The sequence below is a fragment of the Lissotriton vulgaris genome, unplaced genomic scaffold, assembly GCF_964263255.1.
Source record: "Lissotriton vulgaris unplaced genomic scaffold, aLisVul1.2 SCAFFOLD_2365, whole genome shotgun sequence".
Classification (NCBI taxonomy): Eukaryota; Metazoa; Chordata; class Amphibia; order Caudata; family Salamandridae; genus Lissotriton; species Lissotriton vulgaris.
Window position 1 is genome coordinate 4,609 of NW_028251044.1, and position 144,179 is coordinate 148,787.

The window sequence follows — 144,179 nt, forward strand, 5'->3', positions numbered from 1 at the left end:
GGTGTCTGGCAAACACACACGACATTCAAGCTTCCCATAAAGTGGTCTGTCAGACTGGGATTACGTGCAGTTAAATTGAGTTCTCAAGATCTGACATTTCACTTCACATTATAAGGCCACAGACAGGCTCCGACCTGGAACAAAGGGTCCGGTGATATATCCTAGTCCAAACAAAACGACTTTAGACTATGGCATTGCTTTCCACATGGGACAACTAGCTGGTCACTGCGATCAGTTTTGCAAACAAAAGTTGGCATGCACAATTCTTTCAGTTTCGCAAAGCGTTCTACATTGGTTTTCTGCTGTGACATAAAACTATTGCAGCACTCTGTGTGAAAGTGAAAGAATTATGCATATTGACTTCTGTTTGCCGTGTTCACAAAAGTGGTAAGCTATTTGAGTGAATTTCTACTTCTTTGAACCGCCATCTAACTGGGTGTTATCAAAAGTGGGTTCATCTGAATAAAAAAAAATCGCATTTTATTTTCCAGAGTAATCTGCTATTAATAACACCCACTTATCCGACATTTGGAAGATTATCGCACAGCAATATAATAGCAAGAAAGAGCACTTCTGCTCTTCCGGAATCCATCTGAGGATTTGGGATTGGATAAACTGTAAGGGAGAAATTAAAGCTGGGTGGACTGATCGACAGTTCAGATGGACATACAACCTGCATCCACCCTAACATCACACGGCCCTGACACCAGCCACTACCAGACAAATAACATTACATGTCAGAACAAACTCCCTCTTGGACCCCATCAATTGGTAATTCTGATGGGAAATAAATGCTGCTGCTTACTGCGAAGACTGGACCCCCCTCAGTAGTAGACATGGAAGTGCCTCTGATGGAGCGAGCTTCAGAAATTATTTTATTCTGACTCGTGAAATTTATTCCCTGTAACATGAATTAATCTATTAATGAAATGTTGCATGGTTTGTTCAACTAATTCAACTTAGTATAAGATTGCACACACTTGAACACGCGGGATTAATGACGTGTGCTCTTGTTGCATTTGCGAGTTTGTCATGTAACACATGATAAATATTGTTTTGTATGTCATGTTCGTCCTATTGTCCTTGTCACTATTAATATGCGGCTGATCATTTTATGGCATGTGCTTTCATTATATGTGCTTTTATGTTTGTCCTATATCGTGATTGTCTGTCTGTGTATTATTTTATCATCTTTTTACTCTTTCAGAAACATAAAGACTTCAGCTGGACTATATGAAGAATGGTAGATATTTAATGTGCTGCTTTATTTGTTTGCTTCTGCTAAGATGTCATTTATTAATGGGTTAATTATTAGCAATGGTCGGTGGGTAACAGAAGGGTTTATTTTACTTGAATTAATCATTCTTTTGTGTTTGTTTAAATACTAGCCCGAGAGAAAGGCCTGAGGCCTAGTACTTGAGAATATTGGTTAGCCTGTACGTGAGCAGAGCCAAGCACAGTCGTTTTGGAACTCTTCCATGAAAGCCAATCTTTTTGAATGAACTGTGGCTTAAACAAAAAGAGACTTGTGCGCTGTGTGCTCTGGATGTTATTTCTACAAGGTCAAGGAAGTGGCAGAGATGATTTTGCAGAGCTCTGGAGGAAATCAGTGAAACAACTTTTAAATTTGTAACGAATCCTCGGAAGCCGGTGTCGCCTCATGTCAATGAACAATGATATAATGACGTTGTCTCTCTGGAAAGAGGTGGTTTTGGTGGTCTGACAGTCAGCAACCAATCAGGGTGCTGCAATTTATTAAAACATATCATTTAGTTAGATTAGCGAGTAAGAAAGGTATAAAAATTAGGCCTTTTGAGGGGAGCGGGCTGACTGTTTCCTGAGGGCGAAGTGCTGTCCGTTTTCCTATGGACACGTAAGGCATGCTTGTTTGATATAATATTGTTTTCCTTTTCTGGTCAGAAAGCTAACTTAGGGAATAAGGTTGATGTTTCTTTAATTCATTATTTTATGCAATGTTGAAGTGTCGGACCTTTTGAGCCAATGATTAAATGAATAAAACCAATTAATAAATAAATGCTTGATATTAATGAAGGAGCTAATAAAGTTTATGAAATTTAAGAATTTAAAATAAAAGACTTAAAACGTCAAGCTGGTCTTGATTTTTGAGTTGTTACCATTAGTTTAAATCTATTGGCCTCAGTGGTCTAATTAAATGTTTCTTTGATAATTCATGAATAAAAATGTTAAACTGCAGTTGTAAATATGTACAAATGAGTTTAATAGTGTAGTGAATTAGGCCACATGATTCAGCTTCATGATTTTCTGTCTTTGTGCATGGGCCTGGTTATTGATTAGTTTGGTGAGTATTAGGTAGTGAATGGTGACGCATGTGAGACAGAATTTCTATGGTGACGCTGGATCAATTCTTTTGGTAGCAGATTCCGGTTACTATGGTAACATACATGTTACATGCGAATTACATAGGATACATGTTTAAAACATTTTGTTAGGTTTGTTTATTTGTTGAATGTAGTCGAAAGGATTTTTCCAGCAGTGTGAAAAATTCCTGGTTATTTGCCGGCAAAGGGTAGTGTGACTAGAAGAGTTACACAGTGCATTTGTTCTGTTTCTAAATTGTATTATAGAATATATCACGTGTTGTGGACGTACAACACAAGTTTAGGGACATTAGATTGACTGGTTAAATGTATAGCGAGGATTGCCTATGAAATTGTAGCATTAAGCATAGGGACCTGGTGAGCCTGTTTTAAAACTTTTTGTGAAAAGAGTAATAGGATTTATCCAAGCTTGAGAGAAGGGTGAGATAGCGTCGTCTATTCTTATTAACGTTTGACGTTTTCTGTGGTTGGTTCAAGTCCTGCCAAGATCTTGTGTGTGAATGATTAGGGTTTTCGTATGTATGCGCGAATAAATGATCGTATAGAAATAGCGTCGTCTATTTTATGCGAAGAGTGAATTCTGAATGTTTGTAAAACTATCACTTTGTTAGTGAAACAGACAAGTGGTTTGTTTATTTGTAGTTACTAATTAAAAATTCATTGGAAAATTTTGCTTAAAATGGCGCCGTGAAAAAAGTTTTGTGAAGGAGGGGTGAGTTTACGGAGTAACAAGCAGAGAAGCTGCAGCGGCAGCATACGTCCTTTCAGTTCGCGCTGTGATTGGCTAGCATACGTCACAGAAAGCGCACTGATTGGCTCACGTGACAGTGACGAGCTGGTACCAGATTGGTCAGTTCCGAACACTGTATTTCTCTTGGTGGAGCAAGGTGGTGACGCGGCATAACCTGATTGGCTTGTTGGTGTCTTTCGCGCACGGATTGGCTTGAATAGCGGAACACCAGGAAAACATTACGAAGCTTACGGAACAAACGATTTTGACTTAAAACATAGTGAGATAAAGAAGCCTTCATGGTTTCAGAAAGTGAAAAATTATTTTAAACCTGACAAGAAAATTGAAACGCGTGGTGGTAAATTACTTCATAAGTACAAAACACCCGCAGCCTATATGGAAGGCGAATATGGCTATCATACTGCAATTTGGTTTGATAATTGGATGCACTACACTAGAAACGATGGTGTATTAGCCTGGCCGGAAGATGGGTCATTTAATATGAAAGTTTTACGAAATTTGAGAGGAAAAATGATGGATCTTGTGCCGAAGCCTAGACCTACACAATTTGAGGCATTGGTTGAATGGGAGGTTGAGATGATGGAACTTGAGCGTGAAAGCAAATGCCTGGCACCTAGAAATTCAAAATATATTTTAAATAGAGAAACACATGAAGACAAAGTGAGACGCTGGAGAAAGGCAGACATGTATGATGGTCTGTATCCAGTGAGAATAATGATTACTGAAGATCTAGAACAAAAGAAAGCTGGAAGGAGAATTGATGAGGAATTAGATGAGGCAGTTTTAGAAGACATTTGTGCTACTAAACGCAAACCGCCACCTTATCAAGCAGGTTCCCAATCTACCCCGAGAGTTTCTACAGGAACTTCTCCAAGTGCACCTCCTAGGGAAGCTGAGGAAGGCTCTCCTAGATTTTTAAAATTACCTGAAAGAGTAGGGTCAGTAAATAATTGTAGTACACCTAGAGAAAATAGATTTCCCCAACAGGAAAATAATTTTGTGAGAAATCAAGAAAGAATATCTGCTGACATGCAAGAAATTTCCAGTTATAATAAAGCGAAGGAAGATTTAATTCAACAATTGACAAAAAGCATGGAAGCAGTGACAGTACCATTAACTATTGGTCCTGTTGTACCGGTTTTCGATCATGGAGACAATAGACATTCAGCTTAGACAGTTCCATTAAACGCAGAAATTCAAAAAGTGGCTGAGAGATTTTATTCAGAACTTTCAGAGATTCATAGAGAAAAATCTATGATGCCAAATTTAACATTAAATGGAAATCTGTCGGGTTCGCAAACACCATCAGTGGCAGAATCAGATTCAGGTCTGTCAGAGAAAAGTTTAAATAGAATAGATTTATCTCAAATTGGACTGTCCCCTGAAGCTCCTGATCATAAAAAGCTTGATGTTGCAAAATTAAAGGCTGATTTAGAAGAATTGATCATTGGCACAATTGGTACTGACAATTTGAATTTTTATCAGGATGATGAATTGCTTTTTATCTGTAAAAGTATTCAGTGGAAAACGAAAAACAGGTATGAACAACTGGAAGAAATGGCTGCTGAATTAGAAATTGATTTGAGTAAACAAAAACATTTGCAGAAACATTACAGAGTGGATTTTTCTGAAAGAGATATTGACAATCTAAATGCTGCTGGAAGAATGGCCCATATAAAAGAATTAATAAGCTTTCTCAGAAAATTAGGCGAATTAGGTAAATGGAGAATAAAATGGTCAAAGAATAAAGAACAGGATAAAGATTTGGAAATGATGTGGTTTCTGAATTTCCAATGAGGGAAATAGTAGGAGGGGGATATGTGCATGTTCCTTGGTCCAGACAGGATATTCTTCTGTTTACCAATGATTTCCCACGTTTGAGAGAAAAGCCAGTTGAGTGGTATTGACAGGTAGATAGATTTATAAAAATGTCAAAATTTCTGTGGATTGATCTGGATGGATTTTTTGACATTGTTGTCCCATCAGATCTTTGGACAGAATGCAAAATGTCTGTGGATTGGCCAAAGGAAGAACCTCCCCGAGACCCGGTTACAGGTGCCCCAGCAAAAGATGTTATGGACATTTATAATAAAGTAATTTATTGGCTGAAAGGAAAAATTCCCCCGAAGGAAGTAGATTGGGTTAAAATTGACAGAAGAAACCAGGAACCAAAGGAATCAGCTCATTCATTTTATGAAAGGTTACTGTTAGTTTTCAAACAGTACAGTAGCTATGAAAAATTAAGTGAAAAGGACATGAGCCACTTCATATACAGATTTGTATATGGCTTGAGACCTGAAATTGGCGATATGATTGGAAATGGAATTGTGTGCTGGCAATCACTTTCAGTTGATGACATCCTGAGAAAGGCAAAATATTGCAGTGACGAGCTAGATGCAAAACAGAAAAATCTCAAAGAAAAGGCGATGTGGGCACAGGTGAAGGTAGCAGAGCAGCAACAACAGCAGTTAGCTTCTATGCAGCAGCAAAATCAAGGGAAATTCAAGAACAGTTTTAATAATAATAATAATAAGCCAAAATTTAATATGAATGTTGAAGAGCTGAAACAAAAGCTCCCATGTTTTAATTGCGGCAAAATTGGACACTGGAAGTGCAAGTGTAAAAACCCGCCCACAAATTTTTAAAATAATTCATTGAATCCACAGGTGCAGTGTGAGTTAAATCCGCAGCAACAGCTACAGCAACAGTTAAACGAGTTAAGTCAGCAGCGACAGCTACAGCGAGAGGTAGTGAATCAGCAGAGCCAGATACAGCAAAGCCAGTTTCAGCAGAACCAGATACAGCAAAGTCAAATTCAGCAGAGTCAGGTACCACAAGCACCATTCCCTAATAGTGCTAACACACAGAGATTTTCTCCTGAAACAGGTTTCTGTGGAGGTAATTTGGTTAATAATGTGTCAAAAGTTAACATGTCAAATGCTTCTCAATTTTGGCTAAAAGATAAAGAAGAGAGTGATTCATCAGAAGATTACTCATGACGGTGCCTGAGAGAGGAAGAAGAGTGTGTGCTTGGACCCACTCTTGAGGTAGATCAGTCTGGTCCATTTGTAAATGGTAAAGTAAACGATGTTGATGTTACTTTCCTTGTGGACACAGGTGCTACCCGTTCTACTGTTAGATCAGCAGAAATAGAAAACCTTCCTCTCTCTGGTGAGTCCATTCCAAGTTGTAGGTGTAGCTAATCAGCAAATTAAAACAAGTTTAACAGAACCAGTAAAGGTGGAAATAGGGAACTACAAAGATAAACACAGATTTCTAGTTTGTGATAGCAGTCCTGTGAATCTGTTGGGTCGTGATATATTGTGCAAAATGAATTGCAGAATATATTGCTCACCAGATGGCATTGAAATGCAAACAGCAGAAGAAGATGGTCTTTATAAATTGACTATGTTAATGGTTGACGAAGAGAAAACATCACTGTTTCCTGTGTTTGATAAAAATGATTTGCCAAAGGAGCTCAAAAAGCCAGTTAATCCAGCAATTTGGGACCTAACAGGAAATGATATGGGTCTTATGAAAAATATAGATCCAGTGAAAATTACAGTAAAGCAGGGAATAGATTTTCCAAATGTTGCTCAATACAAAATGAAAGCTGAAACAATCGAGGGTGTCATTCCAGTAATTGAAAAATTCATAAGTCAAGGTGTGCTAAAAGAAATTGAGAGCAGCCCATGTAATTCACCAGTTATGGGTATTAAAAAGCCAAACGGAACATATAGAATTGTTCAGGACCTGAGAAAAATTAACCAGATTGTTGTTCCATGTTGTCCAATTGTTCCTAACCCTGCGGTAATTCTTTATCAGATTCCGCATGATGCAGAATGGTACACGGTCATTGACCTGTGCAATGCCTTCTTTACAGTTCCATTACATCCAGAAAGCCAGCAAATTTTCGCTTTTAGGTTCCAGAATAGGATACTAGCATGGTGTTGTATCCAACAAGGGTATACTGAGAGTCCATCTATCTTTAATCAGTTGTTAAAGAAATCTCTGGAAGATCTGATATTGCCTGGTAATTCTACACAGGTACAGTACATTGACGATTTGCTTGTGGCAGCAAAAACACGAGAAAATTGTGTTACTGATACTATTACCCTGTTAAATCGTTTAGCAGATGAGGGACATAAAGTGTCACCTGCAAAATTGCAGTTTTGTAAACAAGAAGTAAAATATCTTGGTCACAGAATTGCAAAGGGAACAAGAAAAGTGACAGTTGAAAGAATTAAAATGATTCGAGCAATTCAACCACCGACAACACAAAGACAGGTAAGAATGTTTCTGGGAATGGTTGGTTGCTGTCGACAATGGATTAGTGGATTTTCAGTAATTGCAAAACCACTTCAGAGACTAGCAAAAGCAGACATAAAAGATCCAATCAGTTTGTCAAAAATTGAACTGGAAGCTTTTGAACAATTAAAAAAGAGCTTATGTGAAGCTCCAGCCCTGGGTATGCCAGATTATGAAAAGGAATTTGAACTGTACTGCAGCGAAAGGGGGGTTGTGCATTGTCTGTGTTAATTCAGAGACATGGAAAGTTGAGAAAACCAATTGCATATTTCTCAGCTGCTTTGGATCCTGTTGCAAAAGCTTTGCCAGGTTGCTTAAAAGCAGTGGCTGCAACAAGTGTAAGTCTTGAACAAAGTGAGGGTATAATTATGGGATTTCCTGTAAAGGTATATGTACCTCATTCAGTTGAAATTCTACTTACTAGAAGTAAGACTCAACATTTAACAAGTAGCAGATTGACAAAATATGAGAAAACAATTCTGGGATCAGATAATGTTTCTATTGCAAGGTGTGTTAATTTGAATCCTTCCACATTGTTACCAGATGGAGTCGTTACTGAGGTAAATAATGAAAATGACATTGATCATGAATGCCTGGATGTTGTAGATTACTACACAAAACCACGACAGGACATAAAAGATGTTCCTTTGCCTGAATCAGACATAGTCTACTTTGTGGATGGGTCTTGTTTGAGAAATGATGAAGGGATTCTAAGAGCAGCATATTCTGTATGCACAGTTTCAGATGTTGTTGAAGGTTCACCTCTTGATGGAATTCTTTCTGCTCAAATTGCAGAGTTAATTGGTCTAATTCGAGCTTGTGAAAAAGCAGATGGTAAAAGGGTAACCATAGTGACTGATAGTCAGTATGGATATGGCGTAGTTCATGACTATGGACAGCTGTGGTCTCAAAGAGGTTATTTAGCCTCTGCTGGTATGCCAATCAGAAATGCAAAATTGATCAAGAGATTGATTGATGGCATTCAGTTACCAGAGCAAATTGCTGTGGTCAAATGTGCAGCTCACAAGAAAGGTGATGATTACATCACTAAAGGAAATGCGTATGCAGACAAAATTGTAAAGTACAATCGTTCAATCAATCGGGAAAAAGACAAAAGTCACACGATGAATTCTCTCATGCTAAATTCTGTAGTTGAAACATGGCAGGAGGTGAAAGATTTACAAGATGAGGCAGATGAAGAAGAGAAAAACACATGGTTAAAAAATGAATGCAGACAAAGAGAGGAAGATGGAATTTGGGTTTACAAAGATGGAAGACCTGTAATGCCAAACTGCATTATTGCTGACATGGCATGGATGTACCATGGTCCAGAACATTTAGGGAGAGATTCTATGATCAGATTATTCAGAGAAACATGGTTCAATACAAAATTCAGAATCATTGCAGAGTCACTTTGCCAAAGATGTTTGACCTGCCAACAGATGAATCCAAGCAGGAAAACTGTTGTAAGTTTGGGAACCATAGGACGGGAGGGTGGTCCTTTTACCAGATTACAAATGGATTTCATTGAGATGCCGATGCATAACAGACTAAAATATGTACTAGTATTTGTTTGTCTGTTTTCAAGATGGGTAGAAGCTTTCCCAACCCGTCACAATGACTCAGTCACTGTGGCAAAATTGCTTCTGAGAGTGATCATACCTAGGTACGGATTTCCAGTGACCATTGAAAGTGATTGCGGAACTCATTTTGAAAACCGATTTGAGGTTCCGTGGCAATTGTAAGTGGTGTTTTCGACTCGCACGAATATGGTCGAGTCTGGTATCTACGAACCGCAAATGACGAGTTTAGTAAGTGTGCGCAGTTTCGCTGTGCTAACTTAAACCGTTCGTTTGTTACGTGGGTTTTTCATCTGTACCCACGGGTTCCATCTTAGATACGGCATCCATTTTGTTTCTTGCCCTCAAGTAGCCAGCGAACGGACGTTGTCCGCTTCGCGACCCTGGGATTCCCAAGATATCTGCGGAAGACACATGTCCTTTGAAAGTGTCTTTATGACGAGGGGGATGATACTGTAAGGTAGATGGCCCCGCTCGAGGCTCATCTTGCCGTGTCGGTTTATTGTCTCAGCCGTGCATCTCATTAGGCACGTCCCTTTGATGCCTGTGGCTCGTGTTTCCCGATACCTCCCCTTTTACACCCTTTCCAATCTCCCTACTGTTTCCATCTTCCTCCACACCTGTTCTTGTTCCTTCTTCGATCTGTTTTACTGCTGATTGGAATGTACTAATGGTGGGAAGATGGGTTTGTACAGTTGGGAATCGCCAAATGTTTCCGCACTTATGTTCCGGACCTTGAATGTATCAAAGTGACCAAAGCGACCCCTCTCAGGGATAATTGTGGGAACCAAGTCGTAAACTTTTGTGTACCATGTTAACCCATGGGAGAATCATGTATAAAAGGAGCGATCCATAGAACCAATTTGAAGCAGTCTCCCCGAACTACACTCGTTGTACTTCCTGTGACTTCTGTGTTTCCCTGCAGTAAATAAACCTTGAATCTTTGACGCCGAAGGAAGTGTCCCGTGTCTCTGTCATTCGTACGCCGGAGCAGGTTACCCACGAAGGTTTCAGGTGTTGTCCCCTGGCACCGCTGGGTCTTAAATAACCCAGTCCTTCAGTTGGCGCCCACGGTGGGGCTGCATCAGTGGTACCGGTCCAAGCCCGACGATCGTGAGGAACTTCGTGTGAAATCTCCGAGGGAAGGTGCACTCTGCTTCATCGATCCTGTTGTCGAAACAAGTGGCCCGAAGACTTTTCCCGCGAAGATTCCCGCCTCCTGACGGCTGCGACGGACTGCTGCCCTGACTGTAGACCTGTTTTGGCGCCTGGCGTAGACCTTGGTATAGCGAGACGATTGACGGGCCTTCCTGGTGACGCCATCGATCTTTGAGTTAAGTATTTGCGGGTCGCTCCCAGAGTTCTTGGTTGTGGTTGCTTAGTTGTTGCATGATTCCATTGCATTTGTAGTTCTTGGTACTTTGTTGTGATATTTGACGTCTGCAGTCGCCAAAAACCGAGGGTTTTTGCTCTTTGCAGGGACTTGGTAAATCCCGTAACCCTTGACGTTTGTGAAACTCGGCTAGTGTGCAAGATGCCTGGTCGCAGTACTTTGTTTAGTTGTTTCAGACGTTGTGGTACGGATTCCCGACTGGAGGACTCGTGTCCGATACCTCCGGTTGGAACTCCAACTTATGAGCTGTACAGCAAACACGGGCTAGGCCCGATTACTTTTAATGATTACTGGATCTGTTACACTAAGAAAGATGGTGCCCTTAGTTGGCCACCTCATGGTAGTTTTGAGACAACAATCTTAGATAATCTTGAGACTAAATAGTTTGAGAGAAAGTCAAGGCCGGCCATGTTTGATGCCTTTCGGTTGTGGCGTAAAGAAGCCCGACAGAAAGAGATCAGACAGACTAAACGTAATCAAAGAGATGGTGTTGCTACCATTGTAAAGAAAGCAGAGCAGTTTCAGCGTGATAAGGAGGTTAAGGAAAAGGAAGTGTTTGATAGGCTACAGCGTATGTCCATAGATAAGTGCTATCCTGCTTTGCCAACGGAGTCGGATAAGAAGGACGAATCAGTTGAGGATCCTCTAATGTCTTATCTTATGAAGTCACCACCTCCGTACGTACAGGGTACCGCAGCTCCTGTGGTCCCCCCTGTACCTGTTCCTCAGCCTGTTCCTCAACCTGCACCCGTTCTTCCGACTGTTCCTGCTCCTTTGCCTATTGCTATTCCTACTGCTCCTCCGCTTCCACATACTCCTGCTCCCGCTACTGCTCCTGCTTTACTTACTCCTGCTGCTTCTTCTGTTTCTACCTCTTCTCTTGTTAGTCCCTTGTGCTATACTTCTCCGTCTACTCGTAGTCGTACTTCTCCTGTTGCGGCTAGTTTTTTCCATTCTCTCGGACCCGTTTTTGGGTCCGCTGGTTCAGATGGTCCTCAGAGACGTAGTCAGCTTCCCGGTAACAGGGAACGTGCTTCGCTATACAATATGGCGATGGGTTGGATGACGCACCCTCTTAGAAATCCTCCACGTGTTGTACTTGATACGTTTTGCCAATTCAATGTACCGACACAAAGATACGTGTTCGAAGAAATGTGCAAAGTTCTGCGTGATCAGATATCGGCCGATGCACCTGACGAGGTGTTGACCGCTTTGTCTGACCTACAGCTTCAGTTCTCGAATGGACTGATAGTGGATACTAATGTTCGACGTGCTGTTGAACGGTTGTTATCTTTCCGTCCCGCTCCTATACCTCAAGCTTTGTTTGTTGAGGACGTTGAGAGGCAGTTAGATGCGTCCGGTCAGTTTCCAAAGCGGGAAGTTCCACCAGTGTGGATGCCAGGTAATCCTGCAGCTCAACCTCCGATCTTGCCGTTCTTTCAGAGAGTATGGATACATCTCCCATGGAAACGATCAGAAGTTTTACAGGTGAAGCAATCTTTGCCTGACCCTCGCAAAAATCCTGCAGGGTATTATAAAGAATTGTCGCAGCTTGTAGACGCTACGATAATGAATCTTGCCGATATCGACATGCTGTTCGGCAATATCGTACCGCAACCGGTATGGGCTAAGATTCGGCATGAAGATCACGCAAACGAATTAGGTGGCGATTGGGCTACTCTTACTGCGGCCAATACGCGACAAGTTGGTGGGGCTAAGCCTGAACAGCTCATTACTGCTCTCCCTCAAAGAATAATTACCTTAATGAAAACTCTTATGCCAGCTATGAGGGTGAACTGGGACAAATTGTCAGCTTGTAAACAGAAAAAGGACGAGAGTGTCTCTGATTTCTTCACGAGATTTGACGAGGCATTCATCGATCACAGTGGTCAGGATATGAGCACTGAGGGTGGTCAACGGTTGTTCGTGGACAAATTTGTCTCTAACTTATTGCCAGATTTGAGCAATAAATTGAAGAATTCTGAGAGTGCGTGGGCCGTTTCTACCTCGGCTCAAATATTGGCTACGGCTCAGTATTATGAGAACAGAGAGAAAGAGGAGAACGACCGCGCTGATAAAAAGACGAAAGAACTAAAAACTAAAGTGTAGTTACAGCAGGCGTATCCTCCGCGCTCAAATCTGAATGCTTCGCAGCAGAATAGACCGCAGTCGCAATCAAATAGGTCACAACCTCGAAATGACTCCTCTTCCCAAAGATCTTCGTTAGGGTACAATCAGTGTGCCTATTGTAGACAGGAGGGTCATTTAAAATTCAGCTGTCCCGTTTTAAACGATCGTGACAGTGGTAACTCATCTCGAGGAGGTCGTGGTGGTTCTCAGCAGGCACCACGTGGTAGAGGTCGCGGTGTTCAAAATGACCGTTCAGATAACTCATCAAATTCCAATAATTGTTTCGATCAACGTGGATCGTCGCAAGGACGATCTGCGCAGTACAATGTAGACGATTATTACGTCGATCAGGAAAATGACGACAGTAATTACTAGGACAGCCATGGACAAGGAGAGGGAGTGGTATCAGTTCCGGTTGATCAGAGAGGGCCTTACGTCGCAGTTGCTACATCGGGCGTCGTTGAGCCTTTTCTGTTGGACACTGGTGCAGCGAAAAGTTCCATAATGCATTCGAAACTCCCTGGCGCACCTTTGTCTGGCTTAACAAATGTTTCCGTTGGATTCTCTGGCGCCCCTGTTAGTAATCCAGTCTCGCGCCCTTTGCCCCTTACAATTGGGCCTCGTGAGCTAGAAGCTCCGTTGATTTTGACTACGGGTTGTGGTGAAAATCTTTTGGGCCTGGATTTGCTAAAACGTTTGTATGCAACTCTGTATTGTTCTCCTGCGGGTGCAAAGCTTACTTTAGGAGAGAGGGTTGTCTTTCCTATGTACTTGTCTCTCGATAAGCTTCCACCGGAATTGAGTTCTCTTCCTGCATCTTTGTGGGCAACAGGTCCCAATGATGTGGGCCTGCTCGACATCTCCCCTTATGTTGTTCAGCTGAAATCTAATGTACGGTTGCCACGTATTCCCCAGTATCGAATCTCTCTTGATGGTGAGCGAGCATTGTTAGCGATCATTTATGATTTGATCGAGAAAGACGTTATTGAAGAAACACGGGGAAACGTGTGCAACAGCCCTGTACTGCCCATTCTCAAACGTACTGATCCCTCAAAACCACCTGTTTATCGTTTTGTTATCGATTTACGGGAGGTAAATAAAATTGTGATTCCTCAGTTTCCTGTTGTGCCTGACATCACGGCGCTACTGACTCTGATTCCAGCTTCTGCATCTTGGCTTTCGGTGATCGATTTGAAGAATGCGTTTTTCAGCATTCCAATTGCAGAAGAGAGCAGAGACCTTTTCGGTTTCTCTCTTGGTGGACGCAGCTTCCGGTTTAAATGCGCTCCTCAGGGCTACTGTGAGAGTCCATCGATTTACAGTCAAGCCTTGAAGGGTCAACTGGATGCGTTTACGTTGCCGGCTGGTGCGGCCTTAATCCAATATGTCGATGACTTGTTGGTGGCTGCAGATACTCAGGACATTTGCAAAATTGCTACGGTGTTGTTGTTACAACATCTCTGTGACTTACATCACAAGGTGTCACCTTCTAAACTACAATATTGTTGTCAAGAAGTAACCTATCTAGGTCACTTATTGTCAAAGGAGGGAAGACGGTTGACCCCAGAGAGAATTGCAGCAATTGCGCGAATGACTGTGCCAACAACCCAACGAGATGTGCGTGCCTTTCTAGGTATTACGTCGTATTGCAGGCAATGGATTCCAAATTTTTCATTGCTAGCAAAACCATTGGTGGCTCTTACGTGCAAGGATGTTTCAACTCCTTTACCATGGACGGAAGAATGTCAGAAAAGTTTTTCTGAATTACGTGACTCATTGTGTTCGGCTCCTGTGTTAGGTACCCCTGACTACAGCAAGCCGTTTACACTATATGTTCACGAGAGGGAAGGTTGTGCTTTGAGTGTCTTAACGCAACCTTTTGGTGGTAAGCAACGTCCATGTGCATATTTTTCCTCGACCTTGGACCCGGTAGCTAGAGCATTGCCGAGTTGTTTGAGAGCAACAGCGGCAGCTGCGGTGTCCATCCGACAATCAGCAGGATTGGTCATGGATAATATGCTTACGGTGATGGTTCCGCATGCAGTCGATACTCTTTTGAATCGTACGAAAACTCAGCACTTGACGAGTGCGAGGTTGTCTGGGTACGAGTTGACGCTGTTGGCAAGCCACATTCAGATAAAACGTTGTAATGTCCTGAACCCGGCAACTTTGTTACCCATTAGCACAGAGTCAGATGAAATAGCAGCCCATGACTGCTATCTGAGAACTGAAGAGGAAACAAAAGGTCGAGTGGACCTTAAAAACACTCCTTTGGAAGATCCAGACGGAACGTTGCATGTGGATGGTTCATGTTTTAAATTGCCGAATGGTGATGTGACTACTGCATATGCTGTTGTAACATTGAATTACTGTTGTTGAAACTGCGAGATTGAATCAGAACTCTGCTCAGGCTGCAGAGCTGATCGCTCTAACTAGAGCGTGTGTGTTAGCGAAAGGGAAGCGTGTGAATGTGTTTACCGACAGCCAATACGCTTTTGGCGCCGCCCATAGCTTTGGACGGTTGTGGAGAGAGAGAGGTTTTATGACATCGCATGGTACGAAGATTCAGCATGGACAGCTCGTGAATGATCTTTTGGATGCACTTACGTTGCCTAAGCAGGTAGCGATTGTTAAATGTAGTGCGCATCGCAAGGTGACGGATGATGTTGGTCGTGGTAATGCCTTTGCGGATGAGATTGCTAAGGAGACCGCACGGAATCTTAGCACTAGAATGTATGTGATGAGTTAGGTTAGGTGGCCTACAGAATCGAGTATGTGTGAGGACACTATCGAGAGTGTGAAAGCAATTCAGAATGAGGCCACCGAGACTGAAAAGACGAAGTGGAAAGAAAGTACGGGAAAGTTGGATGCGAATGGTTGTTGGGTTGATTTGTCGGAACATAAGAGATGGATGTTACCAGATGCGTATGTGCTGGCTGTTGTGACAATGGCGCATGGGTTAGCACATATTAGCGTGAAAGGTATTTGTAAGTTGCTGTCCCATGTGTGGAAGAATGATGGTATCACGAAATGTGCTGAACGATTGGTTAAGAATTGTATGGTATGTATGTTGTACAATCCTGGTAAGGGAACCCCAACTCCTCCTGGTAGTTTTGCTCCCCCTTCATGTCCCTTTGAGGTGATCCAATTAGACTTCATCCATATGGAGCGATGCAATAACCTGAAATACGTTTTAGTTGTGGTTTGCGCGTTCTCCCGATGGATTGAAGCCTATCCCCTCAAAGACAATACTGCTTTGTCTACTGCGAAAATCCTACTGAAGGAATACTTTCCTCGGTATGGAATGCCTCGGATTGTATGGTCGGATAACGGAAGTGAGTTTGTGGGGAGTGTGATGAAGAGTGTGTGTGAGGGCCTTGGAATTAATCAAAAATTCCATAGCGCCAATCACCCCCAGTCAGCTGGTTTGGTTGAAGGGTATAATGGCACCCTTAAACTGAAGCTAGCGAAGATTCAGGCTACGACTGGTCTTTCGTGGCCTGATGCTTTACCCTTAGCTTTGTTATCAACTAGGGCAACCGTACACTCCCGAGTAGGGCTTAGCCCCTATGAAATAGTGTTCGGTCGTCCTGCGAATGTGTGGGGGGTCCCTAGACCGGGTGTGTTCTCCAGTCTTGAATACCCAATGTTGATTGACTATCTTCATGATCTGACTGCTAAACTGAGGTTAATTCACCAACAGGTTTACGAAGCATTGCCGACGCAGACGGAGGGTCCAGGCCACCAGCTCCAGCCCGAAGACTGGGTGGTCACCAGAAATTTTGCCCGCAAGAAGAACTTGGAACCCCGGTTTACTGGACCCTACCAGGTCCTCCTTTCCACGAGAACTGCCGTTCGTTTAGAAGGCCGGAAAAATTGGGTGCATGCCACCCATACGAAGAAAGTTCCTATTCCTTTGCCGGCAGACTCGTGGGTGAGGAGGGGCATTGCTTCATCTGAATCTGAAGGATTGCCGGCGTTTGTACCTTTCAGCGACGCACAACCTGTCGGAGAATCCTCAGTGCAGCAGAAAGACATTGTTGAACATTTGTCATCAAAAGACTTGAGACCAGAACATTCGGCTGATCAACAGGACTCTGTTCCCTCATCGGATCCTTTGTTTGATGAACATACACGTCCTGGGAAAACTCGATACTTTTTGCGTTCCAGCACTAAGGACAAATAAAAAAATCCCGTTCTGCCCCTTGATAATTGCATTATCCCGTTTTCCATGATCAGTCCGAACACCCGTATCATTGTAATTATTTTGTATATATATTGAGTTTCGTTCCATATGTGTTTTTGCTTCCACAGCTGAGAGACATTTTTTTGCATATACATTGTGAATAAAGGCCGTAGGGCCGCGCGTGTACTTCCTTCTGGTTAGCAGGTCTTGACGCTAGGTTAAAGACCGTCGGTTCCTGGGAACTCCTAGGGATTGACTACTGCTACACGGAACGAAGTGCGTCAAGAGACGTTGCGGACGGTCATAGGGGATGGCGTTTTCAAAGCTGATGGACTTGGAAGAAGCTCAGGCGCAAAGGTTCAAGTTACAACAACTTACTCGTACCAAATGTTTTATGTTTCAAATGTTCGTACTGCTTCTGATTGTTTCTGCACTATTGGCGGGTGGGGTGTATTACACGATGTCTTACTTCTTACCTTCTGCCCTACCTACTCCTACTTCTGACCCTAAACTTACCTCCACTGCATCCCCTCATTCCTTTCATATCTTACCTGAACACGAGCAGGCTAGACGTGCAGAATTCCGCAATAATTCCTTTATTCAGCTCCTTCATCAGCACAGGTTAGTGGTTAATACTACTAATTGTTGGGTGTGTGGATTAATGCCACATACCACGGATAAGGGAATTCCATATTTGGTCTTACCGTATAGTTCCCAGGGTTCAGCTCGAGCATTCCAAACAATGTTTCGAAGCGCACTAGATTCTCACCCCAGTCCAGAGCCACGTTCTCCCTACCTTGGCCTTGGCTCGTATTATAAGCCTTTGTCCATAGCGATAGAAGATTTAGATAGAGATATCTATGAGCCGTCGCTCATCCCAGAGGAAGAGGTACAAGCCTATAGGGTCCTGAGTAAGGTTGAGTACAGTGCGCTCACGAGTGATAAACAGCTTAAAAGCTCACCTCCGATATGGGTCGTACCCCACATTGGTAATTTTTGTCTAATGGGTCGTGGCCGAAGATCGAAAGCCCGACTTGGAGAGAGTGCTTGCACCGAGAATTACATTCTGCCGATGGTCTCGTCCCCTGTGTTTCTGGCTGCCAAGGGTACGTACTTTGTCTGCCATGATCGTGCGTATGCATGGTTGCCCTCCGACTTTGTGGGCTCATGTTTTATCGCAAATCTGTTGCCTCCGACGTTCACTGTAGACGCAGACTATCACAAGACAAGAGTTGTGAGAGGCGTAATTAGCGAAGAGGATACTGCCGGTCAAGAGGCAGGAGACTTTTTCAAGGGTTTCCTCCCGTTTTGGGGGCCTATGGTTAATAGTAGGAACCTGAGACAGTTGACTCGAGTGGTAGAATCGACAGCTAATATTACTGCCAGTGCCCTTGGTAACATCACCACAGAACTTCAGGCGGATAGACTTATGACGTTACAAAACCGTATGGTTTTAGACGTGATCTTAGCAGATCGAGGTGGGGTATGTAAGGTGATCCATTCGAGCTGCTGTATTTTCATTCTGGATAACGCTCCGACTGTCTATCAAGCCATCTCAAAGTTGCATAAAATCTCTGAATCCATACACGTGGATGTAGGGGATTGGACGCTACTTGGGTGGTTTTTGGGCCTGATGTCGACTTGGGGTGGGAAGATTCTGATGATCATCGGAGTTGTTGTGGCGTTTCTGTTCACGTGTTGCCTTTGTGTGCAGTGTGGTCCTGCCTTATGTGGCCTCTGTGCTACAACGTGTATAAGACAGCCACCTGTTCCCAAGGGGACTCGGTTGGACAGAGCTATGTTGCAGCAACATCTAGATGGTCTGATGAATATCGAGTATGATTCCGACTGGTGCTTGCCTACATGAGGGCAAAAGGAGCGTCTGAGGTTCCGTGGCAATTGTAAGTGGTGTTTTCGACTCGCACGAATATGGTCGAGTCTGGTATCTACGAACCGCAAATGACGAGTTTAGTAAGTGTGCGCAGTTTCGCTGTGCTAACTTAAACCGTTCGTTTGTTACGTGGGTTTTTCATCTGTACCCACGGGTTCCATCTTAGATACGGCATCCATTTTGTTTCTTGCCCTCAAGTAGCCAGCGAACGGACGTTGTCCGCTTCGCGACCCTGGGATTCCCAAGACATCTGCGGAAGACACATGTCCTTTGAAAGTGTCTTTATGACGAGGGGGATGATACTGTAAGGTAGATGGCCCCGCTCGAGGCTCATCTTGCCGTGTCGGTTTATTGTCTCAGCCGTGCATCTCATTAGGCACGTCCCTTTGATGCCTGTGGCTCGTGTTTCCCGATACCTCCCCTTTTACACCCTTTCCAATCTCCCTACTGTTTCCATCTTCCTCCACACCTGTTCTTGTTCCTTCTTCGATCTGTTTTACTGCTGATTGGAATGTACTAATGGTGGGAAGATGGGTTTGTACAGTTGGGAATCGCCAAATGTTTCCGCACTTATGTTCCGGACCTTGAATGTATCAAAGTGACCAAAGCGACCCCTCTCAGGGATAATTGTGGGAACCAAGTCGTAAACTTTTGTGTACCATGTTAACCTATAGGAGAATCGTGTATAAAAGGAGCGATCCATAGAACCAATTTGAAGCAGTCTCCCCGAACTACACTCGTTGTACTTCCTGTGACTTCTGTGTTTCCCTGCAGTAAATAAACCTTGAATCTTTGACGCCGAAGGAAGTGTCCCGTGTCTCTGTCATTCGTACGCCAGAGCAGGTTACCCACAAAGGTTTCAGGTGTTGTCCCCTGGCACCGCTGGGTCTTAAATAACCCAGTCCTTCAGATTGATGAAACTGATTTGTGAGGCTTTAAATATTCAACAAAAGCTGCATTGTGCTTACAGACCAGAAGCATCAGGTGTTGTTGAACAAATAAATGGAACTATCAAGAATAGAATTTCAAAAATGTGTCTAGCTACAGGAGTGAAGTGGACGGATGCTCTTCCACTTGTTTTGATGTCATTAAGAAGCACTCCAGAGAAAAAGACAGGCCTTAGCCCTCATGACATTGTAATGGCTAGAGTAATGACGCAAGCATTTGTTCCAGTTGGAAAATTAATGAGTATTAATGCTAGTGCAATCATTGAATATTGCCAAAATCTTTCTGATATAGTAAATTCTGTATTTCATCAGGTGGGAACAGATGCAATCTCAAAGGAGAAAGTGCAAGCCCATGATTTGTTACCCGGAGACTGGGTAAGGACTAAAGTTCATCGGAGAAGAAACTGTTTAGTACCAAGGTGGCAGAAGGCAAGACAAGTGATTTTGGTCACAACAAATGCTGTTAAATGCAAAGGGTTGAAAAGGTGGGTGCACGCGAGCCATACAATTCGTGTACCACCTCCTGAAAATCCTGATGAAGATAGTGAAATGACAACTGATTCAGATTCATAGGGAGACCCAGAAGATCCCGAGTCTGATGATCAACAAGAAAATCAACATCAAGAAAATCTAGATGAGAATTAGAACTTGAATGAAGAAGATCTGAATATCGAAACTGGAGATCGAGGTGTTGATGAAGATCTGCTAGAAAAAGAATCTCAGAAAGAAAAGGGAGATTCAGAAGCAGAAGATTCAGAGCAAGACGAAAATCTAATTCAAGGAAGTATTGAAAAGCAAAGGAGTAACTCTGTGTTCAGGAGCAAGAAGCCTGAAACTGAGAAGCTGAAGGTGATTCCTGAAGAAGAAGAAGAATTACCAAGTACCAGTAAAGATTTTGTTCCAAATGGAGTGAAGCTGCCGAGTAAAGAAATTCCTAAGTACAGATTTGAAGTCTCAGATACAGACACTGATGAAAGTGATGAAGAATCTGAAATAAGAAAATTCAGAAAAAGAGCTTGGAAAGCTGAATGTAACGAAAGTGTGCCAAAGAAAAAAATCTTGAGGAAAGGAGATATTTGGCCTGAAGATAATTTGAAATTCAAACTGGTGAAGAAATTAAAAGATCAAATCAACGAAGTATCTAGTCAGGGAGGTGACTCTGAAAAGAAAAACGAAAACAAGAAAATAGAAGTAATCACTCGAAAGACAAAAAGAGTAGTAAAGCCAAATCAGAAGTATAAGTCTCCAGAGTGGACTTACATTATCATCCCACCAATTGTAGAGGTGGAGAGCAGTAGTCAGGAAGATTTGGAAGAACTCAGTGACAAAGATTGAAGTTGTTTATTATTTTGATAAGGGTTTTGTTTCCTGGCATAAGGCTGAAGAAAATTTGTTAGGTGACTTTAGGTCGAAGAAATTGTGTTTAGTTGGAAAGCACATATTTATGTGACACAAGGTCGAAGAAAAGCTGTTTAGGGATATATAGTTCATAGTTTATAGTTCACTCACTCACATTTTTAGTTAGTTGGTTGAATTCACATTATTTAAAATTTTTGTTTTTCGAATTGTTTTTCAGAATGCCTAGATCAGATACTTCTAGGTGTTCAATTCTAAGAAGATGTTGCAAAATGACTTCAATTTGTGTGATTTTATTAATTCTAGTTTGATTAATATTAGCTATAGTTTATCCTTTTGATGTTAATAAGCAAAAACTTAAGACTAACATGACAAGTAAGGTAGAGCCTAAACATGAGAAACATGCTGGCAAGTCTAGCAGAGTTATTGAGCATGATCCAGAGATTCATCAAGATAGATCTGTTGGAGATTTCTCAAGCAATTCATTTTCAAGGCTTCTGTCCGAATATGTTAAAGTGATGAATGTTAAAGATTGTTATGTCTGTGTAAAGCTGCCTGCTTCTGTTTCAGAGGGGGTTACCTACAATATGTTACCTCTCACTTATGGCATTACTTGCAGTGTAATTGCTAGCTTGTTTTATCAAACTGGTCATCTGGTGTATTATTATTCAGACTTTGATGAGGTTTTTGCAAATCTCAAAGTTGTAAATAGCTTGAATAAAGTAAAACCTGCGAAACAGATGAGGGAATTCTTTTTAGTTACTAATGAACTCAACTATGAGTACGCATATAGAAATAATTTAACATGCAAAATGAGAGCAGAAGAAAAGACTTTCCTGAACATGGTTGAGGAGAGAAGGGCTGTTTACAAGAGAAATGAAATGCTTAAACATGCCAAGTCCAAGTACTGGCAAATGGAGGATGCTAAATTAAATGGTGTTAACACAAATGCAGCTATTCATATAGATGAACCAGTTAGTGGTAAATTTTGCATTAGAAGAGATAACACTCTTTATGATAACTTTTTTGTGGGTGCTAGTCAATGTGAGGATACCTATCGTATCATAGGGGGATGGGGATTTAAAGGTGGTAAGGATCCAATTTTTCCTGGAATTTATTTTATCTGTGGCAATAAAGCATATTTTAGCCTCCCAGACCATTGGGATGGGACATGCTATCTTGGCTTAGTTTTTCCCAAAATTTTCCATGTTGACAGAAATGAAAAGGGTACCTTTGAATTCGGTGAACACCTGAACCTGAATAGGTACAAAAGAGAAAGTTTTACAGAAGTCCTGGGAGACATCTTTGGTGCTGTTATTCCTATGGTAGCAATTACCATGAATTCAATCAAAATCAGAAAGGTTTCTACAATCGTAGATAGGTTGTCAACAGATACTGCAAGTGGTTTTCAATTAGTCAATACAGAACTTGTTGCTACCAGAAGCATGGTTATGCAGAATCGTCTTGCCTTAGACATTCTGCTTGCAAAAGAGGGAGGAGTCTGTGGGGTCTTACATGTCCAGCATTGCTGTACTTATATACCTGACAAAAGTCGGGATATAGAGTTGCTTGTTAAAAACATTTCACAGTTTCATGAAGAGATAGAACCCATGGAAGAAGAAAGTTTTACAGAACGAATTGGGAAAAGAATGGAGGCTATAAAAGATTGGTTTTCTGAAGTTGGACGCTCCATCATTGGCAAATTGCTCTATCCAGTAATTGTCATCATTATAGTGATAATGCTGCAAAAAATTAGCTGTATGATTCATAAAAGGAAGAAGCATCAGAGAGAAAAGAGAAGGATTTTTAAACTCAGAAAGGAACAAGAGAAGGAATATGAGTTAGAGGAAATGCGAAGGGCTCAGTTTGAAAGAGATGACCAGACAGCAGAAACAGGAGTTTAGGGAAACTAATACCGAGAGAATTCATAATGTGATGTCTCTGAATTGGGTTTAAAATTTCCTGAAATTTTTGGGTGTTGTTTGGTGATTTTTAAATCACCAGATGAGGGAGTTGATGGAGTGAGCTTCAGAAATTATTTTATTCTAACTCGTGAAATGTATTCCCTGTAACATGAATTAATCTATTAATGAAATGTTGCATGGTTTGTTCAACTAATTCAACTTAGTATAAGATTGCACCCACTTGAACACGCAGGATTTATGACATGTGCTCTTGTTGCATTTGCGAGTTTGTCATGTAACACATGATTAATATTGTTTTGTTTGTCATGTTCGTCCTATTGTCCTTGTCACTATTAATATGCGGCTGATCATTTTATGGCATGTGCTTTCATTATATGTGCTTATATGTTTGTCCTATGTCGTGATTGTCTGTCTGTGTATTATTTTATCATCTTTTTACTCTTTCAGAAACATAAAGACTTCAGCTGGACTATATGAAGAATGGTAGATATTTAATGTGCTGCTTTATTTGTTTGCTTCTGCTAAGATGTCATTTATTAAAGGGTTAATTATTAGCAATGGTCGGGTGGGTAATTTACTTGAATTAATCATTCTTTTGTGTTTGTTTAAATACTAGCCTGAGAGAAAGGCCTGAGGCCTAGTACTGGAGAATATTGGTTAGCCTGTACGTGAGCAGAGCCAAGCACAGTCGTTTTGGAACTCTTCCATGAAAGCTATTCTTTTTGAATGAACTGTGGCTTAAACAAAAAGAGACTTGTGCGCTGTGTGCTCTGGATGGTATTTCTACAAGGCCAAGGGAGTGACAGAGATGATTTTGCCGAGCTCTGGAGGAAATCAGTGAAACAACTTTTAAATTTGTAACGAATCCTCGGAAGCCGGTGTCGCCTCATGTCAATGAACAATGATATAATGACGTTGTCTCTCTGGAAAGAGGTGGTTTTGGTGGTCTGACAGTCAGCAACCAATCAGGGTGCTGCAATTTATTAAAACATATCATTTAGTTAGATTAGCGAGTAAGAAAGGTATAAAAATTAGGCCTTTTGAGGGGAGCGGGGCTGACTGTTTCCTGAGGGCGAAGTGCTGTCCGTTTTCCTATGGACACGTAAGGCATGCTTGTTTGATATAATATTGTTTTCCTTTTCAGGTCAGAAAGCTAACCTACGGAATAGGGTTGATGTTTCTTTAATTCAATATTTTATGCAATGTTGAAGTGTCGGACCTTTTGAGCCAATGATTAAATGCATAAAACCAATTAATAAATAAATGCTTGATATTAATGAATGAGCTAATAAAGTTTATGAAATTTAAGAATTTAAAATAAAAGACTTAAAACGTCAAGCTGGTCTTGATTTTTGAGTTGTTACCATTAGTTTAAATCTATTGGCCTCAGTGGTCTAATTAAATGTTTCTTTGATAATTCATGAATAAAAATGTTATACTGCAGTTGTAAATATGTACAAATGAGTTTAATAGTGTAGTGAATTAGGCCACATGATTCAGCTTCATGATTTTCTGTCTTTGTGCATGGGCCTGGTTATTGATTAGTTTGGTGAGTATTAGGTAGTGAATGGTGACGCATGTGAGACAGAATTTCTATGGTGACGCTGGATCACCTCTCTTCCTGTTTTTGGGGACATTGAACAATTGTGCGCATTGAGTTCCGCTTGTATGTTCGTGGCCTAGCTAGAGGGCTCTCAGTGGCCTAACGGGAAGGTCTTCAGAGGTCACCCTCTAATGCCTCCCATGCTGCGCCCAGTGCCAAATGCAGTAAGTTCTATTGCAACTCGGCAAGACCAGTACTATATTTTAGTGTAAATGTGTAAACAAACCATCTCAATTTTATTTTTTAAGTTGTTCGTAGTTTGAGTAACATGAGATATGGCATATTCCGTGGGCAATGACCGGAAAGTAAAAGAAAAACAATTGATGGACGGAATGCAGAACAAATCAAAACATTCACCCCCAGTCAAGAGATCTGGGTTAAATCCATCATTCTTTTGCTCACCATGCCACCCCAGTTTAGACCTGGCCATATGAAATGAAATTAAATGAAATTTGATTTGTAAAGCGCATGGCTGCCCTAGAGCGTCCCAGCGCTACCTGACTGATAACAGAAAAAAACTCTGAGGATCTGGGAATTTAAAAGGTTTTGGGGAAAAGAAAAGTATTAAGTGATTTTCTGAATTTAAGATAAGAAGATTCATTCCGGATATTCCTAGGGAGAGCGTTCCAGTTTTTTGCCGCATTTATAGAAAAGAGGCGGCCTCCTGTGCGGGCTTTCCTCACTCTCGAGACTATGGCAAGATTGTCCCCATCCGATCGGAGCGCCCGAGCCGGTCTATAGGGACGAATCAGGTTTCTCATGGCCCGAGGGCCTTTGCCTTGCAGTGTCTTATGAGTGATACAAGCTGATTTAAAAGCGATTCGTTCATGGACTGGAAGCCAGTGGAGGGCTCTCAGCAATGGTTTAGCCGATGATCTTCTTGGAGCCCCCATGAGCAACCTGGCTGCTGCGTTCTGTACCCGCTGCAGGATATTAATCGTGGCTTTTGGTGCTGCCAGGAAACAAGCATTGCTATAATCCAGTCTGGATAAAATTAGACCCTGGATTAATAGCTTCCTGGACTGAAAAGGCAGGAGGGGGAGAACTTTCCGTACTGCCCGAAGCAGGCCAAAGCATCCCCCTGCGACTTTCTGGGCATGTGTCCTAAAGGTTAGTTGGGGTTCGAACCAAACCCCCAGGCTTTTAATTTTCTCTTTGGGCTGGGGCAGCTCACCCATGCAGGGCGGCCAATACTCTGTGGGCAAGGATGTAAATTGATGGCCCAAGACCATGATCTCGGTTTTAGCTCCGTTCAATTTGAGCTTTGATCCCGTCATCCAGGAGAAGATTGCGGTTAGGCAACCCGAGAGACTGTCTGAACATCCTACTTGCTGTGTCAGCGAGACGACTAGTTGTGTGTCATCTGCGTAGGTGATGGATTTAATCCCAAAAGGGGCTACTACCTCCTCCAGCGGGGCCATGTAAACATTAAACAGAGTGGGGCTCAGGGACGAATTCTGGGGGACCCTACACTGGAGGGGAGTAGACTTAGACATGACACCATTTTCCCAAATCAAAAAGGATCGATTATTCAAAAAGGATTCCAACCATCTAAGGGCTGGCCCTGCAATGCCCAGTCTGGCAAGACGGTGGACCAATATTTCATGGTCCACCGTATCAAATGCAGCGCTTAGATCCAGGAGGATCTGTGCCGCTGATCCCCCTGAATCTAAGATGCACCTTGCCTCCTCAGCCACCACTATAAGGGCTGTGTCAGTGCCCTGTCCCTGGCGAAAACCCGTTTGGGAGTCGCTCAGCAGGCCATTGCTCTCCAAGAATCCTGAGAGCTGTTGATTCACTAGCTTTTCTGCGATTTTGCCCAGACCAGGTAATAAAGAGATCGGGCGAAAGTTGGCTAGATCGGTGGTGTCTAGCCCCGGTTTCTTTAGAAGAGTTTTAATTCTGGCCTGCTTCCAGCTAGGGGGCACTACCCCGTTGGTGAATGAGGAGTTTAACAACTCTGTAGCAAGGGGAGCAATAGTGCTTGCGATTTGTTTAAGGATGTGCATAGGCGCTGGGTCAGAAGGAGAACCACTATTCACGATAGATAGTGTCTTACAAAAGTCATCCCTAGTAATGCATCTAAACACCTCTAACCGGGGACCAGTTGTCAGGGGCGGGGGAGTATCAGCGCCTAAGGTTGTGACAGTTTGTGGTAGACTATCAAGAATTCTTTGTATTTTATCATCAAAGAACTCCGCTAGCTGGTCGCACCTTGCTTCGGTATCCTCTTGTTCAATTGCCGGGGCCGGGACTTTAAGAAGCTTCTTGACAATCTTAAACGTTTCCTTAGAGGAGTTAGCCGAAAGTTTAATTCTTTCCTCAAAGAAGGATGCCTTAGTTTTCTGCCGTGCAGTTTTATAGAGTCTCAAGGCAGACTGGTAGGAGGCTTTGCTGTTAGCTGCCCAGTCTCTCCTCCAGATGCGTTCAGACTTTTTGCAGGCTTTTCTGAGGTCTCTAAGTTCTGTGGTATACCATGGAGATTTAAAAGTACTTCTTTTTTTTGTTACCATTTTGAGAGGTCGGACTGTATCCAGGGCGCCATTGAGCCAGTTCTGAAAGTTTGAGTCTGCTAGGAGGGCATCTGATTCTGCTACAGGGGTCGTTTGTTCTAAAGTACAAATCAGATCTTCCACCGATAACTTTGGCCAGTCTCTCTGTAGTGTACGAGGGCAAGGGGCACTTCTCTCTTCTGAGCGGATTTCCCAGGATGGAATCAGTCTTGACCCTGTGCGTCATGGGAACAGTCCAGCCTGAACTGCCAAGCCAGGTCCTTCCTCGGCAGTTTGGGCTAGACATTTCTCTGCTCTTAAATCTCTGTGTGCCTGCTGACTATCTCTAATACATGCCTGGGGTGGGTGACAGCTTGACTTTGTGCAGTCCCTCTAGATAGCCACACACAAAGGGAAGTTAAGTGTGTCTGAGTGCCCATCAGCATCCTGATGGCTCATTCTGAGAAGGATGGAAGGGAGGAGCTGAAACTAGAATAGGGAGTGCCCTGTCCCCACACAAAAGGTTTATTACACCCCTGGGGCGAGAGTGAAGCCAGAAATGGAAAGAAAGAATATCTGTACACTTCAAAGACCCTTCTTTGAAGCACCTCCACTTTCAAAGGCACAACTGGGGACCATCAATTCAGACAGTTATGGATCTGTAAAGAACCTATTTCAGAAAAACTCATAATAATTTGAAGGTGGTTGGTAAATTGTAAATGAATGTTATAACTATAACTTTAGAATGTTATAAGACAAAGAAAGTGCATTAGGGCAGTGACAAAAAGTAGATTTCGCTGCGGTGACTTGTACACATAGGCCAGTTGGAGCTCGGAGGGGCACTGAACCCCCTCTGTTGGAATGAAACTAAGCATGTAAGCTCGTATACGTCAAAAGGGTTTTTGTCGCGCTAATGAGTACAGAACCTGTTCCAACTACAGTGAATGTTATGTCATTTTAATTGGATATCATGCACAAATCATCCCAACTGGAAATCGTGGCACTACAGGAGTACACAGCAGGGCCAAAATGGTAGAGTTAAAATATGAAACTTTTTAATAATTTCTTAAATTTGGTCTATTCAGAGCATGTGCAAATATAAAAAGGTACATGATTTAAATAGGTAGGGGCCAAGTAAGAGAAAGATCTGCCTCCACACCTTAAACGTTGAATGCTGGAAATAGTGTGTAGCTCTTTATTTCTAGATCTCAGATCCCTGACAGGGAGATAACGTTTTAGCTTTTGGTGTAGGGTTCTTGGTCCTTGCCCCACTAGAGCTCTATGGGTAAGGCAGCCAATCTTAAATGTATTTCTCTTTCTGATTTGTAGCCAGTGTAATGCTCCTAAGAGTGGAGTTGATGCTGATCTGGAAGGAAGATTACAAATAAGCCTTGCAGCAGTGTTCTGCACAACCTTTAGCTTAGAGAGTAGATCTGATTGGCAAAAGCCAAAAGAGGATTACCATAATCAAGCCTGCTGACAACAAGAATCTGCACCAAGGTTTTCCTAGCTGCAAGCAGAAGAAAAGAAGGGCTTTCCTTAGAAGTCGCAAAATATGAAAGCAGGTGCCTGTTATTGACAGGACCAACTCTTTCATTGTTAGAGCTTGATCCAATGTAATGCCAAGGTTTTTTACGATCTGACAGGGAGTAGGAGCACTACCTAATTCAGGTGGCCACCAATTGGGATTCTATATTTGTTGTGCTTTTCCAAAGAGCATAATCTCTGTCTTTTCAGCATTAAGCTGAAGGTAGTTCTTGGACATCCACTGTGCCACTGATTTCATCCTATTTGAGGAAAGTTTCTTCACTTTATTCATACTGTTATCAAAAGAGTTAACCAGCTGAGTGTCGTCAACATAGGGCAGGATTTCAATGTCAAAAGATCTAATAAATTTGGCTAGAGGGCCACGTATATATTGAACAAGGTGGGTCTCAGGCAAGATCACTGGAGTATACCTTTTTCAAACATCATAGTGATAACTTACAGTCACCCAAAGAGATGACTTGAGATCTATTCACCAAAATGTCCTGGAACCATTTTAGAGCAGTCCCATATATCCCTATATCATTTAGCCTAAGCAACTGCTTATAGTGTAACACAGTGTCAAAGGCTGCATACAGGTCTAAGAGCACAGGTATTGCAGGGAATGAGATTTTAATATCTTTTTATGATCAATTTAATAACTTATCTCATTCGTCAATTTTGGATAGCTTGTTTTCTGTCATTGAGTAAAAGACAAACCCCGCATAGGTTAGATAAACCCCATGAACTGACGCAACTCTGAAGAACCACTTACAACTGATAAAGTTTAAAAGATTTAATATAAAATTAAGAAAAGTTGCATATACAATCCTCTCAGGATAAGGTTCATCAAATATACAGGAACTAAAAGGAACAAATATTCCCTAAAGAACCTCAGTCTACAAACGAATACAATTAAAGTCAGCTCGAGAATCAACAAATTAAAAAGCATAGATATGATGTGGTTCCGTTGCGTCATCTAAAGAAAGAGAAAAAAATAATCAAGTTAATCTGTCCCTACTCTATACTAAGTGACATCCCTACTTCGCAAGTTCCTAACCTAAAAAGGTGTCAGCAGTTTGACTTCCAAAGAAGTACAAACTCTCTTAGCCTGTAAAGGTAACTTCGATCGAGAAGCAGTACCCTCTCTGCCTACCCATCCGCTCTCTAAGGGTCCTCGGCCTACTGCTCTCTTGCGCTCTGATCTCTCTCAGCGCATCTGCTCAAGTCATCTACTCTGAGCTCTTCGCCTTCGCCTTCGCTCTCGCCTTTTCGCTATCTTCTCCCCGGGGTGCTGTCTCTAAAATACACAATCACAGTGTGGGTGGAACGCCCCTTCGACGCCCACCACGGACTTTCCCCATGATCTCATTCTTTGCTCTTTTCCATGGCTTCATCTCTTTCCGTCGTCCGTTAAGTTGACCCTTCTCCTTAGGCGCCATCTTCGTCTTCTTGCTGGTGACTTCATTGACATATCAGTTGTCCTTTCGGAGCAAAAGTCTATCACCTCAGCGGAACTTTACTCTTTACAACTATATGCATAACCTTTCGTGGTCCTGTGAATGGTCATTTCAAAACAAGACTCAAATTCCAAGCGCTTCTTATCACGTTTAGGCCATAAACTTCGTCCGGCATTGTCACCTTAAATCTAGCAAGAACTAGACTCCTTGGCTTGCACGTTCACATCAAGGCTATTCACGACTCCTGTGAGCCCACTAAATTACAAACAGCGGACTACACTCCTGCGAACCCTTGGTCAGCTAGGTTAAAATCACAAATGACCTAAACCCTTCTAACATTCTTACAAGAAGCTTTCTACACAGTATAACCTTTAACACACATTTATATATAATCGCATTTAGTACATCGTTTGCTTAAGTGAATACATTCTACATAGAATATGAATTACCTAGAATATAAAGTTATATCCTCGTTCGTTACATCGTTATGTATGCTCTCTGCACATTTCTCCATGTTACATTTCTCGCCGTTTCTCCATTTAAAGTTACACATGTACATGAATTCTACTTTGCACGTTCTTCAATTCGTAAGCATTTCTACACATTTCTACATTAGCCCACTACGTACACGGGCCTTCTAAATCTAACGCATGTTCAAGAGTAAATACAGTTACATTTCCTATATTACTGGTTATATCGGATAACTTTATGCTACAAGTGTCAACTTCATGTTACGATATACATTTCATTCCTACGTTTATACGATATGCTTGTAAATATGGCTCGGATATACGTTTTATTCAAATTGCGCTCTCTCAGTTCCCCCCTTTGATGACTTCTGGGAGTCATCACTAAAAGCAATTTGAATAGCACCCTTACATAGAACTAGTGGCAATATTCCCTCTTTTTATCGTTTCGAGAGCTCTTAAGCTTTTGTACTGTTGATCTTGTAAAGCAGCTAATCTCCTTTCTTGCTCTCTCATGGATCTTTGTAACCGGTTCGACCTATACCATTTATACAATTTTACAAACCCTAATATTGTGATTATGCAAATTAATACTATTAATACAAGTTTTAATATATACCACACAATGCTTTTACCAAGGTTGGCAAACCAACTTCCAACCTTTCCTACTCCATGACCTACTTTTTCCCAAACATTTGTTTTTGATAAATCTTCGATTTCTTTATGTATCTGTGTAATGTTCTGTATGACTTTCTCAAGTGGTTTTGAATTGTCAGGAATGTAAGTACAACATTCTTGGACCTTCAAAGCCTTGCAAACTCCGCCTTCTTTTGCTAGCAGTACATCTAAAGCAAGTCGGTTCTGAAGAACCATTGCTCTAATAGACTGCATCTCTCCTTTTACTAACATTAATGACCTTGCAGTACTTGCAGATAATCTATCTACAACTGTAGCTAGTCTCCTGATCTTAACATCGTTAAGTATCAAACCTAACATAGGAAACATCGCTCCAAATATGTCTCCAACTACTTCTGCATCACCTACTTCCCTTTTCGTTCTTGTCGAAGCCTTTCCTTCTATGATCGCTAAATCCTTTGCATGATATATTTTGGGGAAGACAATTGCCAAGTAACACGAACCATACCAATTGTCAGGTAGTTTTACATAGGCATTTCTTCCACATACAAAATATACATTTGGAATCGCTTGCATCCCTTTCATAAAATCTTTCGTGTAGTACTCTAACCTAAAAGCATGTTCGCAATTCACTTCACCTACAAATACACTTTCATAATACGTCTTGCTTCGAGTTAAACATAACTTCCCTTTCTGCGTTCTATCCAAAGCTATTGGACCATTGCTACCTTTCTTCTTGTGTGCTTTTTCTTCTTCAGTCCAATCTGTTTTCCACTGTCCTGACATTTTCAGAATCTTCTGCCTTCTGTATCTGTCGTCTACTTGTCCTATGAACTTTTTCTCTACTTCTGACACTTTGCAAGTCAGATTATTTCTGCGTGCGTATGATGTATCTAATGTATCCCAAGGAAGAAAGAATTTAGCTAGTCTATCCTCCTTTTTATAATAGTCCCACTTATTCATTTGTTTATAATTCGGAACTTCAGGCAGTACCGAATCATAATTTGAAAAGTAGTACTCAAACCCTTCTCTACCATAAAATATACTAAGCAGTAAACTACATGTTATCCCATAAGTCAGTGGGAGATGATGATATCGGATGCCTTCGTCTACGGAAGCCGGCAATTGCATACAAACGTAACATTCTTTGGCCTCCATGGCATCGATATACTCGTACAACAATTTGGCATATGCGTTTGACCTAAAGTTTCCCTGTGACTCGTCTACGTGTAACCTACGAGCTTCATTCGCCAGTAACGCCTTTTCACGGATGACATTGCTCTCCTCCTTCTTCCCAACAAGAGCAGGTTTCAAAGTCGTTACACGCTTTACATCTTCTGTTTCTTTATCACTTTCATGTCCTACCATGTATGATATGGTCACTACAGTAATTATGAGAAAAATTACTACTGCTATTAGTGTACCTACTATGCATTTTGCCTTTCGGTTTGGGTTGCCGTTCTCCATGTTATCAAACAGCGTAACTCCTTTCTTTGCGAGGAAAGTTTTTCTTTTCAGTCTTTGAAAGTGCTATTTACCAACAAAAGTCTCTTTTCGCAACAATGTCTTTTTCTCTTTAGCAACAGACAACCCTAACCCTTCTCCGTCCTCTAAATGTAATCCCTAAATTTATTCTTCTTTCCACTCGGCTCTAGGTTATCTTCTTCTTTATAGTTTATATACAAAAGTCTTTATGCATCTACAATTATTCTCGTATCTGCAGCTTTAACAACAAGTTCCAATAGTTCAAAACGAACAACTTTTTCTTCTTCTTCTGGAATTTGATGACCAAAAGTCGGAAACTGTAATCGATTTAGCACTAGATCTTTGATCCGACTTAGGTATGGGGGTATGGGAAGTGTGAAGGTCCCGCATCTCGGAAACAGGAGCTGCATTCGGCTCAACCCACGGGCTAAACAGCTCGAATAGCACCGACGCTGTGTTAACTGGTACACACGATCCTTACTGTTTGACGAAACGGCAACCGAGTACCCTCAATTCCGTTCTCCCACTATACGTAAACATCCCGATTAGGACCGGGACGGAATTATCACTGGTCTCCCGATAACGCGCCTTGATCATTCAGATCAGCCCTGAAGATTCACAGCCACATGCTGTGATGAAACACGTGTAGGCTAAAGTGATACACACAGTGATTCTGAAGAAAGAACACTGTTGAACAATAAAATTCGTTTTTTGAAATATTTATGCGTGTATGATCTATCCCATCGCTTTAACCATTTGACCGTTTGAAGTTTGAAATTCAATTTGATACACAAAGTGTGCTCTGGATTCTTGTCCAGTGTGAAAGTCAGTAACCCCTCAGTCTCGAGTCCAGGCGTCAACATCCATATCTCCACTGCCACAAATGGATCGAGATCGATTACCTTCACCTCTTTCACTCTCCCAGATTTCTGTCCCCAAGACATCTGCTAGATAAGTCCACTCTGGGGTGGCGTACCTTCTGCAGGGCACACGTACCCTTCTCGATCTCCTTGGACTCTCAGTGCCTGAGTCTGTAGTTTCTTCTTCCTGGTCCGACTCTTCAGCGATCGGGACAAGGGTTCTTTCTTGATCTGCTTTTAAGCTTGGCCTTCTCCTTCTCTCCGGCCAACTAGCTTCGTCACTCCTTGTCCTCCTACTCCTTGTTCTTGGACTTATCTCTTGGTCACTCTCAGCTTGTTCGGTATCTGATTCGGACTCCCAATTACTTTCTTCTCCTGAGGCGACTTCGGTCCCACTGGTGTCCTGACCGTCGTCGACCTGTTCCGACACAGGCTCAGCCTCTTCGATCACCTCAACAGCTTGGCTTTCCCCCTCTGTGGCTTCTCCGCTTTCCGCTGGATTCTCATTCGAGAGAGGAGCTGTTTCTTCCAGAGGTGTTGGCACTCTTCGGGTGTGTGAGGCATGTATCCAGTTTGGCAGGCCTCCACACTTTACTGCAGTGTTCGTAACAAGTATGACTTGAAACGGTCCTCGCCAACGCACGTCTAGACAGTTCTTTCTAACGTGCTTCTTCACCAGGACCCAGTCCCCCGGACACAGGTCATGGCACAAGTCTTGTGCTGATGGAACCTCTGCAGCCTGGACCTGGAGGGACACAGAATTAATGGCATCAGATAGTCCCTTGCAGTAGTCCAAGATTAAATCGTCTGTGATGTTCACTAGCGCTGCAGTCGGAACCGATGGCAGTCTCATAGCTCTCCCCATTAGCACTTCATGTGGAGAGAGACCTGTTTTTCTATCTGGTGTGCTACGTATGCTCATAAGAACCAATGGAAGTGCGTCTTGCCAACTCAGGGATGTTGATGAACAGACTTTGGCGAGTCTGGACTTTATCGTGCTGTTGATTTGCTCTACAATCCCTGAAGCTTCCGGTCGATAACTGCAATGGAGTTTCTGATCGATACCCAAAGCTGAGCACAACATCTTCACTATTTCGCTGTTAAAATGAGTTCCTCTGTCCGATTCCAAAGAGGATGGCACCCCAAACCTCGGTATTAACTCTCTAAGTAACAATTTCGCTACTGTGAGTGTATCGCACCTACGTGTCGGGTAAGCTTCAACCCATCTAGAAAATATACAGACAATCACTAGAACGTATCTGAGTCGATTGCACTTGGGCATTTCAATAAAGTCCAGCTGCATTCTATTGAAAGGCCCCCCAGACCTCCCAATGTGACTCAATGTGACTGGTGTTCTCTTTCCTACGTTTAGCTGCTGACAGATCGCACATCGCTGACATACTGCTTCTGCCGCTACTCTAAACTTCGGGTTAAACCACGTTTGTCTGAATACTCTCACCATAGCATCTCTACCTATGTGTGCTGATCCATGCAATTTCCTTGCCATTGGATTAACAAGCTCGTTTGGTAAAACTGCTCTCCCATCTGCAGAGATCCAAAAATTCATCTCACTTCTAGTACATCCAGCTGTCTCCCAGCCCTTTTTCTCATCCTCTGGTGCATTTTCCTGAACACTCTTTAGCTCATCCCACGTGTCTACAGTGTCTAACAACATTGTCAATTCAGTTCTTTCCTGTATTCCCCCCACTTCTACATTGGTGTGAGAATAACCTTGTTCTGGGCAATAACGCGCTACCTCGTCAGCATAACGGTTGCCTTGCGACACAAAATCTACATTCTTCGTGTGCGCGGCACATTTGACAACGGCTATGGCTGGCGGACCTTGCAATGCCTCTAACAATAATCTCACGAATTCTCCATTCCTAATGGGAGAACCCGAGGAGGTCATGGAACCTCTTTGAGACCATAACTGCCCGTAATCGTGAACTACCCCGAAACCATACTGGCTATCGGTGTATATGGTGACTCGAATTTTGTTACCTGCTAAACAGGCACGGGTCAAAGCAATAATTTCAGCTACCTGAGCGGAATGTACTCCTTCCAGGCAGGCGGCTTCCACAACTCTGGTAATAGTACAAACTGCATAGGCTGCTCTCAGCTGACCAATATCGTCTCTTACGCATGAACCATCAACGAAGAATATTTCATCGGGGTCAGTCAATGGCTCATCCACAATATCTGGTCTCGGTTTGGTGCATAGTTCAGTCACATCTAGGCAGTCATGATCTGTACAAATTTCATCATCAATCTCATTTGGAAGTGGCATCAAAGTTGCAGGATTCAAGACGGAGCATCTCATTAGGGTCACATTCTCAGCAGCCAGTATGACTTGCTCGTAGCGTGTGAGCCTGCTATTCGTCAGATGCTGAGTCTTAGTCCTGGTCATTAACAATTCTACAGAGTGCGGTACGTACACCACTAACTGATGTCCCATTACCACACTTTCACAACGTTCAATGCTGACACCCGTTGCAGCAACGGATTTGAGACATCCGGGCAATGCTGCGGCTACTGGATCTAATGTAGCCGAAAAATACGCCACTGGCCTACGCGCATCTCCGTGTATCTGGGCCAAAACTGCTAAAGCGCAACCCTCTCTTTCGCAGCAGTAAAGCAAAAATGGTTTTGTGTAATCAGGCATTCCTAAAGCCGGGGCACGACATAAGTCCTCCCTCAGCTGCAAAAATGCCATCAAACAATCTTTGTCCCATGGTACCGGATCACTTACTCCTTTGTGCGTCAGTTGTAATAACGGCTTTGCCTTCAGTGAGAAGTTGGCTATCCACTGCCGACAATAACCGACCATGCCTAGAAACATCCGGACTTCTCTTTGTGTTGTAGGCGCGTTCATTTTCATGATCGCCTCTATTCTGTCTGGAGACACCTTCCGCTTTCCCTTTTCAATCCTGTGGCCCAAGTATTGCACTTCAGTCTTACAATACTGCAATTTACTTGGAGACACCTTGTGTCCGTTCTCGGCCAAGTGATTTAGTAAGGTAATGGTGTCTACTCTGCAAGCTTCCTCAGTTTCTGACGCAACTAGGAGGTCGTCTATGTACTGGACTAGAACCGAGTTCTTGGGCAGAACTAGACTTTCAAGATTCTTCTTCAGTAGCTGGTTAAAAATCGATGGGCTTTCTGTATACCCCTGAGGGATACAACACCATGTTAAAACGCGATCTTCCAGCTTAAAAGCGAAAAGATACTGGCTCTCTTCATCTAAAGGAATCGAAAAGAAAGCCTGGCACAAATCTATCACGGTGAACCATTCAGCTTGGAACGGTATCTGAAATAATATCACTGATGGATTCGGTACCACTGGACAACATGAGACAACAATATTATTAATCTTTCGAAGATCCTGCACTATTCTGTATTTTCCACTAGGCTTCTGTAAACCCATAATCGGGGAGTTACATGGACTTCCCACGATCTCCTTCAGTATTCTCTGCTTAATCATGGACTCGATCCCAGGCTTTATTCCTGCAATCGTCTCCGGTGTCAACTTATACTGTGGTATTCTCGGATACTCGGCATTGGGTCTTACCATGATCTTTACTGGTTCTACCCCTTTGATCAATCCTATTTCTTCTCCAGTAAAATCCCACACTTCAGCTGACACTTCCTCCCTCAAGTCCTGTGGAAGCTCCTCCACTGTCAAGGTAGGATATAGTTCCACGCATTCCTGTGAGTTTACAACCTTAAAATCGGCATCCTCATCGTTGGTCTGCACTTCTACTCCTTCAGGTGTGCAATGTATTGTGCAATTCAATTTACACAACAGATCTCTTCCTAACAGACACACAGGGCTAGAATCACAGATTACAAACTGATGTTCGTCACTGTAATTCCCTATCTTCACTGATACTGGTTCTGTCAGAGGATTCGTCATCCTCCTGTTTGCGACTCCTACCACCTGAATCGTTTCTCCCGACATTGGCAAACCTGGGACTACCGCTGATCTCAACGTGGATCGAGTGGCCCCCGTGTCCACCAAAAAGGTCGTAGGACATCCAGCTACTTCAGCCTCTACGTAGGGTCCTCTCTGATCTACTTCCAGGGCTGCACCTAGAGTACAGTCTTCTTCCCTATTCACTTGTTGCCCTGTAAGAGGATCAACGTAGTAGCATTCTTCTCCTCCTACGAACAATGGCATTTGTCTATAGGTTTTTCCTCCATTTGTAATGCGAGGCGGTTGAGGAAACGGGGCTCGAGGAGTCTGATTCCCCCCTTTGATAAACTTTCCCTTCTGGACTGTTGTTCCCTTTACCATGCTAGGTTGAACCTCATCCTCCTCCTGTTCTAATTCCCCCGTCTCGACATTATATGGACACTCGCGTCTCCAATGTCCCACCTCATTACACTGATGACACCTCGTTGTCTTTTTCAGTGTCGCGATATCCATTCTCGGTCTCGGTCTTTCTTCCTCATCTCTGCTCTGATTATTCTGTTTCTTTACTGGTGCTCCTGTTCCCTGTTGCCGCTGTCCACCCTTTCCAGCCGATTGCATCTGCACCAACATCAGCTTTTCTTTAAGTTTCTTTGCTTTTGAGTCTATTTCGTCGCTACAGTACCTTGCATATCTCAGAATCTCATCTAACGGTTTGTTCTGCCAACAAATCAAATGCTGTTGTATCATTAGGCTTATGTCTGGTCTCAATCCCAGAACAAACTTCGACACAAACTGTCCTATGTCTTTAGGATCCATGACATCCAACCCGCTATACTGTTTGAATGCTTTCAGCAATCTCTCGTAGAATTCGTGAACTGTCTCTTTAGGTTCCTGAGTTGTTCGATCTATCTTAACCCAGTCTATGTCTTGCACTGGCACTTTCTCTTTTAACCATGCGATTACCCTTTCGTACTTTTCCATGACTCTATCGGATGGGCCATTTGTCTGGGCATCTCTCGGAGGTTCACAAGTGGGCCATTCAATACTAAGTTTGCATGCCGTCCACAAATCTCCGGGTACTACAATATCAAACAGAGTGTTCAAATCGATCCACAGCACCTTAGAGATCTTCACGAACCTCTCTACCTGCTTGTACCACTCTACGGGGTTTTCTCTTAACTTGGGGAAAGAATTAGTGAATGCCGCTAAATCCCCCCTACTCCAAGGTACATGAACGTAGTTTCCGTTCGCGATTTCTCGCAAAGGGAAAGCTTCCATTCGCATTAGGTCTCCATCCTGGGACTTCACAAGTGCACTCCTTCTAACAGATCCCCTCTTGGACCATTTTTCCTCCCATCTATCCAGATCTTTCCATATCCTGATACACATGATCAGTTCCCTTATGTGTACTCTTAGCCCAATCGTCCTCCGCTCATCTAGATCTCGATCTGTGCAATTCAGCCTATGGTTGGCCTGTAAGGCTTTAGTCCGTGACATGTCTATCATATACTTATCTGCCAATTCAGATAATTTTTCATGAGCTGCCCTTGCTTTCCGAGTCACATCCTTAGATAAAAACAGTATTTCATCTGGTTCGTACAGCTCTAATCTTTCTATTGCCACCGTGCCGTCAATTATCTCATCCAAGTCTGATTTTAAACTCATTACGTCAATCCGTCTTGCTTTGATTTCAGCTCTTAGTACGTCAGTCCTAGGTTGTTCTCTTACATTCCTCTCACCTCCACTATGCGCCCTACGCCTAAGCACAGGTGAGTTATGAGGAGTTTTTCTTCCATCTCTTTGTTCCCACCTCTCTAGATCCCAAGCCTTTCCATCTTCCCTTGGGGTGTGGTGGAACATTGCTCCATTCCCCATCACTACATTCCGTCTTTTCTGCTCGGTGTCTCCAGATACGATATAGGATCCACCGTGCTGTTCTAAACCATTGTAACTCGCTTGCTGTCTGGTGTCGCTCAACAACCGATAAGATCCTTCATGGCCCTCCATGCTCCCGCGATCTCGTTCGTGATCACCGGATGCATGCCGAGACGTTTCGCGACTCCCTATATTCTCGTGACTTCGTTCTTGATCACCGGACACATGTCGAGACGTTTCACGACTCTCCATGTTCCTGTGATTCCAATGTTGCGCATTTGAGTCCGGGGTATGGTGAGTGCATCTGAAAGTATTTCGATACTCCTGCGTCCTTCGTTCTCCCTCACTAAAGGTGACGCGAGGCACTTCCCCACACCCTGCACTTCTGTCGTCGCACCTTTGCCTATTGCCACTGGTAGTAGGGCAAGTATCTCCTCTGCTTCCTTGACTCCCTCTCTACCACTCGGGGCTGCTTTCGCCAGCTCCACAATGAGAGAGGATCCTGTTATCCTGATCACTCCATTCTGCTCCTGTTTCTAATTTCTTATTCTCAGTTTCTTCGGCAGTATCCCATTCTCTCAAATATTCCCTTAGTTCCTTATAGGATTTCGGTTTCGGTCCCCTTAAATCCATCTGTCCTCTTTGACCCCCCTGTTCTACCCATGGACCCGTTGCAGAATCTAATGGGCTACTCCGACTCATTGGTCCTAGCAACTGCCTTTGGGAAATGGTCGTGTTATTCCTTCCCCCTGTCTCTGCCCTTTCTCTGTCCCATCGTGCCTGTTCCTCCTGCTGGACCCCCTCTGGGTTGTAGATTGACACTATAGGCCCTATGGTAACAGGTACTTGTAGAGCATCTGGCATTTGATACGACCTTGCATACTGCGTTTCTGGCATCTTCTGGACCACAAATCTTCCTACTACCCTCTGTTCGGAACTAGATTGAGGTACTTCCTCACCCTTCTTGGCATCCCACTCTGTTACTGTAAGCGATTTATATTCCCCCCATCTAGCTCCGTCCTCTTGTTGTAATATAGGACTTTCGGCTTCTCCGCTGTACGGAGGTGGTCTATCTGTTAATAGTCTCTCTATTAGATCCTCTTCTGTCTCGCTATCCTCATCTTCTTCTAGAGGTTTCTTTTCCCCTGTAACTTCTAGCATCGGGTACAGCTTGTCTGCTTCTATCTTTTGCACCCTCCACTTTTTGGCTTCATCGTCCCATTTAGCATCCTGCACTGCTTTTACCGATCGCCTTACTCTTTCCTGGCGTCTCTTTACGCTCTTTTCGTGTGCTGCTCTAAACCATGCACTAAGGGCTTCGAACTGTGTTGGCCTCGGTAGAGGTCTTGTTGCAAGCATTACTGCTTTCAGTTGGTTCAATACTTCTAGCTTAAACGTTCCGTATCTCGGAAACGTCAGTTCCTTATTCCCTTCTGTTAGCTTATTCCACTCGGAGATCCATAATATCAAGTGTAAGCCTACATTCACTGCCATATGATAAGCTGGTGTGCCTTCTGGTGGAGCTTCTTCTCCGGCATACAAGTTTCCTCTATCTCTCTTAAAGATCGCCCTTAAAGGTTTAAAACACCTCATTTTTGATAATCTACAAATTTCCTCTATTCTCTTCCTTATTTACGTCCCGATGACAAACCAACCAATCCCTACGTGGCTCTTGCTAATCGGCCTATCCCAGCGCGGTTCTACGCTAACCGACCAATCTCAGCGCGGCTCTACGCTGACGTCACTCGTTCCCTCTGCAGCAGTTCCCCTCCGTTCTCAACTCGTCTCACGATCTTGCATGCGTTTCATTCATGCACCGAAAAATGACTACTTCCGTCCAACCGATCACTTTTCTCTGACTGTACGGCCACAGTCTAACTGTAATTGTCACCTCAACTGGCGAAACGTCTTCCCTCTTACGGTCAGACGCTTGCCTCAACTGATAGGTTACTTACACACAGTAAACGTACGACCAGCGTCCGTTACTCATACACTCACTCTTACGCTCCCCCTATCATCGGTCTGTCGGGCGATCAATGGTACCTCATGACCCCCTTTCAATGGTAGACAAATTACTCTGGGTGTTCGATACACCCGAACCACTTAAGCTCTCCTTGAACTTAAGATTTTATCCGGTTGCGCGCGCTCACAACCTTCCCTCAATCACACTACAGGCATTCAACTCCGCTTGACATTACAACACAGGTACAACATAAAATACCGCAATCTTACAACGCATGACCCTTATACTCACTCTCGACCGATTCTGCTGCTTTTCTCTCGACGCACCGTCAGCACCTTCTTCAGCAGGGATTCTTCTTCTGGTCGTCGATGACTAGGGACCTTGGGGTAATCTAGACCTGACCTAGGTTGTCTTCCTCAAGAAGAAAACCATCTTTCTCTGCTACCAACTGCGGGGAATGAGATTTTAATATCTTTTTATGATCAATTTAATAACTTATCTCATTCGTCAATTTTGGATCGCTTGTTTTCTGTCATTGAGTAAAAGACAAACCCCGCATAGGTTAGATAAACCCCATGAACTGACGCAACTCTGAAGAACCACTTACAACTGATAAAGTTTAAAAGATTTAATATAAAATTAAGAAAAGTTGCATATACAATCCTCTCAGGATAAGGTTCATCAAATATACAGGAACTAAAAGGAACAAATATTCCCTAAAGAACCTCAGTCTACAAACGAATACAATTAAAGTCAGCTCGAGAATCAACAAATTAAAAAGCATAGATATGATGTGGTTCCGTTGCGTCATCTAAAGAAAGAGAAAAAAATAATCAAGTTAATCTGTCCCTACTCTATACTAAGTGACATCCCTACTTCGCAAGTTCCTAACCTAAAAAGGTGTCAGCAGTTTGACTTCCAAAGAAGTACAAACTCTCTTAGCCTCTAAAGGTAACTTCGATCGAGAAGCAGTACCCTCTCTGCCTACCCATCCGCTCTCTAAGGGTCCTCGGCCTACTGCTCTCTTGCGCTCTGATCTCTCTCAGCGCATCTGCTCAAGTCATCTACTCTGAGCTCTTCGCCTTCGCCTTCGCTCTCGCCTTTTCGCTATCTTCTCCCCGGGGTGCTGTCCCTAAAATACACAATCACAGTGTGGGTGGAACGCCCCTTCGACGCCCACCACGGACTTTCCCCATGATCTCATTCTTTGCTCTTTTCCATGGCTTCATCTCTTTCCGTCGTCCGTTAAGTTGACCCTTCTCCTTAGGCGCCATCTTCGTCTTCTTGCTGGTGACTTCATTGACATATCAGTTGTCCTTTCGGAGCAAAAGTCTATCACCTCAGCGGAACTTTACTCTTTACAACTATATGCATAACCTTTCGTGGTCCTGTGAATGGTCATTTCAAAACAAGACTCAAATTCCAAGCGCTTCTTATCACGTTTAGGCCATAAACTTCGTCCGGCATTGTCACCTTAAATCTAGCAAGAACTAGACTCCTTGGCTCGCACGTTCACATCAAGGCTATTCACGACTCCTGTGAGCCCACTAAATTACAAACAGCGGACTACACTCCTGCGAACCCTTGGTCAGCTAGGTTAAAATCACAAATGACCTAAACCCTTCTAACATTCTTACAAGAAGCTTTCTACACAGTATAACCTTTAACACACATTTATATATAATCGCATTTAGTAAATCGTTTGCTTAAGTGAATACATTCTACATAGAATATGAATTACCTAGAATATAAAGTTATATCCTCGTTCGTTACATCGTTATGTATGCTCTCTGCACATTTCTCCATGTTACATTTCTCGCCGTTTCTCCATTTAAAGTTACACATGTACATGAATTCTACTTTGCACGTTCTTCAATTCGTAAGCATTTCTACACATTTCTACATTAGCCCACTACGTACACGGGCCTTCTAAATCTAACGCATGTTCAAGAGTAAATACAGTTACATTTCCTATATTACTGGTTATATCGGATAACTTTATGCTACAAGTGTCAACTTCATGTTACGATATACATTTCATTCCTACGTTTATACGATATGCTTGTAAATATGGCTCGGATATACGTTTTATTCAAATTGCGCTCTCTCAGTATAGAGGGAATGTTCGCAATAATAGGACATTTTATTGAATTTGTCACAACAACCAAGGCTGTCTCCGTGCTGTGCTCAGTCCTGAAACCAGATTGAGAAGAGCCAAAGATATTATTTTACTACAAATAGCCTGTCAGCTGTTTGTTGATGAAGCATTCGAAAATATTACCAAGAAATGAAAGTAAGGAAATTAGCCAGTAATTGATTAGGATTGAGGGATCTAAATTGGCATTTATTTGAAAAGGCATGATCTGTGCAGATTTCCAGGCCAAAGGCAATTTCCCTCTCTCTATTGATGCATTAAACAAGGATCTAATAGCCTGCAAGATCTACATGGCAAGACGCACCCAAATCAGAAGGTGATCCAGGCTTAGCCATACATTGTATTTGTTCGAGGGCGAGAATATTCAACTTTCCCAAACTGTGTCCCTCTTTCGCAGGAGGAGATTTAATATTCAGCTTAGTTATAGGCTGATTAGATGGCGAGGCAAAGTTTTGATGAATTGTCATGATTTTAGCCTCAAAGTAATCAGCCAAAAAATTACACATTTACTCTGAAGGTGAATCGACTGCAAACAAGCATGGGTAGTGATAAAATCATTTAGGACTTTGAAAAGCTTTTTGGAAGAGTTTCCTGGGTGGCTAATTTGATTAGTAATATAGATTTTGCGAGCAGTTTTTATGTTCCGATGGTATTTACTAAGCTCTTTTTTATATTCCTCTCTATCGCAGGGATTGTTAGTCAACTGCCAACGTCTCTCATGCTTTTAACATAATGACTCTTCATGTCTCAGCTCTGGGGTGTACCAAAATGCACAACTCCTATGTTTACTGTTAGAATGCATTTTAAGAGGAGCAATCATATCAAAGACATAGTTTAAAGCCTTATGATAGTCTGCTAAGGTGTGATTTCAATCTTTGTCCTTTGTGGTTGCAGGAAGTAAAATCTTTCAGCAAAAATACCAGGAGTTATGGCTGCCATTGATGTGAAACTCTCTTTTCCTCAGATCTTGGGTGGGGCCCATGGGTCGATGCCATCATCATCAATAACTCTTTATTCCGGCCATTGCAACCATAAAAGTGCTATATGCATGCAGTACATGAAAAACAGTATTAAACATGCAAAGTTAAATAACAGCAATTTATAGAGACCAAATAGCTAATGTTTATAAACAGCAGTGCAGCAGCTCCAAAGGGGCCGATATATTTATATGTATATATAAAATGGTCAGTAGCTGCATGATGTGAAAGACTGAAGATCATAAATGACAAAGGCCTGGAATAAAAACAAAAAAGTGCTAATGTCTAAAAAATACTAAGGTCCATCTTGAGTGATAGTCCTATGCATATAAATTATCGTAGGGCCAAGGGCTCCCGTGCTCACTTTATATCTCTGACGTCACACGCTTGGAGAAAAATGACAAGGCATCTTATACCATGGATGGTGCGCACACAATCGTTCAAGCTAGCTGGGCCTGCGGCCTCTTTACGCGTACAAAATCAGTGGTCAGGAGTAAACTCGTACCTTTGACTTCTCCGACGTTTCCTGCTCGGAGTACACTGAAACCGTAGACATAAAGTGAGCACATGTGCCTTTGCCCTACGATAATTTAGCGTATTAGTAGAACGAAAAGGATTGCAAGCCTTGTTAATTGATTCTTGTGTTTGTAACAGTTTTTGAAGGGTGAAGACCACTCCTTATTTTATGAAGTATTTTCTGCCTCTGTGGGCTTCAGATTATGATCGAAACAAGGTGGTTCTGGATACCGGGTAAACCGGGATTTACAAAAACAAGGAGGCGTGTCCTAAGTTGCACGCAACGTAACGTAAGGTCACCAAAACTTCCTTTCATTTCACTTGAGCACCCCCTTTTTTCCTCCTTCTGTCCACTGCATCTTGCAGTTTTTCCTTTGATCAATTATTTTAGGATTATGTAAATAAACTTGTTATATAAAAGTGAGATCAGGAACGTCTGGCCTTTGATCTGTTTGTGTTGGGTTTGTTGCAATTAATACTGCTGTTTGCAAATTACACATCTCCTCAGGTACAGATTTCATCTGTTTAGTTGAATCTGCTTATTCTAATAATAAGATTTACATTAATTGCGTTTTGAGTTGTATCAAGGACCACCTTGTTTCTATATATAAATTGTTACCCAGGTCCTGTGATTCATTGGGTCAACCCCATTGTTTTAATGGTCGGATTATGATCGGCGTGAATGCACAGGTTGATGAACATTGACAACAAGGCTAGCTGCTTTTTCTTAGAAGGCAATACACAAGTGTTCTATTGTCCTGATGAATACCCCACGGTGATGTTTTGCATATACATACATTTATAGGGGTTGAAACGTAGACAGTCTAGAAGAAGCGTTGTTGCCCAACTAGACCCTTGTGAAATTGAAAAATAATTATAGGTCTTGATAGTGCTTTTTCATTGTTAAACACAACACATTTTTGGTCTATGTGTTGCATTTGTTATGTATAGTTTGTATTGTTGATACATGTAAATACCACTTCGGTCACTTTCCATTTGTGTCACCATTGTAAAAATTATTTTTGTTGGTTGTGTATATTGGATGTATGTCATGTTCTGTAATATCTATTCTTTGAAAAACAATGATTTTTTCAATATATTAATTAACATTATTCAATTTAGTTGTGTGCTTTGTTTATTTAAAAAGTGTTGTGATTCACTGAATCAGTAATTGCAGTCCTACCTCTGTGAGGACAAATATAGGAAATGTATTGATGTTTTTTGTTGTGCCAAAACCGCTGCTCATATAACATACCTATCCCCAGGTTCTGCACGTAACTGGGTAACCCCATTGTGATTATCAATATAGTGCAAAAAGGCAATGTAAACATGCAAGTGGCAAAAAATCCAATGAATCAATAGCCGACTTGAATAAAAATAGTAAATGATAATAAGACAGTTAAAAGAAAGTTAGGAGGATAGTTAAGAACTATGGGGCTCATAGTCATTAGTCAGTCCACCCGCCATCATATCGGTGATGGGACCGCCCGCCAGATGTGCGGCGGTCCCACCAGCCCAATTGGTGTGCTACCCCCAGAATGGCGGGTGCATCCTGGCCTTTTAACATTGCGGACGGTGCTGCTGGCCGCAGCACCGTTTGCAATGATAAAATGCCACGATGTGCATTTCCATGCACAACATGGCAGGAAATGTAGGGAGGTACCATGGGTACCCCCCAGTGCACCTACACCCTCCCCCCACACAGAGGGGGCCAGCAACGGGCACCCAAACCCAATCCCCGCCAGCCCAATGCCGCCATGGATAGGCCTCTACCAGGGCACATCCTAATATGGCGGACTGTGCCTGCTTGGCACTGCCACAATATTAGTGGCCCATTACCACCTGCCAGGCAATCGATGCGATTGCCACAGGCAGAAAAGCGGTGGATGGACTTTGTGTCTGCTGAGATACCAACTGCCATCCTAATTTGGCGGTGGGTAAATCTCATTGTGATGGCAGGAGGATCGCCACCGCGGGCCCGGCGGTGGCAGTCCTCCCGCCATCATTATGCGCCCCTATGTCAGCATACGTCTATGTAGTAGATGCTAATCAGTATGATCTGCCATGTGGATACAGTTCAAAAATAGGTTCTCTTCTAAACTAAAAATAACTACATATATAAATCCATTTAAAAAAGAATGAGTGAAAAGGAATTACATCAACTGCGTGTTCATTGCATGCCTCCTGCTGATCCACATTTAGCCCAGGAATTAGGCAACTGCACATACAATCAGTATGCTTGAGTCAGATTTTAGGATGGGCATAGTCATTCTGTGGCAGCGGGTTCCAAACCTTCTGCAAACGGGGGCTGTCACCCTAGATCTCAAACAAAAATACTTAGGGCATGCAAAAAAGATATGGCTGATAGACTCTGCTGCAAGGGCACAGCCTGGACAGAGCTGCGATACAGGAGAAGACTGGCACCAGGAGGCAGTAAAAGAATAAACAGGGAGGGAGCCAAATCTAAACTGCACGTAAAGCTCCCTATCCTGTGGATTTGTAATAACCTCCAAATATTACTCAAAAACTCCTTCAACTTTAAACTCAGACGACCCAAGGATGGATGAGAAATGGCAGACTCTGCCACCCAGCCTCAGTAATGTTTCTTGATCAATGCTTTGCTGGGTATGGATCCTGGATTTTTAGTGTCCCAAAGACCTTCCAGCCCTAAAGAGATCATCAAAGACTTCACGTTGGTCAGCCAGGCAATTTTCTCAAGGTGGTCAAATGTATAAACCTAATCCAGAGCAGCAGCATAAGGGAGTAGCTCGGGGGTAGTTTTCAAGCATAGCAAAAAGAGTAAGGGGCATAACTGTGCTTTTTGTACATCCAAGGTTCTGCCCATGTGCAATCTCAATGGGTGCAGGGGGTTACTCTGGGTAAGTGAGCAAAGTGATCTTAAAAATGTATTTTTGGTCGCAAGTAGCTCCTCTAATTTTTCAAATCCCCAAAGTTCTGCCCCATATAGAGCTGCTCCCACTGCTATATGATCGTAAATACGGAGAGGGGCAGCTATTGGCTGGCTTCTTGAGGTCTTGTGCTCTTTAATCAGAGCCGCTGTGATGCACCTATTTTGAAGGTTCCGCCTCTTGACATGGTGTTTCCAAGAAATGTCATCCGAGAGGGTTACACCCAGATAATCAAAGGTGCTTACTCTCTTGTGGGGCCCAGTATCCACCGTTAGTGGATCCCCCTGTCCACTCTATAGGGTCGGTCAGTTTACCCTAACAACCCCAGCGAACCCTAGCATAGTTGTTCTTGCGGAAGCGGACTACCAATGCTAATATCTCACAAGGGAGGCCCATTTACTTCAAGACACACCAGAGTTTGTGTCTGGGAATGAGGTTGAATGCAGATCTTAAGTCAATAAAAGCTACATATAAGCAGCCTTGACAGATTGTCACAGTCTTCCATGCTAGTAATAGGAAGAGAAACACATGATCGACAGTGCTAACTTTCTGTCTAAACCTTGCTTGGAAGGGGGACAGAATATTATTGTCACCTATCCAAGTTTGAATTTTCGTTAGGACAGCACTGGCAAAGACCTTTTGAGCACTGTTGAGCAGGCTAATGGGTCTGTAGTTCGAGGGCAATTAACGGTCGCCCTTCTTGTATAGCGGTATTACCTCAGCTCCTCTCGAGGTAGTTGGAATTGGGGAGCCAGCTGCATTTCCATTGGCAAAGGCTATAAAGTATATTGACCAGTTGTCTACATTACTAACAATTGAATTGATACTAGATCTTATTTCTACTAAGGTAAAAAAAACATCAATCCTGGGACTATTATAATCATCTCCATGGGCTTCATTGGCGTGATTGAGCTCTCCCTTATATAGTGAGAAAAAGTGATGGTGCCAAGCCTCAATGGCAATTTTATTGTTGAGTGGCTGTGGTCTTTCTCCATCCCCCCTTGTTACTAGAAGCCAAAAATGTTGTGTATTGTTTTTGAGGCAAGCATCACTGATCAGCAACCAGCGCTCTATTTCCAATTCCTTTTTGGCTTTGGTTAGCGCTTTCTTGTAGGCTCTCCTAGCTTCCCTCACTACAGCCACTTTATTTGTTCGAATTGCAGTAGCGAGTTTGGATCTAAGGTTTCTGCATTCATGATTGAACCAGGCAAACTGTGGCTTTGGGCTTTTGGTCCCACCCTGTGTACGTCGTGGTATTTTAAAGTAGGAGGCCAACTGGTTAAAAAAAATTGTGTGACAGTCCGCAATCTTAGACAAATACCCCTGTGGTTCTAGGGACTAGGCATCTGACTGGTACTTACCTCCAAATCGGTGTTGATTAGATCTAGCTTTTCAGTGTCCATGGCGACAAGTGCCCCTTTAAGACTCCTGTTGTCGTTGGTGGGGCAAATATCCCTGGTTATGAGAAAGGTGTTTGGAGGATCTGAGCCTGTGGCCCATAGTGAGATCAAAGTGATCTCAAGAGGATTATGGTCATTGTCACGGGTTGTCCCTACAACCATGTCAATTACTTTGGGCCACAATCTCAAGTCTAGCAGGAAATAGTCTATACGACATGTTTGTAGTTTAATTATATTTATTTATTTCTGACTTGTCTGAATTGGTACGACCATTTGAGGCCCTCAATTCAAATTCCAGGGTTAATGCATTGAGTTGTAATGCCGTTTGGGACCACGTTTTAATGGGGGAAAGATCTAAAGGGGGAATGAGCCATAGCTCCTCCTCCTCCCGCTTTCACACAAGTCCTCCTGCCCTAGAGTTTCAAAGGTGACATTGAAGTCACCAGCGACTGTTAGAGACAACAGAGTGTCCCTAGCATCAAGGAGGCTCTCTAGTTCCAGGAGAGTGGATGATATAACTTCTGCTTTGCTCCCTCTGGCATAGATGATAAAAAGGTTCACCCCTAGCCCATCATAACCCCTAATCTGGACCGCTAATATGTCTGGACTGTTGGTCTCAAGCTCTTGAACAGAGAAGTGGAGCTAAATTTTTATTAGAATCAATGAACCCCCAGCAGGGCGGTCAAACTTGCTTTTAATTGCAGATCGGGGAAAAGTAATATACCCAGGAATGAAGGTGGGTTTTGGAGACCACGTTTCTTGGAGGATCTAAATATATCTTTCTACATATTGTATCCAATGTACAAGAGTGACTTTCAACCTCACCCCAGCCACATTCCTGGATAGTAGAGTGAGCTTTTTCAAGTTGGCTTGATCTTCTAAAGGGAAGGGACGTTCTCCTTCTCCTAAGTCACCAGCAAGCTCCCCTATCTCGAGTCCCCCCTTGTGATAACCATTAGTGGTGATCGTAAGTTGCTCAATGGCTATTGGGCAAGGGATCAACACTGATTATAGTGTTACAGCCTAATGATGGTTAGTCTTAAGTAAGGGAGCATTTGTTTAGATGGATACATTGATCGGCCTATAGAGGCAGTTTGGTGTTCGAGTCAATCATTTGTATCAAGATTAGAACCAAGGCCCTGCTGAGATACCGGGTGATGGGTGGCTAACAACAATGGTCTCATAAGTGGGCTGTATTTCAAATGAACCCCAGTGTGGGTTGGTGGATTTGTCCTGGCCTCCAGTGCTATTAAATTATGGGCCAGCTTCACATCAGCTAGATGCGGCTCTATGCAATCCATCTGGGAGTTGGCTCCAGTAATCCTAGTTGCCCCTAGGATATCCTCTCGAATTACTGAGCGGCACCCTCTCACATGACAAATCCAATGTATGCATTTATTAATTAAAGAGTCCTACTTTTCATACCTCATGTGTGATGACACCCTTTGAATGTTGGTCATATAGATGCTCGTGGTGGGCCCTCGAGGTTTAAGTTGCCTACGATTTAGATGTCAATGAAAGCATACGTCAATGGGGGGGAAGGAGAGCTGGGCCACTGGCTGGTACCAGGTCTGGTGGTGGACGACAAACAGTGTTGGCGTAAGATGAGGAATTCCTTGGAATGAGGTCAGAGGGATTTCTACAAGTGGAATACACAGCCAAGGAGGGTGGGGTGTTTGGACTGTTATAGTTGTTGGTTAGGGTCGGGGTTTTGTAAATGGATGTTTGGATAAATGTGCATCAGAGGCACCTTTACTTATTAGGGATTTAATTTGCTCCGCTAGGTCTTGTACAGCTCTTTTTAGAGAATCTACCTCCGACCTCAAGTCTAATATGTACTTCATGGTATCCCGACCTGTCAAGACCTGGTTGATGGAGAGGTGCTCACTTGTATGCTCACTCGTATGTGATGCTATGGGCCCAGGGGGCTCTGTGCCAACTTCCATTTCCTCCCCCCTACCAACAAAGTTGGAAGACTTGCCTGTCCCCTCTGCCACTGATGAGTGGGGCAAATGGTGGAGTGGGAGGACTGTGTTAGAAAAAGTAAGGTCAGTAGTCAGACTTATATTAACTAAGTCATCTGTATCCTTAACGGGGTGGACAGGGAAGCTTGCCTCCTCCGCTTCAGTGTTGGCAGTTGGCATTTGGGACACTTTTGCATGACTAGTTGAGCAATTTTTTGCACTTCGTGTTTTGGGTTTCCTAAACAACGTTGGAATTCATTTCGGCTGGCTGGACTTTAAGCTACTAGAAGAATTTGATGTACTAGAAGAGCAAGAGGTCAAAAGTAGGTCTTCAGGTGGCGCCAAAATTACCTTGCACTCGACGAGGAGCTCACCTATGCAGTCAAGAACACAATTGCCTCCTGCCTACTTACGAACTTGCTTGGTTTTAATAACCCCTCCATCCTCACTTTCAAAATCCCTAGATTTCCCTTTTCCCATGGGGCCTGGGTTGAATAGGGCTAGAGCGATGTTATATTCACACCCCCCACAACCCTTTCCACAACCCTTTCCACCAAACTTGAATAACAGATTTTACACAGTAAAAATAAAAGGTTGGCACCAACAGTACCCAACTACATCAGAGTGAAGTGAATTCTGTTGATTAAGGCATTGACAGCTTAATTAGGAGTCAACCCTGTAGGATCTCAAATACAGGTTGGAAGCATATGTATAATGCTTGGGACGAATGTCAATCAGCTCAAGACAGCCCTTAGTCTGGGACCAGGTACAAAAGGTGCTAGTTGAATTACAACTGGGAAGCCAAAGACAAAGTCAGAGACAATGTAGATGATACATCTCTCAGTGTGTTCCCGTGCCCACAGCCAAAGGGGGTGGTCCTGCCTCTTTCTGACAATAACGGGCCCGCCCTTGGCCAAGGCGCTCCTCGCTGCAAGAGCACTGGTGTGCCTTTAAGCGCCTCCTGGAACGCTCTCAATGTTGTTGGAGGCCCCCAGCTGCAGGGAACATTGGGGGTTTTAGTCCTGCCCCCCCCCCCCCTCCGGTGTCAAAACAAGGCAACAGGTGTCCCGCGGTGCGGGAGCCCTGGCGTGCCTTTAAGTGCCTCTTGGCACACTCTCAACATTGTTGGCGGCCCCCAGCCGCAGGGAACACTGGGGGTTGTATTCGTGCTCCCCCTCCGGTGTCAAAACAAGGTAATGGGCAATGCATTAGAAGTGGTGAAGATTAAGTCCAGAGTGTGACCCGCCAAGTGAGTAGGGCCTTCAGTCTTTTGAGGCATTCATTATGTCTTTAAATCTGATTAAATGTGTGCTACTTCCATATATAAAAGATCTTCACCATTATAATTAAAATCCCCAGGCAGGAGAAATTGTTGTGAGGACAACACATAAGTCGCTAAGTAGTCAGTCAGGATATCTTTTTTTTAGCCATGAGGCCGATCGAGTAGAGCACCTTTCCAGCAGTCTTTAGAATTGAATTTCAGTGTAAAAATACAAAGTTCTATCCAGTCCACACTCAAGGAGTCTATTATTGAGACCTTGATTGTGTCTTGAAAGACAATAGCAATGCCTCCCCTGACTTTTCCTATTCTAATGACCTTCAACAGTCGATAGTTCTTGGGGAGAACCAACGTTATGGCAGGTAATGAGGTAGGGCTTGACAAGGTTTCTATTATAAAGGCTATTTCTAGTAGAAGAGAAGCAAAAAGATCCCAGCAATCCAATCACTCTAATGTTAAAGTAAGGACCTAACGTTACATAAGAAACTCTTAAATGAGCATGTATTTAGAAAGGGCAGAGCAAAAGTATTCACGCTAACGCTGCTTGAGTCCGAAACTATTGTGGGGCAACATGCATTGTTTATGAACTCCTCACTCCCCTTAGAATCTTTATGACTGTCAACAATACAGTTGAATTTGCAGTTTATGCAAGCGCAGATCCCATTAGAGCTTGGGCAAAACTATGCATACAACATTGAAATATGGCACTGCTCATGAATTTTCTAAAGAGCTGTGGGAGAATATGTATTTTGCATGACTTACATCTGATGGAATCTGAGCAGGGGTCCTGGTGTCTGGCAACGGTGGGCCGCAGACTGGCGCAGACAGGCTTGACTTTGGTGCGCCTTTAGGGCGCCAGCGGTGCACCCACTGCACGCATTCGCTGCACGCCCGTACTGGCATCTGTTTACATAGTCAGGCTCCCTTAACAACTAGCCTGCTAATTGGCGCTTACGGCACCAGACCGGACATGAGGGGGAATTGACTTCCTCTGCTCAACTGGGATAGTCCTGTGGCAGACCAGGAAGTCAAGGAAATGCAGCACAGATAAAACAAGTGTAAGTTAAAGGTATTTCAAATGAAAAAATAAAAACAACAGCAAAACTTAAGTCCTTAAAAAATCATTTCTCTCTGTATTCACTTGCCTGCAAGGCCTGCTGCACGTCCATGCAGTTATGATAGTTTCCCGCATTTTTTCCTAACAGAATTACGGAGTCCCAGTACCCGCGATTCAGTGACAGATACGCTCTGATACTGCATTACCGACGGTAAGCCTTTGAGAGCATCTAAGTATGTCAACGCTGCAAAATGTCCTGTGTTTTTTCAATTGCAATAACCCACAGTAATTAGTCCGCCTGTTTATTTTCAGGCGCATTTTCCGACCGGCCCCCGTACATTCGTGTTTACCAAAGTCTTTGAAAATTTACATAGCAGGTAAGCCTGTTTCACCAATTGCCGATGTTATTTTCACATCGTAGACGGCCTACCTAATTCATAATCACGTGTCTCGTCACAGACACGCATTAGAACTCTGTGGGATGACATGGCCTATCCCTAACAACTTACTACTCCATACCCCAACAATTTACTACTTTATGTCTGGATCTTGAAGGTGACTCCCACCTCCCCCCGTACCAGTTCTCTGATCATAACGCTCTGGTCATTAATTCTAGTATCACCTGGATGTATATTGATTTTTCCATTAATTTTTCAATTTTGTAATTGTATTAATGTGCCACACTAATCATGTTCTATTGTGACACCTTATGTCCACGCTTATGGAGTAATTAATTAATTAATTAATTAATTAATATGTTTGGACAACGATTTTTTTCCCACCAACCATTGTGTAACTTTATTGGTCCCACATAGGGAAGGATAATACCCCCTTTAACAATATTTCCATTTACACACCTTAATTAGGTTGCCTTCCCCTTCCTTTCTGGTCCTGAAGAAGACCCCACAGCAAGGGCACGACTAATCCCTGAGTCGGTTAGAGGGTCGAAACGTCGACAACCACCTTCCTCATGTCAACTTCACGCCACCATTATAACATTGACTGTATCTTGTGAAGTATGCTGTTTTGATTTAAACGCCGAATTTATGGTTATTTTGCTTTGTATCAAATTGTCAATATAGTTTCACTAATTGACTGATTTTACTGTCACCAATACCTTTCATCATCACATCCTCACTTTATCACCACCTCCCTCCCCTCGCCTTTCCCGGGGCACTGTACAACCGCCAACAGTGTTTGTTAATTTGTTTTGTATATTCAATATAGCTTATCCCATTGTGAATTAAACAGTGCGGATCAATTCAGTGTTTTGGAGAATAATTTTGTGATTTGTATATATTGTTCCACGTTCACACTGGGACCCCTTCCTCCTAGTACCTTTAGAACCCAGGTCCCAGTGACTATGTTTGGGTAAACCCCCTTATTTATACAGCACGTCCATGCCGGCATCTGTTTAAATAGGCTCCCTAAAAAGCAAGTCTCCTCTTTTCTAAACAAAGTAGAGCTAATTCATTGACAATTAGAAGCAGATGCTCCCATCCCAGCGTGTTTACCAATCATTGCCACCCAAATTCAATTGGAATTACATCCCTTTGACTGTAAGTCCAAAGCTAAGTCAGAAAAACCCCTAGAAGTCAGGGTTTGGTCTCCCTTGAACCTAGCACCATTGCAAACTTTACTGGCTGCCATCAAGTCTGCCTCTCCGCTTGACCCCCTTCACCATCAAAACTTAGACTGATTGATGATGTTGCCTGAGAGTAATTCTTGATCTCCTCAATACTTCCTTGAGCACGGGTGATGTGCCGCTGAACTGGAAACATGCCTTGGTGCTCCCTCTGCTGAATAAGGATGACCTTAACCCTCTCTGCTGCTCTAAACTTTAGGCCAATCTTCCTCCTCTCTGTTTTTTCTAAAATTCTGGAAAAGCATGTCAACACTCAACTCTCTTCTTTCGCTACTACTTGTAATTCGCTTCACCCATCTCAGTCTGGGTTTAGGGTTTAGGGAAGGCCATAGTACCAAATTCGCCCTACTAGGAGTCACAGAACTCCTTAGGCAAGAACTCGACTCTGGTTGGACTGCCGCCCTTATCCTGTTGTATTTAAGTGCGGCTATCGACAAGGTCTCACACTCCATCCTTCTGAACAGGTTGAAGGTGCTAGGCAATGTTGACCTGGCCCTGAAGTGGATGTCTTCTTTTCTGTAAGATCGAATGTTTCAGGTCTCACCAGCGAACAACACATCCAAGACCCTAACACTGACCTCGGGGTTCTGCAAGGATCCATTTTGAGCCCCCTGTTTTTTTAACATTTACCTTCGCCCGCTGATGGATGTGATTGAGAAGTCTGGTCTCATCATTTTCCCTTATGCTGATGAGTCTCAGATTATTTTCTCACTTTCTGATGCTCATAACCAAGATCCCTCCCGTCTCAGGCAAGGTTTGACTAATGTTTCCTTTTGGATGAACAGAAATGTCCTAAAGCTAAACTGTAGTTAAACAGAAATCTTGATTCTGGGAAGTAATCCCGAACAACTCGGAGTTAACCACTGGCCTGTCTCACTGGGACCTTTGTACACACCAGTTGAATAAGATTAAGAATCTCAGCTTCACTATTGATAAGATTTTTTCCCTTAAGCCGCAGGTCTCCAAGCTCACAGCCTCCTGCTTTTCCACTCCTAATTGGCTCAAGAAAATGATGTGGCTGATTCCTTTGAATGCCCAGAGAACAGTGCTGAAGGCCCTGATAACATCCAGATTGGACAATGGGATATACTATATTTGGGCGCCGATAAATCCCTGATTCCCCGCCTGCAGATCATTCAGATCGCAGCCACCCGCCTTCTCTTTCTGCTGCCTAGACACATTTCTGTCTCTCCCCTGCTCCACAAACTTCACTGGTTTAAGGTCAACAAGCGCATTAAATTCAAGGCCTTATGCTACATGTTTCAAGCCAGACACAGACTTGTCACTTTATACATCCAAGGTCAGGTGTCACCTTATGTGCCCACCTGATCACTGAGATCAACCAACCTCTCACTATTTACCCCACCCAGCTTTCGACAGGCCCGCATTAAGGATCGCTCTTCCCGTATTTAGGCCCGAAACTCTGGAACTCTCTTCCTGTAGCTCTCAGGAACTGCCACTTGTTACTTACCTCTGTAAGAACCTGAAGAGTTTGCTCTTCAATTGCCGTGACTGAGCTAACGTTATCTGGCAAGTTGTAGTTTGATCCTCATCGTCTTCTGCATCCCTGCTTTTTGTCTGCTTTAGCACCGGGAGACCCTTCCGGGAATCTGTGCGCTCTACAAATCTCTTAGCTAAAAATAAAACAACAACTAGCCTGCTAATTTACGCTTATGGTGCAAGACCAGAAGTGAGGGCGGATTGGCTTCCTCTGCTCAATCAGGATAATCCCACGCCAGAACAATAAATAAAGGGATTACATCGCAGGTAAAACAATTGTAATAAAAAGGTATTTCAAATGAGAGAATAAAAATAACAGCAAAAACGTAAGTTCTTCAGAAAGTATTACTCTCTGTAGTCACTTGCCTGTAAGGTCCGCTGCATGTCCATGCCATCATCTGTTTTTATAGTCAGGCTCCCTAAACAACTAGCCTGCTAATTAGTGCTTGCAGCACAAAACAGGATTGTCTTCCTCTGCTCCATCGGGATAGTCCCACAGCAGACTGGGAAGTCAAGGGAATGTGGCGCAGTTAAAAAAAGTGTAAGAAAAAGGTATTTCAAGTGAAAGAATACAATCCACAGCCAAAACTTGAGTGCTTTAAAAAGTGCTACTCTCTGTAGTCGCTTGCCTGCAAGGTCCGCTCATACCATACCACAGATCAGATTACACTTTTTTATTTTCATGGATGTTTGATGAATAACACAAATGATAACTGAAGGAAACAAGCACCTCCTCCTCCCTTCTATGGGTGTCCATGAAATCTACGGAATCTGGCTGAACAAAGCACCAACACCCTGTATAACATTTGCTGTGTTCTTCCTTTGTTTAGAAAAAAATAACCTGCATTATCTTGTTGAGGGCCTTCGTTTCACTTGATTAACTACTGATGACCGAAATGGTTTTGTCTTTTGCAGTAAGACTCGCTTTCCTTCCATTCCAACTATAGGATAATAGTGGGCTTTGTAGGCCAGAACGAGCAAACATAATGTGTAAAAGTAAGGGGGTGGTTGCGGAGACTCACTGAGAGACCGGTGATAATTTCAACCCGGTCCACGGGTGTACAGTCAAAATAAATAGAAATGACACAGGTGGGTGTGTCCTTGTGAATGGCAGGGCCTGCATAGAAGCATGAATCAAGGTCAATAATGTGAAATAACGGGGCGAGGTCCAGCTAAGACTGCGTGGGTGGGGTGTAATGACATACCTGAGAATGCAGGGTCCAGCCTGTGCTCGTCTCACCGATGGAGAATGGGTAGCCGAGTGACTACAGGAAGTGCTTTTTTTGCGATTGGTGAAGAAAAGGCTGAAGTGCTAACCTGAGGGTGTAGCGTGGCGTACAGGAAGTGATGTTCTGAAGTGCTAAGGAAGATATAGCTATAGTAATGCAACAACACGGAAGCGCCCTATATTGTACATCAACTTTACAGTCTACTAGTTGATGACAAATGAAGTGCAACTGTGCGTACATAATAATGACTGCAAGGTACAGTACTGAAATGGTCAGTTGTGCGCACTCTATTAAACAAACATGAGTACGTGGTGTGGCATCGTGGGTCCTGATACCGAGTGATACTATAATCAAAGAAATACTAAAATAGAACAGCAACATAACTGGGTGAGTGGAGGAACACATTTAAACAATATTGTGTAAGCGCATGAGTGGTAAGTGGGTAATTACTAGTGCCTAACAAGGGTAGAACTACTCAGCAATGTTATCGGCGTCATACATTACTGACTGTCACGTGGAAGCATACATGTATAACATAACAACAAAGGTACAAAGGCGAAAATGAAATGGGGAGAAAAAGAGAAAATATATACAAGTTTTGCAGAATTACGCAGGATAGGTAATATGGCGAAATTGTACATGCAGCATAACAGATTGAAACGAGGTATACAGGGCAGGTGGCGAATCGGTCCCACTAACTACATTATATCTACATTGATATAAAGTACACAAATGACGTGTATTGGTGGGGAACTAACCCTCCTACAAGGCTTGCTAAAGGGGTATGCCCAGAAAGGCAGGGCTCACGGTACACTAAGAGTGTCATTGAAATGGAGTAACACAGTGACCAAACCAATGGAAGAGTCTTAAGTGCCCAAGAAGTATTGTAGTTCATGGTTGGTTTTTCGGGCCATGTCTCACAGTGTGCAGGCGAATAATCCATGTCGCCACCAGGCGTCTAAGACTGAGTTCGTGATTGCTCCCCTTATGTTTTTTTGGGCACTGTCAATTCCAAAGTAGAACCTCTTATGGATCCCCTGTGAAGGACATGATGCCACATGTAAAGTCATAGGATATCGGGCATCTTGTTGGTGAATGGCTCTGGTGTGTTCACCGATGCATTCTTTTAAAGCCCTGATAGAGCTGACAAACATATTTCCGGCATGTACATTAAAGCACGTACACTGCAAACTTAGTGTTGCATTTGATGTTTACGTTGATCTCATAGTTACGTTTGTGGTAACTTTCAAATTGCTTGATTCCATTCTGTGCCCATTAGCACACTCCACAGCTCTCACATTTATGAAAACCTTTGGTGTCTGGTGTCAACCAGGAGGAAGTATTTGCTGAGTATGGTACAGTAGGACTCAATCTGTTTCTCAAAGCCCTACCCCATCTATTTGTGATGAGAGGTTTGGTGGTGATGTTCTCACTCAGTGTTTTGTCTGCTAGTAAGATGTTCCAATGCTGCGTGAGGCTCTTTCTGATCACTCCGCTGGGGTCATTGTAGTCTATTACCAGCCTCGTTTGTGGTTTTCCCTGTTCTTTGTGGGTCTTAGGTCAGAGTGTGCTGTCTCCATTGTTTCTCTTTATTCTGATTATTGCTTTCTTGATGGTGCTGGGTTTGTAACCCCGTTTGGCGAATCTGTCCTTCATGTCTGATATGCAGTTGAGAAATTCAGTTTCTTCACTGCAGTTTCTGCATGCTCTCACAAGTGCACCATAAGCGATGGAGTCTATCTGATGTGCCGGATGTGAGCTTTCTGCATGAAGAATTGCATTGCAAGCAGTCTCTTTTCGAAACAATCTACTGTGGAGAGTATTGTCTTTGATATAGAGTTCCAAGTCAAGGAAAGTGATAAGGGATGTGCTGTGGCTACATGTGAACCTCATGTCCATGTCATTAGAGTTAAGGTGGTTGCATAAGCCTTCTAGCCCTTCTTGTGTGCCGGACCAGAGGAGAAGACATTCGTCAATATATCAACCCCGGTATACGATAGAATGAGCCCAGTGTGCACCCTTCTCAACCCAGATCCAAATTTCCTCTAATTAGCCCATGTAGAGATTAGCAAACAAAGGTGAGAACCTTGAGCCCATGGCCACACCTTTAGTTTGCTTATACAATTTCTGATCGTACATGAAACAGTTATTCTGGAGAATGATGTCCATCATGGTTATCAACATGCTTGTGTGTTGCCATAGAGAGACGGGTCCCATTTCCAGATATTTAGTAGGGGTGGGCGGAAGTCGCGGAAGGGACTTTCGTGGAGAGGCACGGAAATTGAACCAATTTCTGTTTCTCTCCTTTACGTTACGTGACACCCGCCGCCCGCCTCCCGCCCTCCTCCCACCCGCAATATTAAACAGATTGAAGCCATGCGCAGTTTCAAGAAGAAAGCGCGATAGACCAGGAAGAAATGACCCTGCGATAAGGTAAGTGATTTAAATCTTATTTTAGGCTTTAATCTGTTTAATATTGCGGGCGGGAGGCAGGCGGCGGGCGGGCGGCGGGCGGGCGGCGTGCGGGCGGGCCGCGGGCAGCCAACTTTCGTTCCGCCCCTAAGTGTGCGGAAATTTGCCCCGTTTTTCCTCCTTCTTTGCGGAAGGCGGAAGGGGCAAAATCTCTGCACATTCCGTGGGCGGAACGGAAATGTCCGCCCACCCCTAATATTTATTTTCAAAGAACAAGGGAGACCCAAAGGAATATCACTAGGGACCTTGGGCAGTTACGTATTTCAAAAGACAGTGGTCCCTAGTAGTTCAGGGATTAGGCAGAATTGATGGACATACACTCAATAGTCAGTATGACCTTTGTCCAGCAGGACAGGTTTTTATTTTAAGAGATATGGAAAACATAAAAGGATTTTTTACAAGGTGGGTACAGCCAGTAACCCACAGGGGACAAGACAAAACAGGGGGTAAACTTGACGCAACAAAGGCGGTCTGTGCTAGTATCTCAGTGAACATACAATGGTAAAGTACAAAGCATCATTGTGAACAATTTTCTATTTGTAGGGTACATATGATGCTACTATGTCGACGGCGTTTCGATGCCTACACACAGATACATGGCATCATCTTCAGGACAAATAATTAATTTGTTTGTCTTGAAAGCATAACAGTTTTTTGGGGCCAATATTGTGGTCCACAAAGTAGTCTGTTAAGCAGTACCTATGCTTTTGTAATCAAAGCAAGTAAGGAAAATGAAGGGTTTAGGAGCACAATAGTATCCAAACCAGGGCAAGGGAGCCTCTAAATACGAGACCGGACCAATCGTGTCTCATTCCTGGTTTGGCTGCTCCTTGTCTATGCAGGATACAAAATGGCGGGAATCCCCATTTTGTATCCTGCATAGACAAGGAGCAGCCAAACCAGGAATGAGACACGATTGGTCCGGTCTCGTATTTAGAGGCTCCCTTGCCCTGGTTTGGATACTATTGTGCTCCTAAACCCTTCATTTTCCTTACTTGCTTTGATTCCAAAAGCATGGGTACTGCTTAACAGACTACTTTGTGGACCACAATATTGGCCCCAAAAAACTGTTATGCTTTCAAGACAAACAAATTAATTCTTTGTCCTGAAGATGATGCCATGTATCTGTGTGTAGGCATCGAAACGCCGTCGACATAGTAGCATCATATGTACCCTACAAATAGAAAATTGTTCACAATGATGCTTTGTACTTTACCATTGTCTGTTCACTGAGATACTAGCACAGACCGCCTTTGTTGCGTCAAATTTACCCCCCTGTTTTGTCTTGTCCCCTGTGGGTTACTGGCTGTACCCACCTTGTAAAAAATCCTTTTATGTTTTCCATATCTCTTAAAATAAAAACCTGTCCTGCTGGACAAAGGTCATACTGACTATTGAGTGTATGTCCATCAATTCTGCCTAATCCCTGAACTACTAGGGACCACTGTCTTTTGAAACACCCCTAATATTTAGACACAGCCTGTAAGCCTGTATCAGGTTTGATCGAGGTATAAAGAGACACCACATCAAGGGTCGCCTTGATCATGCCCCGTTGCCAGTGGACGTCTCTGAGGATCTCAAGAATATGCTTTGTGTCCTGGATAAAAGACGGGAGATTTTTTACCAGAGGGTTCAGGAAAAGGTCCACATACTCTGCCAGTCTTTCCGTCTGGCCCCCTATGCCCGAAACTATAGGTCTACCAGGCGAAAAGGTTGATTGCTTGTGTATTTTTGGGAGTGTGTATAGCCATGGTGAAAAAGGTCTATCTACTCTCACATACCTACCTCCTCGTCATCAAGTAGGCCTGAACTGCGCCAGTCCCTGAGGTGTTCGTTGATGAGACTGGTGAGAGTCCCAGTAGGGTTGCTTCCAAGGGGTACATAGCAGGTAGAGTCATTAAGTTGTGAGCCTGTTTTATCCATTATGACAACGTTGCTGCCTTTGCCAGCTTCTTTTATGATTATATCTTGATCAGAGGTCAAGGTTCTGAGGGCCATGCATTCATTTCTTGTGAGATTGTTCCTACCTCTGTGTTTATGTTTGTCAAGTCTCTTTTCATGTCCATCAATGTCCTCTATGACCAAGTTGTGGAAAGTATTCACAGTTTAGCCCTGGCAGTGTGGGAGTCCATTTGGATTTAATTTTTAGACCACTGGAAATGGTTGTGTATGTTTCAATGTCAAGTTCCTGTAGGAGCTGTTCAAGTGTGTAAAGATGGTCGACCATGTCACTAAGTGTCAGAAGAAGGTGGGTGTCTTTAATGTTTTGCATGCTTTGGAGAGTCGAGAGGGTGGTATTATCAGGATGCCTGGTGTTACTGTGATCCCTGGGGATGCCCGCAAAGGGTTTCCTAAGTTTAAGACCCCTGATAAATTTGAAAAGGTCTTGTTTCTGCAAAGGTCACCTATTTCAAGAGGATTGAAATTGAGGCCTTTGCTGCGTAGAGAAACCATGTCCTCAGTCAAAGGTTTAAAAGAGAGATTAACATACTGCACTTCCTTCTGGTTGACCGTTACTTCCTCGTGTCCCCTTGATCTTAGTTTTTTCTTGTACTCATCTTTTTCCTGATCTTTTCCCTCTGCGGGTCTTCTGTCTTGTGTACCCTGTCTCTGCTGTGTTCTGTTCTTGCGTCTTATAGTTTGGACCTCGCGTAAAAAAATAGAGGCCGTGGCTCCTCTCTGTGATTCGGATTCCCTATCACTTGGGAGGGTGTTGAGTAATGAGGAGCTGGAGGAAATAGAACATGTGTCAACTGTCTCTGGTTTATTATTGTTTATTGTGTTTTTAACCAGTTGGTCGTACTTCCTAGCGAATGTAAAGACGCACCCTTCTTTGTAATCAGCCTCATCTCTTTTTAATTGTCTGCTCTTTCTGTCTTTGATTTCATTTTGATTGTATAGTTTTTCTAGGTTGCCTGTTTGAGATCCAAACCCCTTATTTCAAGCTCTAGTTGTGAGATGTCTAATTGAAGTTTGATTTCTTTTCGTTCAGCGTTTTCAATCAAGATATGGATAAGGGTGTTTCAGTTAATTGTAAGTGCCTCTTCCCATTTGCCTAACAAATCATCGTCAAGGTTGTCGAATGTGAAGAAAATTTGTGAGCGCAGTCCCCTTGGTACTCTATTTAACCTGAGGTACTGTTTGAGGGTGGTACTGTCCCACCACCTGCAGTTCTCAGTTTTTCTCAACCTTTCAAGTTTAATGAATTTCTCTTTGAAACCTTCTCTTCTTTGGGGGTTTCCACCTGTAGATGTGCCCAGTGTGGGGGTTCCTTCTTCTAGATTCTCGAATAACTCCAATGCGACTTTGTCCCTATCCATAGCAGGAATGGGACTGAATGTACGGGAGTACTATTCTGCAGCGGCAGCCGGTCCTGCGTGTCACAAGAGAGTAGATGCTGCAGAGGGTTTTGCAGTAGAAGGCGAGTGGCGCTCGGGCAGGTAACGGTACAAGGTAAAGGGGAACGAAGAACAAATGCTTCACGGTGAAGCCAGGTTAGGGGGAAACCCAAAACCCCTGTGTGAGTTATGAGCTAAGAGCCCATAGCATAACAAAACATAAGACAATTCCTGGGCACACGTAAATAGTATACAGTTTGATACAAAAGTAAATTCATTTGGTAGTCGACACCGATGGTTCCATGAAGGTTATTTTATGCAAGAACAGTGTCGTGAAAGAAAATCAGCGCCAGCCGACACTCTTCAGGGCTGGAAATGATACAATATAACAAAATCATAATGTGGAAAAACATATCATAATGTGGAAAAACATATGTAAAACCATGTGCGTGACAATCATCTGTGAAATAGTGGGGTGACTTAGCTCAACTCCCAAACAACAGTGGAAACTCATGGGAACCTAAAAGGACAAAAGGAAAAATGGGAGAAAATAGCAGCAGACAAATCTTCGCAGCACAGACACCATTGACACAAGAGTAGGGAAGAGAAAACGTCCATACAAATGTCTCTTTAATATGGTAAAAGCTAGTGTGTTTAGAATTAGATCTGTCAACATGAAGAGTGGAAGACATGACCATAGAACAGAGTGTGCAGGAGAATCATGACACAATGCATGCTTGGGCATGCGAGTGACATATTGTTATAAACATTGGTCGCTGCAGCATGCCTACAATGAGTACAAAGGAACCGCACAAAAAGGAGGCCAGAACTTGCAAACATAATGTGTAAAAGTAAGGGGGTGGTTGCGGAGACTCACCGAGAGACCGGTGATAATACCGACCTGGTCCACTGGTGCAAGGTCAAAATAAACAGAAATGACATGGGCGGGTGTGTCATTGCGGGCCCCGCTTTTTTGCTTTTTTCCCTTTTCGCTAGACTTCAGAAGTGCCATTTGCGCATTTTCAGGTAATATGCTGTTCCCGTCACACCTCCTCCCGATCTCCACCAGTGCATGCCGTTCACACCAGTGCATGCCGTCTTCACCCCCCTATTTCGGCCACTCTTTTATTCTCTTTTCGCTCCGTGAATATTATCTAGTATCCACACAAAAAAGCTGTCCTAATTCGAATGTCAAGTACAACAGGATCTGTTTTATGCTATGTAGTGGCGCCATCATGTGGGCTTTCTTAAACCCTTTTAGGCTAACAGTCAATAGCAATAATACTGTAGGCTTTCTGCAGCTACCTGCTCACCTAAATACACACATTGTTTTTCTATTCTGCTACTAGTGTTGTTTTCCTGATGTTTATCACTAGATGTAAATTCGAATGTCAAATATAATATGTTCCGTCATAATGTTATGTAGTGGCGTTAGCATGTTAGCTTTCTAAACCCCTTTTTTAGGATAACAGTCAATAACCACAGATATGTGGGCATGCTGCAGCGACCTATGTTTATCACCATATGTCACTCGCATGCCCACACATGCATCATGCTATGTTTCTCTCGCACGCTCTGTTCTACGGTCACGTCTTCCACTGTTTGTGTTGACAGTTCTAGTGCTAAACGCACTAGCTTGTATCCATATCAAAGAGACATTTGTATGGACGTTTTCTCTACCTTACTCTTGTGTCAATGGTGTCTGTGCTGCGAAGATTTGTCTGCTGCTATTTTCTCCCATTTTTCCTTTTGTCCTTTTAGGTTCCCAAGGGTTTCCACTGTTGCTTGGGTGTTGAGCTAAGTTACCCCACTATTTAACAGATGATTGTCACGCACAAGTTTTTCCTTATGTTTTTCCACATTATGATTTTGTTATATTGTATCATTTCCAGCCCTGAAGATTCACAGGTAGTGACCTGTTGACGAAACATGTGTCGGCTGGCGCTGTTTTTTTTCCACGAAACTTTTGTTGCATAAAATAACCTTCATGGAACCATCGGTGTCGACTACCACATACATTTACTTTTGTATCAAACTGTATACTATTTACGTTTGCCCAGGAATTGTCGTATGTTTTGTCATGCTATGGTCTCTTAGCTCATAACTCACACAGGGGTTTTGGGTTTCCCCCTACCCTGGCTGCACCGGGAAACATTTGTTCTTCGTTCCCCTTTACCTTGCACCGCTACCTGCCCGAGCGCCACTCACCTGCTACTGCAAAACCCTCCGCAGTATCTACCTGCTTTTGTAAAGTTGCTCAGGTTCCCTTTGAGTGGGGGATTTCAGGTTCCTTGTGAGTAGCTGTGAGCCCATCCATGTCTGTGGATTGTCTGCTGAGAAATGGCCTAGAACACCCTGCCTGGAAGGAGGTGGGATACAGGTCTCACTTGGAGATTTTGAGAGTGCCTGAGTGGACGTGCCTGACCAAACGGTTTCTGGTGGCCCAGGTTATTCAGAAGCACCTGGAGCCTAAAAGAGCGGCCCAGGTGTCTGCCAAAAAGAGGAAGGGCAGGGGGATAGGAAACCCACTCCTGAAATTCCCACACTCTGGGAGGAGGCTCAAGCTGAGGATGATGCCCCAGAACCTACAGGGAATAATTTGGCTGAAATGAGAGACTGCCTGAGCTAACCCTTGGGCAGCAATAAGGGGGTCCCACCAGAGAAGAGTTCTGCGTGGAGCAGAAGGCATGACCTACTCTCATGGGTCTTAGGCTGCAGGCCGAGGACCAGGCAACTGGCAAAGAGTCAGAATCACATTTAATTTACTGGGAGAATGGTCTCCATTATAGCGAGTCTAAGGTTGCTGAGTCTGGGGCAGCCCGTGTGCGGGTGGTACCCCTGCGCTTCAGAACCTTACTGCTGGGTTTGGCTCATGATGTACCTTTGGCAGAACATTTGGGGCAGGGCAAGACATTTGACATGCTTGTAATCCACTTTCTCTTGCCCCATATGCTAAGGCAATCAGATGCTTTTTGTAGGTCTTGTTAGACTTGCCAGGCAAGTGACAAGAGTGTAAGGGTCGCCTCTAACCATTCCCTGTTGTGAGAGCCCCTTTTCGAGTGGGTGGGCATCAACATTGTGGGGACGCTATCCCTCTCTGGACAGTGTCAGTGCCCGTTGTGGCCCGGGCACTGATGGGCACCTTTACCCATGTGGGTTTCACCAAAGAAGTGGTATCTGACTGTGCTACCAAATTCATGTTGTTGGAGTGTGAGGTGAACTACCACTCCTTAGGAACCACAGAGTAATGGGTTGGTTGAGAGATTAAATTATACCCTAAAAGACATGAATGGGAGTCTGTCACAACCCATGAGGCTTAAGTGGGACATCCTCTTGCCATGCCTTCTCTTTTCTTACAGGAGGTACTGAAGAAAGGGAATGGCTTTAGCCCCTATGAACTGCTGTATGGGCGACCTGTGAAGACCTCTCAGTTAGGTCAAGGAAGGCTGGGAGGTGTTTCCCAGTAAGCCTACCCAGGATGTATTTAGCTATATGCTTGCCTGCCGAACCTAGACAGCCCGCTTCAGGGAACTTGCTCAAGCGAACCTGGACGCAAGCCAGGAGGACATGAAAAACTGATACAACCAGCTTACCACTCTGGTTGAGTTTCAACCTGGTCAGAAGGTGTGGGTGATGGAGCCAGTAGAGTCTGTGCTCCACAAGATTAGTGGTCTAGCCCATATTAGGTGAGGGAGTGCAAGAGTGCTGTCATCTATCTGGTGGACTTGCATACTTTAAGGAACCCCTTTTAGAGTCCTGCATGTGAACTGCCTCAAACCACACTTTGAAGGGTCTGGGTTAGCCATGTTCTTGGCGACTGATGGTGGGGTTGGCAGAAGAGAATGAACATCTCCCTCACCTCCAGTCTGCATGGAGCAGTATGGGTGTGTTCCTCACCCCTACACTGATCCTGGAGCAGGAGAGTTACTGTCTCCCGTTGCTGGGGCAGTTCGCTACTCTGTTCTAACTCACCCCAGGTGTCACCCATTGGTGCACTCATGATATTGATACTGGGGACAGTCCACCTGTGAAGTGCATGATTTACAGTTTTACAAACAGAGTAAAGGCCAGCATCAAGGAGGTGGTGTTCAAGATATTAGCTTTAGGGGTGATTGAGCCCTCCAGCAGTCCTTAGTCCAGCCCAGTGGTCTTAGTTCCCAAAACATTTGCACCCAGTGTCACCCCAAAACTGGTGTTCTGTGTGGACTACCGTGGGCTCAACGCTGTCACTAAGACTGATGCACACCCCATCCCCTGAGCTGATAAACTCATCAATCATCTGGGAGCTGCCAAGTTCCTCAGTACGTTTAATCTAACACATTGGCACTGGCAGATTGCCTTGACTAAGGGTGCACAAGAGAGGCCAGCGTTCTGAACCCCAGAAGGGCATTACCAGTTCTGGGTCATGCCTTTTTGGATTGGAGAACACCTCTGCTACCTTTTAGAGGTCATTTAAGCAGATCCTGGCTGGGCTGGACTATTTTAGTGCCAGCTACCTGGACGACATTTCAGTTTTCAGCTCCAGTTAGGAGGACCATTTTCAACACCTAAGGGAAGTGTTGAAATCCCTGCAAAAGGCAGGCCACACTATCAAGGACTGTAAGTGCCAGATAAGGCAGGGGTCTGTGGTGTTCTTGGGGCAGCAGGTAGGAAGCAACCAAGTGGCACCCCTACAACCCAAGATTGCCACCATTCTGGCTTGGGCACACCCAGACAGAGGTGAGAGCCTTCTTAGGTCTCACTGGGTACTAGCATAGACTTGTCAAGGGGCATGGCACAATTGTTGGCCCCATGACTCAGCTGAATTCAAGGAAGCAGCCACACAAAGTGATCTGGACTGAGGCATACCAGGCCTCTTTTGATACCCTGATGGAGGCCATGTGCACAGCACCCGTGCTCAAGGCTCCTGACTTCTCCAAGGAGTTTGTGGTATAGACTGATACCTCAGAGCATGGTATGGGTGGTGCTCTTTCACAGCTGAAATATATTTCATGGGCCCTGGGGACCCCTCCCGAGGCTGATTTCAATTACCACCAACAACAAGTAGGTGTCCCCAGGAGTGCAAGGACACTCCACCACTCTGCACAGTGCACAACCTACAACTCCCACACGTGCACACAATCACAAGCACAGGGCTGACTAATCAGACTAACAGGCACTCAACTCCTGGGTGACACATGTGTGCAGTTGCCATTGCAGTGGCACACACACTTCAACAGTACTGACAAAGTCACCCCTTTCACACTGCACACTTCTTGACCACCCAAGTGCACACATTGAAATATGCCCATGTGACTAGGATGACTGGCCATCACAAGATATCCATACACCAACACTGCTGTTCACGCATCAAGAAAGATGATGGCCCTACCCAACCTGCCTGCAATCCTGTGGATAGAATCCCACTTTGTGCTGGTAGTGCCTCCAAACATGACATGTGTACACATTAGCTAACCTGACCAAATAATGATTATGACAGCAGTAGTTCACCACAAACCACCATCATTGCACCCCCGAGCCTCAGAGTCAAGAAGACCTGAAGTGCCTGTCACCTCTGCAAAACCCTGAAGAAGTGGAACAAGCCAGTGGCAATTTTGAAGTAGCATGCAGAGCATGTGTCACATTAAACCATACCCACGAGAGACGCGCAAGCACGTCAACCAAGATGGCCGCCGCCACCGGAGCTCCGTGAACACCACAGCCCATAATTTCATTTTAACGACGATTCTGTGTCACAAAGTCGGCGAAAATACCGGCGCTTGCCTCCTTATACTACTCCTTACCTGTGGAGTCTTTTTCTGGCGAATTTCTTCGGCGGAAGTGCTTTTGCTGGCTCCATGGTTCCTGCTCCCAGCTTCACCTCCAGGTATTGCCAGCTTTGAGTGACTGGGGGCGGAGTAATATATATAACAGAGCCTGGCTTGGGCCTAGCCACGCCTACAGCCCAATTTAGCTGCTGCACCTGTTGTTTTGCAGAGTTTTTTGATGTTTTTCTCCATATTTACGACATTTCTATCACATTTTGAGGTTGTTTTTCTTCATTTTATTAGTCCTACGTATTAGTGACTATTTTTTCACCTAAAAATGGATTCCAAACATTCAACTACTAATAAAAGGAAACAGCAGGTTTCTCCTCCAACCAAATCTAAGGTGGTAGAATCCTCAGAACCTTCTCTTGCGCTAATTTTGGAGGAAATTAAAGCATTACGTCTGAATACTGACACTATTGCCTCAGAAGTCAAAAATGTTCGAAAAGATATGGCTTCCATTTCAATGAAGGTTTCTGATAATGTCATTAAAATTCAAGATAACAAAAACAAGCTGGACGCTTTTACACCTTAAAGGCCAAAATTGTTCCAATGCATACTCAACTGCTGGACATGGAAAATCGCAATAGGCAATATAATCTTCGCATTTTTAATTTGCCTGAAGATGTTGAAGGGACAAATTGTCGGCTCTATCTAGAAACTCTTCTACCTGGCCTTTTGAATATTAAATTCTCAGAAAAGTTTGAGATTGACAAAGCCCATAGAGTCCCGTCACACCGGAATCCTCGACATACTAAGCCAGTGGCAAATGATATTTAAGGTGCTGCGTCATCATCATTTGGTTCTCATTCAAAAAGCTGTGAGAGAAATTCCATCGTTGTCTTTATTCACCAAGATTTTGCTAAAGAAACTGTGGCTATTCGTAAAGAGTTTTCTTCCCTTTGTCCACAGCTGAGGAGCCTTGGTTTCAAATATGGACTTTTTGATCCTTCTACAATGCGTGTATGGAAAGACAATGTTTCCAAATCTTTTCAGAGCCCAGAAGATCTTCGACTATTCCTTGAACAACAAGCTCCTCCATCCATGGATACTCAAGATCCTAATTCTTGAATTGGTATCGTCTGACTTCATGTGTCACATCTCTGCATAAATTTATTCATGGGCTCCAACGGTAACTGGCCATGCTTGAGGAACGGGTGTGCGTTTCCTTGTCTTTATTCATGTTTCTTGTTTGTTCCTTCCTCTCTCTTTTTTGTTTCTCCCTTTCCTCTTTTCCGCATAGAGTTACTCTTTTAACCTGTCTCTTTCTTCCTTCGTCTTGTTCTGATTCCTTTCTTTCCTCCCTCTTAAATCTTAATGGCTAATATTCATAATATTAAAGTTGTTTCTCTAAATGTAAAAGGTTTAAGACACCCAATAAAACGTACGAAAATTCTAGATTATTTAGGTAGTTGTAAAGCTGATATTTGTTTTGTTCAAGAAACACATGTTGAAGATAAAGTTTTACAATATATGAACAAAAAAATGGGTAGATTCTATTGTATCCTCAGCTTCTAAAGGTAAAAAGAATGGGGTTGCTATTTTCTTTGCTAAAAGATTGCATTGTCAAATTCTTAATAAGATTTCAGATTCTGACGGCAGATATATTATAGTTAAAATCAAAATTAAGACTCTATTTTCTTTTTGTTTAATGTTTATGGCCCTACAGTAGATGACCCTGTTTTTTGGGCTACTGTTACAACTGAAGTTTTAAAGTTGGCGAAAAGTTCCCCTTCGATTTTTGGGGGAGATCTTAATGTTTTTGCAGACCCCTTGCTAGATAGATTATTTACCTCTTGATTTTGACCATCCAAGATTTTTCATGCCCTTAAGACTTTTCTTCATACCACCAAGTTAGCTGACATTTGGAGATTACACTATCCCGCTGGTAAGGATTTTTCTTTTTTCTCCAATCCTCATAATTCCCATTCCAGAATTGATTACTTTTTACTTTCCCCCTCTCTCATTCAATTTGCAAATAATCCTGCCCTTGGTACTATTGACATATCAGACCATGCCATGATTTCTTTTGTTTTAAATGTTTCGTCTTCTTTTGCTAAGCAATCTAGATGGCGTATGAATACTGACATTGTCCTTAATGATACTCACAAACCCAAATTGTTGCAGGCGATTCAGGATTATTTTACATTCAATCCGGAAGACTCTACCTCTGTTATTAATCAGTGAGATGCATTTAAAACTTATATCAGAGGTTCTACAATTTCTATTATGGCACATGAGAATAAGAAATTTAATTCTAATATCAAATCTTTAGAGAAACAAATAGCTCATTTTGAACGTTTATTTATTACTTCTAGTGATCCTCAATATAAACTTAAACTACAAAAACTTAGCTATGAATTTAATGCTATTCTTAGTACTAGGGCTGAGGTCCAGCTTTCTAAGTCTAATGCTAGATTCCGCTTTAATTCCAATAGGTCTGGTAAGCTCCTTGCTAATTACTTACGTATTAAAAGGGATAAAACGCAGATTACCTCCATTTAAGGTCCTCAAGGTAAAATTGCACTTTCCCACAATGATATTGTTCAAGAATTTTTACATTTTTACTCCACCTTATATAATAAGCCAGATTTTTGTGATGACTCTATAATTGATGTTTTTTTAAATTATTCTGATTTACGTCATATTTCTCCCTCGGATAGACTTGGGTTAGACTCACCTATTACTATTGATGAAATCCTGGCTGCCATTAAATCACTTCCAAAAAATAAATCTCCTGGTCCTGATGGCATCCCTGCTGAATTTTATAAAGAATTTCAACATCATCTATTACCTTATTTGTACCAGATATTTTATCACTTTTCTTCCTCAGGTACCATTTCGGGCTCTTTTTCAGAAGCCTTAATTGTTGTACTTCCCAAACCTGATAAAGACCCTACCCTTGTTGCTAATTATCGTCCCATTTCTTTGATTATTCAGGATTGTAAATTATATGCTAAAATCCTTGCCTCTAGATTAGCTCCTGTCCTTCATTCTGTTATTCACCCTGACCAATCTGGTTTTATGAAAAATAGATACTCTGCTAACAATACTAGAACGTTATTACATGTAATTGAACAAAGCTCCACTCTCCTTGTTCCTGCTGGTGTTATGGCATTAGATGCAGAAAAAGCCTTTGATAAAATCCATTGGCAGTTTTTATTTAAAAGTTTATTATCTTTTAATTTTGGGCCCTCCTTTATTCGTATGATTTCCGCTTTATATTATGCTCCCACTGCTCGATTGTTTATTAATGGTCAGATTTCTAACCAATTTTCCCTTTTTAGAGGTACACGTCAGGGTTGTCCCCTATCCCCTCTTTTATTTTTATTGGGAATTGAGCCATTTCTTAATTTCATTCGTAAATGTGAAGATATTCAAGGTATCACTATTAAAGATGTTACTGTTAAAACTTTGGCATATGCTGATGATGTGTTATTATTTATTAGTAATCCTGCTTCGTCTGTACCATTTTTGCCTGATATTATTTCTAAATATTCAGCTGTATCAGGATATAAATTAAATGTTAGTAAAAGTGATTTTTTTCCTTTAAATATGCTATGTACTTCTGATATGTTACCTTCACCGGATATTGTTTGGCAAAAGAGCAAGTTGAAATATCTTGGTATATTATTTTCATCCTCCCTGCATGCTACCTTGAAATTAAATTGTGATTTCATTCTTGATTATATTAAACAAAAAACTTCCAAATGGCCTTCCCTTCATCTTTCCTGGTGGGGGAGAATGGAAACTATTAAAATGAATATTGCCTGGAAAATATTTTATTCTCTTGCAATGATCCCAACTCAATTCCCACTCAAATTTTATAAAGATATTGATAAACTATTATCTAAATTTCTTTGGAATAATAAACCTCCTCGTATTGCTTATAAAAAACTGAAGATTCCTAAATGCCAAGTTGGTTTTGCCCTGCCTGATTTCTTTTTATATCATAAGGCATTCATCTTAAAACAGAGCTCGTTATGGTTTAATATTTCACCTAATATCAGTCCTCCTATTTGGTTTCATATTGAAACTTCCCTTGCAAAACCTTTTCCTTTGCCCTCCTTGCTAACTATGTCTCCTACCTCTAAGATTATACATTTCTCATCCATAATCAAATCATCTCGATTAATTTTTACTGATTTGGACTCTATGGGGTCGATTAGGATGGCGGACGGACTTGCTTCCGTCCGCCACCCCTGAGTAGGAGGAACCGTCCGCATGGGCAGCGACGGTCCCTCCATGGCAATTAGGATGTGACCGCCACCCTGGCGGTCACATCCTGTATGTTTTACATTGCGGCGGGTGCTGCTTGAAGCAGCACCCGCCGCAATGTAAAAAATGAAAGCAGTGCATTTGCATGCACAAAGCGGCAGGCACCGCGCGGTGCCTGCCGCTTCGTGCACGGAAAGGCAGGGGGGTACCATAGGTACCCCCCATGTGCACCCCCCACGCAACTTTCACCCAGGGGGCCCACAACGGGCCCCCAAAGTGAATGTCTGTATGCTTTTCCACGGCGGAAAAGCCGCCGCGGAAAAGCATTACTTTCCCTACATCCTAATATGGCTGGCGGTGTCTGATAGACACCGCCAGCCATGTTAGTGCTTTTCCGCCGTGGTCGCCTTCCGACCGCGGCGGAAAAGTGGAGGACAAATTGTGAGACCCACCAGCCATTCTAATTTGGCGGTGGGTCTTTCAGGCCTCCTCGGCGGATTCCCCGCATACTCCGGGCCGGCGGTGGCTTCCGCCGGCCCGGAGTATGCGGGGAATCCGCCATTATAATGACCCCCTAATTTTGGATCTCCTTTACTTTCTACGGTGCATTTGTCCTTATGGCATAGCACTTTAATAAAATTAAATAGAAATGTCTCTTTTTGGTCTTCATGGATTGATAAAGGCATTTTCTATCTTAAAGATGTTTTCTTAGATGATGCATTTATTCCATTTTTTCAACTCCAACTAAAATTCAATCCACCAATGTCCGATTTGTTAAAATATCAATTTCTGTGTAATTCCATTTTAGACTCCTTCCCAACTGGTATCCCGTCTATATCCTCAGCTGATTTTTTATTTTATATCAATACTGTTTCAGTATCTTCTAAAGCTGTTTCTGTATTTTATAAGAAACGTACCTTTTCATTCGGCTCCAACGTTGATATTATTTCCACTTTTTGGAATACTGAACTTTCCATTTCCCTGTCAACTGATTCATGGTCATTAATTTGGACTAATAGTATTTCTGGATGGTTGCCAGTTTCACTTTATCAAACCAATGCTTATATTTTGTTTAATTCTTTATGGACTCCAGTACGTTTATTTAAAGCTAAATTATTACCATCAAACCTTTGTTGGCATTGTAATTTACATCCTGGTTCTTTACGTCACATGTTATTTGATTGTCCTAATATTATGACATTTTGGTCTGAAGTATGGAATATGATATTGAAAATTTTGCCTATTTCTGATTTGCTTTCTTATAATTTGTTAATATGTAAATCAGTTGTTTTGAGTAATCCTCTTGAAGATGCTGAAGCAAAATTATTTAATTTTTTGGTTTCGGCTGCGTTAAAATCAATTACTTTTTGTTGGAAGGATGCTACTTCCCTTGCAGTTCATGCTTGGTGGTCTTGGATTATCTTTACAAGAAGAGGTGCTCAATTATCTTTACAAGGTGTTTATCATAATTCTTTGCATTTTCAATCCTTTTGGTCTCCTATAGATTCATATATGCAGTTATGACTCCTGTTACTATTTTATTCGTTGATTATCGTACTGTTTTTAAGTTCTTTATTGGTAACTCTATTTATCTAATTTATTATGCTATGAAATGTATATTTCCCCTTTCCCTTCCTCCCTCCCCTTCCTTCCTTCCCTCCTGTTTTTTAGTTATCCTTTGATTGACGATGATACTATGCAATGTAATTTATTTGTGACTGCTTATTTCTGATTGTTCTTATTCGCTTCCATGTAATTTAATGAATTAACTTATCAGTTTTCTGTATGTACCTCTGTGTTTTTCCTATGCCAAAATTTAATTAAATCATTTTGAACTAAAAAAAAACCATACCCACACAGAAAACCCCTACTTCAGCAAGGACACTGACAAAGCAGACAACAGGAGCAACTGTCTTTATTCACATATTACACAGAGATGGCACCAAAAGTATACAACAGTAAGGTGAGCGGCCAGTCCAAGGTGCAGAGTAGGTACATGAGATCCTACACAGGGAATGGGCAAACAGCAGTGAACAGCAAGGCCAGTGGCCAGTCCAAGGTGCAGAGTAAGTAAAGTACATGAGAAGCTGCACAGGCAATGGGCAAAGAGCAATGCCAGCGGCCAGTCCAAGGTGCAGAGTAGGTACAATGAGAAGCTGCACAGGCAATAGGAAAACAGCAGTGAACAGCAAGGCCAGTGGCCAGTAGAAAGTGAAGAGTAGGTACGTGAGAAGATGCACAGGGAATGGGCAAACAGGAAGGCTAGTGGCCAGTACAAGGTGCAGAGTAGGTACATGAAAAGCTGCACATGCAACGGGAAAACAGCAAGGTCAGTCCATGGTGCAGAGTCGGCAAATATGATCCTGTACAGGGAATGGGCAAACAACAGGGAACAGCAAGGCCAGTGGCCGTACAACGTGCAGAGCAGGTACATGAGAAGCTGCACAGGGAATGGGCAAATAGCAAGGCCAGTGGCCAGTCCAAGGTGCAGAGTAGGTAAATAAGAAACTTCACAGACAGTGGGCAAACAACAAGGCCAGTGGCAAGTCCAAGGTGCAGAGTAGGTACTTGAGATCCTGCACAGGTAATGAGCAAACATCAAGGCCTGTGGCCAGTCCAAGTTGCAGAGTAGGTACATGAGGTCATGCACAGGGAATGGGCAAACAGCAGTGAACATCAATGGTAGTGGCCAGTGGAAAGTGCAGAGTAGGTACTTGAGAGGCCCCACAGGGAATGGGCAAACAGCAGTACATCAATGGTAGTGGCCAGTACAAGGTGTAGAGTAGGTACATGAGAAGCTGCACAGTGAATGGGCAAACAGCACGGAACAGCAAGGCCAGTGGCCAGTACAAAGTGCAGAGTATGTACATGAGAAGCTGCACAGGGAATGGGAAAACAGCAGTGAACATCAATGGTAGTGGCCAGTCCAGGGTGCAGAGTAGATGCACGAGAAGCTGCACAGGCAATTGGAAAACAGAAGGGACTAGCAATTGGAATTGGAATTGGAAACGGTATTTCTAAAGCGCGACTGTCGCTTCGGAAGAAGCATCCTGGCGCTAACTGGAAGGTGTGCGGAAGGGAGAGATTTAGGCAGGATTAGATGGTGTCCCGCACATACTCGTCCGATAGGCTGAAGATCCATGTTTTCAGTTGTTTCCTGAATTGGCATTCCTTTGTCAGGGATCTCAGATGCTGGGGCATGGCGTTCCATGCTTTGGAGGATAGGTGGGTAAGGGTTTTACCCCCTTTGGTTTTTAGGTTGAACTTAACTAGTGTTAGAAGGTTGTTGTTGGAGGATCTCAGGGTCCTGTGTGGGTTGTAGTGGGGATAGCGTTTGACTAGGTACTTGGGACCAATATGGTTGAATGCCCGGAAAGCCACGGTTAGGATCTTGAATAGGATCCTTTTGTGCAAGGGCAACCAGTGGAGGGTTCTCAGGGCGGAGGAGGCTGAAGATCTTCTGGGGAGTTTAAGCACCAGCCTAGCAGCCGAATGCTGGACAATCTGAAGTTTTTTGAGTGTGGTTTTTTTCACACCTGCCAGGAGGCCGTTGCAGTAATCTATGCGCGATAGGATTAGTGCCACGGTAACCGTCTTTCTGGCTTCAATTGGTAGGAAATCAAACATTTTTTGGAGGGATTTAATGATTCCGAAGCAGCTTCTTGCAACTGTCCTGACATGCTGGTCAAAGGACAGGCCAGTGTCGAAGGTGACTCCAAGGTTTCTTGCAGTAGCGACGGTCTGTGGGGTGGCTGTGGAGTCCTCTGGCCACCAGAGATGGGGACAGAAGTTGACGTTTTTCCCTATGGGGAGGATTTCTGTCTTCCCTGTGTTACACTTGAGGTGGTTGGTTTCCATCCACAGGAAGACATCTTTCAGGCAGTTTGTTAAGTTTTGTTCGGCAGTCGTGGAGTTCTCTTCAAGCGGGACTATGAGTTGGGTATCGTCGGCATAGGATGTAACAGTGATACCGTAGGATTCGATCAGAGAGATAAGGGGTATGAGGTAGACGTTAAAGAGCAGAGGGCTTAAAATAGAGCCCTGTGGGACTCCTGATCGAATCTTTTTCTCTGCAGAGCTGAAAGGTCCTAGTTTAACGGATTGTGATCTTTCGGAAAGGAAGGATATTATCCAATCCAATGCCAGGTCAGAGATGCCAATGTCCCTAAGTCTGTCTAGGAGTATTAGGTGGGAGATTGTGTCGAACGCTGCCGTGAGGTCCAACAAAATCAGTACGGCGTTTTTCCTTTGGTCTTGGAGAATTTTTATGGAGTCAGTCAACTCAATCAAGGCTGTTTCTGTTGAGTGCTGAGGACGGAATCCTGATTGTTGGGGGTGGAGGATATTGTTTGTTTCCAGGTGGGTTTTGAGTTCCCTGTAGACTATTTGTTCTGTGATTTTACCCAAGACTGGGAGGAGGGAGATAGGGCGGAGGTTGGTCAGGTCCGAAGGGGGTTTGTTTGGTTTTTTCGTCAGAGGTTTAACAGTGCCATGTTTCCATGCACTAGGGACAATGCCAGTACTGAGGGAAGTGTTTACTATTTCATTGATGATGGGATTGACAGTGTCAATCAGTTGATGTAGGATACTAGGAGGACAGGAATCGGAGGGGGCGCCTGATTTGCATGCTAAGATGACTTCCTTGGATTGGGCTAGGGTGACCTGTGAGAAGGTCTTTAGGTGAGCCGAGATATTGTCTTCAGGTTCCTGTCTGGCGGGGGACTGGGAACGTTGGTATGGAGGGAAGTCCTTCTGAATAAGGTTGATTTTCTCTTCAAAGAAATCTGCTATTTTGTCGCAGAGATCTTGAGAGGGGGGTATTTCAGACTGTAAGGCTGTAGGATGGGTGAAGGATTTCACTATTGCAAACAGAGTTTTTTGCTTTTGTTTGGCGTCATTAATGGTTCTGGTGTAGAAGTCTTTTTTGGCGTTTTTTAGGTCTCGCTAGACCTATTGCTGCCAAGTTCCTTGTCAAGCGACCTAGATCTGGCCACGAGCGCCGATTACACATCGTGACCGCGCATGCCCCGCCCCCCCAGCCGTGCACATCTTTTGCTCCACATTCCACATTCACAGGGCAGCCTCTCACAATCACACGCGCACACACACACACACACACACACTGCATACACACACGCCCACACGCGCCCACACACACATGCAGGCACACGCAGGCACACACACACTCCCCACCACTTACTGGGCTCTTTTGTCGTTGGCTCCTTCATTCCGTCACATCACCGGATTTCTCTCCTCCTGCTGTCTCCCGAGAACGCCAGCACTCCCGGGATCCCTGCTTTCTTCTGGGCTCTCCACTACCCACACCCCTCTGCCTCCAAGGTGCCCGCTCCGGACAAGCTACATCACCGCGAGCCTGGCTCAGAGGCGGGGCATCTCCCGGAACATCGCAGGTTCAAAAGAACTTTCCTGCCTATCAAAGCAGAGCCCGCCTGCGTTCGTAATATACGCGCGCGTGCTTGTTGCTGTGCGTTGAATTGGAAGGAGGCTTCCAGAAGAGTTTTTTCGAGGGGGTGGAGACATTTGGCAGCGGAGCTGTGGCCTTAAACTGGTTTTGCATTGCGCCGTGTTTTGGGCTGTTAAACGTCCGTCTACGACAATTTGTACATGCATGGATTTGAAGATTCGGAGGCAGTAAGCAATTTCTGAGATTAGATTTTCTGTGGATCTTTTGTGCGGGTGTAACGGAGGGGGGGGGGCCTAAAAGAGAGAGAGCATTGTTGAACGTAGCCGTCTGATGAGGAATGCAGTTCAGGAACCAGCGCTAATCAGCCAATAGCATAATATCGTGTCCGGATTAAAATGAAGTGTGGGCCTTTCCATGTAAGACCGTCCGTGCACCCCCTCGTTTACGGTATACATGCTGCACTTCCGTTCTCATGAGGTGCACGCTCAACGTGCAAGTAGTTTATAGCTGATAGCTGACCTGTATTTAATATTCATCAAATCCTCGGTGCCTGTATTCACAATTACATTTTCTTAGCTTACGCAGGATGTGGTACACTAAAAAACCCATGCATGAATAGTGTTGTGTGCACAAATGATGTATAAACCCATGCATGTATAGTGCTGTGTGTTAAAATGATGTGTATCCCATGCATGCATTGAGCGGTGTGCTTAAATGATCTAATGTAAACAATGGTTCTCTGTTGAGTAGATAACTGCAAGTTTGGGGCAGAATCGGGTATTCGCCTTAAGTAGGACACATGTTTTTGAGCATGGTTTTTAAAATACTGCATTCGAGAATGTCGAGTAAACTGCATACAACCGCATGCACCTTAGGGGCAACAATATATGTATTGCAGTGCTTGTGAAATGGTTTAAAAGGAACCTTTCAACCCCCTCAGTAGTGCGATAAGTGCGCTGGGAGCAGGACGCGGAGAGAGCTGGTGCCACCCTGCCCCTTTATTCGGCACTTTACATAACATGGAGGTGATGCCACCTGAACTGCCCAGTGAGGTGTGTTCACTGGGCAGTGAACACACCTCACTGGGCAACGCCGGCTCGTTCCTAATGCCAGGGAGCCCGAGTTAATGCCATCTGTACCGCTCTTAAATTAAAGGCCATTACAGTGCAGCACATCTGCTTATTTGTGTGTCAGTACAGACGTGAAACTAGCGGGGTGGGCACAGGCGCTGTGCCACCTACAACTGGCAGCGTGCACACAACAGGCACCAACTTTGATACTGACATAGGAGCTCGTGTGGTTGGCACTCTATGGCCCCGCTGCATCTTACGTGTGGGGTTATATAAATTGGGTGCACGTGGGAATAGGGGAGCCTGCACCAAGCGGTGGGTGCAGCGTGAGGCGGCCCTGGTGCGGAGCGGGTGGAAGGATGCTGGTGCCTGTGGCGGAATCGGCGCGAGCGCTCACGTGTCGTTTCAAGTGCAGAATTTCAACCAGCCCCCTCGTTTCTTTAGTCAGCGGTAAAGGGAGGGAAGGAGAAGCACTGGGGTGGGAGCGGAGTGGGAGGGGGGTGGGGTGCGAGGCTGACGTTTTGAGATCCCCAGGTTGGGATTCAAGGCCCTGCCAAGGTCCGTTTATTGAAGGCGGGCGCACTCCATGTACATGGGGGGGTCATTCTAAATAAGGGAGGTGGATCGAGTCTCACGAGAACTGTGTAACAACCGCAACCCCAGTACGAACGAGCTTGTTACTTAATAGATAGAGATATGCTAATAATTGCCGCCGATGCCGAGGCTCCAAACATGTTAAGGGCATCCGTTTTAGCACTTCCCTCACCCGTGTTATGTTTAATTTGTGGCTCCGGCACGATTCTCTGCATCATTTGTTTATAATTAATTAGCATTTGGAGAAGGAACTGTGGTCCCTCGTGAAATACCGTGCGCCTAAAGCTTCTTTAATTTAAGCGAGAGAGAGGGCTGCGGCAGAATAATGAGCAGATAGGCATGTTGTGTTATTAAAAATAACAAGGTGTGATAGCTGCAGAGAGTGAGGGCTGAGGACCTGCGGTGTGACAGCAACTACTTCGTACAACGCCGGTGTCTGCTGCTCTTCATGTTTGTGTATTTTATTTAATTGTATTTGAAAAAGATATGGTTGCACTTTGAAGAAACGCAGCATGCACCCTGTGTGATAGTTGTGTAAACGTTGCACCCATCAACCTCACACCGCAATGGAATGCTGCCTACCACCTCAGACATCGCAGTTTATTTATTTATTTTTGCTTAATAGATAGAGATATGCTAATAATTGCCGCCGATGCCGAGGCTCCAAACATGTTAAGGGCATCCGTTTTAGCACTTCCCTCTCCCGTGTTATGTTTAATTTGTGGCTCCGGCACGATTCTCTGCATCATTTGTTTCAGATGCTACACTTACCCATCCCAACCGTGTTTCTTTTTTCTTTCTCTCCCCACCGCCCCTCTGAGATTGCGGTTTAATTATTTATTTTTAATTACTAGATAGGGATTTGCTAATAATTACAGTCGATGCTGAGGCTCAAATTATGTTAAGGGTGTTTGTTTGTCCACTTAACCCAACAGTGTTATGTTTACTTTGTGGATCTCTCAACCTCACCCACCCTCACCCTCACTCACACTCTCACACACCCTCTCACCCTCACACCCCCTCACACACCCTCTCACCCTCTCACACCCCCTCACACTCACACACCCACATACCCTCACCCTCACATACCCTCACACCCCCTCACAGCCTCTCACCCTCACACACCCTCACACACCCTCACCCTCACACCCCCTCACCCTCCCTCACCCTCACCCACCCTCACCCCCCTCACCCTCACACCCCCTCACCCTCACACCCCCTCACCCTCACTCACCCTCACTCACCCTCACCCACCCTCACCCCCCTCACCCTCACCCCCCCTCACCCTCACACCCCCTCACCCTCACTCACCCTCACTCACCCTCACTCACCCTCACTCACCCTCACCCTCACTCACCCTTACACACCCTCACTCACCCCCACTCACCCCCCTCACCCTCACACACTCTCACCCTCACACACCCTTACACACCCTTACACACCCTCACACACCCTCACTCACCCTCACTCACCCTCACTCACCCTCACTCGCCCTCACTCGCCCTCACTCGCCCTCACTCGCCCTCACTCACCCTCACAGGATAGCAAAACATAGCATAGCATAGCATAACATACCAAAGCATAGCAAAACAAAACAGCATAGTATAACAAAACATAGCATAGCATAACAAAACACAACAAAACATAGCAGAACAAAACATAGCATAACATAACAAAGCATAGCATAACATAACAAAGCATAACATAACAAAGCATAGCATAACATAACAAAGCATAACATAACAAAGCATAGCATAACATAACAAAGCATAGCATAACATAACATAACAAAGCATAGCAAAACAAAACAGCATAGTATAACAAAACATAGCATAACAAAACAAAACATAGCATAACAAAACAGCATAGCATAACGAAACAAAGCATAACGTAACGAAACATAGCATGACAAAACATAGCAAAACACAACAAAACATAGCATAACATAACAAAACATAGCACACATAACAAAACATAGCATAGCAAAACACAACACAACATAGCATAACAAAACGAAACAAAGCTTAGCATAGCATAACAAAACATAGCATAACAAAACATAGCATAGCAAAACAAAGCATAATAAAACACACCAAAACATAGCATAGCATAGCTTAACAAAACATAGCATAGCATAACAAAACATAGCATAGCATAACAAAACATAGCATAGCATAACAAAGCATAGCATAGCAAAACACAACAAAACATAGCATAGCATAACAAAACACAACCAAACATAGCATAGCATAAAAAAACAAAGAATAGGATAGCAAACCTAAACCTAGCATAACAAATCAAAGCATAGGATAGCAAAACAAAACACAACAGCACATAGCATAACAAAACATAGCAAAACACAACAAAACATAGCATAGCTCAACAAAATATAGCATAGCTTAACAAAACACAACAAAACATAGCATAGCGAAACAAAACATATAATAGCATAGCATACCAAACACAGCATAGCATAGCATAACAAAACATAGCATAGCATAATAAAACACAACAAAACATAGCATATCATAACAAAACATAACAAAGCATAGCATAGCATAACACAGCATAGCATAGCATAACAAAGCATAGCATAGCAAAACATAGCATAGCATAACAAAACATAGCATAACAAAACACAGCATAGCATAACAAATCAAAACATAGGATAGCAAAACACAACATAGCATAGAGCCTCACTCAGCACCACTCAGGGGCACCACAGCATCACTATGCGCTACCACAGCATCACTGAACGCCACAGCATCACTCGTTCGCCACCACAACACCACTCAGCGCCACCACAGCATTAATCTGTGCAACCATTCAACACCTGGTTCAAATATATTCTCTCAATGTTTCAAGCTTTATTACAAATGTCACAAAAAGATGTTAATATTTCACTTCTGTTCTTGGATTTTCGCCACAATAAAATACAATGAACATAATCTTCACAAAAGTTATTTACAAAAGTTTAATCTATTGCCATTATAAATTACAATAACTTTTATTTAAGTATTAATTATTTAAAAAAATTAAAAGCCATTGTTATTTGTAATATCAATACATCTAAGTCACGTAAATACAACACATATTGCATTACAAATGCTATAGGTGTAACATTTGTGAAAGCTAAAACTATTGGCATTGTAAATGACAAAGTTATTACTTTCACTATTTTCAAAAGCAAAACCTAAATAAAAAATTTGTCATTTACAATACCAATAACTCAAACTTTCCTAATGCGAGACCTATTGCATTGCAAATGCTTGTTATAGTCGAGTGATAGCTTTTCCTTAGTTGGACGTAGGAGTTTCTGTCCATGCTATCATATGTTTTTCGCCATTTGCGTTCTCCTTTTTTGCAAAGCAGGTGAGCCTTGGCTACTTCTGGTGTAAACCAAGGGGCGTTCGTTTTAGTTTTAGTTTTTGTACCATTTCTCCTGGTGCGTTTGGGTGGGGCACGGATTTTAATTTCGTGGGATATCCAGTTGTGGAAGGATTGGGAGTCTTGTTCCACATCTCCCGACATGTTGGGGATTTGGGTCTCAAAGGTGGGATTGAGTTTGAAGGCTTCTTCTACCTTTTTCCAGTTGACCTGGTTCTCTGGAGAAAAGCAAGGTTTAATTGCGTTTATATGCTGGGGGGTTCTGATGAGGAATGGGATCAGATTGTGGTCAGTCCAGATTTGTGAGACTGGGGTGTGGGTTTCTAGAGAGGGGAGATTGGTACGAATTAACCGTGGGCGGCCAGCTACGCTCCGTCTGCGGAGTGTGCGTAGTTCCGCCTACTCCGCATTTTGCGGAGCTGGCGGAGCCAGGCGGCACTACGCACGCTCCGCAGACGGAGCGTAGCTGGCCGCCACCCGCCTCCCTCCCGCCCTCCCTAAATACTTTAAAATAAAAGAACGCAATAATTTTAAAAGCACTTACCTTGCCGCCGCTGGCCGCCGCGTTCCCCGGGGCTCGTTCTCTTCCGCCTTCCGTATTTTGCAGTAATGCGCATGCGCGGACGGCCGCGCATGCGCATTTTCACGAGAAAATGCGCATGCGCGGCCGCCCGCGCATGCGCATTACTGCAAAATACGGAAGACGGAAGAGAACGAGCCCCGGGGAACGCGGCGGCCAGCGGCGGCAAGGTAAGTGCTTTTAAAATTATTGCGTTCTTTTATTTTAAAGTATTTAGGGAGGGCGGGAGGGAGGCGGGTTGCGGGGCTGCCGGCCAGTGGTTTTGCGGAGTGGGGCTACGCGGAGTGCGGAGGTGGGCGTAGTTTCTCGCCCACTTCGCGTAGCTCCGCGAAGCCCCACTCCGCGAACTCCGCCCAGGCCTAGTACGAATCCCATGTAGGGTGTGTCCCGCTCGGTGGGTGGGTTCCTTAACCTTTTGTTGGAGGTTGAAAATCAAAAGAGTTTTCCCACTGGGGAGTATTATAACCTGCTCCTAGATCAGGACTCAAACTCACAAACATTAATCACACCATTCATTTTGTGGAACTGAAAAACACTTACCAAGAAGGAACATATACAAACAAGTTATAAAAAAGGGTACAATTTATTAAAAATATTTTTGGTTACAAAAGATATCAATAAATCATCAATTAAAAACATATATTGCACAAAGATACACGAAAATATAAAAACACAGTTGGGGCCACCTAACGTGGACGTGGAGAAATTAATCTAGGGAGACACTAATATCTGTCTTTGTCATTTCATTTCGGACTTCTAGTTTGTCAACAATGGAAGGAGTATTATTCCTTTGAACCAGGATTGTTGTTGGCAACGCCGAATATGAGTTAAGATTTAGCGTCGACGCGTTTCGGAAGCTTCAACTTGATAAAGGCTTCCTTCCTCAGGACAATTTATATTTCTATTCTCCACAACGTGAAAGAGTTAAACCGGATTGGTTATGTTGCTAGTGGAAAACTACCAAGAGTGTAGCTCCTTGTGGCCTGTGAAGTCATCAAGCTTTTATCCTCCTGTCTTTTATTTATTTTCAGATGCTTGTATTTCACAACTTGTCTGTTCGGAGAATAATCCAAAACAGAATTGGCACAAACCTTTTTATCTGGACCAATCGACGTGCTTGATTTGATGTTTCCCTTCTGTTTTTAGTCCTTTTGTACTAAAAAACGGGCCTCGTCTCCGTGAAGGGGGTTCTGTTTTGCAGCCGGGTAATTTTACACACGTGGCTGTTCTTTGCACACGGCTGGTTTCCCCGGGACTGCTTTCTGTGGCGTCTGAACGATCACCGCTTGTATTGTGAGAGTACTCACAATACAAGCGGTGATCGTTCAGACGCCACAGAAAGCAGTCCCGGGGAAACCAGCCGTGTGCAAAGAACAGCCACGTGTGTAAAATTACCCGGCTGCAAAACAGAACCCCCTTCACGGAGACGAGGCCCGTTTTTTAGTACAAAAGGACTAAAAACAGAAGGGAAACATCAAATCAAGCACGTCGATTGGTCCAGATAAAAAGGTTTGTGCCAATTCTGTTTTGGATTATTCTCCGAACAGACAAGTTGTGAAATACAAGCATCTGAAAATAAATTTAAGACAGGAGGATAAAAGCTTGATGACTTCACAGGCCACAAGGAGCTACACTCTTGGTAGTTTTCCACTAGCAACATAACCAATCCGGTTTAACTCTTTCACGTTGTGGAGAATAGAAATATAAATTGTCCTGAGGAAGGAAGCCTTTATCAAGTTGAAGCTTCCGAAACGCGTCGACGCTAAATCTTAACTCATATTCGGCGTTGCCAACAACAATCCTGGTTCAAAGGAATAATACTCCTTCCATTGTTGACAAACTAGAAGTCCGAAATGAAATGACAAAGACAGATATTAGTGTCTCCCTAGATTAATTTCTCCACGTCCACGTTAAGTGGCCCCAACTGTGTTTTTATATTTTCGTGTATCTTTGTGCAATATATGTTTTTAATTGATGATTTATTGATATCTTTTGTAACCAAAAATATTTTTAATAAATTGTACCCTTTTTTATAACTTGTTTGTATATGTTCCTTCTTGGTAAGTGTTTTTCAGTTCCACAAAATGAATGGTGTGATTAATGTTTGTGAGTTTGAGTCCTGATCTAGGAGCAGGTTATAATACTCCCCAGTGGGAAAACTCTTTTGTTTTACTTTACAGTACATTGGCGCTCCATTTCCCTCTGGGTTATTAAGAGCCCCTCTCTTTTTCTTTACACCGGAGGTTGAAAATCTCCAATGTTTGGTGGAAGTTAAGTGTCTGCGCATCCTCTGTGGAATCGAGGTGCAGGTTGAAATCACCCAGCAGGGTGGCATGCGGGTATCTGATTAGGAGTTGTCCGAGGGTGTCACTGAGGGAATCTAAAAATTTGGTGGCGGTGCCTGGTGGACGATAGATAAGTCCTCCTGAAAATGAGGTGGACTCATTGAGTTTGATGGAGAATCCAAGGGATTCGGCGCCTTTTAGTGAGTCAAAGGTGAAGGTGTGGCATTTGAAGGAGTTTCGTAGTAGAAGGGCTACACCTCCTCCTCGCCCCTTTGGTCTGTCTTGCCTGTATATGGAATATCCTTGTGGGAGAGCGGTGGCTAGATTGGGGTTACTGTTGTTCGTAAGCCAGGTCTCTGTTATAAGAAGACAGTCGATGTTTGATTCCTGAATGAGGTCTGTTATGTCTTGGCTGTGGCAGGTCATGGATCTTGCGTTGATCAGCCCTCCGATAAAGGGTGGGTTTTCTTCCCTGAGGTTAACCTGGGGGGCTGAGGTCTTGACCGGGGAGGAGGTCCATCTGCAGTGCCTGCAGCTAAAAGGCCCCTTGATGGTGTTGATGTCGACTTTACAGGTACAGGGTGCACCGCTGCGTAACTTTTTTAGCGAATTGGCTTGGTAACATATAGTGGGGAGACCGGGGGCAGAGTCTCCTGCGCCTGTCGCGGTCTTGGCGCGGACGGGCGCAGACGGGCTTGCCCTAGGCGCTCCCGCTGCGCTCGTCCGCTGCGCTTGCGCTGGTGGCACATTTGAGGAGAGGGGTTGTGGGCGTGTCCTGCCAGGGGGCGTGGCCTCGTGTCACGAGTGTTTGGCATTCGTGATAAGACTGTAACACCTGACAGCGCTAGATCCGCTGTAGGTGAAGTGCTAGCCTGGCTTCAGAATCAAGTGCAGTTTTAAAAATAGGCAAACAATCAAAGCAATAGTTTTAAAAATACAAGCAGCTATCCTCCGGCTTACGCCTCAGAGGGTGTAAGTTCCAGTAAGACGCGCTATTGGACGGCGCTGTCTTATAGGCGGGGGTTGTGGGCGTGTCCTGCCGGGGGGCGTGGCCTTGTGTCACGAGTGCTTGGCGTTCGTGATGAGACTGTAACACCTGACAGCGCTAGGTCCGCTGTAGGTGAAGTGCTAGCCTGGCTTCAGAATCAAGTGCAGTTTTAAAAATAGGCAAACAATCAAAGCAATAGTTTTAAAAATACGAGCAGCTATCCTCCGGCTTCCGCCTCAGAGGGTGTAAGTTCCAGTAAGACGCGCTATTGGTCGGCGCTGTCTTATAGGCGGGGGTTGTGGGCGTGTCCTGCCAGGGGGCGTGGCCTCGTGTCACGAGTGTTTGGCGTTCGTGATGAGACTGTAACACCTGACAGCGCTAGGTCCGCTGTAGGTGAAGTGCTAGCCTGGCTTCAGAATCAAGTGCAGTTTTAAAAATAGGCAAACAATCAAAGCAATAGTTTTAAAAATACGAGCAGCTATCCTCCGGCTTCCGCCTCAGAGGGTGTAAGTTCCAGTAAGACGCGCTATTGGTCGGCGCTGTCTTATAGGCGGGGGTTGTGGGCGTGTCCTGTCAGGGGGCGTGGCCTCGTGACACGAGTGTTTGGCGTTCGTGATGAGACTGTAACACCTGACAGCGCTAGGTCCGCTGTAGGTGAAGTGCTAGCCTGGCTTCAGAATCAAGTGCAGTTTTAAAAATAGGCAAACAATCAAAGCAATAGTTTTAAAAATACGAGCAGCTATCCTCCGGCTTCCGCCTCAGAGGGTGTAAGTTCCAGACTTGTGGCCAGTACAAAGTGCAGAGTAGGTACATGAGAAGCTGCACAGGGAAAGGGCAAACAGCAGTGAACAGCAAGGCCAGTGGCCAGTACAAAGTGCAGAGTAGGTACATGAGATCCTGGACAGGAATGGGCAAACAGAAAGGCCAGTGGCCAGTCCAAGGTGCAGAGTAGGTACATGAGATCCTGGACAGGAATGGGCAAACAGAAAGGCCAGTGGCCAGTCCAAGGTGCAGAGTAGGTACATGAGATCCTGCACAGGGAATGGGCAAACAGAAAGGCCAGTGGCCAGTCCAAGGTGCAGAGTAGGTACATGAGATCCTGCACAGGGAATGGGTGAGACTGTACCCTGCCATGGTCAGCAACACAGTTAGGGGGATAACAATGGGCAGCCCAGGCACCGCTGTAGGAGAGACAGGTATGTCAGGGGGACTTTCACTCCGACTTGGCTGTCAGTTGGACTGGGAGGTGGCTGAGTGTCGGGCTAGATGGAGGACTGGACCGGGGAGAGAGAGGTCCAGCTGAGGTAGAGGTATCAGTGGCTTTGGAAGCCAGAGGGTTGCTTGGACCAGGTGGTGTGGTTAAACATGGAGGCGGAGTCATGCTGCAGTGATATACAGTGTGGGTGAGAGAATGTGGCTGGGGCATTTCCACTTCCTGGACATTTGAAATGGCTTTCCTGTCTTGGTAGGAGTGGGAGATGGGGCAGATACAACAGGTGCACACTCCACCAAAACTGCAACGGGTGCAGCCGGTGGCCCTCCCTCTGATGACATGCTGGATACAGCGGTACGCTTGGCCTGTCCTTGCCTTTGATCCTCCATACCCTAGTTACCAGGTGTACACCTTACAGTGCCCTTCTTTCCCAGTTTTACACGGGTGTGGATGGGAGTTGAGGTTGTGGGTGAATTTGCCTTGGAGCTCTTTTTATGTGGACTCTTAGCAGGCACCAGCTTCTCAGCAGGCACAGCAACTGTCTGCTTGTCTTTGAAAGACACTTTTGGGACTGGAGAGTCCTTGGCTGGGGATGCAGCTGAGGCATGTGAGCCTGAGGCCTGCTTCTTGCTTTATGTCCCTGAGTGTCGCCTGAAGGGCTTTTTCATTTGCACTCTGGAGTGGCTTTGGTTTTTTGGGGGGGATGGTGTCTGCGATCTGGACCACTTGAGGTGCTGGTGTTGAGTGCTGCGGTGCTGTATCTTGAGCCTGAGGTCTGGGGTCACTACTGTCAGATGTAGCCACTGGCAGGGGGTGGCCAAAGGGACTGGAGCTGGATTCTGAGATTGTGCCAGTTAAATAGCTGCCGTCACTCTGGAGAACAAAGACTGGACAGTCCTGTGTAGCCCACCCACGTCTGAATGAATGCCCTCCATGAAAGCAACGACCTGTGGCAACTTTTTGTTGTGGTCTACGAAGGCATTGATGAGAGTTTTCTGGCCCACACACATCTGGCACAAAAGGTCCACAGACTCAACACTGATGGCATCAGGGAAGACAGGGGCAGGGGCAGCAGTGCCTGGGGTGAAGGATACTTTCTTTCTTACTGGTGCGAGCACGGACAACACTAGTGGAAGAAGGTGGGATGGTAGGCACTGGAGGCTGTTTGGTGAAAGAGGAGGCAGAGTCCCTGCTCTCTGTGCCCGCCAACATAGATGCGTCACCGCTGGCGTCAAATGATGTTGATGTTGGTGTCTTTAGTTATTCCTCAAGCAGACTCCTGTCTCCCTCTGAGGTTCTGGTCATATCAGTGTCACTGTGCTTGTGTGTAGCAGTCGTGCTTGATGCCTTACCACTGGTGTCTATCCCCTGTCCTTCTGTGCCCACGGGAGATGCTGCATGAGACAGAGATATAGGGTTAGTTCAGTGGCATTAACACAAACATCATATGCAAGTAAAACACGAAACAAGATGATGATATCCCAATGCTGCACACCACCCTGTGCAGTAACATTGTGCAACCTCAATTCAAAAGTCGAATAAACATGACATAAATGACCCATGTGATGACCATACAGCCAAATAGCCTGCTGGTTGCTCCGTGTAATCAGACACACAGATCCTTCTGAGCCCACCGAGGGCACCGAGAGGGGAAAGATGTACCTCCCAACATGTTATCACTGTCACATCTGGAGTCCACAGTCCACAATGGCCATGAGCTCATGCCATCCACCATGTTGAACTTTGGGGCACAACTACAGTTGCACATTGGTGCCAGATTTGTAGTCCTCACAATTTTGACGTTAGGCAATGCACACATTGATGAAAACACACTCAGATGATGCACACTGCCATTCCCTTCCATGGGATGTCCCTGACTACCCCAATGCAGATGATGCCAGAAGGCCACAACTCAGAATGCAATGCCAAGGGCCATTACTCCAATGACATAAGAAAGTACAGGTAGGGAAAATGCATGACATCTGCACCAAAAACAGAGGCCACTTGCAAACCATTGGATCACACTAGCAACATCACAGAGCCCAGCGCTGGCCCAGGCTTGGCACACATGCAGCCACTCACAACCAAAGTCACCCTTCCCAGAATACTAACCCCAGCTTGCTGCTGTTGCTTCTTCAAATGTGCATCCAGCTCAAGCTGTGTCAGAGCTAAGATGTGGGCCATTAGTGGTGTCATGCTCCTGCACGTCAACCTGCCAGTCAGAGGGAGCAGCCCCAGCACCATCTCTGCCACATTTTTGTTCAGCCAGCAGATGTCATCCCACCTCTTGTGACAGTGTGTGCACCATCAGTTGGAGACACCCAGAGCCCGTACATTGAGTGCAATGGCCCTCCACACGTCCTGATGCTGGCGGACTTTGAGCTGCAGGCATGAGAGACAAGAGGGGTAAACCTCAGTGACACTGGGTTATGTACCACTATCTCTCAGTATAGGAGCATGATACTAACTCAGCACTACTTCACAGATCTGACTGGCAGATACAATACAGAATCTCACATAGTTTATTAGTATGGGAGAATCGTATGAAAATGCGTGCAGGTATGAGGCTGGAAGCAGTACCTCCCCATCTCACACACATGCAGGATGCCAGCACAGAAAGCAACGTGTAGGCTGCCCACATCTACTATCCAGTTTGTGGGGAGCAAGACATACATTACCTTGGAAATTATGTTTAGGGGCAGACTCACTGTGTCAAACACTGTGCAGCCATCACTGACAGTATTCTTTTCTTTAGTGGGCCTACTGTACTTTCCACATATTTTAAGCCATACAGATTTGATAATATATACTACAAATTGTGTATTGCAAGTTATCTTTTGTTCAGTCAAGAATTATTTACGATTGGGAACCTTGATGTTTCTCATATTTTTTGCCGATTCTAAATGCCTTGCAGCTATTGCATTTAAAGAAGTCTTAGTTTTGTTTTTGTAGCCAATTTTCAGATTGTTGGTTGGGAAAATAGCTATATATATTCACTGAAAAATCCAAAGGTTACTGGCACTTTATAGTTAGGCTCAGATTGTACATACACAAAACCATTGAAATTCAGCAGTTTTAGTTACCTGAGCTAACTATAACGTATGTCCCTGCAATGCACTGCTTATGACTTCACTTATTACATTACTAATGAGTGACACTGTTTGTAAGCTATATTATGTGAGTGCTCTGTGACTGTGTGTATCTGTGTATGAGTAGATGTGTGAGTGTGAGAATAGCTGTATGGGTGAGTGATTGGCTGTATTGGTGATTGAGTGGGTGTATAAATGACTGTATGGGTGAGTAAATGGCTGTATGAGTGCCTATATGGGGGTAAGTGGGTGTATGAGTGACTGTTTGGGTGACCGAGTGACTGTGTGAGTAGCTGTATGAGTGAGTGGCTGGGCATGTAAGTGACTGTATGGGTGAGTGAGTAACTGTTTAAATGGGAGTTTGATTAGGTGAGTTGATGTGTGAGTGGCTGTATTGGAGAGTGAGTGGACATGTAAGTGATTGTATGGTTGTGTGAGTGGTTGTGCTGGCGTGTGAGGGTTTTTTTGGGTGAGTGAGTGGCTTTGTTGAGAGGCTGTATGGGTGAGTGAATGAGTGTGTGAGAGGATGTATGGGCAAATAAGTGGGTGTATGAGAAGTTGTATGGGGGAGTGAGTGGCTGTGTGAGTGACTATGGGTGAGTGAGTGCCTGTGTGAGTAGCTGTATGGGTGAGTGAGTGGCTGTGTGAGTGTAACATTAGTTTTTTCAGTGACATTCAAAGTTTTTTAAATTTTATTTCCTAACCTTTTTTTTGTGAATTTCTGTTTTTTAAAATTCTATTTCCTAACAATACGTCTTTGTAACCTTTGTTTTTTTTGTGAATTTCAATGTTTTTTTTAGATGTATATTTCTAACTGTAACTTTTAACCTTTGAGAGCGGGTATGCGTGGCTGTATAAGTAGGTGAGTGTATGTGAGTTGAAGTATGGGTCTCTGAGTGGGTGTGTGAATGGGTTTGTGGGTATGTGAGTTGGTGTATGGGTCTGTGAGTGGGTATGTGAGTAGCTGTAAGGGTGTGCACATGGCTGTGTAAGTGGGTGTAGGAGTATCTGTGTGGATCAGTGAATGGGTGCATGAGTATCTGAATGGGTCTGTGAGTGGGTGCATGAGTATCTGAGAAGGTCTGTGAGTCAGTGCACTAGTCTCTGACTGGGTCTGTGAGTGGGTGCATGAGTGTCTTTTAAAGTCTGAAAGTAGATGGATGAGTCTCTGAGTGGGTGAGCGAGTGGGTGCCTCAGTGTCTGACTGGGTCTGTCAGAGGGTTCAAGGTAAAAGAAAATAGGGGAGCACACAGGAGCAGAACTTCATACCAGCTCCCCCTGTGACGGAGCTCCTGTTCAGCTTGCCCACAGTCCGCCAACCTCTGCTGTTTCAGTTTTGTGCCTCTTCAGCTCATTTTCCACCTCTTCTCTGCTCACTTCTGCCCTTTACTTTGCCTCGTTGTGCTTATTCTTCCGATTATTTTGCCTCTTTCAGCTCCCTCCTGACCTTTATTCTGCATCTTGCAGCTCGTTTCTGACCTCTATTTTGCCTCTTTCTGCTCTCACCTTAATTTTACTTTTTCTGATCATCTCTCACATTTTTTTTGCTTCTTGCTGCTCGTTTCTCACATTTATTTTGACTCTTACTGCTCGTTTCTCACCTTTATTTTGCCCAATGCTGCTGGTTTAGGACCTCAATATTTCTCTTCATGCTTGTTTCTCACCTTTATTTTGCCTCTTTCTGCTAATTTTGTCACTTTTATTCTGCCTCTTTCTGCTCATTTTTTCCCTCTGTTCTGCCTTTTCCTGCTTTCTGCTCACCTTCATTTTGCCTCTTTCCGTTAGTTTCTGACCTGTGTCTGCTCATTGCTGTCTTTTATTTTGCCTCTATCTGCTCATTTCCCACCTTTATTCTGCCTCTTTCTTCCCACTGCTGACCTTTATTCTGCAGCTTTGTGCTCATTTCTCACATTTATTTTAAACCTTTATGCTCGTTTCTAACCTTTATTCTGCCTATTTCTGCTCTTTTCCGACAAATATTTGCCTCTTTATGCTCAGTTCTAACCTTTATCGTGACTCTTTCTGCTTTTTGCTGACCTTTATTTTGCCTCTTCCACCCTCGCAGCAAACATGCAGCACAGTGTGACCTGATTCCACTCAAACAGAACCACAATCCAACAGGAATAATATTGCATTCAGATTCTTCATTAATCCTCCAAAAAGAAACTGAGGCTCATTGGTCAACGGAGCCACGTCAACATTGGCAGAAAGACAGTGACTAAATGAAAGACAGAAAAAGACTGGATTGGTGTCTTGGAGAGGCAAAGAGGCCTCAACTAATGAATTCAAGTGAGGGAGGGACATATGGGTAATATGCGTTGAACTATGTACAGCACCAAGTCCTCACAGTTTTTGCTCCACTGAATAGGATGATTTTACTAATTCTATTTTGGATAGGTCCTTGGATATATTGCAATAAAATGTTTGAATTGGGAAGCCTGCATATTTTTCAGGGATAGGCTTACAATTTTGTTTGAAGGGAACTTGTTCTACTCCTCTTGTATGACATTTTGTCAGTTTTATAGACACTTTTGCCAGCTTGTTGTTGAACCATATCTTAAAGTTATTGATGCACTGTTTGAATTTCTCCTTTGTGATGATGCCTTATTCAGTGTACTGCCGTTATAATTGTACATTTTTCCTATTAGATGATCTGGAGCGTTTTTGAGCACATGTTTAGTATTGGTTCAACCAGATCTGAGGCTGAGTCTGCACAATAGTCATTTTCAATTTTATGTCTCAGTGTTTGACCCTCTTTGTTCATAGGTAAACTGGAAACTTAGATCAACCCAGTACATTCATGCTTTGAGTCAGCTCTGTTGCAGATCTCTTGTTTGATTTACCTACCTTTTTACGCTAGAAAACAGGACATGAGCTACCTATGGGGGAAGGCCTCTACTCAATTCCTACAACATTCATGGCAAAATGAGGAATGTTTCTCTCATATTAATGCCTTACCTAACTCTATGCGGAGATCCGAGGGTGTAGATTGAGAATTGGCCTATATCCCTGCTACATAAACCCTAGTGCCAAAATGCAATGATAATGGTAAATCAAAATTGCACTTACAGACTAAAAGTAAAGTTTGATTGCTTGTATATTCTTATATTTTTCTTGAGTCAAACGTTGTTTACTATACGAAAAGCAGTTTTAAAGCCAATTTTCTTAAAATATGGCATTAAAGAACGCAGGCAGGCTGCGTAGCATACAACAGATATGATATATTTGGATGTGACGTGCTTTACTAGGATATCTGATTGCCCTAAGAAATTTTGAGCTGGCTTTTAATATGGATTGTTAAGGAATTTTAGGTGGCTACTAATTTATTCATATAGACTGTCTGTAGAGCTTTAATTATATTTCTAAAAAGGTATTTAATATTTATATTGTTTTTATCGTGCCTTAAAGAACGAGGTCTAAATAAACATTTGTTTGACTGACAAAAAAGAGATATATATTTATATTACCCTTTTGCAGTAAATGCAGTTAAAGAATGTACATTGTTAGGGAATGCACGAATTTCCATGCAGGGTCATCACTAGTCTGGCGTTACTGCAGCTGAAATACTGGGTGTGGGAACAATGGACCAGTTTTAGCAGCTGGGAAAAGCAGACGTTAAACCGTTTAACTGCACAGCTGAGAATTTCAATGGGTTAGTGGTGAGTAGATCATGGCACTTGCAACCAAACACTTAAATGAAGAGCAGGTGCAGGTAGATTTTTCCTTACAGGTGCGATCAACAGAGTGAATCTGGTTTACTCCACCCTCTATTCTGATGTTTGTGTTTTTGTGCATCATGTTAAAGACCTGGAGGAAGAGCGTATTTAGTATAAGAGATTCTACCTCATTAAACCATGTTTCAGTTTAGTTCGCAGGAGTGTGGAATTTATTTATGACCAAAAACCATATCCTTTGGGTCAAGGAATAGATGGATGTCTGTTTATCTGATCCACAGCAGAATTTGGCTCAATCCCCTGCAACACCAACCCTTTGGCTGCAAGTTTACAGTGACACAGTGGGGTTGAGGGAAAGAAGATTGTCTTTTGCTGAGGTGAGATATGCATATGTATGCATAACGTGTTCAAATTAATATACGTAGTTTATTAACACAAAGCATTTACTATTATAGTGAGCTGTAAGCTCAGTTTGCATTAAAGATCGTGGTTCGAAAATAATACTATGCGCACACGTTTGCAAAATTTAACAATATGTGACTATTCATAAAGCTCCCAGAATGCTCCTTTATTATATGCAAATACATGCATTCAAAAGTAAGCAAGATTTGTGTTTTTATTTTAAAAGCAAACAAAGTACCTCAAAAACATTTGCAAGGTAAAAAAGCAGATGAAGGTTACCAGCAGTTTTGCTGAACTATGGGGCAATATGTTTGGTTTTAAAATTAAACATTAAAAAAAGAAGAAGGTTGCAGATTATTTTACTAAACGCAACTTTAAATACCATTTCTGTCATCATCATTTAATTAAACATGTTTGATGCATGTCAATATATGGCATCCTATTCCTTTGCTGCTTCTAATGTCATACTGTCATGGTAACTTGGGAACCTACACTGTGTGTTGGTATCCCAGGTGAGAGATGTTTTATTTGAAATCTGCAAGTGAGCTGTTGGCTGTACTGGCTGGGACCTGGATGGGTTTCTTCTTATCAAAAATAAACCTGAAGTCATTCTACAATACCTGCCTTTTGCGTGATCCTTTGAACCTTTTCAAAGATCTTACACAATATTTAAAATAAATATAACATAATGGTGAATCATTGAAAAATTCAATATGGGCAGTGTAATATTCTTCAAGAAAGCAACAAAGGTGCACCCAAAGGTCTATGATGTTGTTTTGTCGCAGATGTACACATTTCAGGAATTCACAAGAATTTACAGTGGTATGTCTGGAATCCTGTCACAGATGCCGTTTTCCCAGCATACTCCTAGCAAATATACATGCATATTCTGCCAAGCAAGTTTAAATTTGCTTGTTAAAACTGTTATTTCTTTTTCTACAGGGGTAAATATTTACCCCCTTAGAAAAACCTGCTGTCCTGCCTCGAAAAAGTATCGTCCCTGCCATTGTCAGGAGTGCTTTCCAACCTTGTCCAGGGTGGGAAAGGTTAGGAGAGGAGTAGGTGAATCCCCATAAACATGTCAGTTTATGGGGTGAACAAACTCACAGGACATTCCATATACACACGAAAACGTTCATGCAAGTAAATCCTTTGGAATGAAAAAACTGCTTTTGTGTGTGTAAGGTAAACTTGCATGTTTAGAAAATGTTAGTTCTGATAAGACTTTGCCATATTTATATAAGTGTAGAATGTAAATTACCTGTTATTGATATATCAATTAGTATATCCTCATGAACATGGCAAGAAAGCAAATTATGGCACAGTGAGAGCTAGTGATCTGCCCAAGAAATATGTACTGTTAAAGTGGAGAATGTCAGTCAGGCAGGGGTCTATTGAAAAATGTGAGTTTAGATATATTCGGGGGCCACTGGAATTATGCAGTAGAGAAAGGACCAAATTATGCAGCAGGGTTGACTAAATTATGCGCCAACAAAAGTCAAATTATGCAGAATATGGTTGCACATTTTGTGATAGTATTACTTCATTATTTTGTCATTTTTACATGTGGTAGCAGTTTCTAAGAAAGTTGTTCATCTTAATACCAATCTAACACCCAAATACCACAATAAGCAACTGAAAGGTGACCAGCCAAACTTTGCGAAAAATCCTTGTGGTGCGCATGAACCCATGTCGCCATATGTTTTGCAAATTTTGCTCTATTTGAGCTAGAAGCAAACTTTTTTTAGAAAATCTGCATACTATTTGACAGATGATGGATTATGTGGTAAATGCAGCAAATCCCCAATTTTGCAAAAATCGCTGCAGAATCACATAATTCCAGTGGCCCTGGATATATTCTGAACTCTGCTATATTTAGTACTCTGGCATAGGGAAAGAGCTGGGATATGTAGAGACCTATTGTGCTCCTAAGCAGAGCCTTGGCATTTACAGAGCCTGTGAACATTCAAAGATTTGAGATGAACAGAGTCTTATTATATTCAGCGTCTGGTATATTCAGAAAAGAGTGCAATCAGAGCTTAGCCAGAATTCAAACCCTGACCTATTATGAACTCTAGCATAATCAAAGAGGCTGTGATATAACGAACAGAGAGGCTAAGATATATGTGGGATAAAGTACCCATTGTTTCACAATAAATGGATATTTTTAAGGTCTTGGAACTCCAAAGTGACTTGTAATATCCTTATAATATATGGAAGAGGGTGCTTTATTCTGTAAAATACATGATCATGCCATTGCCCTTCCCACAAACCACTAAATCCTTAGTGTGGTGCTTTTTCATAGGAAAGAGATAGGATGTTTGTAAACATGAAGAATAATATTAAAATCTCTAGTGCAAAATTACACACACCAAAAAAGCAGTTAGATATTTGTTGCAAAAAAGATATTAGAATCGGGTTAATACAAGTAAGTTTTAAATATACTGCAGATCAGAATGAGTAGAAATATAAAGAGCAATTCTATATTTGTAATAATAACCTAAAGAGTGGAGAAAATAAACCTATTGTCATAAATATCTTCTTTCAGCTGCGTAGCATTGTTCATCAAGAAAAATAGAGCAGTAAAAGGAAAAATATTGTTTCATTTTTGTATTTTAAGGTGCAGGTTCTGGCAGCAGGCATTGTGACACCAGAACTGAACGTAAATCAGGGGTGGCTCCTCCACTAGGGCGGAGGAACGTCATGCCATTGCTTCCTTGCAGTGCAAGAAGCAATCAATCAATCAATCAATGCATTTATATAGCGCACTACTCACCCGGAGGGTCTCAAGGCGCTTGGGGAGGGGGGGTCCGCTACTGCTCGAACAGCCTGGTCTTGAGCTGCTTCCTGAAGGCGAGGTGGTCTTGGGTCAGGCGGAGGTGAGTCGGGAGGGAGTTCCAAGTCTTGGCGGCCAGGTAGGAGAAGGACCTTCCTCCTGTGGTGGCTCTTCGGATGCGGGGGACGGCGGCGAGGGCGTGGCTGGTCGATCGAAGCTGGCATGTGGGAGTGTAGAAGTTGAGGCGGCTGTTGAGGTATCTTGGGCCTTGGTTGTGTAGGGCTTTGTGTGCGTGGGTGAGGAGACGGAAGGTGATTCTCTTGTTGACCGGGAGCCAGTGCAGGTCTCTCAGGTGTCCGGAAATGTGGCTGTGTTGGGGGATGTTGAGGATGAGTCTTGCTGAGGCGTTCTGGATCCGCTGGAGTCTCTTCTGGAGTTTGGCAGTGGTTCCGGCGTAGAGGGAGTTGCCGTAGTCCAGTCGGCTGGTGACGAGGGCCTGAGTGACCGTCTTCCTGGTCTCAGTGGGGATCCACCGGAAGATCTTACGTAGCATGCGCAGGATGTTGAAGCAAGACGAGGAGACGGCGTTGACTTGTCTGGTCATGGAGAGGGAGGAGTCCAGGATGAAGCCCAGGTTACGTGCGTGGTCTGTTGGTTTGGGTGCACTGCCCAGGGCAGGGGGCCACCAGGAGTCATCTCAGGTGGAGGGTGCGGAGCCCATGATGAGGACTTCCGTCTTGTCTGAGTTCAGTTTCAGGCGGCTGTTCATCATCCACTCGGCTACGTTTGACATCCCTTTGTGTAGATTGGCTCTGGCGGTGGCGGGGTCGTTGGTGAGGGATAGGATCAACTGGGTGTCGTCGGCGTAAGAGATGATGTTGAGGTTGTGCTTGCATGCGATGGCTGCGAGGGGGCTCATGTAGACGTTGAATAGGGTGGGGCTGAGTGATGATCTTTGTGGTACGCCGCAGATGACTTTGGTGGCCTCAGATCTGAACGGAGGGAGGCGGACTCTCTGTGTCCTTCCGGCGAGGAAGGAGATGATCCAATCTAGTGGCTTCTCTTGGATTCCGACGTTGCTGAGGCGCTGCACTAGGGTGTGGTGGCAGACAGTGTCTAATGCCGCGGAGAGGTCCAGGAGGATGAGGGCCGCAGTTTCCCCGTTGTCGAGCAGGGCTCTGATGTCATCGGTGGCTGCGATGAGGGCGGTCTCGGTGCTGTGGTTGGCCCGGAAGCCAGACTGCGAGAGGTCGAGGGATCCGTTCGTCTCGAGGAAGGCGGCCAGCTGCTTGTTGACGGTCTTCTCGATGACTTTGGCCGGAAACGGGAGGAGCGAGATGGGGCGGTAGTTTTTGAGTTTGGTGGGGTCCGCTGATGGTTTCTTCAGTAGAGCGCTGAGTTCGGCGTGCTTCCAGCTCTCCGGGAAGGTGTCAAAGGAGGTGTTGATGATGTCCCGCAGGTGGGGTGCGATGACAGCGTCGGCCTTGTTGAAGACGTGGTTAGGGCAGGGGTCGGTTGGAGATCCGGAGTGGATGGAGTTCATCGTGCGTCGGGTTTCTTCGGTGTTGATCGGGGTCCAGGCGCTGAGGGTGGTGGTGGGGGGTGCAGGTGCGGTCGTGGGGTGCGTTGGCTGTGTGATAAAGCTGTTGTGTATGTCTGCGATCTTGTTGTGGAAGTAGGAGGCGAAGGAGTTGCAGAGGTCTTGTGATGGGATCTATGACAGAATTTCGACAGACAGAATTTCGACCTACACAAATATCGGCACAATTATATCGATTGCAAGAATATCGACGCCCTATGTACAACATGGTAAGTACCAAAATATCGAAACATTAATATCGATGTTAAAAATATCGTTGTTAAATATATCGGTTTTTTTTGGGGTTTCAAAAAACATGAAAAATACTGTAAATAATACTTATAAATTACTTAAACATATTTAAATATATTTAATAATGTTAAAAATAATAAACATATTTCATTAAATAAAAAATTCAATTTAACAAATCATATATAATATATACTTACTTAACAATAATTACTATTCCCACTCCTGAGGGTGCAACAGTAGGGAAAGTGTTGGATAGCGTAAGGGTAGAAATTACTATTCCCACTTCAGAGGGTGCCACAGTAGGGAAAGCGTTGGATAGCGGGTGGGTAAAAATTACTATTCCCACTCCAGAGGGTGCAACAGTAGGGAAAGTGTTGGATAGCGTAGGGGTAAAAATTACAATTCCCACTCCAGAGGGTGCAACAGTAGGGAAAGCGTTGGATAGCGGGTGGGTAAAAATTACTATTCTCACTCCAGAGGGTGCAACAGTAGGGAAAGTGTTGGATAGCGTAGGGGTAAAAATTACTATTCCCACTCCAGAGGGTGCAACAGTAGGGAAAGCGTTGGATAGCGGGTGAGTAAAAATACTATTCTCACTCCAAAGGGTGCAACAGTAGGGAAAGTGTTGGATAGCTTAGGGGTAAAAATTACTATTCCCACTCCAGAGGGTGCAACAGTAGGGAAAGTGTTGGATAGCGTAAGGGTAAAAATTACTATTCCCACTCCAGAGGGTGCAACAGTAGGGAAAGCGTTGGATAGCGGGTGGGTAAAAATTACTATTCTCACTCCAAAGGGTGCAACAGTAGGGAAAGTGTTGGATAGGGTAGGGGTAAAAATTACTATTCCCACTCCAGAGGGTGCAACAGTAGGGAAAGAGTTGGATAGCGTAGGGGTAAAAATTACTATTCCCACTCCAGAGGGTGCAACAGTAGGGAAAGTGTTGGATAGCGTAGGGGTAAAAATTACTATTCCCACTCCAGAGGGTGCAACAGTAGGGAAAGTGTTGGATAGCGTAGGGGTAAAAATTACTATTCCCACTCCAGAGGGTGCAACGGTAGGGAAAGCGTTGGATAGCGGGTGGGTAAAAATTACTATTCTCACTCCAAAAGGTGCAACAGTAGGGAAAGTGTTGGATAGCGTAGGGGTAAAAATTACTATTCCCACTCCAGAGGGTGCAACAGTAGGGAAAGCGTTGGATAGCGTAAGGGTAAATATTACTATTCCAACCTCACCCTATTCCCCTATAAACACACAACACGCTCCAGTACTATCACATAACATTTCATTGAAAATTAATTATCAATTAAATAATTACTTAAACAATTGAAATAATTAATTGCAATTAATTTTTTTATTAAAAAATTAAATATACATAAAAATATAATAATTTATTTGTAATTAAATCAGTTCCCACCCTATTCCCCTATAAACCGACAACCCGCTCCAGTAGTAACACATAACATTTAATTTAAAATTACATTATTACAAATTAAATAATTACTTTATCAATTAAAAATATTAATTACCAATTAAAGAATTAATTTATCAATTAAAACAATTAATTACCAATTAAATAATTAATGTATCAATTAATAAAATTAATTACCAATTAATTATTCATTACAAATTAAAATATGCTTATATATTATTTAATTAATTACAACTAAATTACTTCCCACCCTATTCCCCTATAAACCCACAACCCGCTCCAGTAGTAAAACATATAATTTACTTATAAATATACATTAATTATCAATTAATTAATCAATGAATCAATTAAAATAATTCATTGCCAATTAATATTTAATTACAAATTAAATTAATCATTAAAAAATAATTATTTAATTACAAATAAATTACTTCCCACCCTATTCCCCTAAAAACCCACAACCCGCTCTGGTACTAAAACATATAATGTACTTTTATATATATTTTTTATATAAAAAATATTAAACACATATTCTAACAATTAATTTAAATACTTAACTAAAATTTCTAACACATATTAGTAAATGGAAATTACTTACATCGATATATATGCTATCGATATAAGTAATGTCGATATTACTTACATCGATATATATGCTATCGATATGAGTAATTTTGATATTACTTACCTTAGGGTTGATACTCTGTCCATCGATATTCTGGCCATCGATATTCTGTCCCTTCGATATTAGCAACTCGATATAAGTGTAAGTCGAAATTAAAGATTCGATATTTTGACTGAGTACCCTTGTGATGGGGTGATGTCGTTGTTTCCAGCATTTGGGTTGGAGAGCTCTTTGACGATGTTGAAGAGTTCCTTGCTGTTGTGTGCGTTGTTGTCCAGTCGTTCCTTGAATACGGTTTTCTTGGTGGTGTGGTTCAGTTGGTGGATTTTTCTAGTGGCGAGCTAGAGGGTGGTCATGTTGTCTGGTGTTGGGTCTCTGCGCAAGGCTCTCTCGAGGGCTCGGCAGTTCTTGTTGGAGCTCTTGAGTTCGTCGGTGAACCAAGGTGCTTTCTTGCTGCCGGGTCTGCTAGGCGGGGTCCTCAGAGGGGCGAGGTCGTCTGCGCAGTTGCTGATCCACTTCGTGAGGTTGTTGGCGGCCTGGCAAGGGTTCGCTGAGCTGGCGGGGGGGTCTTGGCTCAGGGATGCGGCGAGCTGGTCGGCTGTGATCTTGTTCCAGCTTCTGCGTGCAACCTGTTGCTGGTGGTGGTGGATCGTGTTCTTTCTGAAGCTGAAGTGGACGCAGCTGTGGTCCGTCCAGTGGAGTCCAGTGGCGTGGCTGAAGGCGATGTCCTTGCTGGAGGAGAAGACGGGGTCGAGTGTGTGTCCGGCGTGGTGGGTGGGGGTGGTCACCAGCTGCTTGAGTCCGAGGTTGGCGAGGTTGTCCAGCAGGGTGGTGGTGTTGCGGTCGTTGTTGTTCTCCAGGTGGAAGTTGAGGTCCCCGAGGAGGATGTAGTCAATGGAGGGGAGGGCGTGCGGGCTGATGAAGTCGGCGAAGTCTTCGCTGAATTGTGTGCGTGGTCCCGGGGGTCTGTAGATGAGGGTGCCTCTGAGGGTGGTCTTGGGGTCGGTGTGGATCTGGAAGTGCAGGTGTTCGGCGGTTGTGAGGGTGTCGTCGGTGTTGGTCGTGATGTGGATGGTGTTCCTGTGGATGATGGCGATGCCTCCTCCGGTCTGATTGCCGCGGTCCCTCCGGGTGATCTTGTATCCGTCCGGGATGGCGATGGCGATGTCGGGTGCTGAGGAGGCGTTCATCCAGGTTTCCGTGAGATAGGTGACGTCTGGAGATGTGGTGTCGAGGAGGTTCCAGAGTTCCACGGCGTGTCTGTGAACGGAGCGGGTGTTGAGGAGGATGCACTTCAGGTGGTTGTTGCTGGTGGTCGGCTTGGTGGGTGCTGGTGCAGTGCAGGTCCGGATGCAGGTGAACTTGCAGGAGTGGCAGCTGAAGGGTCCGTGGGTGCGTCTCGGGGTGGCTCAGTAGCATACCGGGATTCGGCCGGCGTTGAGTGCGTTGAGTTCGGTGGCGTTGTAGGTCCGGCGGGTGGGCTGGTGTCTGCGGGGGCCAGGGGTTCGGGCGCTGGGCGCAGTCCAGGCACGGACAGGCGCAGACGGGCTTACCTTTGGCGTGCCTTCGGCACGCTTAGGGCGCGCCCGCTGCACATGCACGCTGCGCATTTGCCACTCTGCCATATGTGGAGAGTGGGGGGGCGGAGCGAGGGAGGAGCAGCTGGGAGGCGGGAGCGGGGTGGCGAATGGGAAGGGCGACCGAGGGAAGGGGGTGGGGCCGCAGGGGGGGGCGGCGGGGAGCGGGGAGGTGGTGGGAAACACGGCAGGGGCAAGGGGCAAACAGCAGAAGCAAGATTAACAGAAAGCAAAGGCCGAAGTTACACGGAGGAAAAATAGCGGCAAAGTTAGCAGAAATTACAATTTACACAGGGGGATGACGCGGCAGGGGCTGGGCACAACAACAAGGGGCAACCAGAGGAGGAGAGAATAACAGAAGCAGGAGCAGAATTTACACGGAGGGAAAAAAGCAGCAAAGTTAGCAGAAATTACAGTTTACACAGGGGGGATGACACGCAGTGCAAACAGGGCAGATGCAGTACTGGCTCGAAGACCGGGAGCACAGCTGCGGGCAGCGGCGGCACTTGGCGGGAACGGGGCAGCCTGGGCTCACTCACGGGGAGTGTGCGCGGTGCGTGGGGTGACCGGCCCAGAGGGTCAGAGGTCACTGCTCACCACCGCGTGCACTCTGCCATATATGGCCCAGTGGGAGGGAGGAGCAGCTGGGAGGCGGGAGCGGGCGGCAAAAGCAGAAAAAGGTTTGGTTGCTGCGGGGCTGCTCTGCGATCAAGGAAGGAGTGGTGCGCCCACTCCTGCCCTGAATCTACAAAGACTACTTGGTCGGCCCTCTGGGGCCGCCCAAACCTGTTAGGCACATTCTGCCCTTCTCCTCCCCATAAGCACCTGGCTGGGCGCTGTCCTGACCAATCACAATGCTGCTTGCAGCATTTTAATTGGCTTAGGGGACGGAGCCTGGCTGCCTGCTTCCTGTTCCTGCCGGAGGCAGGAGAACAGGAGCCAAGAAGACGCAGGACCCGGCTGGCTGAAAGGTAAGTTTAAATTATTAATTTTTTTATTATTGAATTACCCCCCTTCTCCCCCTATGTGACCTCCCCCAAGACACCCTCCCCACGCTACCCCTGCTCCCACCCCCACCCCCACCAGTGAGCCATGCCAGTTATTAAACATCCTGCTCTCCTCCCATAAGGGAGCCTAATATTCAAGAGGAAACGCACATGTGAGGGTGTTTAACAGCCAACAATGAGAAGTCCGATTAAGCACATGAATAGAAAATATTAGACTGTTATTTTAAAGACTTGTTGATTTTGTATATTTAGTAGATAATATTCGGATATTTATCAATCACAGCAATGAAAAATTATTAATTCTATTAATTCAAAAACATAGAAAAAGCTTTCGAAAAAACGAAAGTAAATCGACTAATTAATTGTCAGGATGATTAAGCATCAACATTGTTCACGCCACCCAGATGATAAGCACTTGAGAGCGGTTAAATGCAGGCCCTCCTGACATTTACAGGCACTCCCGTCCTCCCCTACCTTCAAGGAGCACGCTGTGAACGTGCCCTTTGCGTCTCCACGTAACATGGTCCATTTTATGTCCACGATCTTTCAATTTAACTGCACCCTTTTTAACCTTGTATGGATTGCAATTAAAGCACGCGGTGCGCTGAATGAAATATCCATTTTTACAGTACATGGATGGAGACCGTCCTTCGCCCTTATCAGCTGGAATTGGAAGCCCCTGGGCTGTGGGATTTGAAAGATGTAATTAACTGCCGAGGAGAAGGGCATCATTGTGCCTTAGAAAAGAGGTTAATTAGTTGGCTCAGTGGCAATTGAATCTTGATGTACTGCAGGCCTACAGCAGAGGCTGCCGGCTATTAAGAAAGCATAATATGTTTGAATGGCATATTTTACAATCAACATAAACAGTTTGGGACAATTAGACTATTTTCCAATGTAATTGCTCGGCGTAAAAATGATTTCATTTTTCACACTGAATTATTAATGCAAGTGGTATCTGCTTCCTTATTTCAACACACTAGATGGAACACTCAGCGATCTTTTCATTAACTTTGAGCCTCCAGTCTTTTCTGCTCTCCGACTCCTCCCGCTTCTTACACACTACCCCGGATCCTTCAGCACTTCGAACATCACGGAGAATGGTTTTCCAGTTTACGGAAACCCCTGCCTTACATGTATAGGTACTGAGGACTTGCACTTTTTTCATTTGAAAAGGGCTGTACCCGTACTTCTCAGCAGGGGTTCATTGCTCATACTGAAAAAATACCTGCACTTCGGTAATTTGAAAGGGAAAGTGCCAGAGCTTCTCAGCAATTGTGCAGCATTTTCAATTGGAGAACACCGGCTCTTGGAGCACTGGTGAGGGTAGGATGTGGCCTAATGGCTTGAGCGGTCGACCTCCGAGCTGGGGAACCAGGTTGGAGTCTCGGCAGGGTCACTCAACATCCCGTGATTCTGGGCAAATCACTTAATTTCTCCGTGCCTAACAGAAATGAATGTGTCTGTCTGTAACGCAACTGGGGCTCATGTAAAGTGCTCTCTGATACTTTTGTGTCTAGTTCGTGCTACATAAAACTCAGAGGTGAAGCTAGGGGGTGAACAGGTGCTACGATACAGTGGCTGGTTATAAAACTCCCCAGAAGCTCATCTTGTGTATACTTAGTTGTTAAAGTTTAATGTACATGAATTGTATACTAATTTTAGAAAGTTCAACATTATAGTATGTGAACCTGGCAAATCACAATGGGCCAGATGTATCACCGTTTGCCAACGGTAAAAAGCCTTTTGGGATGTATCATCCCAAAAGTCATTTGCAAAATAGGTAATCACAATTTTTGCGATTACCTATTTTGCGAATGCAGTTAGGGAATCACAATTTGTGATTCCCTAAAAGCATGCAAGAAGCATTCTCAGAATGAGAATTTACAATAAGGAATCGCAAATTACCACCAACTTAAAGTTGGTGGTAATTTACAAATCCTTAGAAAAATGTATAAAATTGCATCATTCCAAGTGCCATGTGGCGCATACATATGCCCTTAGGCATGTGTGTGCGCCACATGTGCACACATGACGTTTTTGAGGGTGCATCAGGATGGTCTTTTGGCTACCTATCTCCCTTGAAATTGCATTCGGAATTTGCGATTACCAATTTGGTAATCGCAAATTGCGAATAACTTCCCATTTATTCCTAAGGACCCATAGGAATGAATGGGGAGGCATTCCTTAATAGCGAATTGCTATTTGCGATTCGCTATTAAGGAATATGTAGAAATCACTATTTCTTTTGCTATCTCATTAATGCCCCCTAATATGGTAAGACGGTTCTTCCCATTATCGTCCTTTCAATTCGATGGGTATTGTGTCTGAGTGAACTCCAATATCTCAAAATATTACTTGTCTTCAAAATCTGGATGGCTGCAGTTTCCCTTTAATGCAATCCATGTAAAGTAGAATTTGTACTCTTATATTCGAGTTCCTGTCTCCATCTTATTAAATCGCCCATCCCTTTCTCTATCTCTCTCTCTTTTCCCAGGCTGGAATCCCCTCTCAGCCCTAGACACACACAAGCACACACACAGCCACACACACACACACACACACACCCCCCCACACACACACACACACACACACACGCACACACACACACACACACACAGACACACACACAAACACACACACAACCACACACACCCACACATCCACATACACATCCACAACCACACCCACACCCACAACTGCACCCACACCCACAACCACACACACACACAACCACACACACAACCACACACACACACAACCACACACACACAACCACACACATACACAACCACAAACACACACAAGCACACACAGCCACACACATAACCAGACACACTCCAACACACACAACCACACCAAGCATTGGCATGGCCAATAGGTCCCACCTTTGGGACCTTATAAGTGTTTAGCCACCCAACAGTTGATGTGGTAGCACCAAGGATATTGTGCTGCATAACTAAATACTTAGCAGGTCCCAAAAGAGAAGACCTATGCTTGTCATCTTTGGGCCCCACAGCGGTGCTTTGAAATGCACTCCTGCACTTTATTTATGAAATAGTGCAATAGGGAGGCGTCCCAGATAAAAAAAGACAACAAATGTCTGCAACTTTAAGAACATGTATGTGTGCGCTTTCACACTACACTATACCTTATGGTATAGCATATGGGAATAAAAGAAAAAATGATATCTGCTTTTGGGATATATGAAGGCTCTGGGACTATTTCAAATCTTAAAAGCTTATTTTAGGATTGAATTAGAGGTATGTACACGTTGCCACATAAATTATGTAATAAGGAATAAGTATTCGATGGATAAGAGTATCCATGCGTATAAGTATTGTCTGGAGTGTTGTTGCAACCAACTTTAGGTTAAAACAATGGTACATGAAGATATTGTGGAATTTTGATGAAAGTACATAAAGACTACCTGTGAATTATCACGTTTATAGCTAATGGTATTAATAATAGAATAAAGCTCAAGCAATCAAAGATTGGGTGAATGGGCACTCACTAGATATTGTGCTTAATCAGGAGACCCACTACTGGACAAAAAGGAACCGACGTTTAAGATGTTTAAGCACTGGGCAGGGCATCAGTGTACTTCAAAAGCAAATGTTGCTCACAAGGGTTGCAATTTATTTAAACAGATGCTTCCCATATCACGTTACGTTTTCCCAGAGAGATAAAAATGGAAGGTGGGCTCTGGTTAGCGGTCTAATCAACAACTCTAGAGTGACTATAGGCACTGTGTATGCTTCAATTTATGATGAACCAGCTCCAATGGCAGGGCTATACCAGGAATTGTTGACTATCCCTGGGCTAGTGATATTAGGAGGGGATTTTAACTTATTTGCAAATCCTGAAATAGAATCTACTTCTGGTACCCGTAAGCAAACTAAACTGCGAACGGCCAGAGCTATGTTAGATTATATCAAGATCCTGAATTTGGTAGTGATATGGTGAGAGAAATACCCAGACAGATTACTGTCTTTCCTCTTGTGAACTGAAGAAAAGCGCCTATACACATGCCCTCAGTAGTTTCCCTGATAACTCTTTGGAAGAGATGGAAGTGTCAGGGAAGAAGGTAGAATGGCCTGATGGGAGATGTGTTTCAATACCTTAAAATGGAAGATGAAGAATGGCGCAAAGGGATACAAAATGAGATAGTCAAGTCAAGTCAAGTCATGAAATTTGTATAGCGCACTACATACCCAGAGGGTTTCAAGGCGCTTATGGAGGGGAGGAGGATTATTTGTCAAATATCCATGTTTTAAGCTGCTTTCTGAACGCTAGGTGGTTCTGGGTGAGGCGAAGGTAAGCGGGGAGTGAGTTCCATGTTTTAGCAGCCAGGTAAGAAAAGGATCTGCCTCCCATGGCGGTCTTGTTGATGCGAGGTACAGTGGCGAAGGCTTGGCTGGAAGAACGTAGTTGGCGGGAGGGGGTGTAGAAGGATAGTCGAGAGTTGAGGCAATCTGGTCCGATGTCGTAGAGTGATTTGTGTGCGTGGGTAAGCAGTCGGAAAGTGATCCTTTTATTGATGGGTAGCCAGTGGAGGTCTTTAAGGTGACCCGAGATGTGTTCGTTGCGTGGGATGTCTAATATGAGCCTGGCTGAGGCGTTTTGGATTCGTTGGAGTTTCTTCTGGAGTTTAGCGGTGGTACCTGCGTAGAGGGTGTTTCCGTAGTCCAGTCGGCTCGTGACCAGAGCGTGGGTGACTGTTTTCCTTGTATCTGAGGGGATCCAGCGAAATGTTTTTCTGAGCATGCGAAGAATGTTGAAGCAGGAAGAGGATACGGCGCTGACTTGTCTGTTCATTGAGAGTGAAGAGTCCAGGATGACGCCAAGGTTCCGTGCGTGGTCTGTCGGGATGGGTGCTTTTCCGAGGGCTTCCGGCCACCAGGAGTCGTCCCAAGCAGAGGGGGATGTACCTAAGATGAGGACTTCTGTTTTGTCTGAGTTCAGTTTCAGACGGCTTTGTTTCATCCATTCGGCAACTTCTTTCATTCCTTCGTGTAGGTTAGTTTTGGCGGTGCTGGGGTCTTTGGTGAGAGAAAGGATCAGTTGAGTGTCGTCCGCGTAAGAGATGATGTTGAGGTTGTGTTGGCGTGCGATGGCCGCGAGGGGGCTCATGTATACGTTGAAAAGGGTGGGGCTGAGTGAGGATCCTTGAGGTACGCCGCAGATGAGTTCAGAGGCCTCGGACTTGAATGGAGGAAGGCGGACTCTCTGGGTTCTTCCGGTGAGGAACGAGGTGATCCATTCAAGTGCTTTTCCTTGGATTCCGATGTTATTGAGGCGTTGTAGAAGGGTGCTGTGGCAGACTGTATCGAATGCTGCAGAGAGGTCGAGGAGGATGAGGGCGACTGTGTCTCCATTGTCCAGTAGAGTTCGAATGTCGTCTGTTGCTGCGATGAGGGCGGTCTCAGTGCTGTGTTTTGCTCGGAAGCCAGATTGTGAGGGGTCGAGGGATTTGTTGGCTTCGAGGAAGGCGGCGAGCTGGTTGTTGACGGCTTTCTCGATGACTTTGGCCGGGAATGGAAGTAGCGAGATGGGGCGGTAATTTTTGAGTTCGGTGGGGTCGGCTGTTGGTTTTTTCAGAAGGGCGGTGAGTTCAGCGTGTTTCCAGTCTTCTGGGAAGGTAGCGGAGTTGAGGGAACAGTTGATGACGTCTCGGAGGTGCGGTGCTATGACGGAGTCTGCTTTGTTGAAGATGTGGTGAGGGCATGGGTCTGTGGGGGATCCTGAGTGGATGGAGTTCATCAAGCGGATGGTGTCCTCAGTGGAGATTGGGTTCCAGGCGTTGAGGGTGTTCACGGGGGGAAGATGGTCAGCAGATGGTAGGGTGGGTTGGTTTCCGGGATGGTTGTCAAAGCTGTTGTGGATGTCTGCAATCTTGTTGTGGAAGAATGAAGCTAGGGAGTCGCAGAGGGCTTGAGAGGGGGTGATGTCGTTGGAGTTGGCCGAGGGGTTGGAAAATTCTTTGACGATGTTGAAAAGTTCCTTGCTGTTGTGGGCGTTGTTGTCAAGTCGATCCTTGAATGCTGTTTTCTTGGCTTTTCGGATCAGTTGGTGGTGAGTGCGGGTGGCGCTTTTGAAGGTGTCCTTGGTGCTGGTGGTTGGGTCTTTTTTCCAGGCCTTTTCAAGGGAGCGGCAGAGTTTCTTGGACTTCTTGAGATCCTCGTTGAACCATGAGGCTTTCTTGCTGCCAGGTTTGCTTTGACGTTTTTTCAGTGGGGCTAATGAGTCGGCGGTGTTGGATAACCATAGGGTGAGGTTGGCGGCGGCTTCGTTGGCGTTAAAAGAGAGGGCTGGGGAGTTTCGAAGGAGCGATGCGGAGATTTGGTCCGTGGTGATTTTGTTCCAGTTTCTTTGGAAGGTAGGTTGGGAGTGGTTGATGGGTTTCGGCTTGTTGTAGGTGAAGTGAACGCAGCTGTGGTCGGTCCATAGGAGATCCGTAGTGTGGCTGAAGGAGACATGATTGCTGGATGTGAAGATGGGGTCGAGTGTGTGACCTGCGATGTGGGGGGGGGAAGTGACTAGTTGTTTAAGTCTGAGGTTGGCGAGGTTGTCCAAGAGGGTGGTGGTGTTGCGGTCATTGATCTTTTCAAGGTGAAAGTTGAGATCTCCCAGAAGAATATAGTCTTTGGAGGGGAGCGCGTGTGGCGAGATGAAGTCTGTGATGTCTTCACTGAACTTTGCGCGAGGTCCTGGTGGTCTGTAGAGGAGAGTGCCTCTGAGTGTTGTTTTGGGGTCGATGTGGATCTGGAAGTGGAGGTGTTCGGAGTTGGCGAGGTTGGCGTCAGAGCTAGTTGAGATGCGGATAGATTTCTTATGAACGATAGCGATTCCTCCTCCTGTGTGGCCGGTACGGTCTTTGCGGGTGATCTTATAGTCTTCAGGGATGGCAATGGTGATGTCTGGTGCGGAGGAAGCGTTCATCCATGTTTCTGTTAGGAAGGCGACGTCTGGAGAGAAGGAGTCTAGTAAGTTCCATAGGTCAATGGCGTGCCTGTGCACCGATCGGGTGTTGAGAAGGATGCATTGTAGGTGGTTGGGGTCGGGAATCTGTGGTGTGGTTGTAGCGGAGATGTTGTCGGTGCCGCTGAATTTGCAGGAGTAGCATGAGAAAGGTCCATGGGTGTGTCCAGGAGCGGCTTGGACGCAGTTGGGGGCGCGACCGGGGTTAAGGGCTAGGAGGGAGGCGGCATCATAGGTAACGCGGGGGGGCTGGGCAGCGCGAGGGGCAGGGGGTCTGGCGCTGGGCGCGGTCCAGGCGCGGACGGGCGTAGACGGGCTTACCTTTGGCGCACCTTCGGCGTGGCCGTAGCGCGTGGGACCATCTGACATATGTGGACAGTGGAGGGGGCGGAGCGTGGGAGGGGCAGCAGGGAGGCGGTAGTGTGGCTGAGGGGCGGGCCTGGGGAGAACAACAACAACAAAATGGAGGGTCCGAGGGCAGAGGACACGGGGGTAGTAAATACAGAAAAACAGCGCGTGAGCACAATGTTAACAAATCGCTGACAAAACTAAATGCCACAGCAAGCTATCGAGTGAGCAGCAATCCTGCAATGCAATGCGCAGACAAGCAATACAGTTTTCAATAGCGCTGGAGGAGGCTGATAATCTGCAGAAGCGCTATGCGTGTGAGGCGCCAAAATACACAGGCAGCAGCAGTTCAGCGAGTTATAACGATACCAGGAAGCGTCTAACTTGGGAAGCGTCACAGCGTCACAGCAGAAGCACAGGAGGAGAGTGGTGGAGCGGCCGTCCTGAAGCAGGTCCAGGTGGTCACAGTTAGGCTGGGGGAGAGGAAGGCTCGATGAACGTGGGTGGGAGGGGCAGTAGGGAGGCGGTAGTGTGGCTGAGGGGCGGGCCTGGGGAGAACAACAACAACAAAATGGAGGGTCCGAGGGCAGAGGACACGGGGGTAGTAAATACAGAAAAACAGCGCGTGAGCACAATGTTAACAAATCGCTGACAAAACTAAATGCCACAGCAAGCTATCGAGTGAGCAGCAATCCTGCAATGCAATGCGCAGACAAGCAATACAGTTTTCAATAGCGCTGGAGGAGGCTGATAATCTGCAGAAGCGCTATGCGTGTGAGGCGCCAAAATACACAGGCAGCAGCAGTTCAGCGAGTTATAACGATACCAGGAAGCGTCTAACTTGGGAAGCGTCACAGCGTCACAGCAGAAGCACAGGAGGAGAGTGGTGGAGCGGCCGTCCTGAAGCAGGTCCAGGTGTATGCAAACATGGACTGGGTGGAAACTATATGAGAAGCACTTTAAGTAACTATTTACGGCTGCATAACATCTAGACTAATCTCAGAGAGGAATTGTCTACCAGAACGTAGGACACTGTTAGAAGCAGAGCTTTACCAGGCAAAAATGGAATAGTTACAAGCTCGAACCTTCGCTAATATTCTGGTGCTCAGACAGGCTAGACTACATATGCAAGACTGTTACTATGACCAAGGATACATTGCCAATGATGCTTATCTTCTTAAGATTTACGAAGAAAGCAAATATGCACTGGAACGTTTAGCCTGGCAGGCCCGCCAGCGTCAAGTACAGAATAGGGTAACTTCCCTCTATGAGGAGGAAACTAAAAATCACATTGCAAATCCTGCTCTAATTCAGGAAAAAGTCCTCAAACATTACAAAACTATATATAGTGCAGAAGAGATGGTGGATGTTTCCCAACTCTTGCACTTTTTAAGACAGCTCCCCATTCCAAAGCTACAATCGAGATATGTGCAAGCTTTGGTTACTAAATTTTGTCCTGAAGGAATCATGGAGGTAGAGAAATCACTAGCCAGTGTGAAGGCCTGTGGTGAAGATGGATTACCAACTGAGTTTTATAAGAAATGTGCACCTGTTTTAAATCTTGATATTGAAACTCATCAATCATGTAATGGAAGGGGAGAAGGCCCGGCATCATTTCGCTGCAACAGTGGGCTACTTCTTGAAAAAGGATAAAAACAAGGAAAATTTAAATTCATATAGGCCCATCAGCCTTTTAAATGTTGACTGTAAGATCTTCGCAACATTTTTGCCCAATTGTTTGAGCATAATCCTTGGTACAGTTCATATGGATTAATGTGGCTCTGTTTCTGGGAGACAGCTGTTCCCCCATACGAGCTTACTGATCAAAGCATCAGATTATTTTTCCGAAAAATTTGTTCCCGCTCAGGTCATATTATGGGATGCAGAAAAGGCATTCGAGCTAGTGTGTTGGGCCTCTGTTATACTCAGGGGGCCTCATTTATGAAGGCCTTGCGCCACCGGTGCGTCACTTTTTCCCATTTTAAAAGTGACGCACCAGTGGCGCAAGGCCTTCATAAATAAGGCCCAGGGAGTTTGTATTCCATACTAATTTTATGCAATATAATAGTGCAACAACCAAATAATCGTTAACTCTCATAATATTGTCACTTGTGAGGTCAGAAGGGGAACGAGGCACGGGTGTCCCCTGTCAGGCATTCTTTTTGATCCTTTTATAGAACCCTGAGCAAACGCAATCCAGAGCGATATGAGCGTACAGCCCCCAATAAATGGGATGACTAAATTCAATGTGATGATAATATAGCTTTATTTTTAAAACCAGAAGTAGAGATTCATAGGAGGGTCTTTAAAATTTTCAAAAAGTATCAAGCACTAGGTGAGTATAAAATCAATAAGTTGAAAATTGAGATTTTATTATGTAATTTGCACACATGACATTTTACCTTTAGAATTTCATTCCCTTGTTTATTCGAGGCCAAAGCGATATTTGGGAATATATGTCACAGAAAACATTAACAATTTGTATGCATTGAATTACTTTCCCGTGATCAGTAAGATTAAGGCGCTCTCTGCAAGATGGACTTATTTACCTATTGAATAATGGGCTGGGTTGCATTGATTCGGAAGTCAATTTTACTGCTGTATAAATTTCTGTTTGCTTCTATTACTTGCGCCCTCCTTTAAGGAAATGGCCTCTATATGGGCTAATAAAATGCAGAGATTGGAATTAGACACAGTATGTAAGCCAGTGAAACAAGAGGGCCTTTCCTTTTCCAGATATAGGAGACTATTATTTTGTGAATTATGCACAGGAGTCCTTTGGGTATTTTAATCCCCCAGGAATAAACTGGACAGGTATTTTTTTATTTAACTTGATATTTCAGGAATGCAAGATTGATGATTTTTTACACCTCACAAGATTGCCTAAAAAGGTTAGATTTAAGACTCTGCAGTGTTTTTTTATTAACTGTGCGATTACTTAAAATCTTTACAGTATAAAACACATAAACAGCGCCCCCTCCTAACTACCCATCCCCAGGAAAAACCCGATGTTCAGCTTTAAAATAGAACTGTGGCTACACGGGCTCTATTTACTACTTTACTACTTTATGTCCATTTAAAACTTCAATTAAAAGATTTTTTTTTTTTATTTAAAATATTGGGTTTGCACCTCTAGGGATCAATGGTTATATAAGAATTCAACAGGGTCATTCTCTCCATGAAAATAATTGTCATTAAGAAAAGTTCTTGACGTGCCCCCTGTTTGGCCCCAAGTCATTTCTGATTACAGTGACTGTTAGAACTGGGGGTCTCTAGTTGGCAGAGGTAAGTACCTTAGACCAAGTAGGGACCCTTGCTTCTAGTCAGGGTGAAGGAATAACCCTCTGAGATAACCCCTGCTTACCCTCTAGGTAGCATGGCGCGAGCAGTCTAGGCTAAACAGAGGCAATGTGGATAACATTTGCACTTAACACAACAATAATCCCCAATCCACCACAAACTGAGACCACACAGGTAAGTATATTTTATAAAAATATATAACTTTATCTAGTTTCAGCAAGGTAAATCAAGCAGTTGCACGATTATTACTTCATTATAAAAACGTAGCACTTCTTCTCAAGGGTTGCACTTAATTCTTAATGGTTGCATGTATGTAGGAAGTTCCTATTAAAAAGAAAATAGTCTCTAGGCTCTTATCTTAGTCTTAAAAATAATGCCTCGGATTGATCTCACAGCCGCTCTTTAAAAAGGAGCTAAATCAAGCAATGCCCAAAATACGCCACTACAACGAGCCCCTGGCGTCAGGGACTCTAAGCACTTCAAGCGCGTCTCACCCGGATGCTGGGGGGGAGGGGGACTCCCTTCCCCGGGCTCGGTATGGCTTTGGGCCCCCAGGCGCACCTCGCGGGTGAACGCTCACTAGCGCTCCAGCCCGGCCGGTCTCAGGACACTCTCCGCCCGCTCTCGGTCCTTCAGAGAGCAGCAGGGAGCAGAGACGGCAGGCCGGGGGCTGGAGCACTCTGCAAGATCCCTCGGCGAGGTCAGGTCCGTCTTCCCCGGTCCCGGCGGTGATCCCGGTGTTTTCCCGGCTCCTCGGCAGCTTCAGTCGAGGCAGCCAATCCCGTTGCGGCTCTTCAGACGAGCCCCTCTGAGTGTGAGGCCGCCAACCAATGGCAGCGCGGCCTTGCTGATGACGCTCCGCTTCAGTGACCAATCACGGCCCACCACCACTGATGACGCTGCGCGGCACGGGCCTATCCCGTCGCGGCGTTAGTGAGGGGGCTCGGCTCCCTCAACCAATGGGAGCACGGCGGCTTCGTTCTTCGCCGCTTCAGCTCCCCCAACGATCGGCAATCTTCTGGGGGTATTCCTGGCCCCGGGCTGCGATGGTGATTTGGCGGCAAAGTGTTTTTGAGGGCGCTGGTCACGAATAGACCCCCCTCTCGGCCTCACAACCACTTGGGAGCGGATTTCACAAGGGGAGGCACCACAAGCCTCCGACCCTCGCTGGGAATGTGCCGATGAGCACACCGATCCCTTCCTCACGCTCCCCAGTCGAGTACCACACGTCCCAAGTCACCACAGCACGGTCTGGCAGCTGCTTTTGGGCAAAGCTTTAGGAACCTTTAACCCTGGGTTCCCAACAGGAGGCCAGCTCTTCTCAGGTCCTTGGAGATTCAAGTTGCAGACACAGCACACAGCAAAGTCTTGGCAGTTTCAAGCAGGCAGGGTCCCAGCACACAGGGAAGTCCCTTTCTCCTCCTCAGATTCCAGTTAGACAGCAGAACAGGTCAGCCCTTAGAGCACACAGCAAGGCAATCTTCCTTCAGTTCTCCAGCAGTCCTTATTCCAGCCGAGGTTCCTTCTTGCTTGTAGGATCTTAGAATCTAATCTTCTGTAGTCAGGGGTCCTTCCCTTATACCCCAAAAAGTATTTGAAGTCCTTTGAAGTCTTTGTGCAAGGGGGCCCTGAGCACTGGAATGTTTCTGGTGTTCTTCTTCCTGTCAGCTTCAGGGCCAGAGGTGACAGTGGGCCGGCAGGGGAGTTAGCCAGCATGGTGGTCAGGCAGACACAGCCCGGCACTATCAGGCGCTTCTTCCTCCCCCTTCCCTGGCAACAGATGTTGCCTTTCACCCCTGGGCTGACTCCGACCCCCTCCGGGGCCCTGCAGCCCCTGTCACACTCAGACCAGCCAGGCAATCCACAAACAGGCCCAGGCACACAGAAAGGTTTAGACAAGAGAACAGCCACTTTCTAAAAGTACTATTCTCAAACACAGAATTCAAAAATAACCTTTCCTAAAAGATGTGGTATTAAATTCCGAGTTCAGGGATATCTTCACTTATGCTCCATCTTGTACCTATGGGAAGATAGGCTGGGATCCAATGGGACCAGCCTCCCCATGTTACTCTATGGAGCAAGACAGCCTACAGCAGTGAGCACACAAAATGGCTGCTGCTCTCTACCAGAGCATGTTACCTGCACTAGTACATGCTCTACCTTATCCATACACTGCACCCTGCCCAGGGGGGTACCTTGAGCCTTCCATAGGGGTGACCGATGTGCACAGACAGGGGAGGGTTAGGCCCAGCCAGTGGGGACACTGGCCAGGCGGACATGGCAGTCCGCTGACTGCACACAGGCCCTGCGCTGGCAGGCCTGAGACACCATTTTAGAGCTACTCATGTGGGTGGCGCAATCTGTGCTGCAGGCCCACTAGTAGCATCTGTCATCACCAGCCCTGGCACACACAGTGCACTTTACTAGGGACTTCATGGTGATACAAATATGCCAATCAGGTATACCTAATCAATATGACAATTTACAGAGGGAGCACTTACCCTCTGACACTGATCAGCAGTGGCAGAGGGTCCAAAGCATCTAAACCAGAAAAAACGAAATCCAGCACAGCATCAAAAATACATGAGTCAGAGGCAAAAAGATGGGGGAAAAACCACGCCAAGGATGTCAGGTCTAACACGTGTCCCCTCCAGCTGAAAGTGGGGAGAACTACCCAACCTCTTGGGAGTCCTCATCACTAAGGCGGAAGAATCTGGACAGACCATCAGCATTGGCATGTTCTGTACCAGGGCGGTGCTCCACCGTGAAGTCCATCCCCTGTAAGGAAATGGACCACCTCAACAGTTTTGGATTCTCGCCCCTCATATGCATTAACCATCTGAGGGGCCTGTGGTCGGTCTGAACACGGAAGTGAGTCCCAAACAGGTAGGGCCTCAGCTTCTTCAGAGCCCAGACCACAGCGAAAGCTTCCCTTTCAATTGCACGCCATCTCTGTTCCCTGGGGAGTAGCCTCCTACTAATGAAAGCCACTGGTTGGTCTCCACCCTCATCATTGACCTGTGAGAGTACTGCTCTGAAGCGTCAGTTTGCACAATGAACTCACTTGAAAAGTCAGGTGCCTTAAGCACCGGTGCTGTGCACATGGCAGTTTTGAGGGTGTCAAAAGCAGTTTGACAGGCCTCAGTCCAATTCACTTTCCTGGGCTGATTTCTAGATGTCAGCTCTGTCAAAGGGGCTACAATGGTGCCATAACCTTTGACAAACCGTCTGTAATACCCGGTGAGACCTAAAAAGGCTCTCACCTCAGTCTGGGTCTTGGGGGGTTCCCAAGCCAGAATGGTATCAATCTTCGCCTGTAGGGGCGCCACCTGGCCGCTCCCCACCTGGTGTCCCAAGTACACCACAGATCCCTGCCCTATCTGGCACTTACTGGCCTTGATAGTGAGGCCTGCCTTCTGCAGAGCCTTCAACACTGCGCAGAGGTGTTGCAAGTGTTACTCCCAAGTGGAGCTGAACACAGCAATTTCATCCAGGTAGGCTGCGCTGAATTCCTCCAGCCCTGCTAATACCTGGTTGACCAGTCTCTGGAATGTGGCCGGGGCATTTTTCAACCCAAAGGGCATGACACGAAACTGGAAGTGCCCCTCTGGTGTTGAAAATGCTGATCTTTCCTTGGCCCCCTCAGTTAAGGCAATCTGCCAGTAACCTGAAGTCAAATCAAAGGTGTTCAGGTACCGGGCAGCTCCCAACCGATCCACCAGCTCATCAGCTCTGGGGATGGGGTGCGCGTCAGTCTTGGTGACCGCATTGAGCCCACGGTAGTCCACATAGAAACGGAGTTCTGGGGGGCCACCAGGTGTAGCAGCTTTCTTAGGCACTAAGACCACTGGGCTAGCCCAGGGGCTGCTGGAGGGCTCAATCACCCCTAGCGTCAACATCTTCGAAACTTCTTCCTTGATGCTGGCTCTGACCTTGTCAGCCACTCTGTAAAACTTCTGTTTCACAGGCAGACTGTCTCCAGTGTCCACATCGTGGACGCACCACTTGGTGACACCTGGGGTCAGGGAGAATAGGGGGGCGAACTGACCCAAGACTTGGCGACAGTTCTTCTGCTGCTCTGGGGTCAGGTTGAGGGAATGGACCACACCATCCACTGACCCATCCTGCTCCTTGACTGCCAGGAGGTCAGGGAGAGGATCACTATCCTCCTCCCCTCCAGCATCTGTAGCCATGAGCATAGTCACTTCAGTCCTCTCAAAGTGGGGTTTGAGGCGGTTCACATGTAGAACTCTCAGGAGTTGCCTGGGAGTCTTCAGGTTAACCAAATAGGTAACCTCGCTCTTGCGCTCCACCACCTCATATGGCCCAGACCATTTGTCACGGAGCGCACAAGGCTCCACCGGCGCCATCACCCACACTTTCTGCCCAGGTTGGAACTCCACAAGAGAGGTGTTCTGGTCATACCACCTCTTCATTTCCTCCTGGCTAGCCTCCAGGTTCTCTTGAGCGAGCTTCCTGAAGCGCTTGGTCTGGTTGCGAATGGCCAGCACATAGCTGACCACATCCTGAGGGGTTTTCCCACGGGATTTCTCCCACCCCTCCTTCACCAGAGTAAGAGGCCCTCTGACAGGGTGGCCATACAGCAATTCAAAGGTACTGAGCCCCAAGGATTTCTGAGGCACCTCCCTGTAGGCAAACAACAGGCATGGCAACAAGACGTCCCATTTCTGCCTCATGGGCTCCTCTAGGCCCATAATCATGCCCTTCAAGGTGCGGTTGAATCTCTCAACCAACCCATTTCCTTGAGGGTGGTAAGGAGTGGTGAATTTGTATGTCACCCCACACTCCGCCCACAGGGACTTCATATACCTAGAAATGAAGTTTGTCCCCCTGTCAGAGACCACCTCCCTGGGAAATCCCACCCGGGAAAAGATCCCCATCAGGGCACGGCCCACCACTGGGGCTGTGACCGTCCTGAGCGGGATGGCTTCCGGGTACCGAGTGGCATGGTCCACCAAGACCAGGATAAACATGTTGCCTAGGGCTGTCTTGGGATCCAGGGGCCCCACGATGTCAATGCCCACCCGCTCAAAAGGGGTGCTCACCACGGGAAAGGGTTGGAGGGGTGCCACGCACTTCCCTCCGCTCTTGCCACTGGCCTGACAAGTCTGACAAGACTTACAAAAGGCAGCGACGTGCTTCTTCATCTGGGGCCAGTAGAAATGGGTGACAAGCCTGTGATAGGTCTTGTCGTGCCCCAGATGTCCTGCGAGAGGCACGTCATGAGCCAGACCCAGTAGGAAGTTCCTGAAGCGCTCGGGCACTACCAGCACTCGGGCTGCACCGGGCTCAGCGAACTTAGGCTCACTATAAAGTAAGTCATCGTCCCAGTAGATCAAATGCTCCTTGGACCCCAGGCCTGCGGCCTGGTCGGCAGCCTGCTGCCGCATACCAACGAGAGAAGTGCACTCCTTCTGAGCCTGGCAGAATTCCTCCCTGGAGGGACCACCTTCTTGCTGCAACTGGGACAGCTCAGGCAATTCCCCTAGTTCGGCCACCTGCTCCCCTGTAGGTTCCAGGGCATCCCCCTCTGGGTCTGCCTCCTCCTGGACCGTGGGAACAGTGGGGGCCGGTTTCCTGCACCCTCTACCCCTTCTTCTCTTGGCAGGTTCCTGGGCCATTGTTCCAGGCTCCAGCTCTGCTAGACCGCCCTCTCTGGCTGTCATTGCACGGGTGGACACACAGATCCACGCAGGCAAACCCAACATCTCCAAGTGAGTCCTGTGCTCCACCTATTTCCATGGGGAGCTCTCCAGGTCATTACCTAATAGACAATCTACAGGCAAGGCATCACTTACAACAATTTCCAAAATACCAGAGACTCCTCCCCATTCAAATGGAACTTTCGCCAACTTGCAGTAGCGCACTGAACTGTCAGATGCCACCACAGGCCGGAGTACCTTGGGAACAATTTGCTCTTCAGACATCCACCGACACCTGACAGATGTCACGCTGGCCCCTGTGTCTCTCAGAGCCTCCACCTCCCGTCCATTGATGGTCACCTTCTGCCCGTATTTCTTAGTGTTTTGGGGCAGCAAAGTTTCCTGGGCCATCTCTTGGTCTCCTAGAGAGACAAGGGTCATCAATGCTAACCCCTTCTCCCCACTAGAATTCAAATCCCCTCTCAAAGCTACACTGGCGAACGCCGGTGCTGGAGCACCAGAGGGTGCTGGAGGTTTCTTTGGACATACGGGGGCAATGTGCCCCACCTCCCTACACGAATAGCAAGTAGGCAGGGTCTTTTTGTCCTGTGTGCCTTTATGGGGCCAGGACTTCTTAGACTTGGGGGGTGGTGACACCTTCTCCTGGGAACCAGTTTGGGGCCCTTTAGAAGACTCCTTTTGATTACCCGCGTCCCCCCCACTCTTCTGCTGGGGACCCTGTCCACCCTTGGCTGGGGTACTTACCACCCCCTTGTGGACCCTGGTGCTAGTCCAGCGGTCCGCCTCTTTAGCAAGCTCACTGGGATCAGTTAACTTGCTATCCAAAAGATGCTGGCGCAGCTCGGGGACACATAAACTACTTAAGTGCTCCCTACTAATCAAGTGACACAACCCCACATAATCAGTAACTTTGCTGCCCTTTATCCAACCTTCCAGTGCACGCGTGTACATACTCACACACTCCACCCAAGTACTTGAATCAAGCTTCTTGAAGTTCCTAAACTTTTGGCGGTACTGTTCTGCAGTGAGCCCATACCTGAGGCATAAAGCCTGTTTCATGGCGGGGTAGGATAAAGTACCTGCTACCTCTAAGGGTGCCAAGACATCCCTCCCAGAGGCCTCAAAATGCTTCCACAATCCTGCCCCCCAATTCCTCTCAGGCACTTCATTCATCTTTAGGGCAAGTTCATACGATCCAAACCACGCATAAATATCCTCCCCTCTCTGATAATTCTGTACCAGATCTTTTGGTATGTATAACTTACCCGCCTGTACTGGTTGTGCGCTGCCACCATTAGGGCTGGACCCCCCTTGTCGGTTTTTAAAGTCCAGCTCCCTCATGTTCCTCTCATGAGCCCATTGGAGCTTCTTCTCCTCCAACGCCTTCTCAGCTTCAAGGCGCAGTCTCATCTCCTCTGCTTGGGTTTTGAGCTTAAAAAGCTCAATCTCATGGGTCCTAGCCCTCTGATTCTCCTCCACTTCCTCTAGAAATAATCCTACCGGAGTGGTTGCTGCCGGTCCTAGACCCTGGCTTCCTCACTGGCAAAGCACTAGGCAGAAAAACATTCTCCTGTGCGCCACCCTCTCCCGTATCAACTTCTGGACCACCATGTTTGGCCTCCCACCAGGCCCTCAGAGCTTTCTGTAGCTCTTCCTTGTTTGCGCTGCCCTTCGCTGGGCATCCAAGCTGTTTGCAGAATGCTTTCAGTTGCTCCTTGTTATAGATGAACAACTCCTGGATTTCAAATTCCCCTACCACTTCTACAGTCACGCTTGGCGCTTTCCGAGACATGATGCTTCCTGCCCTTTTCAACTAAAAAGGTTTCACTCCAAAAAGAAAAAATCTTGCGCAACCTGTGCTGCTAAACTAGACTAGTGATGTACAAGAAATCACTGCAGGTCAAGTGCAATTATTAGTTCAAAATCCCACCGCTGCCACCAATGTTAGAACTGGGGGTCTCTAGTTGGCAGAGGTAAGTACCTTAGACCAAGTAGGGACCCTTGCTTCTAGTCAGGGTGAAGGAATAACCCTCAGAGATAACCCCTGCTCACCCTCTAGGTAGCATGGCGCGAGCAGTCTAGGCTAAACAGAGGCAATGTGGATAACATTTGCACTTAACATAACAATAATCCCCAATCCACCACAAACTGAGACCACACAGGTAAGTATATTTTATAAAAATATATAACTTTATCTAGTTTCAGCAAGGTAAATCAAGCAGTTGCATGATTATTACTTCATTATAAAAACGTAGCACTTCTTCTCAAGGGTTGCACTTAATTCTTAATGGTTGCATGTATGTAGGAAGTTCTTATTAAAAAGAAAATAGTCTCTAGTCTCTTATCTTAGTCTTAAAAATAATGCCTCAGATTGATCTCACAGCCGCTCTTTAAAAAGGAGCTAAATCAAGCAATGCCCAAAATACGCCACTACAACGAGCCCCTGGCGTCAGGGACTCTAAGCACTTCAAGCGCGTCTCACCCAGATGCTGGGGGGAGGTGGACTCCCTTCCCCGGGCTCGGTATGGCTTTGGGCCCCCAGGCGCACCTCGCGGGTGAACGCTCACTAGCGCTCCAGCCCAGCCGGTCTCAGGATGCTCTCCGCCCGCTCTCGGTCCTTCAGAGAGCAGCGGGGAGCAGACACGGCAGGCCGGGGGCTGGAGCACTCTGCAATATCCCTCAGCGAGGTCAGGTCCGTCATTCCCCGGTCCCGGCGGTGATCCCGGTGATTTCCCGGCTCCTCTGCAGCTTCAGTTGAGGCAGCCAATCCCGTTGCGGCTCTTCAGACGAGCCCCTCTGAGCGCGAGGCCGCCAACCAATGGCAGCGCGGCCTCGCTGATGACGCTCCGCTTCAGTGACCAATCACGGCCCACCACCACTGATGACGCTGCGCCGCACGGGCCTATCCCGTCGCGGCGTTAGTGAGGGGGCTCGGCTCCCTCAACCAATGGGAGCGCGGCGGCTTCGTTCTTCGCCGCTTCAGCTCCCCTAACGATCGGCAATCTTCTGGGGGTATTTCTGGCCCCGGGCCGCGAAGGTGATTTGGCGGCAAAGGGTTTTTGAGGGCGCTGGTCACGAATAGACCCCCTCTCGGCCTCACAACCACTTGGGAGCGGGTTTCACGAGGGGAGGCACCACAAGCCTCCGACCCTCGCTGGGAATGTGCCGATGAGCACACCGATCCCTTCCTCACGCTCCCCAGTCGAGTACCACACGTCCCAGGTCACCACAGCACGATCTGGCAGCTGCTTTTGGGCAAAGCTTTAGGAACCTTTAATCCTGGGTTCCCAACAGGAGGCCAGCTCTTCTCAGGCCCTTGGAGATTCAATTTGCAGACACAGCACACAGCAAAGTCTTGGCAGTTTCAAGCAGGCAGGGTCCCAGCACACAGCAAAGTCCCTTTCTCCTCCTCAGCTTCCAGTTAGACAGCAGAACAGGTCAGCCCTTAGAGCTCACAGCAAGGCAATCTTCCTTCAGTTCTCCAGCAGTCCTTCTTCCAGCCGAGGTTCCTTCTTGCTTGTAGGATCTTAGAATCTAATCTTCTGTAGTCTGGGGTCCTTCCCTTATACCCCAAAAAGTCTTTGAAGTCCTTTGAAGTCTTTGTGCAAGGGGGCCCTGAGCACTGGAATGTGTCTGGTGTTCTTCTTCCTGTCAGCTTCAGGGCCAGAGGTGACAGTGGGCCGGCAGGGGAGTTAGCCAGCATGGTGGTCAGGCAGACACAGCCCAGCACTATCAGGCGCTTCTTCCTCCCCCTTCCCTGGCAACAGATGTTGCCTTTCACCCCTGGGCTCACTCCGATCCCCTCCGGGGCCCTGCAACCCCTGTCACACTCAGACCAGCCAGGCAATCCACAAACAGAGGGAGCACTTACCCTCTGACACTGATCAGCAGTGGCAGAGGGTCCAAAGCATCTAAACCAGAAAAAACGAAATCCAGCACAGCATCAAAAATACATGAGTCAGAGGCAAAGAATGGGGGAAAACCACGTCAAGGATGTCAGGTCTAACAGTGACCTTGCAAGAAACCCCTGAATTAGGTGACGACTAACAGGGTGAGGGCACCAGAAAATGTTCAGTGCAGAAAGACAGGACCCCTGAGTTCTGTGGCCTTTTGATGGGAATCAAGTGTAATTCCAATTTGATGGATAAACTTGCCAGCCCTGGCAAGTAAACAAGTTGTGGTTTCTGAAAAGCACCAGTCCGAGTCCTCTCTGCAGGTTCTGAGGCCCAAGTCCCTTAGGGCCGGGCGCAGCAGACGACGACGATCGCTGGCCAGCTTTGAGCAGCAGCATAAAAGATGTAGCAAGTACAGAATTTTCTTTCTTGCTTGGGCTCAAAGTGAATCTATCAAATATGGTTGAGCTTTCCTAGGAGTATATGACTTATCCAGGGCCAGTGTGAGGGAGTTGTACCGGAGTGATGAACGATCCCGTTCAGACGAGATGGTCTGGAATTGGCACTTTACAGCTTGGGCCCAGGCAAAATAAGGAATTTCGTGAAGGGGCATGCTCTCTGCCTCGATTTTCAATAGGTCTATTGCTTGTTCCAACTTGGAGTGCCATGGGGAACCCGCTGCCCTGAAAATACATTTTAGAAAATATTTTAGATTGTTTTCAGGGGCTTTCAGTACTCTGATATTTTTTTAGGTCCCCCTGTAGTACCAAGTCCGGGCGGTTCAATCCTATTTCCAGCCTTAGCTTGGTATTCCTTGCTTGTCTAGGAGCTTGTCGCACGGTCTTGTAAGCTTTTATCTGGGCCACATTGATGACTTTCTCAAGTGCCCCAGGGAAGGCTAAGTGAACATATGTGATCGCTGGAATCAGTTTTGCCCTAAGTATAGTCAGCATGGGTTCTGTAGATGGACTTACTAGGCGATGGCTTAGACGTCTGAGAGACAGGATTATTTTGTTAATTCTCGCAGTTAACTCCTTTTTGTGTGTGGCTGCTGTGGCCCTCTCCAACACCCATACCCCCATATATTTGTAGGATGTAGCTGCCCTGATTCGGTGCTCACCCAAAGACCATGTTGCTTGTTTTTTGTGAGGGCATTTACCAAAGATTACTATCTTGGTCTTGCCCTCATTGATCTGTAGGCTATTTTCCTTGTATATTGCAAGACTATTTAATGCTCTTCGGAGTCCCACCCTAGTGTGGTCCATGACCACTGTATCATCTGCAAACTGGAAAGTTCCCAAGGCCAACTTCCCCATTCTCAGCGGTACTAGGCTGGCATCTTTCAGGGCTTGCCCCAAGTCTGCAGTGTACAAGTTGAATAGTAGGGGGACCAAAAGGCAACCCTGCTATAGTCCGGTGTTAGTTTTGATTCTTGGTGTTACGATTGATGGACTTAATTTGACCCGGACCCATGTCCCCTCGTAGAGGGCTTTTACTGCTTTCAGCAGGGTTTCCGGGATCCCCCAAGATTTGAGTTTTACCCATAACCAGCTTCGATTGACTCGGTCGAAGGCCCTGGAGTAGTCTACGAAGCAGAAAATAGGGGCAGCTTATGGCTAAATACGGCTTGCTTCGAGAGGTGAGAGAGCGCTATGATGTTGTCCATGGTGAAATTATTAGTTCTAAAGTCAGTCTAAAAAGACGGGAGAATACCGTTCTTGTCCACCCAGGTCTCTAGGTCCCTTAGTAATAGGCGGGCTTAAACCTTGGCTTCTATGTCAAGAAGGGCTATGAGCCTATAATTAGCAGGGTTCGAGTGGAATCCCCTCTTATGTTTTGGTAATAAGACCGAGCCTTTCCAGGATGTTGGGTAAATTGCTGTGAAGAATGAATGATTGTATAGCGGGGTAAGTATGGATTTAAAAAAGGCAGGAGCGGCTTTGAAGACTTGGGTGGGAATACCATTTGGACCAGGGGCCCCATCTGTTCTAATCACCCTAATGTACCTTACAGTCTCCTCCACTGTATAAGTGATGGGCTGACTGTGCACTGTAATTTCCTTTTGCGCACTCTGAGTTTTAATGGTTACAGCTGCCACCTGCGACAACACTGAACTGAGAAAGCCCATCTTGTTTGCTCCACTAGTGTACAGACCCTACATGTACTGTTCCCACACGTTGCCTGCAACACTATTTTCCTTGCGCTGGCTTCCAGAGCTCATACTATTGATGTATCGCCAAAGCTTGCTGTTGTCTTTTTCTTTAATTAGGGAGAACACTTTAAGCCAGTTCTTTTCTGTCTGCTGTCTTTTCAACTCCCAGACTTTCTTCTAATAAGTGGCTTGCAAGGCAGGGATGGAGGGCATCTGTGACGAGTAGAAGATACCTTTCTTTTTTGCCTTAATTGCCTTATTAAGGGCTTGTTTGCTTTGTGTCAGGCTCCACGGTTTTTGACGTTCTGGCAAGGATTGATTTGAGTGTTGGCTGCATCTTGATTTTTTGGTGTTACCCAATTTCTTCTGTAAATCCGTTATTAGTATTTCCCAAAAATGTGTGATGTTCTTTATATCTTGTGTCTTTAGTTCCGCCTCCCTTTTGGCTACATAACCTGACAGGCTATGACTAAGGTTGGCCGTCCATTTTATTCTTTTGAGGGCTAGATGACGTTCATTGCCTGTGGTTGCTCCAATTGTTTCCTGGGCTTCCACCAGTTCCAGCGCCAGATTAAAGGAGGCACAGAGAGGCCTGTGGTCGTTTTTGTCTCTGTTGTCCACAGTGAAGTCACATAGTTTGTGTGCCTGCCCTTCATTGATAAAAATATAGTCTATGGTGGAGATATTCCTGAAGGTCGATTTAGGGATCCATGAGGAACGGCTGATTTTTTTTTATTCCATGAGTGGATTGTAGGAAAAGTTTGTGAGGAGTGAGATCAATGGGCCCGACTTCTTCCCATTACTAGGTGTGACACGGATCTGATCCAGAACTCTTGTGTTGAAGTCTCCAGCAATTATCACATTATGATTCTCAAATCTGATGAGTATGTCTTCCAGGATGCTGGTGAAGGATTCCATGGCCTGTTCTGTTTGAAGTTTAGTTGGGTTAATGTAACAATTAATTAGTAGCAGAGGATGGGGCTGTTGTCCCAATTTCAGCCTCTCTATTATAATGACTTGAAGATCAGATGACTCTACTTTTATATCTTTGATTTTAAATTTGCAAGCGTGACTTAAAAAATTGGATAAAGCCCCAAACAGGCGTCCAAAGATGGTCCTTTTGGTCGCTGGTATGTGATGTTCATAGAAGCAACCAATTGGGGTGGTTGACTTGGCCCAGGTCTCCTTAAAGCACAATACGTCCCCCTTTGCGAGATAGTCTAGTGTGGCCTTGTCTCTAAAGATGTTACTTTACCCAGCAATATTCCATGAGATAAGGGTTATCTTACCATCTTGGCCACTAATTAAGATCGAACATCCTCTGTTTTAATTGCTGTATATTTGACTAGGGACCCTGTTGCCATATGTCCTCCGTGTGGGCCATCACTTGCTGGAGCGGCTGCACTCTTCGCTGCGTGCCTCTGTGCGAGATATTGATTTTTAGCGGGGTTCTTAGTCTCCCTGGTTTCACTCCCCCAACTAGGCTTTTATTCATTGTACCTTTGAGGAATGATGTAGATTCCTGCTGATCGTAATTGGGCGTAAGGAAATGTGGATATTTTGGTGCACTGAGGGCGGTAACTTCAATACCCCATTCTGCGAGATGTGAAGCTGTTGTATGAATCCAACCAAAATGGAGTCACCATGGGTATCCCACTCCAGACTTCTAAACTTTACCCACTCTATGTTATCTGAGGTGATCTGCGCCAAGGATTCAATATGGCTAAAGAGGCGGACAATGTTAGACCTGTTCAGAATGTCGTAAGAGCCATTGGCTGTGTATCTGGGAATAAGCATCACCTCATGTATTGCAGATTGATTATTATGCTTGGAGGTGTGCAGTGTCTGCCCGTCTCCCCAGGTGGTGGACCTCTGGAAATTCAGATTTAGTGGGTTTTTATGGACGTCTCCTGTCTGATGTCTGCCTATCGCCCCGTTTGGCGATTCCGCCTCTATTTGTTCTTCTTGCGGCTCGTCCTGCTTTCTTTTAGGATATTTTGCAGTCCCGTGTTGGTGCTCCCAGCATGCGGAGCTAGAGGCCCTGGATTGTGTACAGGCATCCTCCTGTAATATGCTCTGCCGAACTTCCTCATCATGGGTCTTTGCTAATGTTTGCCCAACTATTTGTGGGCCCTCCCAATAGGTATTCTGTTGACTTTGATCCTCCCCTGACACGGAATGTTCTTCCCTTGTCGTTTTGGCCTTGGTTACCTGTTTGAAGTTGAAAATGGGGAAAAGTGGCTTTGAGCTGTTTTTGTTCTCTGTAGCACCAGAAGTTGGTATTGCTGGTAATATTGGTCTTTTTGTGGCTTTGAATTTCTTCAGTTGTTTCTTCATCTTTTTCTTCATCCTCCTTGACAGTGGGGCTTCTGCCCCTGCCCCTACTCCATCCACCTTCTCCGCCGGGGAAGCCTCACCCTGTGAAACATCAATAGTTGTGGCAAGTGGTAGGGGCTCAGAGTCCCCGTTCCATTGTGTTTCTATGATGTTCTTATAGCTTGGCCCTGCCGCTGGCTCCTTGGATACGTGGCTATCTGCTGGAAAATAGTTGGTAATTTTTGGTGGTGCCGTCTTCACAGCTTATGTCTTTGGGATTGTTTGTTCTAAAGGGAACATCTCCCTCTGTCCCTTGGCAAGTGCCAGCATGTCCTTTAATACTTCTGGTAGCCCTGACCATTTTTCTATAATGGTGGCACAGGAGTTAGTGTATGCTGCGTTGGCATTATGGACTTCAAGTGACGCCTCTAGTTTTGCCAGCTTGTCATCTTGGCGCACCAGGTGCTGAGCTATTGACTGCAGTAAATCAATTTGTACTTCCATCTTTGTAGGCTGCCATAGCAACGCCCTAGCCATTGTGTCCTGTACTTCTCTTATTGCTGACAGATTTAACACTTTGAGTGTAGCCTCTTCCATTGCATCTTGCTGATCTGCAAGGCCCATCGGGCTCCAACCCTCTGTTTGGATCGTTGCCAAGTCAGCGGTTCTTCCAGGATTTATTGGTGTTGCATCCAGTGTTCTTTCAATGGTCTGTTATAGTTTTAGCAGGAAGGAGGTAGTTAAGACATCTATTCCTGGGGAAGTTGTCTTCTGATTTACCCCGGGTGTCGCTGTTGGGGCAGTTCACTTACATGTGCTCATTGGTGGATTAGCCACGATCACCTCCTTATGCTCATCATCCGCCTCCTCTGTGGGCCACTGATGGATATCAGCTGTTATCCATATTGGCTTTTCGCCCTGGCAGTGGGCTTAAGACCGGTCTCAGGTCTCTGTTTTCACTTGCCCCTCGTCCAAGACTGTTGGACTGCAGTGAACCATCGATTGGACCATATGTCTTCCCAATTGGAAAAATAAAATGTCCGCATGGGAGAGGTTGAGCAGCGGGTGTCTGCAGCCGAAGATGTAGGTGGTGTGTATGGTTACTGCCAATTGTGTCAGTGTGTACCAAAAATTAAGAAAGAAAAATTTCTTTCTAGAGTCCCCTCACTCACCGGGGTTTCCCCACGGTGACATGCTTCATCATTGGGGCTTCCCAATTCTCTACGAAAAGGGGCGTGCTGCGACAAGCGGACTACGCAGGAGCACTTTTTTTGTGTGACAGGCTATGTGTGGTGCGAAGTGTGGTGATGGTGGAGTGGGTGTGTGATTAAAAATACCGTGCTAGTGGGCCTCAACAATTTATTTTGCTCCTAGTCTGGTATATTAAAAAGGGGGTGACACTGTTCTGAACACTGATCTAGCCCTAATTTAAGGCCAGATAACAGTGTCACCCCCTTTTTAATATACCAGACTAGGAGCAAAATAAATTGTTGAGGCCCACTAGCACGGTATTTTTAATCACACACCCACTCCACCATCACCACACTTCGCACCACACATAGCCTGTCACACAAAAAAAGTGCTCCTGCGTAGTCCGCTTGTCGCAGCACGCCCCTTTTCGTAGAGAATTGGGAAGCCCCAATGATGAAGCATGTCACCGTGGGGAAACCCCGGTGAGTGAGGGGACTCTAGAAAGACATTTTTCTTTCTTAATTTTTGGTACACACTGACACAATTGGCAGTAACCATACACACCACCTAGGTCTCTGAACCCTTCATAGTGGGTTCATGTATTTCTAATACTGTTTGGAGGCCGACCTAGTCTGGTTTAACCTCCTTCTCTCCCCCCTACGTTCTTCTGCAGCCGAAGATGGTCTTAATGACGTGGCGTGGAAGGCCTTGAATATGGAGAAGGTCCTCACCCTCATACAAGCGAAGAATAAGGATTTGGAGGCCCGTTCCCCGAAGGAACAATATACTTATTATTGGGCTGCCGGAGTCCACAAATGTGGGGAACATGGAGTCCTTAATTGAACGGTTAATCACGGAGATTTTTGGTACCACCCACCTGTCCTCTATGTTTGTTATTGAACATGTGCACCGCTCTTTGGCCCCCAAGCCAGTCCTTGGTGCACCCCCACACCCGGTGATCGCTAGGGTGTTAAACTATAGGGATCGGGACTCCATTTTGAGAATGGCCAGGGAGAAAGGGACAATTGAGCACCAAGGAAATATCCTTATTTTTTTCCCGGATTTCACGGTGGCAGTGCAAGCGGCTCGTTGAGAGTTTGGAGCCAATAAGAAATTTTTACAAGCGGATGGGGTCCCCTACGCAATGCTCTGCCTGGCTCGTTTGCTGATTAGAACAGATGCTGCATCAAAAATGTTCACCCCTCCAAAAGCTGCCATGGAACATGCGGAGAAATTGATGAAACAGCGACGTGAATCGCAGGCGACCTCTGATGTGGATGAGTGAAGTGGACTGCACCGATATTTACCAGCTATAGAGGGCGCTGCTATATATGGGATGGGAGACTGCGGGTCTCCTGGAATGTTGCTCTATGTTCTTTTTTCATGCCTCAGCTTGGTGTCTGTGCCTTATTTCATGGATACAGCAGTTATATCACGTTTTATCTGATTGTCCTGGAGCTGCAGGAACTATTATGTAGTTTGGTATTTTGCATTGATGTGACTATTGTAGCTTAGCCACCTCCTAGTAGTTGGGAGGACAGTAGCTCTCAACGCTCCCCCAATGGGAGTACCCCAGATGTCTGTGCTTCTTTTCATGTTGGGTTGGGGTGGGTATGGTCAGGGTTGGGATGGCTTTGGCGAGTTGGGGGTGCTGAAGTGGGAGGGGGGTTGTGGGCTTGGCGGTTGAGGGGGTTCAAGGCTGGAATGTGGATTCTAAAATGGCACAAGATGATGTGGTTGATATATTGGCCCTATGCGGGCAATGGCACGTACTCTCTTGGCTGGCCTGGAGGCTATGGGGTCAATGTGGAACATGTGGTAACTTTACAAAACTTTTATGGGGATTAATAATACAGTTCGCTTTCTCACCTGGAACATCCAAGGGCTGAACTCCCCAAAAAAGTTTAGATCAGTTTTTGCCCATCTGGATCAGTTGGGAGTGCAAGTGGCTCTGCTGCAGGAGACCCACCTCACTTTAGATTCAGCCAAGGGAATAGGTGTACGCTGGGCAGGTATCAGGGTGGCCTCCTCTTATTCTTCCTATGCCAGGGGGGTGCTGGTGTTAATAAAGAAGGGCATCCCTTTCACAGTGTACAGGGAGGAGAAGGATGATCAGGGGAGAGTGGTGCTCCTTTATGGATGCTTGGGTGGTATGAGTGTGCTGATAGTGAATGTCTATGTCCCAAATGTGGATGACCCCTCCTTCTATTCTGATGTATAGCGTAGAATTTCAGGGTTCCCTCCTGCGACGATCATATGGGGCGGCGATTTTAATGTGTGTCTGGACCCATGACTAGATAGAACGGGTAGCAGCGAGGCACGTCCTAAGCTAGCCTCTGAGGCGTTGCAAGGGATCTGTGATGCAGGGAACCTTTATGATGTGTGGCGGTGTCGACATCCTGATAGTAAGGAAAGCACGTTCATATCCACCGTCCATGGGTCCTGGTCTCATCTCGATTTTTGGCTACTCTCAGACTGCTTGTGCATGGGTGTCGTAGGTGAAACATGAGGCACGCACGCTCTGACCACTCCCCTGTTACTTTGGCACTACTGGTTCCCACATGCGAGCGCCCCCCTTATTCGTGGCGTTTGCAGCCTACGGTACTGGCTGATCCGTTTTTTTCGACAGACCATTACGAAGGCGATTGGCGACTATTTTCATGAAAATGAGGGCACGGCGGACAGTACAGGAGTGCTTTGGGAGGCCTTCAAAGTGACTATACGTGGGGTGTGCATTGGTGTGCAGGCAGGAGTGCTGCGAGATATCCGGCACCGCCTTAAAAAGCCAAAATCTGATATTTCTGCACTTGAGCAGGAGTATGAGGCTACTCCCTCCCCACAGATATTTGGGCGGACATACAGTCCCTCATCACCGAATATGATGAAACGGTGGATCAAGAGTTTCTCTATTGTTCCCGTCGTAGAATCGCTCGCTATTACGGTGAGGGAGGGCGCCCGAGTCGATCCTTAGCACAGAAACTTGCAACGCCTAAGAGCCAGGAACACATTGCGGAGATACTGGATCAAGATGGCACCCCGCATTATTCCATGCCTAAAATTAGTGAGTCGATTGTGCAATTTTATACCCGCTTGTATGCTGCCAAACACGATATCTCCTCTGAGGAGATGGGCAACTATCTGGACGACGTAGCACTGGGCTGGCTCTCTAATGCGCACAGGGAATATCTTGTGGTGCCGTTTTATGTAGAGGATGTTAAAATGGCAATTATGGCACTTCCTACCTGCAAGGTGGCCGACATGGACGGATTACCCAGTGAATTTTATAAAGCATATGCAGCTGAACTAGCCCCGAGATTACTGGAAGTCTTCGCAGAGGCCTATGACACCGGTAAATTGCCTCCGTCTCTTCCAGAGGCGCTAATAGTGATGCGTCTGAAACCCGATAAGTCCCCGAACACATATGAATCATACCGACCGCTATCCATAATAAATATAGACGCAAAAATATTGGACAAAATGATTGCAACTAGATTGCAACCCTTGGTACCCTTGCTGGTCCTCCCAGATCAGTCTGGGTTTGTCACAGTGCGCTCCACGTCACATAATCTTCGCACCATTTTTTCAACATTGCCATATTTCTCTCCTGACTTTCAAGCGGTTGCAGTACTTTTGGATGTGGCGAAAGCCTTCGATTCGTTACAGTGGTCAATTATGTTTAAGGTATTACTGCAAATGGGTTTCCCCTCTTTTTTTTTGCAATGGATCAGGGTACTGTATGACGACCCTGTTGCTAGGGTGCGTGTGAATGGGTGGGTCTCCTCACAGATTCCAATCAGGAGCGGCACCCGCCAAGGTTGCCCGCCGTCCCCCATTCTCTTTTCGCTTGCCCTTGAACCTCTTGCCTGTAAGCTTCGGCAATTACATAGAGAGGCTGCGTTGCGTTTCCATCAGCGTCCGCTGGTGGTGTCACTTTACGCGGACGATATGCTACTTTATGTGTGAGATCCCGAGGTACATCTGTCCATGCTACTCCGGGAATATGTTAAATTTGAGAGCTTTTCTGGCCTAGGAATCAATTGGTCAAAATCAATGGTCTTCCCACTCACGGAACACACGAAAGAGATTACGCTAGACTTCCAGCTGACTTGGACATCAGACCCAGTCAAATATCTGGGAGTATAGATCCATAGGGACCCATTTTGAAAAATTATGGGCGGGCAATTGTGAATATTACAGACAGAGCGGAACGATGGGCGCACTTACCCCTTTCGCTGGCGGATCGGTTAGCAGATGTCAAGATGACTTTCCTCCCCTAATTATTGTATTTCTTCATCAACATCCCTATAACATTGAATATGGCATTTTTTTAAACTTTTCAATCAGTGCTCTTGATATTTGTCTGGGGAGGGAAAAAGTTGAGATGTGGGTGGGATCTTCTGACGTGACCATTTGAACAGGGGGGTTTTGAGGCACCTGATTTCAGACTCTATTATTTGTGCACTCAGGCGCAGTTCGCCCATTATTGGCACTACCCGCAACGCTTCCAGCCTCACGTGGCCATAGAGGCGGATAGGGTATTACCTATGGCGATCCAGGCGGCAACACTTTCCGGTGGCACTGGCGGTCCTCGGACCAAGATTAGTCCTGTGCATTGTACAGCCAGGGCCTGGCGACAACTTGCAGACAGAGCTCAATTATCCTATTTATATGCCCCGTTATTGCCACTAGCGTCACATCCGGATATCTCGGCTGCACGCGAACGGCGAGCTCTTAATGAGTTGGCCAAGGTGGGGATTGTAAAACTTGGAGATCTCTACGTCAATGGTTGCTTCAAATAATTGCATGAGGTGCGCACCGGAACGGACGGTGGTTTCATGTTTGTGAGAGTGAGGCAGGCCATTCAGGCAGCATATCCAGAGTTCCCAGCAGAGCCTACCACATTGCGGGCCCTGCAGACAATGTTAACAAGCATTGAACACCAGGGCCTAATCACCAGACTCTATAATGCCTCCCTACTTGAGTGTGAGCAGCAAGATAGTCCCTCGTTTGTGAAGTGGCAGAGGGTAATGGGAGACACTTTCACTCCGGAAATGTTGGTGATATGCTGTAAGCCCACTGGCCGCCTGACAGCGAATTGCAATTTGCGAATAATACTTTTTACGTTTTTGCACCAATTGTATTACACCCCGGCACAACTCTTTAAATATGATCTGAGAGAAACTGCCAATTGTGTGCGGTGTGGAGGAGCGGATGCGGATTTTGTGCATGAGGCCTGGCGGTGTGGGCGTGTGTTTACGTTTTGGGAGGACGTGACGAGGATGCTAGCAGATATCACGCAGGAGCTGGTACGTTGCACCCCTGAAATATGTCTACTAGGGTATGTCCACTGCTTTAAGCCCTGCAATAGGCGACTCATTGCTATATCCACCCTGTTTGCAAAGCGAGCTGTGGCGCAATGCTGGGGCGCGAAGGCGGCTCCGACCAAGAAAAGATGGCTCCGTGACCTATTGTATTGTAAGGCTCAACTGCACACATATGAGGAAGAGCTCCCTGAGGCGTCCTGCACGAAGGACTTTTGTGCTCCATTTGACAGCTTACTTACTCACTTGTACAGACTCCGAGTAATTTTTTGTACATTGGCCTGTGTCAACTTTCTGATCAGCTTCGTTTGGTTCCGAATCATGCTCCATGGGAGGACATTACCGGGGCTCTTTGTTGTACATTGGCTTTGATACCCGACTGTGATATAGCTCGCTCCAGGCCTCTTTTGTGTCCGTTCAACTACATTGTATATGTACAGTTACATGTGTGCTTGTGCAATTTCGACGCTGTGTGGGTTCCAGCCTGGGTTTGGAGGGAAAGGAATGGATGGGGGTTTATTTTGCACTGTTTTGTTGTTGGTAAAGCTGATGATGCGATGTCACTACTATGGGCAGATGTATATCCTTGTTATTGGATGAAAACCAATAAACATATAAAAAAAAAAAATAATAACCCCCGGATACCAGAACATTGCTTTAGGTGCTCAATGGAGAGGGAGGGTAACTGGACCCACATTATTTGGGGATGTTCTTAATTAAATCAGTTTGGACAGGGATTCAGGATCATTTTCTCACATTAGGGATGGAACAATCAATAGATATGTAAACAGTGATTCTGGGGTACGTCCCCATGCTAAAATAGAACCCTTGCAGAAAACACAATTGTTTATTATTGTATTATTTGCAAGATCAATACTTCTTCAGAATTGTCATTTGGAAGTAATCCTGACTTCCCAACAATGGTGGTCAAAAATCTTAAAAATCATTGATAACATTAAGAACGAGGGGGCATATTATCAAGACAGGTGATACAATTATCGCTGTTTTAGCGGCAGAAAACTGCCGCTAAAATGGCGATAATGGGCTTGATAATATGCTCTATGGAATTCCAATTGAAGCCCATGTTAGATGTCCTTCACATTCAACACGAGCTTCAATTGGAATTCCCTGGAGCATATTATGAAGCCCATTATTGCCGTTTTAGAGGCAGTTTTCTGCCGCTAAAACGGCGATAATTTTATCGCCTGTCTTGATAATATGCCCCAGGATCCCATAACAAATTTCAGAGATTGTGGAGGGTGTTGGGATAGTTTGAGGGATAAAGGGAGGCTTCCTTCTGCATTCCAAAGTAAAAGTTTACAAGATTAACGAATTAACATGAGATTGAGGGCAAAGTGCAATATGAGATTTTCTACTGGCATTATCATATTGTTTATGTTTTTTTTAGAAATGTTAACATCGTTTTTTTATCATGCTGTATTGATTTAATGTATAGATCTCTTGATGACTGTATGAACTCATCCAATATAAAAAAACTGTGTTTTGTGTGTCTGTTGGATTGTAGACCAAGTAGTACATGGTTTATTGTGTAGGTCAAAGACACCCACTACTCCCCAGTGGGACATGTGTGTAATGGAGTCACGGACAAAGTGATGCAGTCAGAAGGAAATATATTTGGGGAAATATATTTGGGGAACTCTTCGTTCGGCCTCTCTGCATTTGGCAACTACGGCAAAAATCAAGAAAGCCCGTTGGGGTGGCCGTTCATTTACTTGCTCAGCAGCAAAGGCATGGAATTCCCTGCCTCTGTCCCTTAGACAAAATGACAATCTGATGTCATTTAGGAGACACTTAAAAACCTACCTGTTCTCAAAAGCGTACTAACTCTGCCCTGCAGTCGAACACAGTAATCAGTCACCAGCGCTGCGAGGCCTCCGGGCAGTTATGCGCTATATAAGTGCAATTTTTCATTTCATTTCATTTCATTTCAATATGTGTGTGTAGACTACCAAGTAGTTACTCATGGTCACAAGCATGACGTGCAACAAGTATCATGCAGTCAATGTAAGTGGTCAATAAAGTCACAGCAGTGATGGGTAGTCTAATCATTGATACTAGCCAGCAAACAGCACTGCTATGTGAAAGCAAATGAGGCAAATGTGAGTGTGTAAGTGGCTGGCATCAGTGTGTCAGCACATCTTTCAGATTATTGACCATGGTTTTACATCACCATCCCTCCAATGTATGTCGCATAATTTACACACATCCAGCAGCACTATGTGAATACCAGTTTTTAACTCTCTTTCCATTCACATCAAGTTTGTCAGGTACAGTTCACAATGATGTTTGTAGATGCCTCATGTGATCCCATAGGCAACCTGACAGGGTCCACTCCATAGGTCATTCACCTATTCACACATATGGACAAACTCTGCTAGCAAAGTCAAATGCATGTACTTTACATTACCTAATCAGATGTGCAAACTCCTACACAGTAAATCATGCTGTAGACTTGTATGTAGAAACTAATGATATTTAATGTAACCTTAATACGTCATCTACCTAAAACTATCTAAAGTAGACTAACTAACTTATCTAACCTAACCTACACTACCTGATGATAAAATACATCTGAAACTACCTTATCTTATCCTGCCTAACTCTACACATATAACACAACGTGATAAACATCAAAACCCAACTCCTTAATACGCATCTTCATACAAAGACAACGGAAACAACACCTATACAACAACTAACGTAACATATAAAATTAAACAAATATATATTTGATTTTTGAATTGTTGTTATATATTTATTTTTCTAGCACATATCCTAAACATCAATCCCCCACCCACTAAATAACCTACACACCCCAATACCCACAAATATAATAAACCCCACCTAAAATATTTAAACATCTATACCTACCCTAACCTATGCCAAAGCTAACTATCCCTAAACTATACTATTAAAACGATACAATAAAAAATATATTATTTCAATAGGGATTGGTGGAATAGCATCCTGTGGCCTAAATTTGCTTCCCAATTTGGGCCACAGCCTAGTTGAGAGTCTACAACAGCTAGATCACACTGTCAATGTTATGCTCCAGTGTGGCCACCCGGAGCTTCATGTTTGACATATCCTTAATTAATATCATCTCAAAATTAGCACTCAGTTTGGAACGGGGGCACTGCTGGTCCTGTGACGTGGCTACTGGATGCGCTTGGCACAGGGTCTGAAGCACCTCCTTGGTCAGCCATTATTGCATGTCCTGCTCCTGATTAGGGATTTTTCTGGCCCCTGTGGTGCGATGCACCATGTGTCGGTATACCTCTCCTTCACAAATTGAAGGTGGTACCATTCAAGGAGGAGAAGGTAAATGTAAATGTAAATGTACATATATAGCGCAAATCGCCCACATCGCAGGCATCTATGCGCTTGCTTAGGGAACCCGTCCTGGTATTCCCCTGTGAGACACCCCGGCAGGGTATCCACAAGGTGAAAGCCAGGCATCCCGCCGCGAGGGGCCATTGTGGAGATTAAGCAAGCTATTGCCCAGAGTCGCAGAGTGTGAACCCGTGAGTCAAGTAGGCACCGGAGCGAGAATTATCGAGTCCGTGGAATTATTGAGCCCAACCACCGTCGAGGCAGGGAATTGAACCCTGGTCCAGGGCCGATCTCGGGTCCGTGGAATTATGATGCCCAACCACCGTCGAGGCGGGGAATTGAACCCTGGTCCAGGGCCGATCTCGGCTTCCGGGTCTGCCGCCTCTAACCCCTGAGCCACACGGTAGTTCTTCCTCTGCTCAGGGCTATGTTGGCTGTTGGAGTGGAAAGAAAAAAATCAGACAAATTAGAAGTGGGAACTGTGTGAATCATCATAATGCTTCACAAAGCTTCTAATATCACATGTGCTATCTCCAAAACCCATCAAACTAAATGATGAATGAAGTCACCATCCATGATAACATACATTTCTTCCTACAGAATCTGGCTGGGCCAAAGAACACCACGGGTTACAACCTTTGCAGTTGCAATGGCATTGCCTGACCTAATGCAGGTCAAACCATTGTGATACAGAACAAGATTTGGAACAATGCTCTAGTGTACACATGGTATGGTACACGTGTCCATAGCAATTGTTAATGTGTGCTCCTCCGACAGTCTGCTAGGGGCTTGACTCCATGGCTATTGACCTAGGTGAGATGAGCAATAGCTGGTAAGTACATGTATTGTGACTTCCCAAAGTGTACCTGATATGTCAAGGACATAACTAGGGACACAATGCAACATCAAATTACCATGTTGCATCTGTCATAACCATAATTGAAGGTTGGCTGTCGTATCACTCCTCGGGATCAGAACGCTACTCATAAACGGTCCACCTCTCGATAGCTCAAAGTCTGCTTGTTATTATAGAGAGACTTTGAGCACCTAAGGTATAACCTCTCTAGACTGTATTCACAGTTGCTAAACCTAGGATAACTACCTGTAAAGAAAAATAGGAACTGTTCAGTTGAGTCCACAAGGAGTGTCTTGTCTCTTGTAGATCGAGTTCGTATGGAATCCTTGGGAACTCGGGATAGAGCATAAATATATTAATGCTATAGGAAACAAGAAAACAAACATAAACAAAATACTTTAAACGTATATGGATCTATTGGTAAGGTAAGAATCACTCCTGTTAGATATGTCAATGGTTTCATACCCAACCCAGATGTGATTGCGCCACACTTCACTGAGAATGCAAGAGGTTGAGGAAAATCGCTCTACCACAATCCCCTGTTAGTTTAGGGCAAAGTAATTGAAATACTTTCATTAAATAAATGCCTACGGTTCCAAATGAAAACATATATGAGCAAAACCCCTTCTTTCATCTCAGGGGGGCATTTGTAACAAAGACTTTCAGTTATTCCAACTTTATTATCTTCTCCATGCTTTGGGAATGTTTCAGCCGCCTCAGCAACATAAATGTCTTCCGTAAGTTCAGCAAATTGGACAAGGACAAACACAAAGGATGTACACACAGTCAGAATGTTAATGTGAAGCGCACATAGCGTAAGTATCTTTCTCATTGTATTTCTCTCTTACTATGTGTACTGTAGATTGCAGCACACATCGTTTGCAGAAATGACAAACTCACTAAAATAATTATCTCATTGTTATGGCGTCCTCGGTGATGAGTGGTGAAATCACCCATATCCCTGGGTTACACGCCTTGGGCACTCTGGGATTGCATGCAATCCATAGGTGGATGAATAGAAATGCCTGTGCCCCCTGGATCAGTTTACATTCAGAAACGTTATGCAATGCGGCAAAAGGCACTGACTTGTATTAATTTTTTTTCTAGCCCACACAGGGTAGTGTATATTGGCATTTGCCTGGCTTTTGATTTCTCTACTGGAGATCTGCAAACATGACACAATATGGCATGAAATATAGCCATGAGTGCTCTGGAGTGGTTGACTATAAGGTGTTCATACCGAGGGCTCCTACTCCATAGTAGAGTAACTTTTCCCTCATTTGGGAAGTGCAGGAATCTCACTCATGCTGATGATGCAATACAATACTACCATGCATGCCTTGGTGTGACCTAAATATTGAGGACAGCAAGGCTTGGTAAATCACTGCATTACTAGACTGTGCATCAAGGGCGTGTTGCATGTGCCTTGCAGTGGGGGTTCACGTGTAACACCCCTGTAATGTGACACTGAGACAGGTAATCAGACTCTCGTCAACCTGGTGCAGTCTCTAATTTGTTAGACATCCCCAGTAGAGCCATAACAAGAATCTATTTTTTGATTTCACCGTGGCTTTTCTGTTTTCATGTGTCCTGCATTCTGAAGCTCACATTGGCAGTGAAAAACAATTCCATTTATGGTTTATGTGCAGGAAGTGTACAGTGAATTGTAATGCAAGTTGATGTCAGATTGGGTGGAGGTATAGACTTTTTTCACAGCCCCTGGTTTGCATCCATAGCTTTACATAAATCATTCTGATTATCCATGGGTCTTGTCGGGCAAAAAGCCCCCCACAAGGTCCCTGCAATGTACCCATGGCACAGAGCAACACTAGGCAGCCTCACAAAGTGTAACTTTGCACGGCCTCATGGATATTGTTGAGAGGCTTGTGCCACCAGATGGTCCAGAGTAGCACTAGCCTGTGGTACCTAGGCCCATATCTGTATACATTGCTATTTTAGGCTTTCTTGTGGTTGCAGTACCCAGGTGTAATCATTGGACAAGTCTGTAAACCCTTGCATCCTCAATAACGATTGCTTCCCACTACACCCTAGCACAATTCTGTAACCGCGATCAGAATCTTCTCCTCTTAGAATCCTTCCCTAATAGGTCAATTCTAGACATACAAAAAAGGGAATTCAACCACTCTGAATGTTGAGGGGGGTACTTCCCACCCAATTTCAACCGATTTCGCTTCTGGCCAATAAAATAGAATAAAACAGGAAATCTCTAGCAATTCCTAAAACACCTTCCATTACTCCAAAAATAATCAATGAAAGGCTTAACTTAATGTGTAGCCCCATAATACCTGAAACTGTAGTTCCCACTTTATCCCAAAACCTCATGATTCCTGGTCATTTCTGAAACATGTGGACGTCCGTCGCCTTTTCTAGACACCGCCGTGCACATATAGCAGGTCTTCTTTTCCTCGTCTTTGTAAGCTTCTCAGGTGTTATATAAGCCCTGTGGAGTAAAAAGAGGTGGTTGCTCTTTAAAAAGCAGGCTTCACAATGGAATATAATGTGCACATCAATACTTACCACATATTTTGTAAGTGCTCCCTTGGCAAGCATCTTCCCCATAACTCTCCCCTATAACTCTTCTACCGGGCTGAATTCTCCATCCATGGGGTCTCTTAATTCCCAATGAAACTTCTTTGTTTCCTGGAGTTTATTTGATAAGTTGCTCTTCCAAGCCATTTCCAATACCCACGGGCAAATTCCGGCATTGTTCCCAAATTTTCATTTGCATATATTTAAATTTCAAGTATTCGCCCCACTTCGTCTAAGAGTGTACCACATTCGAGCCAATAATTGAAGCACTTTTATTTACATTTGTTTGAAGTATTTTGGGTCTCCAAATTTAAAAAAAGGAACCTCTCTACACCCACCTTGATTTCCTTTATCATTGCAATACATATGGATGCTAATTCAGATCCATCTTGCATATTAAAAAGTATTCTGGAGTTAATCAGTTGGAAGGCCTAAGCATAATATTGGATTTCTGATAGGGATAGACCCCCTTTCTCCCTTCCTTCTTTTCCACAACTTCTTCTTTGAGATTCTAATCCCCTTATATGCCCAAATAAAGGTGTTTATCACCTGCTGGACTTTATCAGTTGAAGGTTTCTCAAAATGGAGGGGGTTCGCTTGAATAGGAAAGTATTTTTTGGCAATATCACCTTCTTGACTAGATTATCTTGGTCAAGAATTGTTAGAGGTAGGTGAGTCCATCTCTTAATTAATTGCACAATTTTCCTAGG